The following is a 143,871-nucleotide window of genomic DNA, read 5'->3' as shown; positions in this document are numbered from 1 at the left end:
CTGTGCCATCCAGCCGGGTCCCATCCATCCATACCTCACCCGACTTCCTGGAGGGACCCTGTTAGCCAATGGCAGGTTACTGAGTGGTCTGTGAGCCTTATTACATCCAAGTCTTTAACTGCTAGGACCGGCAGTCCCTTTGCAGCGGGCAGCCAGGGTGGCTGATGGATGCCCCAGGAGTCTGTCCTGTGGAGGCAACATGACTCAGCGCTCAGCTCTCATTGCTCCCTACCACTGACCATGCTAATATAGCCAAACTGGCTAGGGTTCTTTGTTTGTGTTCAGCTGAGTTACAGTAACTGGAAGGAGTCAGGCTGAAGCTTAAATGGTTACTATTTATTAAAAGGCAGAAATAAGAATCTCAGCGGTTACAAGGTTATTGCTCTATCTTCTTAACTACTAGTAGGATGATACACATAGCATACCAATTAGATTACAAGGTACATGTATAAGGACAAAACGCCTTAGCTTACAGAGCTCTTACTATTAACTGTGCACAAAAGTACATTGCAGGTATAATTCTCACCCCTGCATCCTCCAACTCCAGCGTAGCCAACATCGTTCACTCAATCCCGCAGGAAGAAGAGTACGAAGAGGGCGTCTCCTGGGTCCTCGGGAGGCAATGACCTTACCCGACCGGCAGGTATAGGTAATTGGAGCTCAGTTAGAGTGGGCGGCCAGACCCTTCTTTATACCCCTTGGATCACGTACGCTCTTCCTTATGTAAAGGTGCCAATTGTACTGGTTCGTCTTTGTGACACCAGTTCTTACAAGGGAGTTGCGACTTAATTTACACTTGTAATATAGAGCTAACTAAATCATTAAGACAGGACATTCTTTTCATATGGGCGTGAGATTGCTCTCCTGGGATGATGTGTAGGCATATCAATTATCAGTACCAGCCAAGGACAGTTTAAGGCCTTTTGGTTATCGGCTGGCCTGTTAGCCCTCTTATCTATGTTCTTCCGTTGTCCAGGGTCATGATGAGGCAGCACATCTGTGCTCTAAGGCATCAAAGACTGTGCTTGAGATTAGCACATCTGCACTCCCAGGCATCAAAACTGTCCTGTTTCCTTTTGTCCTTTGTGCTCTGAGGCACCTAAGAGGGTAAGATGGAGTAGAGCAGGGGGATTCTGTCTGGCTACAGACCCGCAGGTAGGTGGCTGCATACCAGCCACCCCAGGACTGAGGAGGGGCCATCCGCCTCACCCAGGATTGTTGCAACCCCCCCCCCACGTGCCCACCACCCTGGGGCCTGTGGACTCCAGACTAAGGCCTGTGGAGGCAGCTGGATGGAGGGGCCGACTGGTGACTGTGGAGGGACCGGGGAGGCAGTGTGGGGCAGCCTGTGCTCTTGGCACCCACGCAGGGAACCCTGGGACATGGGCATCACAAGGCACCCACTGGGGGGGGGCACAAGGTTCAGTGCTTGGGACTCATGCCCCCCCCCACTCTCCCCTTTTGTCTCCACAGCTCCCCTAGCCAGTGGCTGGACCAGCCCCACCACCGAGGGTGACGGGGAGCTACCCACACCCCGCGCTGTCCCTGTGCAGGCCCACTGCCGAGCTATCCGCCGGTGCCACCTGGGTAGGGAGGAGGATACAGGGGAGGCTGCCCACACCGCAGCACTGTGGGACCTTTCCAGCGTGCTGCGGGAGTGGCTGGAGATGGAGTAACAGGCCTGGGACCAGGTGGCAGCCAACCTCAACACCCTGACCCAGACTGTGACCAGCCACCCGGCCCCAACTGCCTCCCCAACGCCACCCACTCCTGCAGCTGCCCCTCCCTCCCCCACCTCACCATCCCCCATCTGCTCATCACCCGCCGCGCCCCCAACCTCCCGTCCCCTGCTCAGCTTCCCCCCCCTTCAACCTCCCCTCACTCGCCGGGCTGCCCTCTGACCCCACCACCCACAGTGAACCCCCCGCAAATGCCCAACCTCACTGCCCTGATCCCGACCCACCTGCCCCCAGCCAACCTCGTCCAGCTGGCCCACATGCTGCTGGCAAGGGCCGACCAGGGGGAGGCCGTGGCTCCCGCCCCCTGAGCCGACTCTGCACAGCCCGCAGAGGCCTCACCCCAGGTGCGCCCCTACGTGCCTGTGGCACTAGCCCCAGCCCAGCCCCACTGGGGCCCCTGGACCCTGGGGGGACAGGCAGGGCGTGGGCGATGGTGATCATGCCCGTCGAGCCCCCTGGAGCACTACGCTGCCTCCCTCCTGGGAGCCTGCCCAGGGCCTCTCCACCCCTGTAAATAGTTACCCACTGTCCCTATCACCCATTCTGCCCCCCTGTAAATATTAATCAAGAAGACTTGGCTTTGTTATTTACATAAAATGTTTATTTTTGTGTTCCACCCCATGTCCCCTGTGCATGTGTGGTGGATGGGGGGGGTGCAGTGTGGTGGTGTGTGTGCGTGCATGTGCGTGCATGTGTGCAGGATGGTGGGGAGGGTGTGTTTGTGTATGTGTGTGTGTGTGCAGGGTGGGGGGCTCACCATGTGCCCTGCTCAAAGGCCTGGCACAGGGCCTCCTGGATCTGCACCCCATCCTGCTGGGCCAGACATCACAGGGCGGCAGGGGGCTGCTCATACCCATGCCCCGGCTGGGTGGACCACCCCTGCATGTAGGGCTTGTTCTTGGCCTCAACAAGGTTATGCAGGGTGCAGCAGGCCCTGACCACTGCTGGGACGTTGGCCAGGCTCACCTCCAGCCTTGTGTGCAGGCACCTGAAGTGCCCCTTGGGGCGGCCGAACGCCCGCTCCACAGTACTGCAGGCCTGGTTCAGCCGCTCATTAAAACGGTCCTGGGTCAGCTGGGTGTGCCCCATGTATGGCCTCATGAGCCAGGGCTGCAGGGGGGTAGGCCACTTCCACCATGATACACGGTGGCATAGTTGTGTCCCCACTGGGCAGCTCCCACGGGGGCAGAGGGGGGAAGGTCCCCTCAGCCATGCTGCATCCTAGTCCCGAGTTTCTGAAAACCCTTGTGTCATGGGCACGGCCAGACCAGCCCACTCAGATGGCCACGCTTTTCTGGAGGGGGAGCACCAGCCTCATGCGGGTGTTCCGGTGCTGGAGGACTGGGGCGAGCCAGTGGCGCAGCTCCAGGAATGACCCCTTGGTCATCCTGAAGTTCTGTAGCCACCAGTCATCGCCCCAGTCCTCCAGCACCAGCCAGTCCCACCAGTCACTGCTTGTGGGGAAGCTCCACAGGTGGCAGGTGACCCGGGGGACCAGCTGGGGACATTGTGCCCTGAGGACGGCCTCCGGTAGGGTGGCTAGCAGAGTGGCCACCCGGAGCTGCTGGAGCACAGCCAAGACTGTGGCCAGTGCACTGGCCACGCCCTCAATGCTGGGGTGCTGCTGCTTGGGGTCCATGAGGGCCTGGGATTCCTGCTCTGTGCTCTCTCTCTCCCTCTTCTCTGCCTGGAGACAAGCCCGTTGGGGGGGGCCTTTAAGGGGATGGTGGGCGGCGGGTGGCAGCCCCAGGACTCGTCTGCCATGCGACCCTGCCCATGGAGCTTCCTGTCCCTGCTTTTGAAAGAGCGCCCTGTGTGTGTGGATGCTCTCTTTTGAAATTGCACTAGGGGGCCTTTCAAAATAACAGATCGAAACTTCGGTCCCCGCTGATGTGTGTGGACGTTCCATTTCAAAAGATCACCTTTCGCTGTTCTCTTTCAAAAGACGTTCTTTCGAAACAGAGCTGTAGTGTAGATGCACCCTAAATGTTTACCTAAATTATGATCCAAATGTGGTGCATTAAAAACTGCTAAAATTGTAACACTATCATTTTAAGAATAAGGATTTTCATGGTTTGACCTGAAGTGGGGAAATCTGAGATTAGAGTCAATTTTGCAGACAGCTACTTTAACCTGAGAGTAAGAAAGGGTGAGTTATGCCTTTCTGTTTTAAGGGGCAGCCTGCTTTGTCTCCTTCTGGTTTGGGGTTCTTGTGTGCTACAATTCCAAATTCTAAAAGACAAAGGACTGTTACATTGCAACTTTGCAAGAAGAGTATGTTTTTATCAGACTTCTCCCTGTGTCTGCCACGGACATAGTACTAAACCCAAACCATTCGAGGTTCAGTAAATTTCTGTTAATTTCAAAAATAAATTGACACCAGGTACTTCTATAGAGTAAAAGAAAACCCCCGGTAGCAAGTCTCAGAGCCTAGTCAACTGACTTGAGCTCACAAGGCTTGTGCTGCAGGGCTATAAATAGCAGTGTCATATTCTGGCTTGGGCTGGTTGCAGGCCCTAAAATTCTCCCATCTTCCCATCTTCTTCGAATATCTAAACTGCTATTTTGAGCCCAGCAGTGCAGGATCTATCTGCCAAAATCAGCTGATGTGGGCTCTGAGACTCACTCTGCCTCATATTTTTGCTCAGTAAGAGAACACACCATTGCCTAATCTGTAACTGACAAATCTATTCAAACTTACCATCCTCTCTGGAAAAATCCCTACACACCTAAGCCACTGAAACATTAGCCTGCAGTCAACTGCCAAATAACTCAACTTTGAACAGCCCTACCAGGAACACAGGATATGCTTAAATGTAAACTCTTATTATAAGGTAAATATGTGTCTGCTTCCAGGGAGTACAGGGTTTGAACTCAGTGCAGTCAGGCAAGAATCATTCTGCACCATGGGAAGTTACTGAGATACTCCTTTATGCGCACTCCTTTCCAATCCTAGTCTCAAATAACACCTGCTGTATCAAATAAGCCCTCTGCACGAGAACACTAAACACGAGGGGATAAATTCAAACCTGTTCTGGTACAAGATAAACTCCAAAAGACACATCCAAAGGTGCAGTAATTGGGGCGGCAGGATGGGGGGTGGAATCCTGAGCAGGGGAAAAGGTTTATACCAGTCACTCCATAACCTGTAAGGAGAGCTCTACAACAACAAACTCCACTTCTTAACGATGATGAGTTAAAAATGTCTGTCTCTGCTGATGAGCTATCTCCCTTCAACCAATGTAGTTGTGTAGCCTGTCTTTCTGCCATCTCTTCAGGGATTTGCAGTCATGATTTTTAACTCACTGTTTAACAATGGTAAAGGGTCAACAAGATTTTAAACTCAGTTTCACTCTTGATCCTCCTCCACAAGGCCTTCCCATTTCACCACAGACATTGTTGTTACCATTTGCTCAGTCACTTGGGCTGCTAACACGTGTCAGCTATAATGTGGCCATCCCACGAGAAACTCGTGCTCAAGCCATATCTAACTCTTGACACACACTCTGACTCAACATCCCTAAATTCAGTCTTCTCGCTCTGACTATCTGGCCAAACCATTTAGCCAAGCCCTTATTTCACATGTTGACTATTGTGATCTTCTTCCTTCAAATGTATTCAAAGAATTTCTGCTCAAACCATCTTCTTGGCTTTACAACTCTGATCAAACCCTCTGAGGTCCGCTATTGGATTTCCCTTATAAAAAACAACAAAGGGGGATGGGGCAAACAACAGCCTGCTGAACTCTTCTGTCAGGGACCCAAGCTCCCACCAGGGAGGCTAGTTCCCAGGCTCTCCTCTTCTTCCCCCCACCTCAGCAGCCTCAGCTCCCCTGGTGCCTGGGCAATGTGCCTGCCATGCTGCCACCAGCCCTTTTGCTCCAGGTGCAAGCTCTGGGTGGGCTGTGGGGCTTTAGCACCACCAATCTGCAATACGGTCACAGGGTGGGGGAGTAGGAGGAGTTCTGCGGGTGGCAGTTGGGGTGGGCAGCAAGGAGGGTTGGATAGGTGGTAGTGGGGATTGGGTAGGAGGCATGGATCCCAGGGAGGTAGCTAGGGGACAGGGACTAAAGGGAGTGGGATGTGGGGGTCTCCAGGAGATGGTTAGGGGGCAGGAAGAGGGGGGCTAGATAGGGGGTGGAGGTATGGCCGTGTGAGGGGATGGGAGCCGAGCTATGCCCAACGCTGTGGGGAAGCACAGACTTCCTCACCTGGCCTTCCATACAATTTCCGAACCTCGACGTGGCCCTCAGGAAAAAAGTTTACCCACTGTTTCTTTAAGGCCTTTCATAACTTAAGCCAGGTCTACGCTTTTGGAGAAATCAACCTAAGATACGCAACCCCAGCTATGAGAATAGTGTACCTGAGGTTGAATTTCTGTGGCATCCCCACCTGGGGAGGTTAACAGGAGAAATTCTCCCATTGATTTTTCTTACTCCTTGTGACCTGACAGAGTACTGAGGCCAAAGGGGGCACCATCAGGGGTCAATTTAGCAGGTCTATCTAGACTCCCTAAGTTGAACCCAGGAACACTGATCTCCAGGGGATCAATCGCCAAATACTTGAAGACAAGCCCACAGTCTCCCCGTTTCAAACTAATGTGGTAACTTATTGTGATCTCGTCTCCCACTTTCCCTCCAGCACCAGTAAACACCCACCAGTCAACTTCTCCTTTATGCAGCTTTGGGCTTTCCCCCACACAAATTCTTATGCATGGGGAAAACTCCCTGAAAAAGTCCAAATAGCAATTACCTCACTTTCCTTCCAATCCTTCATGAAGATTCGCTTCCACTATTGTGGCTGTGAAACCCAGCTCACTGACTTTTACCAGACAAGCGACAAATGGACTCTTTCTCCTCTCTGTCTTTCCTTTCCCCCTTCCGTTCTGCCCACCCTTAATCCTAATAAAAGAGCTACAGTGCACAATCTGCGCACCACAGTTCAGGAAACATGGACAAATTGTAGAGAGAAGAGCAACAATAAATGACCAATGGTTTAGATTAGGCTTCTTAAGAAGGCTCTAGAATCTTTGTCTTCGGAGGTTTTTAAGTACAGGTTTGACAAGCACCTATCAAGGATGGTCCAGGCTTCCTTGGCCTCACCTCAGTACAGTGCCCAACCTAGATGACATATTGACGTTCCTTCCAGTCCTGCATTTCTATGATTCCATAGAGCAATCAAAGCTGGGCCAGTTCAGCATCAGATTCACCTGCTTGTACGTTGTCTCTCCAACCTCCTCCTCCTCATTTTTTTGTATTTAGACTTTCGAGGCAGGGGCAGCAGCTTTTGTATTTGCACAACACCCAGCACAGTGGGACAACTGATTTAGGGCCATTAGGTGCCCCGTAATATACAGCTTTATAAAAATAATCAGGAGAATGATCCTCGGAGGTTCTAAAGTCCCTCAGTGTCAGCTCTCCCCAGCGGATGTGAAGGATGCTTAGCACCTTGCAGGACTACTTGGCACCAGATAGGATTGGGGGGAGTGTTTCCTGTAAACCAAGCACTTGGGCAGCCAGCCGGGGGAGAGTCAAATGTGACCTAGCTATTAGCAGCACGTCCACAATTGGCAGCATGTGTTTGTGCTGGTGCTGCACAGCCACACATCCCTCAGTGCAAAGAAGAAATTTATTCTGCACATGGAAGAAAAATTAGAGCAAATGCTGATGGGGGTAGGTCAAGGTTGTTGAATTATAAATTGATACTTGCTGTAAACTGAATTAAAAGTGTCCACACAGGGGGTTTGCACTGGTTTAGCTAAATTGATGTAAAACCTAATTTTAGCTAAACTGGTGCCACTCTGGGTATAAAAAAAAGACCCTATCTGCAGTCTCACCTTCTATGAACTTTAGATAGCTCTCATTTCCAACAATTCTTCTGGACATGCTGGTGTCCAGGAGCAGGGTCCACAGCACCCAGCAACCACTGCATAAACTGCAGTTCACATGAAAAAAAAGCAGTCATGTATCACTTTAAAGACTAACAGAATAACTGCATAATCTGGTGTTAAAGTGACTTTGTTGTAAGATTCACATGCTCAGTTTTTAACAGTATGGTCCACTCCGTTGAAGTGCTCACTGACAGGTGTATGTGTATTCAGATTCCTAATGTCCACTTTCTGTCCATTCATTCTTGGGTGAAGAGACTGTCCAGTCTATCCAATACATACGTAGCAGAGGGAAATTGCTGGCACATGATGGCATATGTAACATTGGTTGAGGTACAGGAGTATGGCACCTGGATCACATAACTAACATGGTTAGGTCCAGTGATGGGATCTCCAAAATAAATGTGTGGACACAGTCCTCTGCATTCACAGCAGGGGCTACCACCATCCCTGACATTTTTTTTTTTAAATCTAACCTGCTCCAGAACCTTGAAAAGCACCCTCAAGGATTGAATTCACAACACTGGCCATTGGGCTATTGTGTATGTGGAGAGCGGCAGAGAGCAGGTATGACAACATAGGACTATCTCTTTTTGTAGCTCTTTGCAAACCACTTGCGATACTCCAGGGAATAAGTATTAGGTACTGGGGTGTGACAGTTGTGTAGTATTTCTGTGAAGAGCACATCAGCATTTCAGTGATGCTCAGGGTGTTCTCTGTTTAACAGCCAGCCAGAGCAAAAGTGTGTATACGCGACTAAGTTTTACATGTGAGACAGTTCATAAGCAGATATTTGAAACCCACTGTGCCGGTGTGGTTCCTTCACAGGCAGGAGTCCCAGCTGCTCTGTTGTACAGATGAGGAAATAAGTAAGGAGGTAAAGTGAACAGGCACCAACCACAGCCAGCAGCTCAGGTGACACTGGTGCCTGCTTCCCCCTCTCACCTTCTGCACAGACTGGCACCCACGTAGTGGGCTGCAGCCATGAGGGCTGGCTGAGTGGGCTGCACCCTCCATGGATCGGGCTGGGAGGACAAGCGAGAGTGGGGAGGAGCAGACAGGGCAACAGGTAGCAGAAATAAAGAGGAGGGAGTGGCAGGAGGCAGACTGACCCCAGCCTCCTCCTCCCCTCTCCATCCATCCCAACCACTCAAACTCAGCTTCTCTCTCTCTAGGCCCACTCATCTGGAAGCCCCCTGACACCTTCACAAACCCAGCTCTTTCCTCAAGCCCCACATGCCCGGGCCTGACACCCTTACAAAACCAGCTTTTTCCCCCAAGCCCCACTTATCCAGCAGCTCCACCCCCTGACACCTCTATAAACCTCTCCTAGATACTGTTGGTCTATGGCGCTTTATTCCATATTATTTGGTGCATCCTCTTGAGATCACTCCATGGAAAGCTTCCTCTGTCCTCCACCCTGAAGATGCACCCCGATGCTGCAACACCCCAGTGCAAGGTAGAGCAGTTGTACAGTGATTTCAAAAACCAAAATGAAACTGCTGAGAATCTTACATCCTCCAGAGAGAGAGGGTTCAGGAGTGGAAGTCAGGAAGACAGCGGTACGAACACACACAAGTAAAGTGTGAGGCCTCACTGCCTTGTGGGTTATCCTGGGAAGGAGCAAGGCTAAGGGAGTAAACCCTGACAGGAAATCCAGAGGGGAGTCCTAAGGTGGTTCTGTGCCAACTTCTGGCATTGACCCGGCAACTCCTGCAGCTGAGCTGGTACCAGACGTAGAGGTTATCCTCTCCTTTGGACTATATCAGTAAAACCGAGAGGGGAACACTGGCATCTGGGCAGGCCAGGGTCCTAAAAAATTGCCCATGCTCGTGCCTGGAGAGGTACTCCAGCATCACTTAACAGAGCTGAACCAACATGGGAGGTAACAGATACCAGTTATAAGCTCTTGCTCAATTAGTGTAGAGAACGAGTGCCGGCGGTTGACTTTGATGGTGGGAGAGATCGTTGCATCTCACTGGACAGTCACCGCCCACCTCAAGCTGGGCAGCCCCCAGCCAGAAGGGTACTGTCCCGCCACAGATCACTTGCCTCACTGGGTGCGTGAGGCTTAAGATTCCCAAACCTGACAAGTGACTGAAATTTGAGCACCAGGCAAACCAATACGAAAATCAACAAGAAAAGGAAACCATCAAAATTTTAAGCTTGCTTGCTGGAATGTGCAGTCCATGCTGACCGGTTTGACTGAAGATTTTTCAGGACATCAGTGACACCTGAAAGACCACGGTCATCAATGAGGAACTGAAGAGGCTCCAAGTTGACATTGTTGCTCTGCAAGAGACGTGACTCGCAGATTCAGGATCTCTAAAGGAAAAGGACTACACCTTTTTCTGGCAGGGTAAAGCCCAAGAAGAACCCAGGGAGCATGGTGTTGGTTTCGCCATCAGAAACAACCTTCTACAAATGGTGGAATTAGTAATGGGCGGATCAGAAAGACTCCTTCAGGCCATACTTCAAACTTGCGCCAGTCCTGTCCACCTGATCAGCGCTTACGCTCCAACCCTGTATATGCCACACTGGAAGTAAAAGACAAGTTCTATGACATGCTTAGTGCTGCCATAGTGCAAATACCTGCTCGCGAACAACTGTACATTTTGGGTGACTTCAATGCAAGAGTTGGAGCCGATCGCGACTCATGGCCTTCCTGCATAGGCCACTTCGGTGTGGGAAAAATGAATGAAAACGGACAGCGTCTTCTTGAACTTTGCACGTACCACAATCTGTGCATCACAAACACATTCTTCCAAACCAAGCCACAGCACAGAGTGTCATGGAGACACCCACGCTCGAAACACTGGCATCAACTAGACATGGTCATCGCTAGATGTGATAACCTCAAAAACGTCCTGACACGCAGCTAGCACAGTGCCGACTGCGATACAGATCACTTGCTAGTTTGCTCCAAACTCAAGGTGATTCCCAAGAAGCTGTACCACTCTAAACCAACTGGAAGGCCCCGCATTGATGCCAGAAAGACAGCAAACTCAGAGAGAGCCGAAAAGTTCAGAGAGACCCTCGAGGAGAATCTGCGCAGCAGCCCTGGGGTTGCTGACGTGACATCCAGATGGCAGCATCTGAGGGATACAATTTACAACACAGCCTTGTCAGTGTTTGGAAGAAGAGCTAGAAACACAAATGACTGGTTCGAAGCTAACGCCGATGGGATGATTCCAGCCATTGAAAAGAAGCGCACTGCACTCCTGGAGTACAAATGCTCACCGAGCCAGAGTACCCTGCAAGCACTCAGAGCAGCCAGAAAAACAGTACAGCAGACAGCCAGGTGCTGTGCCAACAACTACTGGCTCGAGCTATACAGCAACATCCAGAGCAGTGCTGACTTTGGTAATGTCAGGGGAATGTACAAAGACATCAAGAAGGCATTAGGACCCACCCAGAACAAGACGGCACCTCTGAAATCCAAATCTGGTGAAGTCATCGCTGACAAAGTCAAACAGATGGAGCGCTGGGTCGAGCACTACTCCGAGCTGTACTCACACGAGAACATTGTGGTTGATACAGCCCTCGATGCCATCGAGCTACTACAAAGATGTTTGCAAGAGGGACCTCAGGGAGGCCGACATGCAGCCGGACAGCTGGGAGGAGCTGGCAGACGATCGCAGCAGATGGAGGCAGGAACTACACAAGGGCCTTCAGAAGGGCGAGATGAGGGTCAGACAGCTAGCAGAGGAGAAGCGAGCCCACAGAAAGCACACTAAGGACATGCCAAATACCCATTACACATGCAACAGATGCAGCAAGGACTGTCACTCTCATGTTGGCCTTCACAGTCACAGTCGACGCTGCCAATGATGATCCCAAATGGAACTATGAAGGGCGTGATCCATAGTCTACGTAGACGGAAGGATGCTACTATTACTAACGTGTGAGGAAATAGAATACATAGTTTGTGAATGCCTTGCAATAAACATGCATCACGTTACAAATCATTGAGTAGGCGCTCTTCTTAAAATAGGGGTTACAAGCAGCATGGTTTGATGTTATTTATGTAGGACCATCTCATATTCACATGCACTGCAGTTCTTAAAATTACTGAGATTTTTACTGAATTTGAAAAAAAAAAAAAAAGGCACTTCTTGCTATTTTAATTGCTGACCCCTGGTCTAGATACACTTGGCACGCCTCAGCATAGGACACCAAAGTAAATGACCTCCAGGTCTTTCTAGGCCAAGTTTCTCAGATTAATCCAAGTATTGAACTGGAGTTGTAATTAATATTGAGCAGGTGACGACAGACATGCTGCAACAGACAGATCAGCCAAAACTTCCCTTGGATGAAGGAAATGCATCCCTAATGCTGAAGCTTCTGGTCAACTTCAGGCCAAGGAGCTTCCCAGAAGAGTAGGGAATCCATTGACATGCTGGTAGGCACGCTATATTGTAATGAGTGTGCTTCCCATTACACTTAATTGCTCCATAAACTGGTTATTCTTATTGAGCAGCATCTCCCTTCCTACCCTCTAACTGTTGCAGAAATTGAACAGTGTCAACAGCAGAATGGGAAGAGATCTTTTTACCTGTGAAGTGAACTCACTTGACACAAAACAGGGAACAAAGAGATTGCATTTTACAGTGTGTAACTGTACTTCATCTGGCTGAAGAGTTGATCAACACACACAAAATTCCCCTGAAGATTTGTTTTCCATGAAACTGTAGCATAAAGAGCCAAACACAGTTTGGGGGAAGAGATGCATAGCAGTTTTTTCCCCTGCCCTAGTATATCTATACCTGTGACTATAATAGCAGGAGCAGGGGATTTAAGAATTTTATTAATCCATGTGCAATGGACAAGTTTTAGGAGATGTGTATATGCTGTATTTTAAAACAAGTGGGGGAGGAAAAAGTTACACAGCTTGTACCTCCCTCATCTGAGGGGATTTGCCAGATGAAGGAAGCTCAGGTTGTCTCCCTGCAAGGGGGTGCCCTCTTACTCCTGCAGGGTTCCCCCATGTCTGGCAGGGGTCCCTGTGGCTGCAGGTCTGCCAGAGGGCTCCCTGTTGTGGGAATGACACTGGAGCTCTGCACCCCAGCCAGATTTCAGCTGCAACGGTTCCTCTCTCCCTGATTCTGTGAGGTTCTGTGTCCCAGTTGGGTCAAAGCCACATGGCTACCAGGGTTTCTTTGGTCAGACACAGAGCTGCTGGGAATACCCCCAGCTGGTATCCCATGGCTACTCTCTTACCCAGCAACATTCTTTGTCCTGCTGCGTGAGAGATGTTGCTAGATCAGAGTGTGCCGGACAAGAGAATGTCAACCTGTGCCAGATTACCAAAATCCTAGGAATAGCTAAACTCTGATGGCCACTTAGAACATGTTTGAATTCTGAAAAGACAGCCACAGTGTAGCCTATAAGACAAAAATTAGATCAACAAATTTTAAAATGAGGCAATATTACTTAACCCAGTATTTTATTAGCTTAGAAAAGGTCTTCCATATTATTGTTGAGGAAATATTTATGAAAAATTAAAGAGAGAGCTACACTAATGTGATATGTTAAATATTACTCTGTAAGATGATTAATACAGGGGAGCAGAAGGTGATATAAGTTTGATACAAACACAGGAAATTGACATTTTGCCTGATTTGTTTGTGCTGTACACGCTTGAAAGCTCTAGTAACACTATCCCAGCATTTATAACTACACTTGTTTTCCAGGGAAAAATCTGCCATGGAAAAGCCACATGCAAGCTTGGGGAAAAAAAACAAAACAAAACCAACCATTCCTCCCCACTGAAGTCTTATGTGGAATGTGGAGTTGGCAGAAAAAACTCTTATGCTGCTGAAAAGTAATTAAGAGTTACCCTCCCCACAGAAAATCTAAGTTTTCTAGCTAGATGATGTGCATATTCATTTCATTCACTCAGAACAGTGAGAGAAATTTCATAAAAATCCATCTTATTAAATATAGACAACGAGTTTAGTAATTAAATACTTGCATATTGGGTTTTGTATGTTATCCATCTCTCTACTGCCACATCATTCAGTGACATACAACAGACATTCAAGTGGGATTAGCTATCTCTGCAGTTTATCAGCACATGCACATTTCAAGCTATTTCTTTTACTTGCAGTTTAAGAGTATTTGCTAGCATTGAGCTTACCCCTGATATTTTATCCAGCCACAATAAATTTGTTTACATCTTAAAAGTACATTTGTAGAACTCTCCTCACAGTCTCCACATATTTAGCATCTGGGACAGGCTTCCTCTGGCTGCCAGGCTCCAGAAATTTCTTAATTGTAGGGATGTTGCTTATTCTTGCCTTATAGGCCTAAAAGAGGAAACATTACAGAAGATTTAAAGACCAGAAAGTGAGAGAAGAAAATTACATCAACTTGTGTAAGAGCAAAGGACGGATGGAAGCGGGTAGTGTGTGGTTGCCGTTCAACTCTAAGAATTCCAGAGCTGAAAGGTAGGCAAGGTGGGTAAAGCAGCATTTGTCACTGGACCAAGTTCTGGGGGTGAGAGACAAGGTTTTGGGCCATGCAGAGTTCTTCTTAAAGTCTGGGAAAGATGTGTAATTCTTAACAGCCAGTTCAGGGCTCCCATTACATTGATGTGCATTTTTTACGATTATCAACTTAGGCGGCTTTATGGTTAGCTGACTGAGAAACTTCAAGAGATGGTGACCTCTCCGTTAGAAAGACTTCTCAGGACAATCATCACGGAAAGCGTGTTCTCACCTTGAAATGTATAAAGAATTTCTATGCTAAAGCTACACCTCCGCATTGCTCAAACAAGTGAGGGAAATGCTCTCCAGAAGACAGTGTCCAAATCTTGTAACTTTCTGTCAAAACAAGGTCTCCTGTCAGGTGCCCTCATGGCAGCCCTCTCAGGGCCTCAGTAACATCATGCAAGATCGTCCTCTAGTCCATTAACACAGTTTGACAAACTATAAAGCAAACAGTCCATAACAGAAGTCCCAAATATAGTCCATATCACCTCAGTGGGTATAATTCTTGTTCTTACCATACACAGTGTCTCCCACCACAGAAGGGCTCATCAGTTCTCTTCCATCCCTCTGCAATGACCACTACCAAACCGTTCCTTCTGGACTGTAATCCCACTCTTCCAGCAGGTGCTCCCCCTGCTTTCTCATTGAGAGCACCCATCATTTTCCCTAGCTTTCTCACAGTTCCTCAGGATCCAGTTCTCCAGCCAGACATCAGCGGGTAGGCCTTTGTGCTGCTCACCCTTCTTTCAGCCCAGTCTTGCCGACTCCAGAGAGCATTTCCCTCACTTGCTTGAACAATGCAGAATAGCAACTGCATACAACAAATTATTTATATATTTCAAAGAGAGAACAGCATTTTCTGAGATGGGTGTCCTGAAAAGCAATCAATTATTTCTGCTTCCCTTATGTCAACCTTCGCCCAGGAATCACCTTCTGTCTTGAGCAGCTCACCTCCTGCCCCTTTCCTGTCTGCTTGTAGCCTCTTTCTTAGGTGCTCTCACAGCCTCCTGACTCGCCAAATAGCAACACCCGGACTGGAATAGGAGGGTGAACCAGTAAATGAAATGGGGATCAGCTACCATGTTACAATTACCTTTCAGAGCCTACAATAATCTTACTGCTAGTCAACAATGGAAGCCAGTAGAAGTGGTAACAAAAACAAAACCAAAAAAAAAAAAACCCAGAAGATGACCATCTTTGTTCTCATTTCTGGGAGAATAAATAAAATCAAGAAATGTTCAAACCATAAGCAGAAAAGTGAAAGGGGTGTCATCTTGCTGTCTGTGATATAAGGTACATGAGTGAAGTGGTGTGGAGACTGGCATTCTAATAGTTTTCTTGCCTGTGTATTCAGACATACAGTCAGCTCCCAGACTGCTGCACTGAGCAGCACAGTATGGGAAGGATGTGAGCAGCCCTCAGTAGCGAAAGCACAGGTTAAGGACTCTGTAGAAAAGCTGGACATACTTAACTCCATGGGACTGGGTCCAATGCATCCAAGAGCACGGAGTTGGTTGATGTGATTGCTGAGCAACTGGCCATTATCTTTAAAAATCTGTGGTGATCGGGGAGGTCCTGGATGACAGGAGAATCCGGGGAACCACAGACCAATCAGCCTCACCTCAGTTCTTGGAAACGTCATGGAGCAGGTGCTCAAGTAATCCATTTTGAAACATGTGTAGGAAAGGAAGCTGATCAGGAACAGCCAATCACCAAGGGCAAATCATGCCTGGCCAACCTAACTGCCTTATATAATGAGACAACTGGCTATGTAGTTATGGGGAAAACAGCGGATGCCTTGACTTTAGCAAAGCTTTTGATAACAGTCTCCCATGGTATTCTTGCCAGCAAGTTAAAGATGTATGGCTTAGGAGAATGGATTTTAAATGTGGATAGAAAACTGGCTGGATCATCAGGCTTCATGGGTAGTGGTGATCAACAGCTTGATATCCAGTTGGCAGCAGGTAACAAGTGAAGTGTCCTTGGGTTGGTCCTGTGGCTAGTTTGTTCAACATATTCATTGATGATGGGATAGATTGCACCCTCACCAAGTTTTTGGATTCCTCTAATCTGGGGCGGAGGGAGAAGTAGATATGCTGGAGGGTAGGTACACAGTCTGAAGTGATTTAGACCAACTGGAGGCATGGGCCAAAAGAAATCTGATGAGGTTCAACAAGGAGAAGTGCAGACTCCTGCATTTAAGAGGGAAGAATCCCATACACTGATACAGGCTGTAGACTAAGTGGCTAAGAAGGAGTTCTGAGAAAAGGACTCTGGAATTACAGTAGATGAGAAGCTGATTAGGAGTCAAGAATGTGCCCTTCTTGCCAAGGCTAATGGCATACTGGATTGCATTAACAGGCGTACAGCCAGGAGAGTGAGGTACTGGGACACCTACATCTGGAGTAATGAATACCACTTTGGGCCGCCCATACCAGAAAGGATGTGGACAAACTGGACAGAATACAGCAGAGGACAATGAAAATGAGTAGGAGCTGGGGCACATGGATTATGAGGAGAGGCTGAGAGAAATGGGCTTATTTGGCTGCAGAACAGAAGAGTGGGAAGGGATTTGATAGCGTCCTTCAGCTACTTGAATGGGCGGAGGGAGAGATGGAAATTCTGAAGAGGATGCACTATGGCTATTTTCAGTGGTGGGAGATGACAGAACAAGGAGCAATGGTCTCAAGTTGCAGTGAGGGAGGGCTAGGTAGGATATTAGGAAAACCTGTTTCACTAGAAGGGTGGTGAAGTACTGGAAAGGGTTGCCTCCAGAGGTGGTGGAATCACCATCCTTAGAGGATTTTACAGTGAGGATTGATAAAGCCCTGGCTGAAATTACTTGGTTGGTGTTGGTCCTGCTTTGAGCAGGGGCTTGGACTAACTGACCTCTGGAGGTGTCTTCCAACCCTATTATTCTATGATTCTGTAAAGGATCCACAGAATGACAAAGTTGGAGAACCATTCATGTTTGTGCAGTGTTTTGGAAAAAAGCGCTATATGTACAAAGGTTTATTTGTCATGTGTCTCTGACATTTCTATCAAGTGTTTATACTACCTATTAATGTAGTTACCTGTAACTGAGGGAATTCTGCGAGAATGCTGGATTTCTTCTCCTCTACCATTAAAATGGCTTCAAGCAGGTGAACATCTGCCCAGCTGAACTGATTACCAACAAGAAAATCCTGGGCGTGGTCTTTTAAAATCTGCAAGATATATGCACAAAAATGACACAGCCTGGACACAGAGAACTCTGGTACCTTTTGAAGTGCCTAAGCCAATGCCTCCCTCGATCACCCAGCTCCTGTGGAAGTTGCTAGCTCTCTTCGTGGCTTTCTCTACTGCACAATAGGAATAACACTAGCTAGGCCATGGGAAAAGCAGTTTCAATTCCTGCTGTGCTATAAATATCCTGAGCACGGTACATACAGAGGGACTTTAACATTGCAAAGTTGAGCACCTCATATAAGTTATAGGTGGCTAGGACAGAGGAAAAAAGCCATCACAGGAATAACAATGTGATTGACAAAGCCAAGTTAGGCATGTAGGCTCTTCTACAGTGCCAGGGGAGAGACAGGTGCCTTATGTAACTCTCGCAGTCAGCTAGGTAGGAAGGTTTTCAAGCTAGCCAATAGGAGATGCTGGAAAGAGGGGTAGGTCTTAAGCCTAGTTCTCTGAGAAGAGCATGACACATCAATGAAGGCTGCAGGGAAGCACTTAGCTCTGGTTGCAATTCACAAAATGGGGAAGACAGGAGTTCAGTCACATAACTTGCAAGCAGGGACTAAAACAAAATTGTAAAAAGAGAGTGGATGTGGTAAACCCCTAGTCTGAACCCTCCACAGCTAATGATGGAACAGAAGCTATTTCATCACTGTAAGCAGGAATAACTCACCTTGCTTTTTCAACCAAATAACTTCTGGCTGTTCTACATCATGACTGATGATTACCAACTGTATTTCACAGCAGAACTATACCCTTACTAAGGCTTAGTTTTTTTAGCTATATTTGAAGAATTCCTTCTTATTGTCTTCAAACCTCTACTGGCCATAGATTTGTTTTCTTTTAATCTGTTTTAAGATTCCCTTATCAACTGTCTGCATTCCATAACTACCAGTCTTTACTCATTGCTATCATCCTCCTATTTTTCTATTTGTTTTACACATGCAAGTTTATTATTTCCACTCACTTTATGTTGAACCAGGTTTCTGAAGAACAAGACAACATAAAGAAGCCTTCTTTCATAATACTGGAATTAGGATGGATTGGGTGGGAAGCATCTAATAGGACATTCTTTGTCGACCCCCCAATATTTACATTTTGACAGCTTCTGTTTTTCCTCCCACTCAAATTTTCTCAGTTTTGGGAAGCTGGCGCTTGCTTGATGGGACTTGTGCAATTACTTATACTCCGACAGCCATCAGTTATTACTTGAACGGCAACATGTCCTCCAGCCCGAAGTTCCCCAAAAAACATTCTCTCTCTACCAAACACTACAGACAGATGTGTGAAGTCCCACACAGCCCGTTCCTTCATTTGATTTTGAATCTAGCAGTCCCTTGTTGTTCTGATTTACTTGTTACAACATTGGCTGAAAAGTAGTTTCTGTTCTTCTGAATTGCCAACAACTTTAAATCAAGGCAAAGGTATCTCACAGAGAGACTGCCTCCCTGGTGCTCAACTCTATGATCTTGCACTGCATTATTACAGAACTGTGAAGGGTAACATGAGTGAACAAACATGTTTTGCCACACACCTTTTCATAGACTGGGAAGTATCTGTTTGTGGCCTTTTGGATTATTACGGTGAGCTGTTTCTCCTTATCCTTGGCTGATAAGAAAGGGTACATCACAATTAACCCCATTAGGTCAGCTGTTCCTTCCACATACACATCGATACTAAAGAGAAATATAGATTGTTAAAGTACACTTTTATTTAGGCCAAAGATGCCTACTAGTCAGTTTTGTTTTGTTGTAGTAGAAACAGAATTATATTTGATCAGGAAAAGCTTCTCCACTTTACAAAGAAAATCTGGAGTTCACAAACAGGCTGTTGGATTCCTAGCTTCTCCTCTCACCCGGAATCACATGAGCCCATCTCAGAGACCTTATTAATAATGGACTATTTTAAACACTACACTGATGCCACTCAAAATTTTGGCACTGATGTCAGCTGGAGTTGGCCCAATTCCTTAGGCTACATCTACACTTACTCGGAAGGTAAACAGCGGCTACATGAGATTTGGTATGCCAACTGTGTATCAAAAATCGATTTTGCAGCCATTGACTTCTGCAGCTGTCTTCAGGGCAGAAGTTCAAGGGGAGTGCTCCTCCTGTTGGCCTTCCTTAAGCCTTGTGGCTCGCAAGGAGTTGCGGGGTCAACGTGGAGCCCTGCACTGTTTCGCACATGTGCAAAATGGCACCCCAGAAGACCAAACTTATGTGGCTGATCTTCTGTAGTTAGCGTAGATGTAGCCTCAGAGTGTACTGGACTGCAGTACCCAGACAGATTTGATTTAACGTGGTAATTTTCCAGCCCCCTTTGATTCAGTTTTCTGGATCCAAGATATCTGGACATTGACTCAAAACTTGATTCCAAAAGGATTTAATAATTAAAGATGACCTGGTGAGGTGGTCTCTTTGGATCCATTCAGCCAGTCTCAGTAGAAATTAGAGGCTCATCACACAAGACTATGAGTCAAGAATTCCACCATCTAGTCTACAGGAAAAATCTCTTGAAAAACTCCTCAAAAAGATCCAATTTGCTCATTATGAGACATTTTTAGATACCAGTGCAAACATTAGCCTCTGCCAGATTCACAACTGGGGGGTCTTACTTGGCTTCAAAAATTATTACTATTACCTCGAGTAAGTCACCTAGCTAGAGTAGATTTCTTTGGAACAATCCCTTGTGGTAGGTCTTTTACACCTTCCCCATGCAGGCACTTCAAAAAGTTTCAGCCACAACTATATGCAGTAAGACTGTTAAAATACAAATACAAATCAAGTCATCCAGACAGACTTAAAATGCAAAGGCTGCACCTCAAGTTAAATCTGGAGTTAATTAACAAGAAAGTATTTTGCTAGAAAAAGTAATTCTCAGGGAATCTAAGAGAAGGAGAACTGTGTCATTATATAATGTCCTATGGTTCTTGTGATTACTGTTCCTATTTGTCACCTAGTCTTCCTGACTCTCCACCTTGGGTCCATGTGTGTCTTTCTCCCAGCTGCACTTTCCAGTCTTTTAGGTTAAGCTCTTTGGGAGTAAGGATAGTCATTTCCTACTTTTGTACAATGCCCCCTAAAATGCGTGCCAGGACTAACTGGATTCTAGTATTATAGCTGGTAAATGTTTAACAATAATGCTACTTCCAACTTTCAGTTTGCGTTAAAGTAGGGAGTATACAGGCACCAAACCCTGAATACCCAGAGTTCCAAAAATGCAGAGAAACAGTTCACAATTGGACTGGAAGACACACAGGATGTTATTAGACTGGATACAATTTCAAATAAATCAAAAAAATCTCCCAGAAGGGAGTAAACACCTTTCCACTGAAACTATGAAAGGAATACTTGAAAATGTGCTCTTTACAATGCTGCTATGTAATGAGATGCTACCTGAAGGCAACACCACACTATAAGAAGCTTTATTTTGCAGCAACAGGAATAAAATTGAAGTTCTGGTCACTCATCAAATTCTGGAGGCTGCCTGGTCAGACTAATTAAAATTGGAGCATAGCAACCTATTGGTTCATCCCTGTTAGGTATACATAGAATATAATGGATTACTGGACCAGAATCTGATCGCAGTTACACCAGTGTAGCTCTGTTGCTAGATAAGCTCTAGTTGTTAATCATTTGATTTGATGAAGTGGGTCTGTCCCACGAAAGCTCATCAACAATAAATAATTTTGTTAGTCTTTAAAGTGCTACATTATTGCTGGTTATTTTTTGTTTTTTAAAAATAGGAGACCCAGTAAAAATAATGCTGTTACTGTACATTGCTCTTTCCTTCTGGTCCTTTCCATAAAGGTTGTATTTTGCTGCTATGTAGTTGAGAATGGCTCTGGTCTGCACCATCTTCATCCCATCAATTTCCACCAAGGGCAGCTGTTGAAAGAGCAGGGCTCCATCTTTGGAAAGGAAAAAAGACTTAGTCACATAGTTCCCTCCCAATATTTTATTCTTCCCTGGAACTGGGCTCCAATAACACTCTGATATGATTTCAGTTGCCTTCAGAAGAACTATTACTTTGGTAAGAAAATTGATGTAAGCAGTCAGTGAGAATCAGTAAGAAAACTATAACAGTGGAGGCAATCAAAAGAAAGTCATTAATTATTGGAATGTCTGCAACTATTTTCACAGACAAAGGAACTAAAATTACTTTGGTTCAGCAAACCTGGTTTTAAAGGTAAGTTCTCCCTCAGCATTCCAAGGCTTGATTGTACTCATCACCATTTATACTGGCACGGCAATACCATGGAGAAAAGCATGAACAAGTAACCTAAATCATGTATATTTCTCAGTAGAATGGGAGGAATGGTAGAAACAGAGGAGAGGCAGTCAACACTATTCTACACAGGGACCTTCAAACAACTGAGGCATTGTGTTGAGATAGTATGCATAGGTCTTATATTACGCTCTATCACATTAGGATTAAATACCAGTAAAATAACCAAGTGAGATAAATTGCTCAGAATTCTCACTTAGCTTTTATATTAAACTTAAGATTTCCCAGGAAATAAGATGTTCCCCCAAAGCACAGAAATGTAAAATGTAAAACTTTCAACTCTAACTGCATATTAAAAATAATAGGGACTGATTTACCACATGATAGCATTTCACACAGGTTTGAAAGACTATACCAGATGCAAGAGGGTGCAAATATCAGACTAGCTTGAGTCTTAGTTTTGGATTCACTTCTTTTGTGACTTCTGCTGTGACAGAAAGGATTAATGTCTATTACAAAGGCACTAGCTGATGCAGAGAGGGACAGAACACTAACACTTTGGGAAATTTGTTTCTGCCAAATTAGCGTTTAGAACTTAACATAGGTCTATTAATTCTCAGCACGTCATTGTGACCATCTGAAGAGCATGCTTGTTCGTGCAGAGCAACCTTGCCATCTACTGATGTCTGTATGTCATTCTGCCTCGTTAGTATGTGTATGGGAGTGTGATGTAGTGGGGGATACGAGTGTGCATGTGTGTGTCTCACAGAGGGTGTGGGGCTCCTGCTGAGGGTAACCTAGGCCCCTCAATATGCCAATATTTTCATGGCTGACCTGGAACAGTGCTTCCTCAGCTCTCATCCACTAACACCCCATCTCTACTTATGCTACATTGATGACGTCTTCATCATCTGGACCCATGGGAAGGAGACTCTGGAGGAATTCCACCGGGACTTCAACAACTTTCACCCCAACATCAGCCTCAGCCTGGAACAGTCTACACAGGACATCCACTTTCTGGACACCACGGTGCTAATATGCAATGGCCACATCAATACCACCCTGTACCGTAAACCTACTGACCGCTACGCCTACCTTCATGCCTCCAGCTTCCATCCCAGACACACCACACGATCCATTGTCTACAGCCAAGCCCTAAGATATAACCGCATTTGCTCCAACCCCTCCGACAGAGACAAACACCTACAGGATCTCTACCAAGCATTCTTGAAACTGCAATACCCACCTGAGGAAGTGGAAAAACAGATCAACAGAGCCAGACGTGTGCCACGAAGCCTCTTACTACAGGACAAGCACAAGAGAGAAACCAACAGAACACCACTAGCCATCACCTACAGTCCTCAGCTAAAACCTCTACAGCGCATCATCACGGATTTACAACCCATCCTGGACAATGAGCCCCCACTTTCACAGGCCTTGGGAGGCAGACCAGTCCTTGTCCGCAGACAACCTGTCAACCTGAAGCAAATCCTAACCAGCAACTATACACTGCACCACAGTCACTCTAACTCAGGGACCCATCCATGCAACAAACCTCATTGCCAGCTCTGCCCACGTATCTATACCAGCAACACCATTACAGGACCCAACCAGATCAGCCACACCATTGTGGGTTCATTCAGCCGCACATCTACCAATATAATTTATGCCATCATGTGCCAGCAATGCCCCTCTGCTATATACATCGGACAAACTGGACAGTCTCTACGTAAAAGAATAAACACACACAAAGCAGATATCAGAAATGGCAATATACAAAAACCTGTAGGAGAGCACTTCAATCTCCCAGGCCACACAGTAGCAGACTTAAAAGTAGCTATCCTGCAGCAAAGAAATTTCAAGACCAGACTCCAAAGAGAAATTGCTGAGCTACAATTCATCTGCAAATTTGACACCCTCAGCTCAGGCTTAAACAAAGACTGTGAATGGCTGGCTAAATACAAAAGAAGCTTCCCCTCCCTTGGTGTTCACACCTCCAGATCAACTGCTGGTAGCAGGCCTCATCCTTCCTGACTGAGCTAACCTTGTTATCCCCACCCTTGCTCTGGCTTATTTATACTGGGGCTCTGCCGATTTCCATGACCAGCATCTGATGAAGTGAGTCTTTGCTCATGAAAGCTCATGCTCAAAACTTTTCTGTTAGTCTATAAGGTGCCACAGGACCCTTTGTTGCAGTCTTGGTGACCAGGTGACACCTTTGTACTGCAGACAAAGGAGGTGGAGCCTGAGAAGTTTGAATTGGAACTGGGAGTTGGAAAGCAGTTAGTCTGGGCTGGGAGAGAGAGAGACAGACACAAGAGGGGGCAAGGCCCCAGCTCCCGGAGGGCCCCTCGGGACCTCCTTTCCCCAACATGGATTAGACTGGCAGTCTCTGCCTGCTGTACTGAGTCCTCTGTATGACGCTATGCCCTGTTGGCTAATAAACCCGCTGTTCTCCTCTGAGTGAGAGTCGCTCCTGCCTATGGACATGGTGCAGAGCTTGTGGACCCCTGAACCCCATCTCAGGGAGGGAAGCAATTCACTGGTTCCAATCTGCCAAATCTTCCCTTAGCCTAGGGTTATCATATTTGAACTTTCATACAAACAGACATCCCTGAGAGGGAGTGTATCTGTATCAATATCTATCAACTCACATTTTATATATAGTTCATTAATACAACATGAGCTGGTCCAGTAAACCTTCAAAATGCGTGATTGTGAGTTGTGTTTAACTTGCATTAACGCAAGTTAAGCACAACTCAAAATCCGGCTCACCCTGGCTCAACCCTTCCCCGGCTCCGGTTCAAAACGCCCACAGACCAATTCACACCCCCTCTCTCCTCCTCCCCACCCGCTGTGTGCAGCTCCGTCTTACCCTTCCCCACAACAGCCCAGCTCAATTCCATGCCCCCACCCCCCTGCAGCCCTAACCCACACCAGGCTTAACCCCCACCCCCCTCGCCCCAGGACTTATTTTTCCAAAGAAACTCCAGGTGCTCCAGCTGCTTCCCTGGCTGAAAGACGTGCATTCTGCCAGGGAAAAAAGCGCCCCCCAACTTGTGCGAAATTTAAGTTATGTGAGGGTGCATCAGAACACAACCCTCACATAACCTGAGGGACTACTGTAGATACTGATACACTTGTCCTCTTTTTTAAAGTAGACCTCCCTTAGTCTTCCTCCTAGATTAAGAAAAACTTGGTCAAACATTTCAGACTTCATGTGGACTCACCTTGTAAGAGCTTCTCATATTGTTCCCTTGTTTCCAAAATTTCTTCTTCAAACTGAAAAAAAGAGAAACGTACACCCAGGATATGAACAGTTTTTTTTCAGAGCTCTAGAACCAAGAGGTCAGTTAAGTACTACTTCAGGACGGTTACTAGAAGGGAGGGAAAGCAGGGAGACAAATGTTATGGAAGTACTCGTCCAAGCTCTGTCCTTTCAAGAAGTTAACGTCCGTCATCACACCAGAAATGACTATGACTAGTGTCCGTTTCACCAATTCACTTGTCGGTCTTCCCACCTTCACTCAGAAGATCTGCAAGAATATTCCCAGCCTCACATCTACCAGAGAAGACAATATTTTGTGATGATGCAGTTAATTCTCTGTCACAGTGAACTGAAGTGGCAAACCTTGAGCAGGTGTCACACTGGTAAAAAATGAAGACCTCAGAAGTAGAAAGACTAGGCAAAAAGATAAAGAAGAAGATAAAGCAGACAGATGGTCATCCTGCCAACCACAGATTGTGTATGTTATCACCATAACTCAAGAGCTTGGATATTAAACATTTCACTGACAACGAATATAGCAAATATTCAAAATCAAACTTGTTCTTTATCTTAGTTTAAAAGTGGCTTTGCCAAAACACAGTCATGCCCTGTTATCTACCTAGATCGAAGTAGCATTCAGTGCTGGTACTGAGAACTGCAGTTTTGTTCATACAGTAAATTCCACTTTATTCTTTTGTGTATGCCAGACAGCTTTAAGGTTGACCACTGAGGTAGGTGTATGCACAGGTGGTTCAAGATATCAAAACAAACCTCAACCCCCGCAGCTGCTAACAACCAGCGAATTGATTCCATTCTGCCTCGCCCATTAAAGTAGTAAAGTTTGGGTTTTCCAGCCATGACTTCAAATCTTCCGTCACCTAACAGATACACAGAAATGAAGAGTTACTACAAGGATCTCCTGCAAGTTATTTTTAGAGTTATGGTTTGCAAGATGCCTGTATGAGATGAAATATTTTCTCTAAAACGAATTCAGTATCTCTTTACTATTTTTCATTTGCATCTGAATATTTTTTTCACTCCAGGAACTTCAGAAAAAGAACCAGGTATCAGCAATATAAGCACCGGTTTTCAAGAACTGGAACCTGTAGCAATGTCTCTAGTATGTATCCACCTTAGGAGTCTGTACTCCTGCTCATCAGAGCAGTCTGAGAGCTTTAACGCATGCAAATCAACTGCAGTAGTATAGTCCCTAGCAGATTGCATGGAGTCTCTGGCACCTCTCCCTTTTGGAGAAAACAAACCAAAACTAACAACACTCTTGTAGCAAAAGTGATGGGGAGGAGAGGTGAAAAGAAGAGGGTGAATGCAGAATGTCCTTTTTACGGTGATCTAGTCTCAGTGCATGGTGTGTACTACAACTACTGTACAGGGTCCTCTCCACATACACACATGTATGAACATAAACAGTTACAGAGAGGAAGCCGTGCTAGTCTATGCACTATCAAAACAAAAAGCAGTCAAGTAGCACTTTAAAGACTAGCAAAATAGTTTATTAGGTGAGCTTTCGTGGGGCAGACCCACTTCTTCAGACCATAGCCAGACCAGAACAGACTCAATATTTAAGACACAGAGAACCAAAAACAGTAAGCAAGGAGGACAAATCAGAAAAAGATAATCAAGGTGAGCAAATTGGAGAGTGGAAGGGTGGGGGGGAAGATCAAGAATTAGACTGAGTCAAGTATGCAGACGAGCCCCTATAGTGACTCAGAAAGTTCCCATCACGATTTAAACCATGTGTTAATGTTCCGAATTTGAATATAAATAGTCATTCTATACCATAGACTTGATAGCATGGGTTTCTCTGTACCATATAGTCAGAAATATGTGTCCCTTCACAACTACAAAGAAGTGCTACACAGTGCAGAATCTGAATATTAGCCAACTAATAATATTTGAAATAAAATCGCATATCCAGAGAGAGTTTTTTCTGAGTGAAAAAAAGCATTCAAAAGCTCCTAGTTTAAAAGGCATTGAGAAAAGAAGGTTAAATAGTAAGTTAAAACTGCCGACAAAAGCAGTAACTCCCACTGGTAGTTCAAATAAAGGAAACACCAAAAAAAGGTTAAGTGCTTGAGTAATCCACACCAAACAGCTGAGCAAGCGTGAACAAACTGCCCTTCCTCCAAAACAATTCAGTCAAATTCAAGAGAGAGCAGGTGGTGTTTTTTAACAATTTATTGAAAACTACAACAGGATCTAAATGTGATCCTAGCCAAAAACTATAGCAAGTAAGTAAAATCTCCCTCCCTCTTGGACGGTTCAACAAGACCTACTGGCTGCAGATAGATGATTCTGTTTCTCTAGCTAGAGTCTGTCAACACTGCACTACACAGAGAATCTCTTAGCACATTCATAAATTCTCTAGACTATGCATGCACCCTGTGACAGGCATATATTGAGCATATCCTCATATATACCCTAACCATGGTTCTCCCTATTGCTGGAAAACATAAAATATATACTAAAATGATAACCATTAAATAGGGTCACAAGTTTTCTTATCACACAAAACCAAACACCTTACCACTAACCCCTTCCTTATGGCCACACGTGCCCCTCCCTACATTCCCCCTCACTCCGTGACTGGCTCTCCTTCACCCTCATTCACCTTCCCTAGGCTGGGGCAAGAGGTTGGGTGCACGAGGGCAGGGAAAGGGCTCCAACTGGGAACAACTTTTTATTTGTGTGTGCTAAATTAGACTAATGTTTGAAACTCAGAGCTGAATTCCATTCTGCACCCATAAGCCAAGAGAGCATAGAGGGCCAGAACCACCAGTAAGTCAGCTAAATAACTGCTCTCACCAACAGAAGCTGGTCAAACAGATATTATCTCAAACATCTCAGCTTCTTGTTCCCCAGGACCAAAAAAGTCTACATCAACAGTGTATACAATTGCATAAGGGAAAGTGTCTGCTGGTGTGAAGAATGCTTTTGTCTGTAGGGCGGTTTCTCAGCCACAGGTGCAGTAACCTGGGAAAGCCTATGCTGACGTGAGTAACAGACTACTGTTTTCAATGCTGCAGTGTCCCTAACCAGTAGGGAGAAAATGGCCTTTGAACAGCCTTGAAGATAGCAGTGATAAAGCACACAAAACTGCTTGATAGCTAATAGGTGTAGAAACAAAGCCAAACAGCAGAATCCAGTTGGTCACTGATAAACCAGGACTAAAAATGACTGAAGTTAGCCAGTAACAGAGAGTAAGCTGCGCGAGTCTATACACTATCAAAACAAAAAGCAGTCAAGTAGCACTTAAAACACTAGCAAAATAGTTTATTAGGTGAGCTTTTGTGGGACAGACCCACTTCTTCAGAGCAAACACAATCAGGTGCCTGCTCCTACTCTCTAAGTCAGTAGAAATATTGTCCATTAACATTTGCAACCCTAATATTGCAGCTTTGTTTCACTGCATAGATAGTGATTATTCTATTGCCCAGGCTCAGCAAAATGCAGAAGTGTAAGTTTTCACTATTTATGCCCTCTCAGTGCACAGAGTATACACCCCTTCCACCACTCCAGTCCCAGTTTCATGCGCATTCATGACTCTCCACACAATTCCACACCTTAATATGGCCCTTGGGCCAAAGTTTGCGTGCTCCTTACCAAGGAAGTACTAAGTATCAGACTCCATAAGACCACTAGAGATGGGAGTCTTAAAAGGCCTCCCCTCTGAACGTACAAGAAAAAAAAATTCCAAGTAGCTTTTTAGTGTCTTTCTTTGTGAACTGGATGTGTTTTTAACCTTCTATTCCTACCTACCATTTTTCTGATTTATTCTTTCCCTTTTATATATTGATATTAATACTTACACACTGGAAGCAAATCTCATACAAATGCCAAAATAGCCTATTTTGAACTACATTAAAATAAGCTACACAATTTGTGTAGTGCAAACAGTGTAGCTTATTTTGAGTTTAGGCTGCTTTGTGGAAGTGGTCTATTTGATTAAATTTGTTTTCATAGAGTCTAGTATCTGACTGGTGAACTAGAGCACTGGAATGCCTCATGACTTTTTTTTTGTAGGGGTATATTCTTGTTATTGGGGTGCTGAGAACCACTGAAATGTAAATCCTTTATATAATGGAAACTACTTCAAGCCTGGGGGTGCACCAGCACGCCTAGTTCCAACACCTGTGCTTGTTAACCAGTATGGTGAGACAGAAATTTACTTTTATTAGTTGCTTGATATAACCTATTGACAGAATAATCACCACTTTGCGGTGAGTCTGCCCTTTCTCAGCACCTTGTCCTGAATTTGGCACCCTCAGCTGTGACCCACTGAGGCACAGTGACACCCCCTCCAGTTCTCAAGTGGATAAAAACAACAGCCTCCTTGGGGTGTGCTATAAACAGCTGGCAGGGTTTATCTAAGGAACCCCAGCTGTAAGTTAGACTGCCAGCTGTTAGTTGGAGGGGGTCCTTATGCTCATGCTGCCAGCAGCAGAGCTATGCCGCACTCTGTCCTGCAGACCTGGATTCTCCCCCAGTTGCTCTCCGGTGCAGGCCATTGCACAGACTGCTTCGGGAGCCCAGGCTCACAAAGGTGGGGGAAAGGATCAGGCTAGTGTTGTTTTGCTCCTTCCTTTAACTCCTCCCCCTAGTTGTCTGGTAGCACCTGGCTCAAAGCCCGCAGTGAGAAGAAGTGAGCTCGATGCCCCAGCATGAAGGAACAAGGGGCTGGGGCACCCCGCTGACAGAGGAGGCACAGCGGCTCCCAGCTGGGTTCCTTGGGCCTTTTGCACGCTGCCTGAGGAAGCAGCAGACAAATGAAAGGGGCTGGCTGGGCCCACCCCAGCCCCGTGGGCCCCTGCGCCCTCTCAGGAGAGCAGGGAGCCGCTGCTGCTGTGCGCACAGGACGTGGTTATTCTTCTACCCTGTCCCATCAGGGAGCCGGGGGGAGGGCACCGCTCTCTGCCCTCCTCACTCCCTGCTGCCCACGCCAATCCCTGGCACCTTTCCTGGGCTCCTGCTCATCGGCGGCCTCCCAGCAAGTAACCCTCCCCTGGCTGTAGTCTGTAAGGGGCCACGGCAGTTCTCGTTGGTTTCTGCGGATACAGACGAACTCGGCTACCGTGATGCTCCCAGCACGTGCGGCTGCAGCGCCCCTGAAATGACACCGCCCCCTGCGCGCACCCCCTTGTCCTGGGCTCCCCTCCCCACACCCCGGCCCTGAGTCCTGAACGCCGCTCCCAGCCGCGGCGGTCCCGCCCCAAGCACCTGCCCCGCCCCCCACTTAGCTCTCTTACCGACCACTGTCGCGCCGTGCGATGGAACTGCCTGTAAACACCGTGAGTTCCCTTCACTCCCTGCAAAGCCCGCGCAAGCGGAGCCGGGCCGGCCTGCCTTGGGGTGGGAGGCGGGAGCCTCCCCTCGCCTGGCCCCCGACTGGACACGAGTCTAAGGCAAACTCAAGGCTAACAGGACCTGCAGGGCGGGTGAGGCACAGACGCTCCCGCCCCGGCCGTAAGGGAAGGAGCGGCGAGCACCGCACGCAAGTCTCACCGGGCCCGGCCCTCCCGCGAGCTGCGGTGGGGGCGCACCACCTCCCACACTTAGCAGCGCCCCCAAGAACCACAACCACCAATCTCCCCCGCCAACAAGCCGCGCACTCCCGCCTCCCTCGTACAACCCCTAGTGGGCAGGACAAGCAGACCGAGCAGCCAATAGAAAGGTTGCTCATTTGCAAATGCTGCAAAGGCTTTTGGGAGAGACAACGGGGGCCAAACCTTTGGGCCCCTGTGAGGACAGGACCGATTTACACCAGACTTGTTGAGTGGTACTTAATTCAGTCAACTCTCAGGACTTAGTTAGTTCCATAAGACAAATAACCATTCACTGTCTCCGTAAAGTGCTCGCCAACGTCAAGCTTTATATAGCAAGGTAGCCATTCTAATACTTCGGATGTGAGGGCGATCTGGCTGCGACATCTGTCACCCCATTGATCGCCAGGGTTGATTCGGCTGATCTGGCTGGCTAGGCGGGTGTCCCCTTCCTCCCTCACCGCTCCATGTGCGTCCCTCCCGAAGCTGCGCGCTCGGTCGAAGAGGACGACCTTCCCAGATAGAGGAGTACCGATCTTCGGTCAAGGGTATACGATAGCTGCGCTCCCCTGCTAGAACCTCCAAACAAGCTCAAGGTCCATTTGTAGGAGAACGTAGGGTAGTCAAGCTTCCAAGACTCCAGACACATCCAAATGAGGCACTGCATGTGGCAGTCTGCCTTTCTTTTTCTATAGTTGTCAGCAAATCATTAGTATCAGGGTTTTTTAACTCGGCTCTCAAAGGAGTAAGAAGAAAATGTTACACATTGACAGCTGAGTACATTATTTCAGCAGCAAGTTTAGGCAGAAGTAATCTTTAAGTTTGATTAGAATTGGCTTTTACAGTTGGATCATGGGCCTGTAAGGATACAGACTGTGAGGGTCTAAGCAGATATGGGAGGGGATCTGAGGCTGGGGCAAGCAAGTCCCATTACAGTAATTTTACACATGGGGAGCTGAAACAAACTGTGATTTGCCCCAAATCACACAAAAAGGCCCAGGTGCTGTAATAATACAAATGAAGTAGTGCCAATGTGTAGGCTAGGTGTTTTTTGTCCTGTATTACTAGAAATGGCTGTTTAAAACACATGAACATGGGGGTTTGTCCTCATTAGCTTGCATTTTCTGGCTTGAATGTCTGGTAAGAACAGATGGTGCTGATCTATTAGTAAAGTAGTTTAGGTTGTTGCAAAACAAGTGTTTGTATTATTGAACAGTGTTTTTGCACTAGACAAGTTTCAATGTAAACATTAAAGGGAAAAGCCACACAGACAGTTCTAGGCATCCTAAAAAGAAAGCAAACTTGCAGTAACAACGACCACTAGCAGCATTAAGTACTCAAAGGCTGTTTATTAATGAAGTGCTGCGCTGCATATGCTGCACTTCATTAAGCAAATTCCCACCATCCCCGCCCAGCAACTTTGATGTTTAAAAGGGCACTTCGAAGTACTGGCAGGTTAGCCACAGCTAGACGCAAGCCAGCATCTCGAAGTTTAAAACTTCAAAGTTGCCGCAGGGTGGGGGTGGGGGGGCAGCACTTCATTAATAAACTCCCAACACCCTACTTCATCCTCCCTTGGAAGTAGGGAGGTAGTGGTTAGACAAGCCCCAAGAGGAGTAACATTAATTAAACCAAACACCAACAACAAAACAGGAAAGCACTTTTCCTTTCCCTCAGGAACAAGCCCAGATTCAGGCAGTGCACCAAAAAGCGCAAGAGGTAGATGGCATATTCCAGCATCCTGTGGCTCTTACATCAGCAGTCCAGTCCCCTTTGCTTTTATAGGGTGGCATATCAAGTTTGAGCATCTCCCCCAACCACCACTGTGGCAGCATGTTAGAGGAGAAATGATCTTCTAAAGGCAGGTCTCAGGTAATTTAGAGTTTTATAAATCATGACAAATATCTTAGAAACTATCTAGGCAGGAGTACAGGTACCATATACAGACAAATCATAAAATACCAGAAATGGAAGGGACCTCAAGAGGTCAGCAAATCCAGCCCCCTGCTGTGAGAATCTCATGCTACATGCTCACGGAGGCCCAGAAGCAGGAAAGCAAACCCCACCCCACACCTAAGCCACAGTAGTGGCTCCTGAGCCTTGGTCCATAATGTGGGTATTGCTACTAGTTGCTTGGAGTTGCAGAGCCATTCATGTTTGTAACTCTAACACCTCATCTCTTGGCTTTCATGGAGATGTCCGCTACTGTTTAACTATAAGGGGCAGAAGCTTACAAAATGTCATTAAGTTACCTATTTGGATTATTATAGCCTGGAACTTGCAGACAAGATCATCTTTGGCAGAAGAAACATTTTAGCACAAAATTCAAAAGGGATTAAATCCATTAAATATAACCAACTCTCTCTAGATAATTGCACTCGAATGAAGAACACCACATGTAAGTCAACATCTCTTCAAAAGTAACTTTATTCTGGTCAGGAGGCTCTTTACACAGAATGAATTAAACATTTTAAACAACCCTCCCCCTTACCCCCTCTTCCAACCAACACACATCAGAAAAAAAATACAGAAATTTTTCTGAGTTTTCATTTCAATAAATATTTTCATCATCTTATGGTACATACTGTTGCACTGAAGCATTTTTAAATGATCTCTAAACAATTTGGGGACTGGGGAAGATTTCTGTGAATTTCATTTTATTCTGTGCACATAATTTAAGAAAAATTGAGACACTACAGAAAAATAAGCCAATCCAATATCTGACTCCTTCATATTAGTCATTAGTACATATTACACAAGTATGAAAAAATGTAAGTTATAGAATAATTCTAAAAATCAAAAATACTTTGCATAAAAATGCTACAGAACGCTCAAAGAGATAGGTAATATTTGACATGTGATATACATGTTTAAAAAAAAAAAAACTATTGCTTTTGGTCTGATTTTCAATGTGATATACAGCCTCTAATTTTCTCCATATAAATGGCATAAATCAAAAAACAAAAAGGAGGACAGGGTCCAACCTAGCAGTCCTTACTGAAGCAAAGCTCTCACTGAGCTCAATGTGAGTTTGCGCAAGTACAGACTGTAGGACTGCTACTCAGTGAATCTAGACATTGCATGTTACATTTAAAACTAGAATAGGCAATTTTTGAAAATAAAGCTGTTTAGGTTTGATAAATGGAACTGCTTTTGCAAATGGGTTTTATGCAGAACCTTATTCCTGCACTCAGTAACATTATGATCCTTCTTGCAGATCCCTTTGCAGGACTAGCCCAGATGCTGAACCCCTTAATCAGGCAAATTACATGCTTGTCTGTGTAAGGGCTGAAGGACTGGGCTCTAAGTGCTCTATTCTGACAATAGACATTATGACCCTTAATGAGAATTTGGGACATGCGGTCACAGCAGAATAGACTATTTACAAACATTTAGCTAGATATTCATATAGGTCCAAATATCCTTACTACTGTCAATTTATTAGTTATAAATAAATTAAAAATCTCCAAATATAAATTCAGATTTTGATTTCCAGAGAGGAACAGTCAGTTCTTATTCTATATAGCTTTTAGAAACATAAATACAAGATTTTGTCCTTTTCCTTTTGGCATACACTTCTCCCATCCCACCCCTCCTCCCATTATGCCTCTAGTGCTGCATAATTCAAAATAGCTCAGTTTTACTTCCCTGTGTGTAGAGCAACAGCACCGTTCTGATAGCAAGAACCTATACATTCGAAATGTGTGTTAGTTAACTGTTAAAGCCCGAGTGGTGAGGGTTAGAGCGCCTGGATGTGGTTTGCCAAAGGTCCTGTGTACATATTAAGTTTTTAAATTATGTATAAACCATTTTGATTGTTCACTGCACTGTAGGAAGGGCAGCATATGCCACCCGCATGTTATCACAATGGATGGAAGAAAGGCACTGACCACTGTCCATCATGCTGTCTCCTACAGCTGAGATAGCAGTTCCCTCTCTACACATGGGCAAAGTCTGTTTGGTGCTCTGCTGATTGCAGGAGGAGACTGACAGGGGAAATTTTTCAAGGGCATACTCTCCACCCAAAATGAAGTGGTTTCTGTAGGGAAATCCTGTAGGCGTTTAACACCGAGTTACCTTCCAGGGTAAGAGGCAGCAGCATTCAGATAGAGATTGGGGAAGCCCCAGAACAATGTAGAGGTTAGGTTAGCTCAGGGGAAGAGGGTGTTGGAAAAAAGAGAAGAGGGACTTGGCATAGGTGTGCTGCACCTGGGCCCAGGCACTCCTGTGGATTATCAGGCTCCATACAAATGCGAGGCCACTGCCAAGCCCTCATCCCCCAGAGGATTCTCCCTGTGGTCAATTACACTATTTCCCCACATTTTTGCTAGAAAGGGAAGGTGGTCATTTCCAGTGCACCTTGATTTTTCTTTAAGCTAAGCATTTAGAATGGAAAGGACATTTCACCTGCACTATTTGTCGGTTTTCCTCTGCCAGTAACACATTTGTTTCCCTTGCAGCCTCTCTATCACATTACATTTTCCCTCCTTTACAAGTTAGATCCTGGTCTCAATTAAATCAATTGAGATTTCACCAGACACCACTGGGACCAAGATTTGATTGTAAATGGTTACTATAGTAAAACATCCATTAAGATCTTATTTATGGAAATTGATTTTTAGCAATATGGGAAGGTAAGGTAAATCAGCACTGTAACTATCAACTGAAGTTTACTTGTTTATGAAACCATCTGGAAACGCTTAGGGACTCAGGCTGGAAAACAAAGCCATAGAAATTAAGTCAGCTGCATACACACTTTGCTGCTGGTACATCACTTAATACTATGTTAGTCTGCCTGTGAACCAGCATTGTCATAGTCAATATTGCCTTAAATACTTCTCTACCTCCTACTCACCCTACAAAAATAGGGCCTGACTTTGCTTCATAGAAGTCTTTAGGAATGTTATAATTGACTTTAATAGGAACAACCCCACATGCAGCATGTTGTCTTTCAGAGCGAAAGCAAAACAGTTAAGCCTGAAGTAGCACTCCAGGCCAGATGAGCAAAACCCATAAAAATACTCATTGAGCAGAGACAGAATTAGAAACACAAGCTGCATGTAGTCAAACTAGCAGCCTGATCCTGCTGGCCTCATTCAGATCAAACTCCCAGTGTAGGTAGCAGGTATTTGGCCTCAAGGTTGCAGGACAGGCCTCAGAACTGAAAAAACAGACAGAACAACTAACGTGAAGAAACATTTTTCAACAACCAACCAACCAGCCAGCCAAAGCTGAAACCCCCCCTTCGTTCATGTTAAATCAGCCCAAAGCTGATAAAAGGATGACAACCATATCCAGCTGGTGCAGCAGTCATGCAACAGAGTTCTAAAATAAGGCTGGGCTATTCAGTTTGACTGACCACCTTCCTTATACATCCCATTCAGAACGTAACTTGATCACAAAACAATATTTGATGAATACCCCTTTCTCGCAGTTGCATCTGTTACAATGCTGCCTGAATGTGCTACATTTATTTACTAGTATAAAATATTTGGACCTGGTAAAGGAAATATTAAATTTTATCAAGTTCATTACAAAAAGTCATCATATAAAATGCCAAAATCCCCAATGCAGATATACAAAATGTATTGGTTTTAAGAAAATAATTGTACTCCATCAGATAAGGAAACAATTTTATACAAAAAGTTATAAGACTTCATTCAAATTAATACAAATAAAACTAAAAAAAGCCTTGAAATGCCTTGCTCAAAGAAACAATGTTTCTTGAAAAAAATCACAGGCTTACAAAGTCATGGCAAACAGTCTAGAATTGGTCACTGCTTCATGAGAAATGTGTGCTGGTTCAACAGAAAGTGGTTTCAGCAAGTCAACGGTGAGCTCCATACTTTGAAGACCAGTCAGTGCGTCCATGGATTGGATGAATTGGCGGCGGATGTGGCATTATTCCTGGTGTGCTCTTTGAAGGTGTATTAAATGGCGGTTGCCCAATATGAGGTCTGACAGACTTTAAAGAAGCGTAATCTATAAGTCAGGAAAAGGAAAGACATGAGATAAAGTTTCAGTGGCAGGTTCAGTGGAAGAATTACTCCTCTAAAAAGCCTCTTGATACTCTCAGAGAAGCCACAACCTGAGTCAATTTTTCTTTTTTTGGTTCCTCTAAAAAGTCAGGCTATGGAAGAATAATATGATGAGCCATATGCCAAGATTCTTGCTCAGGCCAAATTCTCTACTGTGCCAGAAATCTGCTGAATGCAGTGAGATGAAGTGCAAATTAACCTAAATTTGCACCTTGCTAATTTTGGGGCCAGTTATATGCCTGGCCCAAGCATACTTCAGATTTAGAGTAGCCTCAAGGCTGTACTAAGGTATCCTCACAAGATATGAGCACAAAGGACCACCTGTTAGACAGTAACTGCACTGTCCTTTCATGGGAAGGCTGCAATGAAGTGGTGGCATAGAAGTGGACTACTCTGGCATTGTGCCAACAGTACAGGCCCCCATAATGAGTGAATCCCAAATTGAGATGTGGTTATTCTCCAGCCACTTTGCTTTGCCAAAAGCACTACAGGAGGAGCAGAATGTGACTCTTTCCCCAGTTTTACTCTGTCCTTGCTCAAGCTACAAACAATTATCTTAGTTTTCTGTAATGATTAGATAATTTAGTGTGGGGTTTGAGATTTGTGCTCCTAAATCACTGAGGTGCTTCTGAAAATCCCACTGTGATGGGGTATTTGCCCCACATTGTCAGAGAAGGGACTAAAAGGGAGGGGCTGTGAGTAGCATGTCAATGTGGATCTGGCAGCCGCATATGAAAAAAGCCACAGGGCAGAACTAACTATGACAGCCACTACCTGGAGCTCAAGGAGCAAAGTCTCTCTCTCTCTCTCCCTCTCCAGTAGGCTAAGAGGCGTGCAGCAACTCGGACAGCACAGCTGGTGGGAATGACTGGGGGAACTCCTTGCTGGTTGCTGAGACTGGCTAGCTGCAGGCCCTGATGAAGGGTGAAGGAAGTGCTGAGGCTATGGAGAAGTGGCTTACACACGGACATAGCACTAGGGAGTGACATGCAACGTACACCCATCCTTGATGGCAATAGCAGCTCAGCATTCTGGGAGCTACTGTGGAGCACAGGCTAGGCTTCTGTTTAACTAGTAAAATGGACATTTTATAAACAATTTAAAGATGTCAGAACAGACTTAATCCTGCAACCCTTGAAACATGAGTGAGAGTTGCCAGATTTTGGCCTATAGCTCTAGTGACCCACTGCTTTCCGGTAAAGTCAAAATATAAAACCTGAGGATTAATGCTGCATGGGAGGGGATGATGTATGCTCTGCCAGCCAGCAAGCTGGTCAAAATACATATTACCCCTTACCCCTACGGCACTTGTATATATTAAGCACAAATAGCATAACAGTGATATAGCCTGAACTGGCCAGTACCACAGTCCTGTTTCCTAATGCTAAGCATCTCATAACAGCTTGCCTTAGCTGAATAAGCTTCGGTTTAAGTAGACAAGCAAACTGTCAGTATCAGGACTTACAACTGTTTCTTCCTAGCCAGAGAAAGGGATTTACTCTCACAGACCTATTTATCCTGGTACAGGCCTAGGTGGTGTCTTCACACCCCTTACTACCTGGAATGCACCCAACCAGAACAAAGATAAGGGCGCATCCTTACCTGCAATGTGTGGGCTCAGAACAAAATATACAAGGGTACATAATGGTACTAGGAAAAAAAAAAAAATCTAGTTCCAGCTGATGCATGGTACCTTTTGCAGCGTAATTTTGGGGAGGCATGCTTTCTGGGTAAGGTAAAAGGAACATTGCTGCAGAGGACTGCTCTTTGGAGACAGATTCTAGAGGATACCATTCTCCTATAGCACCTTAAACCCAGCTAACATCTGTTTGATCTTGAGTATGTTTCATAAGGAAGTAAAGTGTGGTCAAGCAATTTTGACCATGCAGCTGATCAACAGAGCATTGCTGTCCAAATCAGCAAGCCACCCAGCTCACAGCATTATACTTACTAGAAGATGGAGTTGCAATTGGTGCTAACTGAAGCCTCTGCCCAGCAGAGCCAACTTCCTTTTTCAGAAACGAAGGGATATAACTGTCTGTCAGCCTGCTCAATCCTGAGTGCCCTGAAAGAATTTAAATGGTGACAAACACACAAAGTCAGTGTGCAATGGAACACGTGCACACCCCATCTTACTGGTTCACACAAGCTGTGGATCTAAGCCTGAACTTCTCCAGAAGGTAGCATCATCCCTTTACATGGAACACTCAGGCCTGGCCTGCATTTGAAACATAGGTGAACACTACGGCTGAGCATCACACCTATAACTTCATACATTTGACGGCAATTGGACAGTCAGTTTAATTCATTCTTCTATACAATCAGCTCTCCACATCAGTGTGAGTTGTTACACAGCAACAGTGAGTGGGGGCAGGGGGAGGGAAGCTGGAAATAAGAAAGAATTTCACAAAAACGGGCAAGGGAACTCAAAGCCTGGTGTAGCACATGGAAAGATATTAAGCTAACTAGATTTCAAGCTGGCAGTCATGGTAGACACTGGGTAGAGCAACTTGGTATGTGGTAGACTGAGATCTGAGGTGGGTTGAGGTAACTGTTCCATTCACAATTCTCTTAGAATGTCTGAACACTGTCTCTCACCTGACTTCATTCCATTGACCACTGTTCCCGCACCTGAAGCTTTTCCAGGCAAACTAGAAGTGGGCCAGGGATTAGATGTAATAGAATCCTTACTTGAACTGGAGACTATGCTATTCCTTGTGCTTATCCCTGTTGGGAACAAAGAATTAGCCATTAAGAAATCATTGTGGCATACAGATGTGTTATGTAGATTTGCACTTGTGTATAAGTGAAGCAGGTGTTTGCCCCAATGATCTTAGCCAAAACTCTCTTCAGTGAGAATTGTGTGCTTTTAGGAGCGGGGTCCATGCATCTTTTTTAATTATATGTAAATATCTAGTGCATATCTAAGCATGATACAAGAAGTTGTGTGCTTTTAGGAACGTATAACTCACTGGACTTCAGTACATATGACACAGATTGCAAAGTAGAAGAGGCTACCGTGAGAACTTTAAATTGCCTTTCATCATTTGAGTTCTTAATATGGTAACCAGGTATTAGCATAAAATGCTGTATTTAATAAAAGTTTATATTTAGGTAGCGTTGTTCACCCATACCAAAGGGCTCTAGATCCCCTTGTGAGATAAGTATCTAGAAGTTGCCATGGGGAAGAATTAGCCAAATGAAGTGCTGCATATTCACCACAGCACTTCATTAGTAATCTTCCATCACCCAGATTAACATGCCTCCTTTGAAGTTGGGGGCAAGTGTAGACAAGCCCTGAGAGTTCAAAATTGTAACTGCCACCTTACAATGACAAGTGCATTTGTATTTCAGGGAAGAAAAAAAATTAAAGACCCAGTCTGCCACTATCAAATTAGCACTTCAAAGCTGTTCAGTTTTTTAAAAAAAAAAAAAGAGCCACACACACAAATTCACCAATTCAGCTTAGATTTGGCAAACAGTTTCAACCACAAAACCAAATTTTTCTGAAAATGACTTATTTAGGACAAATACTGAAGTGACATTCCAGGTCAAACACACAATCGCACCAACTCAACATTCAAAACATTTCATTTGACCCAAAATTGCATTGTTGTTTTTCTACCAGAGGCTAAAAACCATGCTTAATTTGTGCCAGGGCTGAGCCCTGGCATATCTAATCTTGGCAGCTCATAGCCCCAGCACCTCTAGGCTTGCTGCATCAGTTATGAATGTAAACAAATTGAGCCCTAGCCCATCTCTATTACAAAGTACTGCCTAGCGTCTTGTGATACAAATCAACAAGAGACGACTCAGTCCTATAGTGCCATAAACAGGGACATCTCGCTCTCAGTGAAGGCTATGCCTCAAAAGAATCTTGCCCGTGTGTGCACATGCACACGCTTCGATTCTGCCCTGTTGCTGACGCCAGCACGCTGAGGATGAGCGGACATACAGACAGGTGACCCCCCTGCATAAATGGAGGGTTTGATTCCACACACTGGGCTGCTTTAATGCATAGCAGGATGGATGTTGTTTGTGCTCTGAACAGCAGAAACTTCATTGCCAACCTGCTCTCACCTAGCATTTGATGCTGCTGCTAGTATGTATTTGCCAGACACGTTGGGGATATACTCTTTCTTCCATGCAGCAGACCAGCCATGCTTGAGAATTTAAGGCCAAGCCTGGCCTATCAGCTGAGCACATTTCCTAGCACACAAAGAACTATTCTGTCTGCTCACACTGCAGGGGGAGAAGCTGCTGCCGACACAAGCATTGAGCACAGCAGCACGCAGTATTTACCTCACTTTCTGCAATGCTAGAACCTTCTCATTGTTGTGGGCATCTTTCCATAGTGAGGCTGCCTCATCTCACCCCATTGTTTTTCCTCAAAGCAATGGGCCTCATCTTTGGCTCAGAGAAAAGGCTAAAGTCTCCATTATCTCTTCCCACCACCAGAAAAAGGTCAAGAAAATAATTTTTTTTTTTTTTTTTTTTTTTACTAACCAGGTAAATACCTCGAATGTTTCAAGTAATGCTGCTTGGCTGCAGAAACTCGCAAGGTCGGGGTGTCCTGCCGCGGAAAGGACACATGGGAAGGCGCGCTGTTACCAGAACCTAGACCGTCTGAAGGCTTCAGATCCAAAATGCTTGCAAGTCTGTACAAGGGAAAATCACCACGCTTAGCCCCAAGCTTAACACTTCACCCCCACTGAACATTCCTTTCACCTCACCCCGCCCAAACTATCTGCCCCAAATACAGTAGACACCTGCGTAAGTCAAATTTTGGGCAACTCGGGAGCCAGCTCCCGTGGTTCTCGGCTCCCCTCCAATTGCTGCTGCCCTGGTCAGTTTCTCCGCTCCTGTTCAGGGGCAGCAGCTGAGAGCCTGAATCTCGGCTGCTGCCACTGACAGGAGCAGTGAAACCACTCCTGTCAGGGTGGGGAAGAGTCAGGTTGCTACCCGTGACAAGAGCAGTTTCACCGCCACTGACAGGAGCCGGGAAGAAGATAAAAGGAAGACATTGCATACCATCAGTGACGTGCCTAAGGGTGTGCTTATGTCGCACTGCAAACTGAGGTCAGCAGAATCAAAGGTCCCAAGCCTGCACTTGAGTGTTCCCGTTGCACTGTAAATGTGGGCTTACTCTTGTTGGCCCTGGAGTTCAGACATACTGACAAGTCTGTATTGCGCTACGCAGGCCTTTGATCTGTGGCTCGAGATGAAGCTGCACTGCAGAATGATAGGACTTGGACCCAAGTGCCAGTGGGTCACTGGTTAACCCTCCCCTACACTCCCAGCAGAGTCCTAGGATTCAGGCCCCAAAAACTTGTTTACCCACACCACACTGATGTATGTGCACACATACAGAAGAGGGCTTGAGCTCAAAAGCAAGTCGGAGCCCAGGCTCAGAGTGGACAAACCTTAGGTCATGTGCACACCACAGATCTGTAATTTGTATATCTATGTTGGTCATGGATGTAAAAGCCTAACCCCCACCCCCCAAATATAGACAGCTTAATGTCTGCCAGCGTAGGACAGAGGTCCTCAAACATTTTACCAAATGCTCCCTTATGCCTGTCCATGGCCCTCCTCGCTGGGCGTAAGCAGGCTGAGGCTGGGGCTGCATGGCTGGGGGCAGGGAGAAGGCCAAGAGCAGAGCTGTGGTTGGTTGGCACTGGGAAGTAGGTGGCATTTACTCCCCACTCCCTGCAGGGGATGGCTCAGGCTCCAGCTACACCTCTCCAAATATTTCTCATCACCCCTGTAGGGGGCATGACCCACAGTTTGGAGACCCCTGGTATAACAGCATCTTCATGTAAATGCTACCACAGCATCAGTGCAGCTGTGGCAATGCAGTGCTTGAAATGCAGACCTGCTTTTAGGAGCTTAAGGTTTTCCCCACTGACCCTGTCCCAGGGAAACTGGAAGCCTGATTCAGCACACAATACAGCAGACACGTGTTACACATGAAGATGTATCAAACATGAAGCAGTAAAGCTACATTGAGACTGAGTTTGAATTTTCCTGATCTGAAGAAGTGGGTCTGTCCCATGAAAGCTCATCACCTCAAATTATTTTGTTAGTCTTTAAAGTGCTACAGGACTGCTTTTTGGTTTTGAAAGGCTTCACAGGCTAAGCATGCTGCTAACAAAAAACTGAACGTAAGAGTGGGGCCCTACTGCAAGAAAACAGACTGTTCCAACTATAAGGGACAGCAGAAAGAATCAAAGCAAGAAACCACCAGAGGGGACAAACAATCCATTACCGGCACTATACACAGGCAGACAGAGCACAGGAAAAAGAGTGCCCAGGAGCAACAGGAGATGTAGGAAATCAGCTTACCTACAAAGAGCTTCCTCACTCTGTCGCCTCTTGTTCTTCAAATCAGTTCTAGTGAGGGACGAGCTAAAGTCAAAGTCTTCCAAGTCATCCCAATCTTCAGAACCTTTCGTTGTTCTTGTGACATGGCCCCACCTTCGCCTAGTCTTTGGTTTAAGTTCACCATTTGTGTTCTCTGTCCCAACTGGTACTTTCTGTTAATACAAAAAAGAAAACCAGCACATTTGTAATATCCAGTGATGGAATTATGAGGAGGGAAGATCAAAACACAGTTTTTCCATCACAAAGAGCTGTGATCTCACAGTAGCAGCAAAACCCTCTACTGCCCCTCTAATATATTGAGGGCTTGGTCTATAACCAGGACCCTACCAAATTCATGGTCCATTTTGGTCAACTTCATGGTCAGAGGATTTTAAAAATAGTAAGTTTCATGACTACAGCTATTTACATTTGAAATGTCAGTGTTGTAACTGTGAGGGTCCTGACCCAAAGAGGAGTTCTGGGGTTACCACAGTGTTATGGTGGTGGTGGGGGCGGGGGTTTGCAGTACCGCTAACCCTACCTCTGCGCTACTGCTGGTAATGTCTCTGCCTGCAGAGCTGAGTCTTCAATCAGCAACTGCCATCTTCTGACCACTCAGTTCAGAAGGCAGCAGCACAGAAATAAGGGTAACATGATACAGCATTGTCATACTTACTTCTGCCCTACCGTTAGCAGGGTGTTGCTGCCTTCAAAAGGTGGGCACATGGCCAAGCACCTCTGATAGCGGGAAGCACAAAAGTAAGGGCGGCAATACTGTGCCCTCCTCCTGCCCAAAAACAACCTTGCAACTTACCTGCAACTGCCTTTTGGGCCAGAACCCCCAATTTGAGAACTGCTAGTCTCCCCCATGAAATCTGTATTACCAGGTAAAAGCACACAGAAGACCAGATTTCACAGTCCATGACGTTTCTTCCAGGGCTGTAAATTTGATAGGAGCCTACCTATACCAGGTGTTCATACTGTCTTCTGCATCTTTTCCTGGCCTTGATAAGAGTCCTGCGCTGGCAGAAGAATGGAGTTCTGGAGTTCTCAAGTCTTTCATCTTCAATGTCCATATGTCTTTCACTATGCAGGCTATAGAAAGCGATCAGCTTGTGCTGAATTTTTAGCCCCAGACTCCACTTGTGGGTGCACACCTGCATGTATGTTCATATGCCTATACTTCCTGTGCCAGCACGCACTTTAAAACTTGCCTCAGCAAAACCTATTTGTTGTAACAGATTTTGCAGGTGGAAGTTCTGACATTTATGTCCTTGCAGCTATTCACAGAGCGAAGGTCACTATGCCCTGCATAAAATTTGGCTCAGTTTCAAATTCTAACGTGGGCCTGAGTCTCATTTGCACCAAGCCCACTTTAAGTTACGCTGACACTGTAAAATGGCTTGAAGTGAGCAAGCTCCAGTTACATCCCATTTAAGTCACTTTACAATGCCAAAAATCACTACAAAGTGGTCTTGTAGCAAGTGAGAATTGTGCCCACCTATATGCATTTACACCAAAAAAATTCCACCTACATCAGTGGAGCTGCTCCAATTTATACCCACTTGACTAAAGAGCCAACCTAGCCTTGGTCTGTTTCTCCCTCCTTCTGATTAAGATACAAAGGGCAGTGTTGGTATAAGGTACGAAAAAAAATGGAAAAAATGCACCCAATCATCAGCAGGTTTGTCAGTTATTCCAGACTCCCCTTACCTGCTGCAGGACTGGACTATGAAGTGCTGGCAGATGCACCTGAGCAGGCTTGTCCTCCCTCAAATGGGTCACATGGTCAGCCAACGAGGAGTCTGCTTTGTATGGGTACACAAGGTACTGGGACGACTGGCTTTGAAGGAATGGTCTAGATGCGAGACGGGCAGGAGGTTTCAGAGGGGGCTGCACAGGAGGGATGGGTTTAGCATGGTGCAATGCTGCTTTATCATGGAGTTCTTTTGACTGCTTGCCCAGCTCCTGGATGCAATGAGAGGTGCCCAGTGCCTGCCCAACCTGGAAGTAGGGATATCGAAGTGCCTAAAAACACAAAGGCATCAGCATTCAACAGGAGAAGCTAGAGACCCTGACTTACCCCTGGGTGGGAACCTACGGCCCACAGCTTGCCTTGAAGCTTGGCACTCATCCCTTCCCCCACAGCGGGATGAGACAGAGCACGTGCTCCACTTACAGCACCCACCCGCTGCACTGGGGAGGGAGCCCTGAGCCTCACAGGCCCAATCAAGGCGAGCCAGGGCTAGATCCAGCCCGCAGGCACTACCTGGTGGGGGGTGGAGGTGGGGGAGGGGGGAAGCGGCTCTGCATGAAGGGAAGAACTCCCTGCAGGCACTGCCACCTCCTTCCCCAACCACTAACTGGCCACGAATTGTGGAGGGGTGGGAGAAGTTGTGCCTGCTCCTACTCCCTCTCCCCAAACCCCACATCCTCACCCCTGGCCTGCGACTGTGCCCTACCTCCTGCCAGACCCCACACCTCCTCCCACCCAGACACTGCACACCCTGATTTCAGCCCCACCTTGGGGAGGGCTACAAAAATCTACTAGCCTGGGGCTCTCAGAAGAGCGAATTGGCCTTGGGATGGGGGGTGGGGAGGGAGCCCTGAGCAGTGTTCCCTGTAAGCTGAGCATTTGGGCAGCCACCCAGGAGAGAGACTCAAATGCTGCCCAGCAGATTAGCAGAGTGTCCAGTTGGCTGCATGCACTTCTATTGGTGATGCACATCTACACGTGCCTTGGTGCACTTAAAACATGTTCTGCCCATGGACGAAAAAACTAGAGGGAATGCTGGCTCTGAGCCTTGGCGCCTCCTTCTCAGGCCTGAAGCGTGAGAGGAACTGCTTCTCGGTTGGAGGCCACATCCATGAGGCTCCACCACCACTTCTCACTTTTGTGTAGCCCTGGATTTTTCTGTGGATCGGGGACCCCAACCCAGAAAGATTCCCCAGCGCTGCCTCACCCTCTTCCTTTCCGACGTGATCAAGATTGGGGTGACTGCTCAGAGGGGACCGGTGGGCCCTCCCCCCACAGGCCACATAACCACCCCCCAGCCCAGGAAAGGGCTAGGCCAACCCCCCCGCCACGCCTCTCCCCTGACCTCTCTCTCTTACACAACAGGGGCAACCTGGATGATTAGTGGGGCCAAGTGTCCAGCACCAGCAGCTGGAGTCCGGATGCCCCACTCACTGGCAGCGAGTGAAACAGAGGAATTGGAGCGAGAGGAGCTGGGACCACGTTGCTCTAAGTGAGTGCAGGCATGGTGCTGCCCCTCCCCTGAGCAAGGTGGACAAAAGGAATAGAGCAGGATGGGGCCACATTGCTGCATTTCGCTCCATGCTCTGAGAGCGAGAGCATGTATGTGTGGATGGACAGACCTCTGCTGAGGGGAACAGGTCACCCTGCTAGTCACTCCCAACTGCTGGCCAGCCTCTTTCTTCATCCACAGCATTTGTGGACACCTGGACCCTTGTGCCCTCCCCATGTGTCTCCCCTGTTATAAATTTATCAAGATATTACTCTGCACAACATATGCTGCTGCTTCAGGTTAGACTGAGATCTAGTGAAGGCTTAATCTCAAGGCAAATGTAGTTTAAAAAAAAAAGAGAGAGGGGTTCCATCCTACCCTTTTTGCTAAAGGGGCAATAGGCTACTGTTTACTTCGGAGGCCCTCGTCAGGGTCAGGCACTGCACCGAAAGTAAGAGAAACAATATCCTTCAGAACTGAAGGCTTTGAAGCATGAGGCTGTAAAAATCAACAAATACTTTTGACTGTGTCCAAGAAGATATTGTCAATCACACGGCCAATTTGTATTTGATTTTGGCAGGTATCAACATTGCTAGTTCTGGGAACATGTGCCATGGAGTTTGGACAGTCTTACTCTCCTTTGTAGGTAATTAAGTAGTCGCTGACAAGGATGCAACACAGTGTTCTTCTCCCTAACTTCTGCCAACTGGAACAGGCTTGTTAGGACTCTTCCCCACAGGATTCCCTACCACAGTACAATACTGTCTCATTTGTCTAGCAAGAGGGACCCTTCCTTGTCATGGCTACTACTAAATTGTCTCAAGACAGTTCAGCTTGTCCTTCACTTTAAGTTTCCCTCTCCCTCAATTTTACTTTGTAACCAATGTTTCCTCTAACGTTTTCCATCCAGGTGTGGATTTATTTATTTATTTTTAAGCACACCACAAGGCATACATGAACGTAGAAAGGGGGAAAAAAAACAAACCACACACCCCTTAGCAACAGGCGCTTCACGAATCAGCTGGACAGCATCTGAATTTCTCCTCAGTGATCACACAAGTACACAGCTTACAGGGAACACTAACTGTATTTAAGGTTACGTCTCCGCTTAACGGGAGACCAACCCAGGAGTGTTGATTCCTGTTTGGACTGATCATATACCCCCTTAAACTTTCTCTCTGCTAAGCTAAACAGATAGTGAGAGACTCAAGGCGCTCAGTCAGGCATGTTTTTTAAACCTGTATTTACTCCTAAGGGACTGATCTGCACCCTCTAAAATTTACAGCCACCAAGGTAATTAATGACAATCTGGGGCAAAGGCAGAGTGCAATGAATGCATAAAGACAAAGTAAAGAACAGGAAAACAAACCTGACTAGCTGTTGGTCGCTTTTTGGGGTCCCACTGGAGCATGTCTCGCATGAGCTGAACTGCCTCACTGCCAGCATTAGGAATTAGGGTCTTTAGGTTGTTAGGTACACACTGAGGCCAGCGAAAATTCATGGCACCTGCAAGTTGGTAGCCTTCAGGCCAGTCATTCTGAAAGAATCGGTATTCTGATTATTGTCAAACTCAACCATAAAATCCTCTGCTGTCTATCAATACCGTTAACTTTCAGCACCTCTCAATGATCTTACAAGTTCTTTACGTGCCTAATTAATTCAACTCAAAGCACTGTCATGACAATTTTTTTTTTTTAAAGCAACACCATCAAATTGGCTATATGGGATCATGCATCAAGCCCATGGCAAGAGTGGAAAGAGAAAAGACCATCAGCCCCTATTTGTTCTGGCCATGGAAGCAGCACAGACATGTACAACCAACTGTAAACAAGACTAATTACATGGAAAGGGCCCAAGGACACTGGAAATTTCAAATAACGTTATTTGATTAAACTCTTCTTTTCTGGACATGTCTTTTCTTTCTAAGATCACAGTTTTCTATGGTATAATTTTCCATCCATTAACTTTTTCATTTTCTCTGAAGTCATTTCACCTTTGAGATCAGAACTCTATTATGAGAGCAGCGAGTATGAGCAGGTTAAAGTGACCTGTCTTGTATCACAGGCACACTATCACTGACGCACAAAGCAACATTCGTTGAAGATGAAGTCACTTAGTTACCTTTTTCGGTGTCCCCAGTACTTGGCATATCTTGAATATCGTATCAATTTCACTGGCACCTGGGAAGAGAGGCCTTAATGTGTAGACCTCTGCCATAATACAGCCGACAGCCCAGATATCAATGGGAGAGCTATAGCTGGTGGACCTCAGAAGAACTTCAGGAGCCCTATACCTATTTTAAAAAAAAAGCCACACCACAACAGTTTAGAGTATTCACAAATCAAACAAGGTACTGGACAACACGATTACCTCAAGTGGAGAATTTCTCTCTCTGTGCCATGCTGGAAACAGAAAGTAACCTTTAAAAGGACCCCCAGCAGACCCCCACCCAACACACAAGACTTATCTCAGAGTCACGCTCTGAAGCCATGCAGTACTCCCAGAATGCAATTCATTCCGTCACATCCTTCCCTGTCTTAGGCACTGCACATCACAAAGCAATTTAATGGCTGAAGACCTGAATCTGTGAGAGGTGATGCACAGCACTCTTACTCCCACAAAGTCAACAAGCGCAGAGAGGGCCAAGCACATTGCAGTAGGAGGCCCCATGTGCAAAGAGCAGATTTATTCTCAGCAACTGAAGTTGTATGTCAGTTCTCCTCACTTTCATTGCTTTTACAAAAGTTGATTTTCAGTGAGGTTTTTTCTCTTAAAAAATAAAAAAATTTAGAGAGAGTGAGGACGTAACATGCTATGTTGAAGAGTTTTGGTCATTACAGACCAGGGTCTAACCCTGCTTATGGGGCATGGGGAAGGAGGCTGGGAGGGGAAGTGCTCCTGCCTATGGTTCTGTGCCTCAGATTGAAATAAATCTAAGAGTTCAGAGATGTGTTCAGCCAACTCTTCTTTGTTAGGAGTTTCCACCTCACCTCATGCAGACAGCTGAGGCACAGCTGACAATGAAGTATGGAAGCTTTTCATTAAAGATTTAAAAGATAAATGGGGGTCATCTATTAGGATTAGGTGGGCATACAGCAGGAACCTGAGTAAACTTGATTCTTTTGTCTTCCTTTTCCATGCTTGCTTTTACATTGAGTCTTCCCTCCCACTTCCCTCACTGCTACCCATGCTGTTTCTCAGCACCCAACTAGAGCAGCACTACTAGCGCTGGACTAGCCTTTCCATTAGTTCCACATGACTGGTGACCCTGGACCACTGTTGGTTATGGGGACTATTTTTCCTGTCCACAGCAGATTAAAGAAAATCTATTCACTTCAGTGATGCTACTGGTGTTTGGCTACATATCAGTTGTTTTACACTTTTTGAAGCCTTTCAATTACTCTAATTTAAAAATCTGATGCACTGTTTCTATGGCCCAACCATGACGTTAGTTTTCCCTTAAGTTAGTTTTGTCTTATCTAAAGGCATGAACATGCAATTTCCTAAAACAGACAAACATTTACATTGCATTTACCATCTTGTAGAAACATAGTCCGTGTAAGGAGGTCTCGATCGAATTTCTCGGGCTAAGCCAAAGTCAGCTATTTTCACAAGTTCTGGTCCCATGCAAAGGAGGTTTTCAGGTTTCAAGTCTCTATGAAAGAACCCTGCAATTCAAATCAAACGCTAGTGAGTACCACAGTTTTACATGCATGTGTAGCCTTTATTTTCCCCACCCCCATCTATGTTCCTTCACTTAAATTACCACTATTTGAGGTTCAACAGCAGGTCACAACAGTCAGAAACACACTTAAACTTACTAGTCTACATATTTTAGTTAGTCTAGGAGTAGAAGTTTATTAAAAAAAAATTAGATTTTTTCAAAGTGGCACAGCCACTTAATGGAAGATGCGACATTTTATAGTTTCCTATGCGTGTTTTAGGAAATTGCTTTAAGGTGTGAAAAGAGGAGCTGTATACTGCATTTGGTGGTCCTAGCTCTTACCATGTAGGAGTTGTAGAGCATTTTGTTTAATCTTAACTAGTGGAAATTTTAACCAATTTTAATTTTTGCCACACACTTTCTATTAAAATTAAAAACAGCATAAAGCTAACATTAAGGGAGCAATTTCCTAAAACAGACAAACAGTTACATTGCATTTACCATCTTGTAGAAATAGTCCGTGTAATGAGGTCTCGAGTGGATTTCTCAGGAAAATGGGATGTGCCTGGAATAGGACTGCTTCTCAAAAAACCAAACAGAAAAGAGACAGAACCACCAGGCACATGAAAGCAGGTGGCTGGGGGTGCCCCCTACCCAGGGCTTCTGAGCTGAGAGCACCCCACCCCACTGGTGCCCTTTAGGGAAGGCAGAGAAGGGGTTGAAGCTTCCCCCCGTCATTGTAAGGAAACATTGCTGGCTGTTCCCTTTCATCAGAAAGTGAGGGGAAGTGCACAGTTTGCTGCATTTCACATTCTGGCTAAGGAGCACAAAGGGCTGATGAACCTGGACCTGCCCCAGCTGGGATAAGGTAGGACGGAGGGGGTTTCACACTAAAAGATTGCTGTCTATTCCCCTTTTTCAGGGAGCAAGAGGAAAGCGTGCAATTTGCTGAATTCCTCGCTCTAGATGGGGGTGTGCAGGGGCTACTTCCCTCAGGAGGTTGTTCCATCATTCTACTGCTCTTACACAGAATTTTTTTCCCTGAAATTTTACCTAAATCTGCCACACTGGAGTACAAACCCATTACCTCTTGTCCTACCTACTGCAGCAAGAGAGAATTTCTCTCTCTCTAGGAATGCTAGGCTGTACTCTAGAAACTCCCTTGTGGACATGCACTGGCCTATGTTACATAGAAGTCTGAACAGACTATCACAGTGGTCCCTTCCAGCCTTGGAATCTACGAAAGTTTCTTAGCACCCTTACGTTTCACTTCTATAAACGTGTCCCTGTTAAGGACTTTTCTGCATTTTGCTGCATTCGCATTAGTGGATCTGACATAGCCCTTTTTGCAATAGGGAAAATATAAAATATTTTAAAACAAATATTTGTCCATGTCTCATTTTATATTAAAGTCCTCACTGGTATAGAAAAGAAAGTACAAGTATTCAGGAGGTTTTGTATGGGTATCCAAAATGTAACTCATCAGTTCTACAGTCAAAAAAAAGCAAACAGGATGTTAGGAATCATTAGAAGAGGGATAGAGAATAAGATGGAGAATACCTTATTGTCCTTATATAAAACCATGGTACGCCCACATCTTCAGTACTACATATCAATGTGGTCTCTTCATCACAAAAGAGACATATTGGCATTAGAAAAGTTCAGAAAATGGCAACTAAAGTGATTAGGGGTGTGGAATGGGTCCCAATATGAAGAGATTAGGACTTTTCACTCTAGGAAAGAGATGACTAAGCAGGGATATGATAGAGGTATATAAAATCATGAGTGATGTTGAGAAAGTGAACAAGGAAAGATTATTTACTTGTTCCCATAATATCAGAACTAGGACACCAAAAGCTACGTCTCCACTAGCCAAAAACTTTGAAATGGCCATGAAATGGCCATTTCAAAGTTTACTAATGAAGTGCTGAAATACATATTCAGCGCCTCATTAGCATGCAGGCGGCCGCAGCACTTGGAAATTGACATGGCTCGCTGCCACGCAGCTCATCCCGACGGGGCTCCTTTTCGAAAGGACCCTGGCTACTTTGAAGTCCCCTTATTCCCATCTGCTCATAGAAATAAGGGGACTTCAAAGTAGCCAGGGTCCTTTCGAAAAGGAGCCCCATCTGGATGAGCTGCGTCAATTTCGAAGTCCCACGGCTGCCCGCGTGCTAATGAGGTGCTGAATATGTATTTCAGCGCTTCATTAGTAAACTTCAAAATGGCCATTTCAAAGTTTTTGGCTAGTGTAGACACTGCCCAAATGAAATTAATCGGCAGCAGGTTTAACACAAACAAAAGGAAGTTCTACTTCACACAGTGCACAGTCAAAATGTGGAACACCTCACCAGAGGAGGCTGTAAAGGCTAGGACCATAACAGGGTTTAAAAAAGACCTAGATAAATTCATGAAGGTTAGGTCCACTAACAGCTATTAGCTGGGATGGGTAAGGAATGGTGTCCCTAGCCTCTGTCTGTCAGAAGCTGGAGATGGATGGCAGGAGAGAGATTACTTGATCATCATCTGTTTGGTCTACTCCCTCTGGGGCACCTGGCACTGGCCACTGTCAGCAGACAGGATGCTGTGCTGGATGGACCTTTGGTCTGACCCAGTATGGACATTATGTTCTTACATAAGTTAGTGTGTTATGCTGATCTTTTGCCCTCTGGACTGTAAATAATTTCTGCCAAGATGATTTGAGTCTCGGTCACAAGGAAGTGTTGGAAGATTTTGCCAAAGAGAAGGCAATATGGTCTTGTGGCTAATGGCATCAGACTCTCTCTCAGTATTCCCCAATTGTTAAACATACGAGTATTTGATCTCTCTATACTCTAGCACAGTAGAGTACTGATTTATTTTCCCCCCATTTCTCTGGTGTTTACCCAGATCTCTAAGCATCTTCCAAAGCTTAAAATCCAGAAACTGTAATACTTTAAACAGAAAATGTTAATCAATTCTAGTTATTAGTTTGACAATGAATACACTCAAGCCATTCCAGCCAACCAGAATACAAAAAACCTACCTAAATCCTCCTCCAGACCCTCCATTTAGAATCCCCATCCTATGCGTATGGCCTACATTTCTTGTTCTTAGGTGCAGTCATTTACATTCAGCCATACTAAGAAGCAGTGCTTGCTTAAACCCAGTTTACCAAGTGATCTAGATTGCTCTGAATTAGTGACCAGGCCTTTTCAATTGTTGGGTCATCTGTAAGTTATACCACTGATGATATTGTTTTCTTCCAGTCACCGATTTAAAAGTTAATCTGCATGGGTCCAAGAATTGATCCCTGCAGGGCCTCATGGGAAACAGTTCTATTTGTTGATGATTCCCCATTATAATTACACTTTGGGATCTACCAATTAGCCAGTTTTAAATCTATTTACTATGTGCCTTGTTACTTTTATACAATTCTAGTGGTTTTTTTAAAATCAGTCTTGTATGGCATCAAATTCTTTACAGAAGTGCAAGTATGTTACGTCAACACTATTTGTCAAACTTTACAATTTTGTCAAAAGAAAAAAATATCAAGTTGCTTGACAGGATCTATTTTGCATAAATCATTTTGTCCCATCAGGGTGAGGTCCTTTAAGTCCTCCATCCACAGAGCTCCACTGATGGCTTTCTAATGTGGAGGATTGGAATCCAGTGTGATATGTTCAACATACTTACAAAACAATACTGCAATGTTTTTGGGGGCGGGGGGGGGAACAGAATAAATTCTAAAAAATTGCTGATTCAAAAGTTGATTTACTTAAGTAGGTCTCATTAGCACTGGTTGGATAATATAAGGGCATTTTACAAAAAAGTGTAATGTATGGATACATTTCACACACGTACTACAGAATGTAACAGTCATGAGACATGCCAGCCTACTGGGTCTGGTTGACTGTCCCATATAGTGACACTTACATCACTTACAGAGAGAAAGAATAAGGCTCCTCTACAGCCCGAGCTGAGAGGTAGCCAATTGTTAGTTCAAACTATAGAAGCACATGCACTAAAGCTTCAGGAGGTCCCAGCTTCAAGTCCACTTGTAAGCACTTACATCAGGTTATAAGCTCTGGAGACAGAATCTCTTGTTTGTCCAGAGAATAGGAACAGTACAAATCTTATCACACTATTCCACCAATCTGCCTCAGTTCTCACTTGGAACAACTATCTGGAGAGGCAAAAGCATAATTTAGTCCTGATGCCCAATCTTTGGGGTCTTTTTTGGGATGGTCAACAAGGATGCCCGCTGGCGTCAGTCATGCTGGTAGTTTTGCGATGTGGAAACTTATTCATTAGAGGCTGAAAAAGCTGCCAGCTTCATTGAATATCACAGGCTAACAATCAGATAGGTCACTAGCAGCTTTGCTCAACCTGGAATCAGTGACTTTAAAGTGAACAGCTCATCTATTAGTCCCCATCACCCCCATTTAACAAAGGAATTATTTGTTTTAAAACTAAACACACAGAAACTATCTTCAAAATATTTAGAGCCAAAACACCACCTACCATGTTTATGGATAAATGCAAGCCCTTGCAAGATCTGATACATAATATTCCTAACAGTAGATTCAGGAAAAAGTTTGTTTCTGTGGGGTTAAAAAAAAGAAAATTACTCGCTGTGTCACTGCTGCAGTTTCTTAAGGCTCCTAGAGGAAAAGAAAGAGAGAGAACAGTTAAGAAATCAATTGTAAGCAGTGTCCTTTGCTCTTTGATAAGAGCATTGCCATCATTATGCTCATTGACATATCCTGTGGTATTTAAGCTACTTTTGATACCAAATGCTGCAAGAATAGAAGTTAATCATTCAATTCAACAACATGATACAAGACAAGACTTCAAACAAAACAAGAAGGCTTCAGACACATCCCACAACACTGCAGAGACAGCCTCTCTCAGTACCGGTTGAATCTCTCATCCAGCACCCACAGGACCTGACTGGTGCCGGACAACAGGAAGACAATATTTTCTAGCACATTACCAACACTTGCACTACTTACTGAGCTCTTAGAAGACATTAAGGGGTAAATTACAGCTAAACAACAGAACAGAGCCAGGACTGGTGGCTGTAAACAAACTTTATGGGACCACAGGAAACTTTGCCACACCCACTGTAAGTGGTCATCCAGCTGACTAAAATCATGTCAGATCATAGTTTCCCAGATGAGAGAGTTCCAGATTCGAGAGGTTCAACCTGTAGAATGTTTTTCACTGTACTTTTCCTGATGATCTCACTTCTGCCATTCATGAGATCAGACACATTATATTTACTCAATATTGGGCTCTCCTTTATTGTGTTTCCGACTTTTGCAAAGGTAGCCCTCTTCCCCAGTTGATATCAGAGCAGGAACAGTCTCCCTTGCAAGAGTACTCCAAGAGTATCTACCAGGGCAGCAGGTTTAGTGATAGCCCTTGCTATTGAGGAAAAGGCAACCAAGACTCATAGGCCATACAAACACCTGTAGCTCCCCACCCCCCGCAGCATTTCAGTAGACACCGCAAAGGCCTTAAAAGAGACCAGTGACAGGTTTCACTGAAAAGAGCCCAGAGACCTGGGCATTCTTGAACTCACTGTGCGTGAACCCTTCCTCAAACTCATTCGGCCCATCGCATATTTTAGGTGTGAGCTCACATCTAGAGTCAGACTTCCATTTTAAACTGTAGTGGAATGGAGTTGAGTTTTTTCCTCCCCTCTAATCTGTAAAAATTAGTTGTCACTTAGGTTTAAAGAAGTGATCAGAGTTTAACAGATTTAGGTTTAAAATTCATAATCTTTTGTGGAATTTTTACTGTGCAATATTTTCTGCGTTACATTGTTCCCAAATGGATGTGTGCTAATCAGTCTCATGCCTATTTGTTTCCACAAGTTTGAGTATGTCAAATCCACAGACATTTGCTAAAAACATTGTGAGATACAATAGAAGAATAATCTGTATTCATGGTGGGGCAATCCCCACCTCAGTCAGGAAGAGGATAACTTCTCTTGGGAGCACAATCAGCCACAACCCAGCACACCTGTAAGACCTGCCAACCTTGGAAAGGGGCAGTTCTATAAAAGGGAGGATCCAAGGCCAGTGTAATTGATGTAAATTGAATTAGACCACAGCACCCAGGCCACTTACCGACAAAACTACTGAAGAGACTCTGAATAAGTGGAGGGACCATCTTTGCTCTGCTACATTTAGAGCTCAGGGGGACCTATGGACACTGAGTGAAAGGGATTTGGGTTCCCAGCCTCAAGACCAGGGCTTTTCCCCCCCCCCCCCCAGTGAAACACAGCAGAACTGCATTCTGCCCCTTTTCCCCCCGGGGCTGCCATTTTTAAAAGGCATCTGGGCAGCTCTGAGCCATATGTGGCTCTTTAAGCAGCCACTTGTGGCTCCTGCTGCTCTGCCTCCAACTCTCTGCCAATGAAAGAGCAGGACTTAAACTGGTTTAACAACAACTGGCACCGGCCATTAAACAAATTAAATTAAGCCTTGCTCTTTCAGTGTGGCAGGTCAGGGAGCTCCTATTCCATCTCCCTGTTCCAAAAATCCATTTAATATATAGTCCTCAGAGGACTTATCAGATATTAAGCTGATAAGAACAGATAAAATGAGTTTTATTAAGGGGATGTTTTAAATACAGCAAGGAGCATGACAAATTAACATGCATAGGAATATATCATCTGAGAAACCAGAACGGGTTATGGAGCATTGTATACACTAAACAGTATCTTAGTACTTACACAAGGAACCCATCTAGTCTCAGATGGGCAAAACACAGTTACAAACGACAATATAAAATATCGGCCTATTGACCAATCCCTACCCTGAGAAGAAAAAGAGGGAATATTTTACAAGTAACAGACAATATAAAATATCGGCCTTTTGGCTAGTCTCTGAGAGGAAAACAGAAAAGTCTTTGTACATAAGACTCCCCGACCCATACTACACCTGATCTTAGCCAAAAGCGCTGCACGTAGAGGGGCCAGAGAGCTAGGGGGAGCCATGCAGCCACACGGAAGGGAACATGGCAGCTGCCAAGAGAGCAGGAGCATGTGGAGCTCCTTTAAAAAGGTAAGTGAATCCTGGGTTGTGGGGGGTTAAAGGCTGTGGTGGGTTGGGACCTCAGGAGACAGGAGAGTTAAGGCTGCAGAGGGTTGGGACTTTGGTGGGGGGCAGGGGAGGAGGAGAAGAGAGGAGGGTTAAAGCCTGGCCGTTGGCAGAGCAGAGGGTTAAGGCTGCAGGGAGTGTGGGGGATTAAAGTGTGGCTATGCAGGGGTTTCAAGGCTGCAGCGGGTTGGGGCCTCCGGGGCAGGGGGTTAAAGGCTGTGGTGAGAGCAGGGGATTAAAGCCTAGCCATGGGGGGTGGGGGGGTTAAAGGTTGGCAGGAGGCTGGGGTCAAACCCAGGTTGTGGGGCATGCGGGGGGGGGCATTAAAAGGCTGCAGCAAGTGGAGGCCATGAGGCGGAGCGTGTTAAAGGCTGCAGCAAATGGAGGCCACGAGGGGGCAGGGGGAAATGAGGGGAGTTAAAGCCTGGCCACGGGGAAGGGGAGGGGGTTAAGGCTGGCAGCAGGCTGGGGCCAAGGGGGGGCAGGGAGTTAAGGCTGCAGTGGGTTGGGACCTCCCTTGGGGGTTGTGTTGGGGAGGCAGGGAGGGTTAAAGCCTGGCGACAGGTTGGGGCACAGAGAGGAGCAGAATTCCAGCATGTTTTTCGTGGGGGCGGGGGGGGGGGGGGGGGGGGAGGAGGAGGAGGAGACGGAGACTGCCCAAGATTTGCCTTTTGCTCCCTGGAGAACAGCAGTGAGTGCCTGGACCCTTCTTGGGGGCAGGAAGATTGTTCTGTTTTTCTGTTTAGTATTTATGTCCTGAGAAGAACATGTGGTCTCTACAACACACAGCTGAAGGACCACACCTAAACCAGTTCTACAACAATGTCAGCATTCAGGAAAGCACATCAGAGAGGGGCACTATCAAAGTGTGTATTACAAATATTCATTTTCTAGAGGTGCAGAGTGTCATACAATAAAAGCCTGATGTCTGTATAAAGTTTCCTTCATTTAATGTAGTGCACCTGACCACACCTATGCACTCAAAGTGTTATTTTAGTGTGCAAATATCCGTTTCCATATGCATATGTGTAGTTTGTGTAGGTAAGCATAGTCCCTGTGTCTTCATTTTATGGAGACCTGACATAATCAGTTAACCTCTACTAAAGACTAGGGAGAGGTTTACACTCGTTCTGCTACTCTAATGAAGATCCCCAGTCTGGGAGAGCTGCACCAATAGTGAAACTACATGATGCCAAAATCTCTGATGTAGCTGGGCCCTTCTATAGAATAAAGGTCACAATTTGTATGTTAGATTACACACACACACACACACACACACACCCCCCCCCTTGCCCCCTTAGAGCTAAGATTGTATCTGGTGACTAAATAGAACTGCCTCCTTTAAAAGACAGGGATGTGAAAGAGTTAAGAAACATGAACTCATTACTTTTATAGTTAAGTTTCTATCAGGAATCTTTATGATGTAACTTACATACCTTTCTTTCATCAATTGGTAAAGATTTTCCTTCATGTATTCAAATACAAAATAAAGATGATCATTTTCCCTGATAACTTCTTTCAGTTTTACTATATTGGCATGGTTTAATTTCTTCAACGACTAGAAGCAGAAAACAAAACAATTATAAGATAGATAAGTCTGTTCTGGTCTGGCTATGGTCTGAAGAAGTGAGTCTGTCCCATGAAAGCTCACCTAATAAACTATTTTGTTAGTCTTTAAAGTGCTACTTGACTGCTTTTTTTTTTTTGTTTTGATAGTATCTAGACTAGCACAGCTCCCTCTCCGTTACAATAAGGAAGGATTCTCTTGCACACTGCTCAAAGCTTTGTTCCACAAGAAGTGTTGCTTGTTTTAAGTAGCAGGCAGCTACAGATTTAAAGACCAGATTTCCAGGGAAAGCCACTGACATATACCATTGCAAGTACTCAGAGTTGTGTATGCAGGCCAATCTATGCAAACGTACTAGCTTTTAATTGCGCTTAGCTTGTCCCACATAACGGGTTCACTGTTACACACCTGAGCAACTCGATCTTCTCCCAACACAACTTCTCACTGGAGGGCCTTCCACCCTACTCATGCACTTAGGCTGCTAGAAGCCAGATCAGACTTGTGAGTGAGCTCAGTCCTTAATTTATCTTTAGGTCTTTTTCCTCTAAAATGTCCCACCTTTTTCTATAGCCAGTAACAGCATCAGCATAGACAAATCCTCCCTTGTGCAGGGTTAAAAAAAGTGGTTACAGTGACCTATGCTTGTGCTCCCACTGATACTAGTGTTGCTGGAGCTGTATTAGTGGTAGCAACAGTGAGAAGCTAAGGAACAGCCAGTATTGACAGCCCTGTAATATGCACCCAAACTCTAGCTGGCACCTGCACCACACATGAAATTATTTGCTGTTTCTGGTCAAACTATTGAGGAACAGGACTACCTTGAGTGGAATGGAGCGTATGCACAGATGCTGTTGGTAATGAAGGGCATATATACTTAAGCTCTTTAAAATCCATACTGCAGTACTACTCCCAGCTCCCGTTTGAGTTCTTGCAGCCCAGTCCTGCCATGGGAACACCCAGAATTCAGATGGCTATCTTCTCTCTTGGGCAGCTGCTCCTGACTGCAGCTCTGTGGTAGGAACCTGCTCGTCACCAGCTACAATTTTTTTTTTAAAAAACAGGACTACAAAACATGTAATCATTATTAGGAAGAATGAGGAAATGGCAAAGCTACCACTTGTACTCCACAGCAGGGAATACTAATAAGGCTCTTCTCAGTAAGGGAGCTGAAGCAGGTTATGTTATCGAGAAACACTAGGGAGAACTGTTCTAGTGTGGAAGGCCTTGTAAACGGTGGGTTGAAAAGTAACTGTCCTTGGCATTAACAAGTACCTTAACCTCTCGAAGATTCATGCATTCTTCCCAGGAGTAGAACTTTCTCTTCATCCTGCAGGAACAGAGGGGAGAAAAAGTAGTAATATTGTCAGGGACATTACAGTCTGAGCTTCATAAGACACCGTATCTCACTTTCCCCTTCTATAAAAGCACTTTATACCTCTAAATGAAGTACACCAGAGGGAAGCTAGGTATTCTTCTACAGTGTGGTATTGTTCTGTATACTTTAAGCATTTAGAACACACCACAATTTAAGTTAAGTGACTTTGGTCCCCACGTGAAGCTAAAGGGACATAAGGCAGCCACGTCTGCTGTACTTCCAGTTGGCTGTTGTCGAGAGAGGCTGGGCAGTCCAGCCCTCTCTGTTGTGAGAGCAAGAGCGATCTGCTCCGTTGATCCGTTTGGTAATTTGGCTGCATTCTTGTAAGATATCTTCTGAAAAAGAAAAAACTTGTCGACAAATTGCTGTAATTAGGTTGACCTAGCTACTTCAGTAGGGTGTAAAGAAAAACACAGACTAACACAGGCTGCATCTACACTACAAGATAACTGATTTAAATTTGAATTTTATTGCCATTTTACCATGTGCTGTCATCACTGTAAAGACCATTAGCTCAATTTTGGGTGCACTACTCTCAAGGTTACAAAAAAACAGTCATCGCAGTTACCTGACAGGTATAGCATCAAGCTCGAATTCAGTTCAACTGAAGGCCAGCATGGAAGCAAGTTTATTAGCGTCCAGAGGTGTCACATATGTAACCCATAATGCCCCTGTCAGTGCTTCGCTCTGGCCACTGATCTCCAGTAACAGCAAGAGCATGAATTTCCAAGTGGAAGCACTGAGCCTTTAGCTGTTGACTCATGTCAGTCTGACAGCCTGAGAAATGGCTTTCCTTTCTTTCTATGCTGTTAGCGGTGTGTATCCATCTGCCCATTCAATAGCCCCTGCAGGGAGTTAGCAAGTGTACAGACAGAGCTGCGATTTTTTTTCTGCGCTGTCCAACACCAGCCCCGATCTGCCATACCATGTGTCAACAAGGCTGTGCTGGTGTGGGGGGGGGGGGGCACGCCTCAAGCTTGCATAACACACCAAGAAACATCTTCTCAGGGGTTTACATTTGTGTACAAACCCCCTTCCCTCCTCCACAGGTGTTGCGCAGTCTGGGTCTTTCCTGCGCTCAGCCACATCACATGGTAGCTCCCAACCCAATCCAACAAAAGGAAGCACCTGCCATCTGGTACTGACAATTCTGCCAGTCACACATTTAGGGCTCCAAGGGTGGGAAAGATATTCCGGGCTTTGCTGCCACTGTGGGGAAGCCTCCACCAGTGGTTAAGATTCTGGGGGCTTTGCTGCTGCCATGGAGAAGGACCACCTGAACTGGCCTCACAACCACTAAGCCCCTCCCCCTACTTCACCCATATCAGGCCTCGCTGCTGCCTCAACTTTTCCCCAGCAGCAGCGAGGCCTGATATGGGCGAAGGGACTTGCTGCTGCCAGGAAAGGATCTTCAACTGGTCCTACACTGAACCACCTCCTTGGCCTGTACCTGGGGCTTGCTACTGCTGCTGCCAGGGAAGCAACAGCTCAACTGGTCATCTTCTAACCCCCACCCAGCTCTTGGCCCATACCTGGGCTTGCTGCCGCTGGGGAAAGAAAAGAGAGTCTCTCCCAGCAGCTAAGAGGCTTGCTGCTACCAGGGAATGAAACTTTAGCTGGCCCCCCACTATAACCTCTTTTGCCCACACTGGGGCTTGCTGATGCTGGGGGGAAAACCAAAAATCCTTTTTTTCCCCCTGCACTTCTCTATCCTCTTTCTTCTAAATTTTAAAAAGCCATCCAGGACCCTGCATTAAGACACTCTCCCCAATACCAATATAGAGTAGGGGGAAAAACCAAAAATTCTTTCCTCCTACATTCTTCTCAATGTAAGAAACGTTCCAGGCCCCTGCATTATTTTCAGAGATCACATTCATGCAACCATCAGTGGATGGCCAGTTGAGGCTACAGTCACTGTACCCATGTTGGCAATGTAATGTGTGGGGAAACCAAAACTTCTTTCTTCTAACTTTGAGGGTCTCTGCATTATTTCCAGGGATCGACATTTTCAGGGATCAGGAGGGAAATGATGAAAATGCAATGGGGGAAGAGGACATCAAGACCAGTAAGCATACCCTGAATGCTACAGGAATGAGGGAACTGTGGGATAGCTTCCCACGATTCACTACTGCTACAGACGATATTAGCCAATGTGTGCAGCAGCAATGACTTGACTTTATGGGAGCATGGTGGAAGGGAGGATGGTCAAAAAATCAAAACTTATAAATTCCAGTATTAGAAAATTAATATAAATTTGATTTTATCTAGTAGTGTGGACACAGCCACAGTTATGCCAACCTAAACACCTAGTGTGGATATAGCTATGTCCAGAGCAAAATGCATCTGTTGGCACAGCTACTGCTGTTTGGGGAGGTAATATTCCTACACTGACGGCACAAACACTACCATCAGTGTAGGCCGTCTACATATTAAGGGATTATGCCAACTTAGTTACACTGCTATCATCTCTGTAGTGTAGATACACAATGTTAGTTGAGGCTAGGGCAGACATGGCCCAAAATTTGGGCCAATCTAAGGAGTACCAACTCACTCAAGCCAGCAAATATAATCTACTAGAAAACCCTGTGCAGATATACCATCAAATATCCATTTTAATCACTCAAACTTTTTGCCTGCATCAATTCTCACGACAGAGTCATACTAGTATCTCTGTCTTCTGTTAGCACAAATCTTTGCTCAGAACCCCTGCAATGGCTTGAGACTAGCCCTGCAGACCTGTTGTTCCCTGACGCTATATGATTCACATGACAGGGGGAAGGGGGAATAGTGTAAGTAGGGAAAATAAAAAAAACAAAAAAAAAAAAAACCCACCTGCTAATTACATCCCTACTACCTACCTTTGTGCGCCCAGCTTCAGTGGGTTCTGGGGACCCTGGGTGGTCAGCTGCTAGCTAATCATGAAAAACTGTTACAGTGGCTATGTTTTACATTGTTCTCTTAAATCTGACACTGCATCACAAACAGCATTCTGGGGAGGTGCTGCAGTGCTCTGTGCCTATTGCAGGTAGGCCATGTCTGCACTACAGAAGCACAGTGCTGCTGCTGTAGTTCTACAGTGCAGACACTTCCTATGGCAAGAGAAAAGGTTTTCCCCATTATCCTAGGTAATCCATCTGGGTGAGCAGTGCTAGCTAGTTTGACAGGGTTATTCTTCTGTCAACCTGGTTGCGTCTACACTAGGGATAAGGTTGGCATGATTACGGCATTCAAGGATGTGGATTTTACACACCCATGAACAATGCAGCTATGTCAATTTACAGTTTAGGTGTAGATCAGGCTTAGACAGGTGGGCCATTTAGAAGCTCACAATCAGAAGGACTGGAAATGAAATCTGTCTGAAGTGATTTGGGTGAAACGTGAGGCCTCTATTACAATTGGACATAGACAAACAGGCACAAGGTGACCCAATTGTTACACTCCTCAATGCAATAACTGCCCCGGATGATTAGACTGTTCATTTTATGTTCCATGTAAACTGGCCAAGAATTAAGATGCAGAGTCATTCTCTAACCCTGCTGCAAAACACATGGGCTACAGTTACACAACTGTGATCTGTCAACAGAAGTTTCTTTTGAAGAGATTTCACAACAAAACTTCTGTTGACAGAGTGCAGCCACACACAAAAGCCAATTGGAAGAGTTCTCTGCTCTGTCAAGAGCAGCCAGACCACCTGCCTACTTTCTCAACAAAACAGGCACCCACAGCACAGCAGACAGGGCTGCCTATTGTTGTGGAAGTCCTTTCTGTCCAGAAAAGGCCCCCCAGAGTATCCACACAGCCTTTTTGTCAAACAGGAGATCTTCCTCATTTGGGAGAGGCAGAAGGTTGTTTACAGAACTGCCGACTTTTGTCGATATACTGTCAACAAAACAATTTTGCATGTGGATGTTCCACCAGTTTTGTTGGCAAAACCAAGGTTTTGTCCACAAAACTCATTAGTGTTGCCATAGCACATATTAGTTGGCTACAGCCCACATAAGACTATTACATCAAGGAATAAAGCGACTCACTTTTTAATGGCGATTAGCTCCCCAGATTCAATGCTCCTGCCTAGGAGGACAGAGCCATACGTCCCATCACCAAGTTGCTTGATCATAGTGTATCTATTCATGATGTGGAGACTTTAGCTGCAAATTCATTTCAGTACTTGCTTCCCAGCAGATGAGGTATTTCTCCTCCGAGTGTAACCAGTTCTTTCTGTGGCAGCATAAATACAGAGTACTCAGGAGTGTGTGAAGAGCCACAAGAGTCATGTTTTCAAGGCTCAGCCTTTGGTCTGAAATACAGCACACAATACAGTGGATTTGGGTTTTTTGCATGTTTCAAAGTTGGCTTGTTTGCACCCTCCTTTCTTCCCAAGGACATCCAGGAGTCCAAATGGGCACTTTTCCTGGTTATCTAAAACCAAACAGCCAGATTGGGACTGGCCTTAAAATGGTGTGAGCAAAAGGAGACCTTTGACACCTTTACACCCGCCCCTCTCTGAGGTCAGATACAATTACAGGGCCTGTAATTGGCTCAGATGCAATGGCAACCCCAATGAGCAGCAATAAGCAAAACTACGACCATTGGAATAGCTCTCGGGCCTGGAAACAGCAGTCTGACAGCAAGGGAGCTGAGCATCTTTAATTATGTAGCAGGCTCTTTTAGCAAAATTATCAGTAACTCAGGCTGATTCTACACTCACCCCCTCTTGTTGGAGGGGGCATGGTAATGGGGCAGTTCAGAGCAGGCTAATGAGGCGCTGACATGCATATTCAGTGCCTCATTAGCATAATGGAAGCCTCACGAATTTCAAAAAGATGACTTTGAAATGCAGATGTGGGCAGCTTTGAACTTAGCGCCCCACTTCAACATTCCCTGACTCTGATCTTGTTCTCTGGGAGTAAGTGGGGCGATTATTTTGAAGCTGCCCCCATCTACACTGCCAGTCTGCACTGAAATTCATGCAGCTGCCATTATGCTAATGAGGTGCTGAAAATGCATGTCAGTGCCTTATTAGGCTGCTTCAAACTGCCTCATTACCATGCCCCCTCCAACAGGAGGGGGCGAGCATAGAAACAGCCTCACAGGTCAAACTGAGGTCAGTCCAGAGCTCTGACAAACCTCCTTTCCTAACTTTCCAATGTGTCCCTCTGTGCAAGGGGCAGTCAGACATCTCCTTTTAAGAGAAGATATAGTCAAGACAGAAAGGACCACGTTTTTCTCAGGATTCCCAGAGATAACTTTGACAATTGATACTTTATGTATCCATATTACTTACCAGACCTATGATCCTAACACAATGCAAATAAAAGCATAGAAAATAAAGATGACAGGTACTAGCACCTATAGTCCAACCGCTGCCAATGATCCCTGCGATTAAATCAACTTAGTTAGAAAAAAAGAACAAAATGTGAGACCTATACCATGACAATTAGTCATATCCTTGAAACTTAGCTAAAGAGTGGGAAGAAGAATCACAGCTGCATGCTTGCCTGCGTTATGTCAGCTCCATGCCTTCTTACTACCTTTACTAAGAGCTTAAAAACATCTCTAGGCAGAAGAGCAGTGGCTTTTGCCATTGTAAACTGTATGTAGTCCTAACTGCCTATTAACAAGTTTGCTGCAGTAGCCTTGTGCCTATACATGTTCACCTGCATCCTCATTTCCCCATAACAGGGCAGCTTTCCCAACCTCTGTCAATGTTGCCAGTACATAAAAGATATATTCTGCAAAGATGGTGGAATCAAAGCAGTGTTATCATAAAATCGGGATTGTCCATGGGCATTAGATACTGGCTAATGACACTTTTTTTGCAGCAGCAGCAGTTAAAGCACTGCCTGAAATAGACTCCTTCTGATCTGTAAGCATAGCACACTAGTGAGAGACAGAAGTTCATTTGTATCAAGCCAGCTTGTGTCAGTACACATATGGAGGAGACAAACTCCCTCTCCATCCCTGAGATAGGGCATGGGTATGTCATGAGTCATCACAATTTGCATCAAAATCCACACTCTGTTGAGCTCCTCCACTGCAACAGCAAAGCTCCCTTTACATTTTTAACCTTGAAATGGAAACCAAAATGCAAACAGTGCAGACAGGGCTGCAAAGCCAAAAGCCAAGGTTTTCCGAGGTGTAACCTGTCCATTCATCCCAACAGACGAAGATAGCAATTTAAATGTCAATGGGTTATTTCACTCCATAATTTTACTAGAAGTATCCACTATATATGTACAGCCCACAACCCCAGCCTGCCTCAAAAGGCTGGAAGTGTAATATGTGTTGCAATCAAATAAAAAGCAGGGCTAGTGTATTGATATTAGTCAATTTTAGGTTTACATTAAGTACTGTAGGTTTGCCACTACTTAAATGAAGGGGCCATAGAATGCTCAGAGAGCATTAGTCTGTAACTTTAAAAAAAAAAAAAAAAAAAAAACAAACACACCACACCAAGCAGTCCTGTGGCTCTTTAGAGACTAACATTTATTAGGTCATGAGTTTTCACAGGTAAAACCACTTAATCAGTTGAGTTTTAACCAAAAAAAGCTCATGACTACAGTGACCATCTGTCGTGCTTTCCTGGGATAATCCCTTATTTAAGCTGTCTTACAGGTGTCCTGACTAAGAAAAATGGGCAAATTGCCCCATATTTTGCAAGGCTCCCGTTCTGACACTTCATGTCAGAGTGGCAGCCCCTGGTGCTGGAAAGGTCCTCTGCAGGGCAGCTGCCCTGTTCCCTGGCACCCTGCACATTGGGACAGAAGCTCCTGCTGCAGTGAAGCTCATCTGCGAAGCAGCTACCCCTTTCCCTGGTGTGCCCGTCCCTGTTGCCACGAACACCTGCCACATTCCCCACTGCTCCCTGCTGGGAGGCTGCAAAGCCCTTATTCTCAGCATCCCCACCAGGAGGTTGTGGAGCTCTCCACTCCCCCACCTCAGCAGGCTGCAGAGCCCCCATTCCCAGTGCCTCACCATGGGGCAGCACACCCTTTGCGAAGGAGCCCTGACACAGGACAACAGCCCCCATCTGCCATCCCTGGAGGCTGGTGTCCCATATTTGCCATGGGGCAATGTGGTCACCATACTCATGACCCAATACATTTGTTGTTCTCTGAAGTGCCACAGGCCTGCTTGTTGTTTTTATAGAATGCTCAGCCAGCCATACCAGAACACTGCAGAGTTCAGGGACTTTGTCACAGAATTTAGGTCTGAGATACTTGACAGCTTGTCTTGGAACACACACAACCTTGTCCATAGCAGCAGTAGCTTAAGGAGTAGTTTAAAGTACCACCTGCTTATTGGCCACTTTGTCGAATAACTGGATCTTCAAGTATTAAAGTTTTGACTTATGAGACTTAACCCAAGTCTCAGGAGTCAGCAGCAGACACATGATTATCACTAACTCCTTGCTCCCAGACTTCTGGGCAGACCAGTACATTGCCTCTCAAAATCAAATTCAGACAACTTGTGTTTTTCCAGCAGTGAAAATGTATGAAGTCATCTCTTGTGCCATTATTCTTCATTACAAGTTTGGACCCACACACAAAATCTAGCAGACATAGTGGAAGTACCATCAAATGCTCTTCTCATGAATAGGTCACAAGACATTAATTTCAGTGGAGGCAGATATGGTCCTTGATTTACGGTGCCCATTCTAAGATATGTTATGTTACTATCAACTCATCATCCCCACACGATTTCCAACAACAAGGGATTGCAAGTGCAGAGTAGAAGTGCAGCATTACCTTCCCCTTGGATGTCTGCAGCTATCTGAAGGGAAGCCATGAGAATTCATAACTAAAACAGTAGCTTCCCAATCCTTTGGCGACCTGCCCTGATCAGGATATATTTGGCACTGGTCTGACTGCTGCTGGAATCCTGTGCCCATTTCTAATATTCATAGTTTAAGACAGATGTTGATACATTGTGAACGGTTCACAGAAGAGCCATGAGAATGATTAGCAGATTAATGTGACAGATCCTTGAGTCTACTTATCTTTGAGAAGTTTGAGAGGTGACTTGATTACAGTCTAATAGAAGTACCTCCAGCATGGCTGGAGCAAGTATTTAATAACAGGTTTTTAAATCTTTCAGACAAAGTGTAACGTGAGTCAGTGATTGGAAGCTGAAGCTAAAGAAATACAGACAAGAAATAAGGTGCAAATGTTTAACAGTGAGGATACTAAACAACTGGAAAAATTTATGATGGGTCATTGTGTATTCCACCCCACACAGGAAAAGTTTTTAAATCAACGTTGAATGTTTTTCTAAAGGATGTGCTCTACAAATTCTTTTGGGAAAGTTCTCTGGCCTGTGTTATACAGGAAGTCAGACAGATGGCCACAATGATCTCTTCTGGCTTTTGAATCTAGGAGTTGAATGCTAGGTTTATACTACCGGTCCTACCACAGCACACAATTTCAAAACTCACACAAGTAGAAAATAAAGTGAAAATATGTTAAAAATCACGCTGTTGCGCATGGAAGCTAGTGAGGGTGCACATAGTCACAGATGTCCTCTTCCACCCCCCCCCCCCCCCCACCAACCACACTCTCAATGGGAGGATCAGGGCTTAGTTGTCAAGGCCAAAATTTGAGACATTTAGAACCTGAAGTCAGAAGGAGGTCAAGATTCTCTGTTTCTTGGCAAACCTGGCCCCAGGTGTTTGGAGTTGGCTAACAGGGATTTAAGTAACAAAATTCATGAATATTTTTGAAACTTCTGGCCTGTTTGAACAGAGGAAGAAAGAGACAAATGCACTCAGAAGTTGGTGGGGGGAGGGGGGGCAGGGGCAGAAAATTGTTGGTTTTGAGCTTTTGAACTTGACCACACCTATATTGCTAATATCTGGTAAACCTTGGCTTAATTAAATGGGTACAGTATTTTCATGTTGACAATTTCTAAACTGATTTATCCTGACATACAGTTTTCTTGTTGAAGAGGCATTAGTTTTTTAAACTCATTTTAATAATCCAATTTCCTATTCACTAGTTATGCTCCGTTTTCCCTTTGTATTTCTCAATTTGGATCATGGAGACAGCCTATCCCCCCCGCCCCCCGTAGCATAAGCATGTGCCTCTGTAGAGCAGCCCTAGTCATTTTCACTTTTGCTTGTAATCTCATTTAACTTTCTGTCTGCCATGCAATAAGTAAAAACTGCAGGAAATATTGGAGGTGGAGAGCAAGGACCGGGTTGGCTTGCAATTTAACAAAGTACTAGTTTTGTTGTAATTTAAAAAAGTAAGGAAAAAAAGGACAAGTGATTTTCATTTTTGCAGATTTAAAAAGATAAATTCTTAAGTTTTTGGCCTACATAAAAAAGGACAGGAGTACTTTAAAACAAAACACCTACCAACTTTAATTTTTATGTATCACCCTGCAAAGTCTTGTTTATTATTTACAGGGCATTGCTAACTGACAATCAATCCAACACCTTTCCTAAAGCCTAAACTCAACAGAAGTGATTCAGCAATACTTTTAAAAAAGTCAGTGAGGTAGTATTTAAACAAATAAATATTCCCCTATAGCAACTGACAGATAAGTATTAGGAACACTGAGAAACTGAAGTGAAACTAACTATGAAAACAAAGTGAAATTGACATCCTTAATTTTTCATGGGCAAAAGTTAAGAGATGTAAACAACAAAAAAACAAAAAGCCCTGCATAAACAGTGGACAAGTTTATTTTAAAGATACATTCAAATTTCTTTGACATTGTTAGTAATCTGCAAAAAATGTTAGTTTACAATATTTCATTTTAAATTGACACCGCATTGATCTCTGTATCAGCAAAACGTTTTGAAATATAATATGAAAAACATTGCGCACGTGCACACAAAAACCCACAAACTTAGAAGAATCTCTTAAGAATGAAAGACAACAAGAAGTCCTGTGGCACCTTACTCACAGATATTTTGGAGCATAAGTTTTCATGGGCAAAGACCCCACTCCTGCATCTGATGAGGCAGGTCTTTGCCCATGAAAACTTACGCTCCAAAATATCTGTGAGTGTTTAAGATGCCACAGGACTTCTTGTTGTTTTTGAAGATACAGACTAACACAGCTTCCTCTATGATAATTAAGAATGAAACGTTCCTGAAAACACTTATGAAATCTTCTCAATACAATTGGTATCCTCCATCTAAACCCATTTATATGCCTTTTGGCTACTTACTATAGGTTTGCCACTATGCCAAAAGCATCTGCTAACTAATCTTAAGGGTAAGATGCTTATCACCCCCAAAAGAGGAAGGAGGACTAATTCAGAGTGCCATCCTGTAAATGTGTATGCAGATAAGTACTCCCACCAATATCACTGACTTCAACATAACTACTCATGTAAAGTTACTCAAATGCACAAATGTCTGGAAGGTCACCCTGTTAGAGCAAGGAAATTTTACAAACAAGTGTTTATCATAACAAGCTGAATTCATGTCATAATGGTAATTATTGATGGGTTCTTCCTCTCTTTAAATAAAAGCTACTGCTAAAAAATAAAAATCTGAAACAAATGAGACAGTGCAAATGCCTGTGACTGAGTTTCATTATTATTGTTTTTAAACCGTGCAAAGATGGAGCCAACACAGTATATATGAAATTCTGACTGACCATAGATATTTATCTGAACACTGTTAAACAAACAAACAATACAGCTAGCAGAGTACTAACAGCACTTTCCATGAACATTAATGCCATATTAGTAAACTTAAAAGCCATATACCTTTGATGAATCCAGCCCATCATAGGACAGTCACTCAGTATTACACAGCTCTAGCAAAAGAGAAAAATAAAAGAATAAAAAGCTCCATCATAAGAGTTTTCTGTATGGTGTCCATGAGAGAATAATTGACCATTTGCCTTATAATCTCTGTACCAACAGTCAAAATATTATTTTCAAATTAAAACAAAGATCATTTTTATTAACTGATAACACTTGCGGGCTGCACGGCATGGTCCCCTTAGAATAATTTTCATGTGCGCTTACATAAATGAGGTCATTCTAAATGAAAACACCATCTGCAAATCAAATGAAAAATGGTTGCTGCTAAACAAGAAGTTAGTATCTTTAAGTCCCTCCCAAGGCAGATGTGGGCCTAGTCACAAAACTTTCCAATTATAGCCCTGGTTTAAACGTCACAAGAAAAGGCCTAAAATCATGATGTGAGGAGGAGGATGGACAAATGATTTCAAAAACAAAGAGTGTAAGTACTAAGCTAAAGCAGCTGACATTCTTCTTTAAACCTAGCTATTAGAATCAGAGCAAGAGCCACATGACTGTGAAAAGACAGAGGATTAACCTGATTCCCAGAGCCTCCAAATCTGTCATCGCATCCGGCATTTACGTTAGAATCGAACAGAATCGCTCCTACATGCGGTTTTTAACTGCTCACACAGCCCTCACACAGGAGTTCCAGCAATGTAAAAGTGACAGGAAAGCTGTTAAGACACCTTGTACAACACCGCCTGAGTAAATCACAACACGCAAAGTACAAACCCCGCTACAAGAAGCCGTGCGGCCAGTCCATCTGAGAGAAGCCAGAGCTGATCCAGCTGCCAAGGGTTCATTACACCGATGAGAAAAGAGAAGGAGTTTTCCACTCACCAACCAGCAGGAAAACAAACAAAAGACACTGTGGACAACCAGGAGCTTTCCCTGGAGAAACCTACCCAGCAGCTCCCCGCACAGGCCTTTCCTTTGCAGTGTTCTGGCTTCAGAGCACTGTAGCCACACAGCCTAGGATTAATTTACTATGGACAGGCTTAGTTTTTTGGGGTTTTTTTTTTTTAAATACAAAACAACCTCCACGTGAGAGAATTCAGTCACTTTTAAAGAAAAATTTAAATATAAATACAACAAGCTAATAAAACCCATTAATAAATAGTTAGTGAACATATACTGAGCCAGTAAATGGGCATATCTTATAATGACCACCAGTGAAGTCCCAATCCTACAGGGAGTTTCCCAGGGATTCATCTACACCAAGCAGTTAAAATCAAGACCTACAAACAGAACAGGCCTGATACTTCCTTTCCTGATACACTCACGGCTCCTACTCACTTTATGAATTAAAGAGGGGGAAGTTGATGAGAATAAATTGATTAGGCATCAAGTGCTTAAGTACCAACACCTTTGCCAGGAGAGGATCTCTAAATCTCTTCCCTCAGCTCCCATCTCAGTTGTAATTATTTTTAAATGTGGAAAGTGAGGCAGGTGATTTCCCTACCCCGTTATCCCCAGCTATACTGGATAGTGTCCAAGTTGGGCTTAAAACTAGGAATACCATATGCTCAGCCTTTCAATGGTATAACAGTGTATTCTGAAGTGGAATACAGTAGACCCTTGACTTGCACATAGTTTGTGTTTCTGGGCAACCACACATTAGTCAAATTTTGCATAAGAAAGGAATGGATGGGGCAGGGACCCTGCCTCCTCCAGGTTCCCTGGTACTGGCTCCCTGCTTCCCGGAGCAGTGGGAGCCCAGAGCCAGGCACAGCTGTGCAGGTCAGTTTGAGGGCACCTGGAATTGGCAGGCAGATGGGAGCCAGCTGCAGCACTGCTGGTCACTTTCCCAGTTTCCCCGAGCAGAGGGGTACTGAGTGCCAGGCTGCCACCTGGTTCCCATCTCCCCACTCCTGACTGGAGCCAGGAAACTGACCAGCACAGCATTCCTGGTCATTTTCCCAGCTCCCACAAGCAGAGAGGAGCCAGGCTGCTGTGCTGGTCAGCTTCCTGGCTCCTGCAAGCAGAGGGGAGCCAGGCTGCTGCTTGGTTCCCGACTCCTTGCTGCTCATGATTTGACTCGTGTTATTGCAAGAAATGCATAAGTCAAAATTGTGTAAGTGGGGGGTGTACTGTACACACATTTAAGAAGGCTGACTTTATACAGTTCAGTGACATCAAGTAATAGTTATTTTACAGTGGCTCTCTCAAACTGTCTTAATTGGAAAGTATGATAAAACTTCCAGAAATGTGATGTAAAGCTTTGAGAAATTATATTTTATGCCAGACACACATATCAATGCATCTTGACCATTTGGAGAGTTTTGTTGGAGAAAAAAAATGTAAATTTCTCAAGAGAGAAAAATACACATACAACTTGGCTATTATTAAATATACTCAGCTCTAACAAATGTAGGCCTAAATTCTGCAATTTGTTCCACATGGATACATCCCGGTGCCCATGTACATCCGCAGAAGAAGTCAGAGTGGCTGTTTATAGTAGCAGGTGTCTTCCCTCATGAAAGAAATTACATGACCATAGTCTTAGCCATAAGCTTTAGGCTTTGGTTTATGTGCCTACTGAGGACTCTGGAGTTTTGCTGTTGACCGTAGTCTTTGGCCACAAAAGCTTATGCTCCAATATGTCTGTTCGTCTATAAGGTGCCACAGGACTTCTCATTGTTTTTGTGGATACGGACTAACATGGCTACCCCGCTGGTACTTGTCACTGCAAGGTGGCACAGCAAACAGCCATACCATTCTCTTGCCCTCACTACAAAGCTAAACAATCCATGGGAACTACATGTCCCAGGAGCCACTGCTCCCACCTCCAGGTCACTAGCCCAGGAAGGACTACATTTCCTAACAGTCTGTGCTCACTCTTCCATTTGATTGGCCTGTTAAAAGAATTGCAAATCCCCAGCATGCAGTGCTTCTCCTCAAACCGACAGAGACTACATTGCCCATGAGACGACACGTCGCTTTGATCCAAGGCGAGCACCAGGCAGCATGGCGCATTGCATGCTGGGACTTGCAGTCCTCAAGGTCGACGCTCCACAGTACAGCCACCCATGCGTTAGGAGGGCGACGCTCTGTCCTTTCTCTCAGTGCTTGTGGGGCCTCTCTGGCTAAGATCTCAGCTGCTCCCGGTCCTCCTACCCCTCACTCTCCGGGAAGATGGCTGCCGTACGCAGGGCCCGCAGTTATTCCCGCTGCGTGGTGCGCTTCTCTGACCGAGAACTCTGCTAAGTCGCCCTGCGGGGAGGAGACACGGACCGAGCAGGGGGCAAGGACCCCGGACAGCGCCGCCTGGCCGACCGCAGCATGGTGAGCGGCGTCCGGCCCGGCCCGGCCCGGCCGTGCCTGCTCCCTAGCGGCTGCTGCAGTGCGGGCCTGGGGCTGGGGGCAGGGCGCGGCCGGAGGCGGCGGCGTATGTCATTGGCTGCCAGAAGGGAGGGGGGCGTCCTTGGCAACCGTCGGTGCTCGGGGTGCGGGAGTGCAGCGCTGGAAGCCCGGCTCCGCTGGGCACCTTCCCAGCCCGCTTCGTCCCGGGAGCACAGACCTTCTCTTGCGGGGCCGTGTCCCGTCGGACGTGCTTCTGTGTCCCCGGACCGGAGAAAGCCCAGTGCGAGGTCCTGGAGGATGACGGCATCGGGGCTGAAAGAGAACCGGGCCCGCAAGCCCAGCTGGAAGCAGAACTGCCCCCCCCCCTTCCCCCACCTGTTCGCCAAGCATTCGTTAGCGTTATACGTGTGCACGGCCAGATCAGTAAAACGTGGGCAGAGCCTGACGTCTCAGCGCTGTTTTGAAGGGCCGAGTGGGCCAGGCCTCTGCTTACTGAACCTGTTTGCTGCGCAAGTCAAATGTGTTGCTTGGCTCTAAGCAAAGTAGCGGATATGGGGGCAGTTGTCCTGAGGGCTGGCTCTCTAAGAGAAATTCTAAGACACCAGTTTGTGGCATCAGTACTTTGTGCTGGTAGTGGCAGTCAGAAGATCTCAAAACACTTCACCCCAGTAACTAAGCTTTTGTATCCCTGAAGAGCAGAGAATTGCTATTTCTGTTTGTGTTAGCAGCAACGAAGGGTCTTGTGGCACCTTATAGACTAACAGAAAAGTTTTGAGCGTGAGCTTCGTGAGCACAGACTCACTTCATCAGGTGCTCAAAACTTCATGAGCATCTGAAGTGAGTCTGTGCTCACGAAAGCTCATGCTCAAAACTTTTCTGTTAGTCTGTAAGGTGCCACAGGACCCTTCGTTGCTGTTACAGATCCAGACTAACACGGCTACCCCTCCGATGCTTTCCATTTGTGGTGGTGGTGGTGGTGGTGTTGCTGTTGCTGAAAATGATTTTCTAGGCTAAGGAGCCAAGAAGAACACTCATGTAGCTTAAATTGCTGTGCTTTAACCTCACCTTTGGGTGGCTGTAGTCCACACAAGGGTGGGCAAACTTTTTGGCCTAGGGGCCACATCTGGGTAGTGAAATTGTGTGGCAGGCGATGAGTGTAGTGCTGGGGTAGGCAGTTAGGATGTGGGAGGGGCTTCAGAGCTGGGGTTGGCATGCAGGCTGTAGCCAGGTGCTGATGCCATCAGGCAGTTTGCAACTGACAATGCAGCTAAGGCAGGCTGCCTCCTGTCTTTCCTGTAACCCTGGGATGAAAAAACTGATTATATTGGGCCCCACATTTTGTCCCTGCAATTAGAAGGCACCCACACGCACACCCAACCCTGAGGGACGACTACAGGAGGGGATGTAGGGGGTGCCAGGGGACTCCAGGGGATGCCGCAAAGTGGGTGGGTGTTTAGAGGGAGGACCTGAAGAGGGCAGCAGTTCTTGCTCCACACTAGCATTGCAGGAAGGCAGGGGTCCTGGCTGCCAGCAGGCTGTGGGGACCAGACAGGCCGGTTTACTGAGCCAAGAGCTTGCCAACCGCCCACTCTGCTTGACTCAGGGCCTCCCGGCGATGCCTCCACACATTCTGATTGGCCCAGTGGGTGCTGTGGCAGGAGCTGCACCATTTCCATTGGTCACCGTGCTCCCTCAGCAAACAGTGGCAGTGGAGGTCCTGGGGAAGAGAGAGGAGGTAGCACAGCTGGTGGGGACAGACTGGGGGAGCCAACATAGGCCATAGGGGAGGCATGCACCCTTCCTTATGAAAATTCATGCCCCCGGCCAGTTTGTGCACCCCGGCTGTAAGCTGCCAGAACGTCTGGCAGCAGCTCCTGGAGTAGGGGAGAAGAGAGGAAAGTGGCTCCATTCCAGGGGCTGCGGGGATGTACCAGCCACTTTCAGGAGTGGCAAAGGGCTGCCACAGGCAGGAAGCCTGCCTTAATGCCACTCTGCCATTGGACTGGTAATCCTACAGGCCAGATTAAAAGCCTGAGGGGCTGGATGTAGTCTGCAAGCTGTAGTTTGTTAATGCTGGTCTACACCAACTTGTGGACCCTAACCCTAAACTAACCATGTACACTTTAGTTGGGCAAAATATAGATTCCAGATGGCTGGGTTTGTTGCATACTAGTTTTGCCTCATGTCTAAAGAGAGGAAATATTTTTGCATAAAATGTCTTATTTTCAAGGAAATATCCTGTGAAAAGTCCTTAGTCTTCCCAGAGCTCTTTCTGATCAGACCCACATTGTAGTGCTCCTTAGATAAATGGAGACAAATATTAACCTAAGGAAATGATAGATAAGATAGGGTAAGGCCAGAGACGTTCTTGTCTCTAAATCTGTTACTATAAAGTTGAAAGTCTGTAAACTTCAAGTTGGCTATCAAAAGAAGGGTGATTTTTATTTTAGATGAGTTGAAGTGCACCTTTTACAGTTATTACGGGTCCCATGGTCTTACTTCAGATCTTGGCTACAGGCATCTTAAACACCAGGGGAGTTTTCTCAGTACTTAGTGATCAGCTGTTATGGCTCAGGAATGCACTGTATGGTTCTGGTGTGCAAGACTGTGATAACTGAGCTCCACAGATGAATAAGTTTGTGGGATATGACAAGTTCCTTGTAACCAAACCTGAGTTAAAATGACCAAACTGTTTTTAGGTTTTGATTTGTATGGTCAGTAAAATAGCTCCAGTGCCATGTTTCCCCTCATGGCTGTTTAATTTTCCCTTTCCCTTAATTCTCAAAATATAACTCTGTATGTTTTGGTTGCTGATTAATGTGTGTTGAAGAGATTAAAGATGGAAATACCTTTTAAATACCAGAGTGAAGTTTTTCCACTTACTTCCCTGGTCATTGTGTGGTGACATGGGTAGTATAACTGAATGTGGGAGAACTAGTATGAGAGAAGTTCCTTGTGTAAAGAGAAGCAGAGTAGCTTTTCTTAGTCAATGCAAGTGTTAAGTGGCCACTCAAATCTAGTAGTTGAGTGAACTTCAGAAAAATACAGTTTACTCATTACATAAGTTAATTGGACTTTCAAACCAGGACAAGTTTATATTTACAGATTAGAAGCAACTAATATTTGAGTAGGTACCGAGAGCAGACAAAAGGGAGACCAGTGGAATTCAGAACTCAGAGGTTATAACGGCATCTTGAAGGCTCAGCAGTTTTGACAGTTGGTTTTTGGCAGGACCTTGAAGTTCAGACAGAGTGGCAGACTTGATTGCTTGGACTGGAGATGAGTGAGTACAGCACAGGAATCTCCATTCCTAACAGTGTTGAATTACACTAGGAGGTTTCTGATCAGAGTGGAGTCCTGGTGGCAGAATGAGGAGTTGGGATCTTGGTACAAGGAAAGCAAAAATACTGTTGGCTCAGACACAAACTTGGAGAAAAAAATTACTATTTCACAAAAGATATAATGCAGGTGGTTACTTAAAACAACTTAGGTCTAAAGTTGGGTGTTTTGTTCTAGACAGTTGTCAGGTTTGGAGTTTACCACTTAATTTTGTCAAAGCAGTTACTTGTTTAAGTTTTGTTGAAGTCATGTCCCATCTTCCTAGAAGATATCAGTTTATAGTGTTTACAGAACACCGGTTAAACACAGCTATGGTAATGAGGCATTGTCCAATGTACTGTATTTACTAGGAAGTCAGGTTTGAGTTCCATTATAATCTTAAATCATAAAGTAACACAACGTCTGGGGTGCTTCACCTGCAACATCTTTTAGACGAGACCAAATTTGCTGCTTGCTTAGGCAGTTAGACACGGCTCAAGTGATCAGTCCACACTAGCAAGTACATTTGGAAAATCCAGCCCTCTTTCGAAAGAACATGCGGAGCGTCTACACACCAAATATGCTCTTTTGAAAAAGAAATAGAAAGAACGCGGCCCTGCTTTCGAAAGCGCTCCTCCGGTCCTGTAATAGGAAGAGTGCCCTTTCCAAAAACTCTTTAGAAAGCAAATGTGTAGATGCTCCACAGGTCACTCTTTCGAAAGAGGAGTCCGCCATGGCATTGGCCAGCTGGGATGTAGAGACACCTTGGCCAGCAGCAGCAGAGCTCTGTGCTCCCTGTATCTGGCCATGTTTAAAGACGCAGGGACACAGAAACCACGTGGCAGGAAGCTGAGAGCATGCTGGCAGCAAAGGCACAAGCCTCCTTCTGCTCGCCCTTACAGCCCAGAACTTCGACCGCCAGCAATGGCCAGCAGCCAGCTCACCCAAGAGCCCCAGGGCCCCCTCTCAGAGCCCACACAGGGCTCGCAGGAGGCTGGCCATCCACAGAAGAAAAGGGCTCCCTTCTGGACTGAGCCAGAGCTCAGGTCCCTCCTCTGCCTTTGGAAGGAGGAGGAGCTCCTCTGGGAGATGGGTGTTAAGTGGAAGAACGCGGCAGCCTTCGCCACCCCTTGCCACCAGACTGGCCACCCAGGGACATCCAGTCCACAGCCAGGAGCAGGTGCAGGGCAAAGTTAATAGGGCTACGCCCAGAGTCAGGACACAGCCAGCCAGTCAGGAGCAAGTTCTGCAACCTGCCCCTACTACCGGGAGCTCTGGAGCCTCTTGGGGCCCTGGGCCAGCACACTGCCACCTGCGATCCTCAACACTGTGGTGGAAGAGCTGCACCATGGGCCAAGGAGGAGCCAAGACCTGTGGCAACCCCACACTGATGGCACCAAACCAGAGCTGCCGTCCAGGGGGTCAAGTGTTGAAGAGCTGGTCATTGACCAGTTTCAGTCTTCCAGCTGGGCGACAGCCAGCTGGGCATTGCCATACTTCAACAAGGGACCCACTGGTATGTATCTAGCAGGACACACACCCTGGCTTGCAGAGCGGGGGCAATACAGCTGCCAGCTGGCCACCCACATGCCAGTGGACCCGGCCAGGTACATCCCAGATGGCCATGGCTCCTGGTATGCCACAACGGTTGCTGGTGACGCTAAGCACCCAAACACAGGACAGCGCCACAAGCTGCATGCATGGTGGGGGCATCAGAGTGCACCCGTGGCCTGCCCAACACAACTGGGGGCCCCCTCTCTACCTGTGATGTCTCATGGCTGCCATGCCGCTGGACAGGGGGATGGGGGTCTGCTGGCCACTGGGGGGTGAGGGGCATGGTTCTTGGACCAGTACCGAGGTAATCAGTCCATCTCTCCCTCTCCATCGTTTTAGCCATGCCACTAGAGGACTGGGAAAGCCCGCTGGAGGCGGAAGAGAGGACAGGGTCACCCCTGACACAAGCACCATGACGGGCCCTCGACAGGAGGGCCCCACTCTGATTGGTTGGCAAATGTCATCATGGTCCCCAGTTAGAAGTAGCCAAGTGCTGCCTCTGCCTGGAGGAGGTGGACCTAGATTGGTGGAAAGCAGCTTGGGAGGATCTCATGTCCAACCTCAGGGACATAATCGGGGTCCTGAGGGAGCACATGGCCCACCTGGTTCCCCCACTGCTTAGCTCAGTCCTGCTGAATCCCTCCCACAGCCCTGCCTCCTCGTGCTTCCAGACCTGCTGAGGACCCCAAACCAGTGGTGGACAGGGATCCCGGGGTCAACAGGGCTCGCAGCCCTCCACCCCTGCCCTGGACTAATGGCCCGTTCTCCCCACAGGTTGAGCTGCCCCCCCATCCCCCCCATTGAGATCCTTCCCCCCGCAACCAGATTTAGGTGCTCTCCCCTTTTCCAGCCCCCTCATGTACATATTTTCCCTGTTCCTAATTGTAAATCATTCCAGTAGCCATTTGTAAAAACACACACAGGTAATAGTTTTCCTTCAGCAGTTTATTTTTGCACCATCCCTGTGTTCCATGCTTATGGTGGGGGGCACAGTGAGGGGTGTATGTGTTGGGGGGCCTACACGGGGTGGCTGTGGGTGGGGGTCACTGGGGCCCGTGAGCAAAGTTTTCATGGAGGGCCTCCCTAATGTGGACCCATCCAGGTGGGCCTGGCGACTCAGGGCAGCAGCTGGCTGTTTGTAGCCAGGGTCAGACTGGACCATTCACTCCTGGACAAATGCCTCACCCTTGCCCTCCATGATGTTGTGGAGGGTGCAGGCAAGCGCCCACCACCTGTGAGACATTCCACAGCTAATTCTTCAGGTGTGTGAGGAGGCATTTGAACCGGCCGTTAAGTCACCCAAAGGCCTGTTCCACCACATTGTGGACCTGGTTGAGCCTGCTATTAAAAGCTCCCAGGTGGAATTGGGGTGGCCAGCGTAGGGCCCTGGCTGATGCAGCTACAGGGGGCAGGCGACATCTACCACCATGCAGAGGAGCACGGTGACATCCCTGAGATGGAGTTCACACTGGGGATGTATGTCCCGACCTTCATGCAGCAGCAGAGCCCAGAATTCCAGAACACACGGGCGTCATATGTCCAGCCCGCCCAGCCCAGGTAAATGTCCATGAAGCATCCCCTCAGATCTGCCTGTGCCTGGAGCACTACTGAGTGGTAGCCTTTCCTGTTGATATAGCGGCCGCTGCTAAGTTCCGGTGTGTGGAGGGGGATGTGCATCCGGTCCAGGGCACCAAAGCAATTTGGGAAGCCGAGTGCAGTGAATCCCATGACAGCCACATCCACATCCCACATGCTGATGACCCTGTGGAACCAGCATGGCATTGATCATGCGGACAGCCTGCATGGGAGGGAAGGAGTGCACTCTCAGGAGGGCCTGAGGAAGTGCGCCCAGCCCCCTTCCTCATGTCTCCACCCCCATGCCTCCTCCCAGCCCCCTCCTCCATGCCACAGCCGCTAAGGGTCCCCCTTGCCCAAGAGCCTCCTCCCCTCACCTGTGTTGGGTGTGACCCCCAAGCATACCTTACCTCCACGAGGACAACCCCTACAGTGCTGACCAGCCAGCCAGTGCCAGCCAGCCAGAACTAGGAGAGGTGGCAGAATTGCAGGGACTCTGGGCAAGGTTGGAGGGCGGGTCTGTGCTCCTGGAAGGTGGGGGACCTCAGGCAGAAGGGGCGGAGCTGGGACACCTAGTCCTCCGTGTCCCACCGCAAACTGATGCCTTACAGATGGGTAGCTCTCCAGGGTGGCCAGCTTCCAGACACCAATAGCAACCTGTTTCTTGAGTGGGAAGGTGGGCTTCTTGTGGGCGTCGTGGTGTCTCAGGGCAGGGGCAAGCCAGTGGCAGAGCTGGAAGGTCTACTTGTTTGTGCATAAATCCTGGAGCCATCTCGCATCATCCCAATCCCCCATCACCAGCCACTCCTACCAGTTGTAGCTCCAGGGGTGGCTCCAGAAGCACGATTCTGGGTAGAAGGGCTCCAGGGCCCCAGTGGGAACACACCCCGAGTAGCAGGTAGACAGCAGTCACAAGCCCCATGGCCAGCTCTAGTGCCATGAGTTGCTGATGGGGATCCACCAGGCATTGCTGGCTGTCTGGTGCCTGCAAAGGCTCTGCAATGCTTGTGGCTGCTCTGCAGGCCTTGGCAGTGCAGAGGCGCGGTGCTTGCAAGGACTTCTTTAAGGGAGCAGCTGGCTGTAGCCCTCAGAAGGACTTATCAGCCATGCGACCCCATCCATGGCGTTTCCTGCGCTCTTCTTTCAAAAGAGCACTTGTAGCTGTGTGGACGCTCTCTTTCAAAAGAGCAGATTGAGCTTTCTATCCATTTTCTGTGTGTAGATGTGCCCTTTCGAAAGAGTGTTCCAAGGGCTGTCTTCTGGAAGTTCATCTTTCGAAAGAGTGCTGTAGTGTAGATGTAGCTTTAGTGATAGGTCTGCTTGTATACTGTTCAATTTTGTTCATTATTATCTACACCCATCCTGTTGATCTAGATAAATGCTTAAATACAAAACATTGTAAATAAGACAAAAATGAAAGTTGTGGACAGCTTCAGTTTCTTAATTACCAGCAAAGGTAGTACATTCATATTAAGCAGCACCTTCCAGCGTTTGTCAAGTTGTGCACAGAAGTCAGATGGTTGTAGTTCACATCTTATAATTAATCAATAGTCTTTTCTTTATGTGCAGTGTATATAAATTAATTGCTAAATTTAAACTAAAAATACTTAGGTGCTTAACTCTAACGGCTATTAAAATGGCACTGTGTTCATGCTGCACTTCCAACCCGAATCTAGGATTCTATGAAACATAGAAAGAGACCTCAGGATCTAGTCCAAATCAAAGCAGGACCAAACCCGGCTTCCTTTTGCCTGTGCTTTTATATTTTGGTTGAACAAACAGCCTGCCACTTAACTGAGTAATAGTGAATAGATTTACAGAAAGCTGTGCTACAAAAATCTGTATGTTGGCTAACTTTCTATATTCTGCCTACACTGAAAAACTTGGATTACATAAATTTACATCTAGATTAGGGACCATCATGCTACTCTCCCAAAATCCTAGATAAGAGGGAAAAGGCTGCAAAGATTTCATTTTGGCTAGCTGTGTTTAACTCTCCTCTCCCCCTCCCCACCTCCAATCAACTTACATGGCGAATGTCTGGAGTTTATCAGTACTAAAGCAATGGGGAGCCCCAGCTGATGCTAGGACGCCACATGCCAGTCTCCTGTTTCCCCCATTTCCCTTTTCTTCTCCCTGCTGTCACCACTACCTCTCATTCCCACATTCATCATCATCATCATCATCATCAATAACCATGGGCTCAGCACCTGTTGGTGTCTGATGCCTCTCTCACTATTTCCTTCTATCTTTCCCTGTCCAGTGCAGAGTGGTTTAGTTTCTGTAGACTAGCTCCGCACCAATCTACTACATCATCTATCCATTCTCTGTGGGGTCTGCCTCTTCTATTCGAACCGTCCATTATGCCAAAATTCCCACATTCCCTTCCCCCATCCTATTCCACCCACACCTCCCCTTTCCTTCCCCTCAAACCATCTTCCCGCATTTCTGTGACCCCCGCCCTCCATCTTACCAAGTTGCACCATGTGCAACCCTCAGGGCCCAGAAAACAGGAAGGCTCCTAGCACACAGAAGGGAAGTAGGTCAGGTGGTGGGACTCAGAAGGTGGTTTTCAGCTGCAGTCTGTGAAGCAGAAAAGTAGCTTCCTTCAGCTGCTCAGCTCTGCACTTGTGGAATGGGTTGGGGCAGTGGCACATAACCTCATGTGCCTCCCAAACAAAGGTGAGGAATGGGGGCAGTCTTTACCCCCAAACTGCACCTGTGGTCACCCCTACTCTCCCATGCAGCTTCCTTTTGCTTCCCTGCTGTTTTCTGCAAGGAGTAAATATTGTAGATTAACACCGTACAGTAAACCCTCGATTTTATGAACCCCTATTTATTGGACTTCAGGAACAGCGGACGTCCACCTGACTCCCGTTGTTCCCGAAGCCTGCTGAATCGGGGCCTGTAAAATTCTAAATCCCGCCTCTGCAAAAATATAAGGGGCTTATCAGAGCCGCCACTGCCTGGATCGCCGCTGCTGCCGCTGGAGCTACCACATGATCCTCCCACTGGGGTGGAGTGTGAACGTGGGCAGATGGCACTTGCATATACCCTCACCCCTGGTGAGAGGAGTGTGTGGTGCCTCAGGTGGTGGTGGTGGCTCCTCTAGCCACGCAGTGGAGTCTGGCAGCTCCAGGCATGTGGCAGGGGGCCATGCTGCGGGGCCGGCTCCAGCCACATGGCGTGGGGCCCACTCCAGCTGTGACAGGCTGGCTCCAGCCGCAGCAGTGAGCTCTGGCTCCTCCAGCAGCGGCGGGTTGGTGAGTCTATGGCTTTTTTGGGGGGGTGTAGTGATTTGGGGTTGGGGGAGGTGGCAAGCTGCCACAGAGGAGAGAGAAAACAATCTTACCAAGGAGAAATTTTCAGCAGAACAAAGCACAGAAAACCCTCAGATTTAACAGACACCCTTCGCCCAATTAGTCCGTTATATTGAGGATTTTCTGTTTGTCTCCCCTGCTGTGACAGTAACTCTAGTGCTCTTAATTCCAAGCTTCTACTGTATGAAGCAGATGATAGCTAAGCTATGGGTGTTAAACAGTAAAACTGTTTCAATATCTGGGTGACAGAAGCTATAGTTTTAAACATAAATCACTAAGTGAAAGGGAAAGCAGCATTTTTCTTTTGCATAGTGAAGTTTCAAGGCTATATTAAGTCACAGTTCAGTTGTCAGCTTTTGAAAGAACCACCATGTTTTATTCAGAGTTATGAACATCCATTCCTGAGGTGTTAGTAGTTACAACATCACAAATACCACCAGCATTGCGGCTAATATTATTCTAAGATTGTCCTAATTTAAAAGTGCTTTGTGACCACAGAAAGTCTGTGATATAGTTTAATGGCCAGCAGAATCCCATTAGTGAATATTTTGCCTGCTGCAATAAACATGTTGCTTTGACCATGTGTTATACTGGAATATTTACTTTTAGTCTGGATGTACATATTGGTGTCAGGTCTCTGTAACTACAACGTTTGAAGTTTGCTTATTTTCCATGTATGTTCTAAAGAATTCTATAAACTCTCAAACATTAAAGGGCCAGATTTCAGTATAAGCAGGCCTAGTTCCACTGAGATCAGTAAATCAACCTCAGCAGTATTTGGTTCTAGCTTTTTCTGTGTGAGTTGTTTTCTTCACAGTGCAAACTGGTGTACTGTGGTGTTCATTTGCAGCCCAAATTAGATGAGCCCCAAGAGATTCATAGTAGCTGAATTTGCTAAACTTCAGAGTTAATATTGTTAATCACTTCGCTGCTGAGTGATGTACCAGTTAGACCCAGCAAAGACATTGTGGCTGGAAATCCTGGTACAGAAACTGCTTCTGGTTCACAGCTTTCAGCTACGAAATATTAAAGTGGTGCCATTACATAGAACTCTTGACCTTACCTGGGAGAATGCAGTATAAGGTAGAGTCAGTTGTCCAGAACAATAACGTTGCCATGACTGTACTTTCAGTCTCCTCTTTTTGTGAAGTTATGTTCCCCACAAAAGGGATGTCCAGTCTTTTTTTCACTGGAGGCGACATGGCAATTTTTTACATGTTCCAGGAGTGCCAAAGGCAAAATAGTCCCAAACCACCCTCCAGTCTTAGACCCCTGCAGCCCAAAACTGCCCCCCAACCCCCAAACTTAACCCAAAACTGTCCACTGCCTACCCCCATGCTTAACCCCCCCTCACAGCCCCAAACCACTCTGCCGCTAGCTCTGTGACTCAGCCGGGCCTCTGCCACCCAGGGCCAGCAGCAGCTCAGTGTGCTCTGGCCACTGGGGCTTTTCTGCCAGCCCCAGCCACTGGGGTTCTGCCACCAGCCCTGCGCCCCAGCTGGGGCTCTGCCCCCTGGGGCTGGTAGTGGCTCGGCACTCCAGCTGCTGACCCCGTGCTCCAGCCGGGGCTCTGTCCTGCAGGGCCTGCAATGGCTTGGCGCCCAGCCTTTGAGGCTTTGTGGCTGACAGCCCAGTGGAAGCTGGTTCTGCCATGGCAGCTGGCCGCACAGGCCAGATAAAAAGGCTCAGTGGCCCAAATTCTGGCCCGTGGGCCACCTGTTGGACACCCCTGCCCTACGATGTTTTCAATCCAAACATTGCAGCACTACACTGGTATGTATAAAACTGCAAGTGACATCTAGCTAATTTCTGTATTACCCCTTTAAGTGAAATGCACAGTGTTTATTGTCAGTTTCTGTAGCATAAAGCAACAGGCAATGCCACTCAACTTAAAAGTTGAAAAGTTAAAAATTTAGCCTGATGACACTGAGCAGGACCAAGGTTTTCTTGTAAAGAGTGCGCGTGAAATTTGCACAACAAAGTATTTGTACATGTTCTGGTTTCATATTAACATGTAGCTGTTCTCTATTAGGCAGAAGCTGAAGAAGATTGTCACTCTGATCTGATAGGAGCTGATGACAATGAAAGGTCTGGTGAAGCAAATCTTCAGGTACATCTAAAGCAGCACTCATTTTGAAGCTCATTTCACTTGCATTTCTTCTATGGTAGCAAAAGCATTTACACATTATTAATACAAAAAAACCACCCAAAACAACCTTGGAATTTAGATTACTATAGAATACTTTCAAATACACAGTGAAGACAAAATTAAACGAGGGAAGTGTCATATGATAAAACAAGAGTGAACTTATGCCACATTACTCTCCCCTTAAAAAATAAGCAAACTACAAATGATAACCTTGATCATAAACAAAGCTAATTTACATTAATGTATTAAGTAATTTTATGTAGACAAAATGGTTTAAGATTCATTTGTCTTAGGCAAAGGACAGCTGAGATGGTGTAATATTAATAAGGAAGTAGACTTAGAAAGCAGTTATTCCAACATCTTCAGAAACAAAACATTGAGATTGTTTCTGTGTATTCAGGCCAAAATTAAGATGCTGCAAGAAATTACATTTTCTTTTGCACTCTTGAATTGTCCAATCAGAAGCAGTTGCACTGGTGAAACTAAATTGGCCACAAGCCATAGTGTTTGTATGTGAGAGACTTATCTGGTAATTCTGTTGTAACTGAAGCTACAGGAAAATCCAGTTCTAATCTGCACCTGAATTTGCTAAATAAAGTCCCCATATTTAACCTTATATGACTGCTATTGTATGTATAAGGTATCTTCAAATTTGTATTTCTAGATTGAACCTGAAGAAACCATGTAATCTCTTGTAAAGAGATGTACTGTCTGCACAGAAAATGCTAAATCAGAACCTACTAGGAGATAATGTTTCTGCATTTTTAGGCAGAGCTCCAGATGTTTCGAGCTCAGTGGATTTTTGAACTTGCCCCAGGCATGAGTTCTGGTGGTTTGGAAACTGTGCCGTGCACAAGAGGGCCTGGAATAAAGGCTGTAGATACCAAAGGAAAGCAGGAGCTAGCAAAAGAGGAGAAGGTAGGAAAGATCATTTACCTTACTAATGGGCTCTCTAAGTTAGCATTCCGTTAACTTTTAACGTTGAATGTTTAGTTTCTGGTTAAACGTGCAGAAAAATCAGACAGATAGCAACCTCACTGTATGCTAGATTCACAAAGGGATGCTGTAGTGTTTAATTTTTAGTATTTGGGGTTAGCCATGTTCGTCCGTATCCGCAAAAACAATGAGAAGTCCTCTGGCACTTTAAAGAGTAACTGATAGTTTGGAGCTTAAGCTTTTGTGGGCAAAACTGCAGTACATTATATGTGACGAAGCAGGTCTTTGCCCACGAAATCTTGCCAGACACCCACCACATCTCCAAGAGATGCAGCAAGGACTGTCATTCTCGTGTGAGTCTTCATAGTCACAGTAGTAGTAGTAGGCATCCTTCAGTCTGCATAGACTATGGATCGCGCCCTTTAAAGTTTCACTTGAGGACTTCATTTACAGCATCTGTTGTGACTATAAAGACCCACACGAGAGTGACAGTCCTTGCTGCATCTCTTGCAGATGTAGTGGGTGTCTGGCAAGTCCTTATTGTGCTTTCTGTGCGCTCGCTTCTCCTCTGCTAGCTGTCTGATCTTCATCTCGCCCTTCTGAAGGCCCTTGTGCAGCCCCTGCCTCCATCTGCTGCGGTCGTCTGCTAGATCTTCCCAGTTATCCAGCTCGATGTCTACCTCTCTGAGGTCTCTCTTGCAGACATCTTTGTAACGCAACTGGGGGCATCCGGGAGGTCTTTTGCCAGAGGCTAGCTCACCATACAGGATGTCTTTTGGAATCCTTCCATCATTCAACCTGTGGACGTGGCCAAGCCAGCAGAGTCGACGCTGCCTGAGGAGGGTGTGCATGGTTGGGATTCCAGTACAGTTGATGCTGTAAATGAAGTCCTCAATTGAAACTATAAAGGGCGCGATCCATAGTCTATGCAGAGTGAAGGATGCCTACTACTACTACTTATACTCCAAAAGATCAGTTAGTCTATAAGGTGTGACAGGACTTCCCTTTATTTTTAGGTGCCTAGAAGATAACTGGGATTCACAAACAATGCACAGGGAAGGTAGCCTTAGGTACCCATGTACAAGCACTACACATGTATGCAGCTCGTCACAGTGACAGGTGGGCTGCATCTGAACTTGTCACATGCTTCAGTGAAGGACTCTGCCAGAGGGTAGTTGTCCATGCCTTTCAGTGAAATAGAAAAAGCCTTTGGCAGTTGTCTACTACACTGCTAAAAATAACATTGTAGATGTCGGGCTCACTGTTTGAGTGTGTAGAGAGTGCTTAGGGCAGTGTTTCTTAAACTCTGAGATCCTGGAACACCAAACAATATTTTTTATGCAGAAGACCTATGAAAGTTTTCTTCAAAAAAGAATTATTGTCAGACCAAAAAAAACCCCCCAAACCCAACAGCAACATGTACAGCAAAAACAAAAGGAAATAGTTTAATCCATCTTCGTAGCACTGAAGTAGTAACATTGTATCTGGTTTTAATAACGTTACATACACCAGCAGTGTATTTTTCCAAATGCTCGCGACGCTCCTGTGAGTTCTTCGCAGAACACCAGTGTTCCATGGAAGATAGTTTAAGAAACAATGCTGCAGGGTACGTGCTCTGAGGGTTCAGGCGTGTGGGGCATTCTCATGTAAACTGTAACTCAGTCTACTGTTCTATTTATATTCATGCTAGGTGAGTGTGAAGTGTCTGTACTGTGTTTACTTCTGTAAGGCTATGTCTACACTAGGCAAAGTAAATAGACCACAGATATGCAATTGCACTTTTACTGTTCTCCTTACCACCTTGGATGAAAATTCTGTGTAATTTATTTGACAGGCAAGAGAATTGTTCCTGAAGGCTGTGGAACAAGAACAAAATGGGGCCCTTTATGAAGGTAACATACCATTTTTAGATTACAAGTTTAGTGCCTATAAAGGTACAATATAGTTGATGAGGAGCCATTTTTTGTTCATTACTAGTGAAACAGTGAGAGCTGTGTGTTCCTAATTAATAGCTGGAAAATTATAAGTAGTAATTTGAGAACTGGAGCCTCGGGTTACAAGGACTCCAAGACTAAACTAACTTCCTAAGAAAGGACAGCAATGCTAAATATCATTAGTATAACTTAAATTAAGCAAAATTAAGAATGCAAAGTATACTCAAAAAAAGAAGTCTCTCCTTAGCTTTTGGCAGGCAAATGTCCAGCCATCTGTAGCAGTATCCACACAAGTTTCAGTATATTGAAATTAGTTCAGAGCACTTTTTTAGTCAGAAAGATCAATCTTAATTTGCTTTGCAGTTACCTCATTTAGCCATTATAGTTCTGTATTTTTAAAATAAACTGACATCATATTTACACATGTGAAGCATTTTCATGGATGCCTTTTTAGAAGTGTTAAGTGGTTAACAAATTTAACAGCCAGTCTAATTTGTCAGGTTTCCCCAAAAATTGAAAATTTCCTTGTGACAAGAGATGAAAGCCTTCCTTCTTGTTGCTGGCTTCATTGGCACAGTTGTGAAAAAGGTGGTACAGAATACAGGTGGTATCTCCCTGGTCTGTCACCGTTGGGACCTCAGTGGTCCCAAGCAAGGGGTTTTACCAGACCAGGGAAGGTTGATGTGTCTGTCCCTGACTACCACCTTCTGGCCACAGCTCTCTGTCTGTGGCTTGCCACCGCAGCTGGCCCCCTAGCCCCAGTGCACTGGCCCTGGCGCCCTGCTGGTTGCCTTCCTGATGCCAGCTCTCTTATCTAGGAACATCCCTCATCCTGCTAGACGAGGGATGTTGCAGGACAAAAGAATGCAGGTTTTTTGGAGGTGCAGCCTGTAGTTACAGGAAGACTTGTACCTAAACTCCAATTAAATAAGGTATTTATCACATACCTATCTCTAAACACGTGGATAATACCATTGTAATCGGTGAAAATATTCAGATCTAAATGTAGGTACCTGGTTAAATATCTTGCTGACTTTGGTGTCAGAACTTCAACCAGAGTTCCTTATGTTATGGGTCAGAACTTTTGAGATCATGCAATGCCTTGAGGCAAAGGGACTTCACAGGTGGTGAGACAATAAAACTTTGCAAAAAATTATCAAGCTTTGGAAAAAAAATTATCAACCTTAATCCATTAGGGCTTGTACACACTAGCACTTATTTTGTTATAATTTAAGTTGCTCAGGGAAGTGGAAAAGCCCAGCCCCCTGAGCAAAGCAAGTTACACTGACTTGTGGACAGCACTAAAGTGATGGGAGAAACTGCCAACAGCATAATTACTCACCTCCCTGAACAGCAGTAGCTATGCTGATGGGAGAACTCTACAACAGTGAACCAGAGCATCTGCATGAGCAGCACAGCTACATCAGTTCAGCTGTGCTGCTCTAGCTGTTTTAGTTGAGGCTTGCCCTTAATCATATCCTCCAAGGCCATTGTAGCGTACTCTCAAAACTCTGTTTAGTAGTTTAATACAGGATGAGTGTTCAAGCCTCTGTTTGCAACAGTATTACAATCTATGCTTTGTGTACCTGAATTTACCCCTTATAAATCAGAAGTCCTATTACTTTTTTTGGATTCTGCTGCATCTAAGCTATGCATGCAGAGGGCCTGTGAACCATAATTCCTGAGGCCTTAAGGACCCTGAACCTCACTTACCTGTAGAGGTAAATTCTAGCAACAAGCAAATTAAAGATTGTTAGTTACAGGAAGGACAGTTAGTTACTCTAATGATTGCTAAGAAGAGTACAGAAAAAAAGTGTTAGCTTCATGTTGATCCAGCAACTCTGAAGTGTTCATACTTTGAGATAGAATTTCAGAACACAAAGAACACATTCATAATTTCAGGACAGTGTGTAATCCCTCAAAGTGTGAAGCCTTCAAAATTGTTACGGCATTTAGAAGACAAGTCAGATAAACATGAAACATTGAAAGAAGTCAGTTTAAACCAACACATGCTATTATCAGTGTCACACATACCTCTTTTGGGCAGGAGGCAAATAACACAACTTTCTGCAATTTCAAGTGCAACAGACACAGCTTCGTAAGGTATAGTACCTACATTAACTACTATATTGAACATATTAATACATTGCACAGTATTGATGATGTGTCTGATTAAATTAAAGCCATGGCTTTCAAAGCTTAGGAAGAGTGACTAAAAGTTCATCTTGAGGGTTTAATCACTCTCGGGGTGGAGTCTGTGAGTGTGGATATGTTTGATTGTTCTGTTGAAGACTTCCTCTCTTGAAAAATTGTATCAAGCCCCTGTTGAAGTTTTCCACCTTCAAAAAAGTGGTTTATTGCAAATTCTATTGATCATGTTGTGGAAAAGACAAGTGAGAACACCACCCTGATCAGAGAGATCCAACCCATCACAACTAATGTCACCTACACTGAACTGTCCCTACTAACAATGCCTGTAAAGTGGAACATGGACCTTCAGAAAGCTGGCATAAACAGCAAATTTTGTTTAAAAGATGTCCAGTGAATTGACTTTTGGCATTGTTTTGAGGCCAGGTTGCTTTTATTGGTAACTTTTTGATAATTAAGATGATTTAATTGGATTGATTTCTGGGCACCACTGTTCAGGAAAGATGTGGACAAATTGGAAGAAGTCCAGAGAAGAGCAGCAAAAAGTATTAAATGTCTAGAAAACTACCTGTTAGTCAAGAGGAAGACTGAGGGCACATAACAGCTTTCAGGTACCTAGAAAGTTGTTAAAAGGAGGAAGGAAAAGAATAACTCTTCTTCATCTTTGTGGGTTGGACAGGAAGCAATGGACATAAATTGCAGCAAAGGGAGGTTTGGATTGGATATTAGGAAAAGCTTCCCATCAGGACTGTTAAACCCTGGAATAAATTGCCTAGGGAGATGGTGGAATCTCCATCACTGTAACCTGTTTTTTTAAAAAAAACACCAATGCCTTTTAGGAATTATCTGCAGCCTCCTCTGGGTCACTCTGAGGATTAACTCTTGAGGTAAATGCTCTCTTCCTTGATTTATGTGCCCTTGCTCTGTCTCTCTCTCATCAGCAACTCCATGTTCACTTGAGGAGCTACAGCCAATTTTTTTTGGTGGGGGAGGAAGGGTGCTTTTGAAATTGGGGCACCCTTTCAAAGGAACCCCAGCTTCACAGCTATTTTTAGTTTGAAATCAGCACTTTTGACAGGCTGGGTGGCTGCCCTTATACAAATGGTGCTCTGAATGTTCATCAACGCCTCATTTGTATTTTCAAACGGCTCTAATTTACATGCCCCTTCCAAAAGGGAGAGGTAGTGTAGCCATGGTCATAGACAGTAATTACAGAATGGTGGGCGTGTTGTGGGTTTTTTTGTTTTTGTTTTTGCTTTGCTGTGGTAAATCCATCTCTCCCAAAAATTGCAGTGTTTCACCAGCATAATCATGAGTGTGACACACCTTGCTACTCCTTGCACTTGGCATGAAGAAGTTTTATCTGTTCCTGCTGTGAATCACCTCCCTGAAACCACCCCCTGGAGAGGTGCACATTTACTGGTTCAAACTGGATACTGCTGGCACCAACAGACAAACTATTTATAGATAAACTTCTTGGTTTAAAACTGGTTTATGGTCTTCACAATCCAGCAAATGCACATGATCTCTGGTTGCTGGAGGACTCCTATTCTTAGGGAGTAATTGAAAGGACTTGACCTACTGATGTCCCATAAGATTGCTTGCTCATTCTGAGCTGAAACAGTGATGAATTTGTATCCACGAGGGTTATTCCCAAAACAAATTGGGAATAAGGGAATTTTGAAGTGTGGGGTTTAACATGCCCCTTACAAAAGGGAGGGGCATATGTAGACACAGCCCAAGGTAGGGGGAACAATGGACTGACTGTTCCTGCCAGATTTGAGCTGAATGACAGTAACTTTATTAGTATTAATATAGGTTCTTTTATTATATTTTCTCTGTAATGCTTTTTACCTTGCAAATAAAGTACGTTTGCACAGAAGGTGCAGTGTGGTATCATATAACTGTAGCAATTATTCTTGTTAACGCTCTCTCTTTGGAGATAAGGTGGGTCTCCTGCTTAGGCAGATTGTCTTTGCTGTGGATAATACATTGATGGTAGAGTATGGTTCAGCTTGGACATACTTAGGTGAAAAGGGAGTGAGAGATGAGTCTCCACCCATATGAAGTGATGCAAGCCTGATACTGGCTGCCTTTTCTGGACCACTGAGGGAAAAGAAGTACAGTTACCTGGAACTGTTACAGTTAGTAATGTATGGAATGTGCAGAAATGTATCCACACCTTCTTTCATGTCCTTTATTATGTGTTGCATGTACCTTACAAAGTCACTGCTGATTGACACACAGTTTTCTCACATTTGGATGTACTCTTGCAACACAGCTTGTATCCAAATTCAGATGACTCTCACTGAAGAACAGAGGCTTTCGATAAAATAATATTAATGATTTTTTTGTCAGTGTAAAACAAGGATATTCACTGCTGGCTGGGCATAAAGCTGTGGGGTTTCATCAGTTACTAAAGAAAATATGTTCCCCCTCAAAAGAGCTTTGTTTGCATGTTTGGGGCTGAGAGAAAATTTCAGGAAGGTATTTTTTCCACCTGAGGAAGTGCATACTTTTAAAGCAGAATAAATAAAATACTCAAATCACAGACTCCATTCATTGGAATGGCCTTAAAACTCAACACCAGTATAAGATGGTGTTGAAATCTGCAGGTTCTTCTGTCTTTTGTCTCCTTGTCCCAAACTGGCTTCTGTTCAAGCATGGCCTGACTTCGTTTGTATTGCAGACATTTGAACAATAAGTCTCATATGAAACTAACGAAAATCATTCTGCCTTTCCAGAGATTTCTGTTTTACAAATTCTGCAGTGCAAGAGGTCCTCTCCTTTTCCAGAATTTAACCATTTTTAATTTGAGATCAGGGCATACACTGCAGTATTCCTCTAGAGTTTTTCTTTTCTGATTCATTAATGACCTAAAATGACAAATTTATCATCTCTTACTGAACTGGGGCAGTTGAGTCCCCTGATAAATGTAGTTGCTTTCATGCCTTTCTTGAACTTTGACTGCAGTGCACTATGTTAATCAGTCAGATCTGTAGCTCCAGTACTGTTTGGCAGCTGATGTAGCTCTTTTCTGTGTGATCATCTGCTCTCCCTGTGCTGAGTGATCATGGCCAGGCCATGTGGCCACCGCATCCAGATGATGTTCCTGGTCTTACCGGGATCATGAGGATGTGGACCAACCTCCTACCATTGGGCAGGCCACCTAACTGCTGAACAGATGCAGCTTGATGACTGCTCGCATACACATTCACCTAGTGAATGAGGGAGTGGGGCTGCGACAGTGTGGCTGCAGAGGGCTCTGTGTTCTGTCTTGGGCCAGTGATACTGGTTACCAGACTAAGTGAAGGCTGCAGACCTGGTAGGTTAGAGCAGAGATCCCCAGCCAGGACAGTGAGGGGGAGGAGGATGAGTCTCCTGCTGTTAAATGTCTCCTACTCAGGGAAGGTCTCCATCCTCCCAGTTAGTGAGGGAAAGTGTGGGGCAGTGGCACTGGATCCCTACAGGTGCAAGATGCAGAGGAACCTATGTTCAAAAGAGGGGTCACATCTGTGAATCTTCATTGTAGATAGGTGTGAAACCACTAGCTTGCTTACAGCTGTCAGCTCATTTTTTCTGACTTTTGTGAATCCCTTTCTTGTGCACCTAACTCTCCCCACATACTGTACAGGGAGCCTAAGTGCCGTACTTAGGAGTAAGAATTGCAATGGACAGCAGGTCACCTAAAAGACAGATGTTGCAATATTTAGCATTGCCACACAGTCCCTTTGTGGCTGTAGCCCAGCATTCACAGAGCACAGTGCACTGGAGAATCAAGACTAGCTCTGCAGGTCTGTTCTAAAGCAGATTCTTGCAGTCTCTCCTTACATTTCAGAGAAGGTTTCTGGTATGTGGGGGTATCTGTTGTTTTGTGGTATTTTGTTTCAGTAGCAATCTTTTCCTCCCCTTTTCCTACATGCCAGGCTTTTTCCTTCTCTGGCTCAAATCTTCCCAATCCCCAGAGCGAAACGGAACAATATAAATCTTGGTCCTTTATTCAAGAAATATTAAAATAAGTACAAGTGAAATATCCGCATACTAAACTTAACAGGGCAGTCAGTGACTTGGTGCGTTCCAGCTCTCAAACTAGTGTAAACAGATACTAACACAGAAAGAGAATTTTGTCTTCAAGGTCTGTTTACACTTTTCCTTCTCCCTCTCTATTGCCTTATCTCTTTCCCATCCTTTGTTTTCTTTCGCTTTTACTTGCACTCAGACCTACTCCCCTTTCTCTCGCTTTCTTTTTGTCCACTTCTAGCCAGGGCATGAAAATTTGCTCTGAAACCCAGTAGAAAGAGGACTAAAACCTCTAGGAGTAGAGGACTACAAAACAGAGACCTTGGGGCAAGTTCCACATAGCTATTAAAGCACCTAAACTCCAGAGCCACTGCAATCCACAGAACCCCTGCTGGGTTAATTTTAGAAGTTCTGTGTGCACCAAAGTTTCTGCCTCAATACGTACACTGTTGCCTCAGAGTAGGTGTCTGGACACTTACCTTACAGCTGAGCCCCCGTGTGACCCACAAAGTGGGGGAAGAAAGGAAGAGGAACACCTGTCTCAGCTCTGAGGCCTGATCCACTAGGGATGCTCAGAGACCACCTGTGGGATTGGGAATCTATTCAAGATTGGGGAAGTGGGGTGGGAAAGAGAGAATAACTTGATAGCCCAGTATTAGAGCACCCACCAGGGAGGCAGGAAACCTGAGTTCCAGTCCCCTTGCTTCAGTGACTAATAATTTGTTTGAAATGGAAGAACTTCAACAGGAGGAATTGAGAGAACTCTACATCATATGATCCCATATCTTAGTGAGTAACACATTTTTCTTGCGGTTTGAGAACCCTTTTCAAATCATCTTTCTGCCTCACACCCAGGTAAAGGGGAGAATTGAGCAAGGCTCTCACATTCCAGATGAGTACTGTAACTACTGGGTTGGAAGTTATAGGCTACGCCTACACGTGCCCCAAACTTCGAAATGGCCACACAAATGGCCATTTCGAAGTTTACTAATGAAGCGCTGAAATGCATATTCAGCGCTTCATTAGCATGCGGGCGGCAGCGACGCTTCGAAATTGACGCGCCTTGCCGCTGCGCGGCGCGTCCAGACGGGGCTCCTTTTCGAAAGGACGCCGCCTACTTCGAAGTCCTCATGGGAATAAGGGGACTTCGAAATAGGCGGGGCCCTTTCGAAAAGGAGCCCCGTCTGGACGCGCCGCACGGCGGCAAGGAGCGTCAATTTTGAAGCGTCGCTGCCTCCCGCATGCTAATGAAGCGCTGAATATGCATTTCAGCACTTCATTAGTAAACTTCGAAATGGCCATTTGCATGGCCATTTCAAAGTTTGGGGCACGTGTAGACATGGCCATAATGTGCAACAAAACCTCCTTCAGCCATTGTGTGGAGTAGGGCAGACACCTCACTTGTTTTCACAAGAAATAAGCCATCTGACTCCAAGAGAAGGGTTCCCAGTTGTGGATCATAGGCAGAGATAGGTACCTAAGTTCAGGGGACAAGGGTGGCACCTATCTTGGGAAGGTCGGGTGGGCTTTAGGACACTCCTCTCTTATTGGCATTTCCTGTTAGCTAATTTAAGTGTTGCCCTTATAGCATGCTGGCTTGCAACATCCAAGTCCTTATAGAGTTGGACCTCACTCCTTAAAAGCAATATCCAATTGGAAAAAAACCCAGCCTTCTTCCCTCCTTGCCCCGTGCCACAATAATAGAGATGCAGATCATAGTACAAAACAGCAAGAAGAGCCATTTCTTCAAATTCAGTTACAAAATCAATACTTCAAGAACCGAGACAGTCCATAATAAGTAACATCAAATCATACTTTTTATCACCCCTATTTTAAGAACAGCGCACACACAATGATTTGCAGCAGTTAGAAGTTGTTACCCCCATCTCCAGGCTTTACCTGCCTCAACCCCCAAATCTGCCCCCCATCCCACAAACTCACTCTCTCCCGCCCATATTTATCCTGTTGGAACAAAGTCTGGACACCATGTAGGAAGCGAGCAGGAGGGTTTATTACATGCAGCACTGGTGGAGTGTCACTTTGCCCATCAGGACTCAGTGGAGCACAGACAGACAATAGATTACAATTGATTAGATAGATTATTGGCGGGTGGGGCAGAAACTACAGCATGGGTGTTACCGAAGCCTGGATAGGTCCTAGCAGCAAGACAAAATGAGCACAATAAGCCAATTATCTAAGAAGGTTGCAGAGTATCCCCACCCATTACTTACAGAACATTTTATCTCTAGTACAAGTAGTTTTCCTTAACAAGTTACTTGAACAAAGCAGACATGTAATAACATCTGTCTGTCCAATTGGGTGGATGATGTGTCTACAAGAGTAACGATAGCACCTTTACACAGGCACATTCAGGGGTACTTATCTGAAAGATTAAAGCAAAAGAGACAGTAACAGCATAGAGCAATAACACATTTGTTTTGAGCACCATCCTGGGATAGCAAATGGCATGGTGCTATATCCTGGTTCTCATTTGCATGGCCTCTTCTTGGCATGTGGTTGCCAGGGCAACTATCCCTCCCTCCAAACTCTAAGGTCCTGTCTGAGTTGGGACGACCTTCACTGGGTCTTGTGAGTGAGATGAAGGGGGGCCAAATGGGGATAACCTTCCACTCATGCTAACTGGGTTTCTGAACTATAGGATTATTGGCCTACTCCAGACTTTAGGATTCAAATAGGGGGTCTTAGCAGAATACCATAACCTGCCTCAGAAATTTCCGTCCTACAAACCCCTCTCAGCCCCAAACCACCATCCCAACTACAGGTTTAATTCCCTCAGACTCAGGCTGCTCCCAACCCTGAGTTTAACCCTGTCAGCCCCTGGATTTACCTGCCTCAGTCGATGAGCTCCATGCACTGCCATTGCTCCTTCCTGGCCACCTCCTTACCTCCACTGTTCCTCCTTGCCACCTCCTTCTGTGTGCGGCTGTGCTGCTCCAGCAGGGCAGACTCGGCTGCTCCTCCCCCGAGTTTTCCTGCAGGCTGCCTTCCCCCATGAGGAGTCCTGCCGGTTTCCTCTTCCTGTGTACTGCCATCATCCTTTCACACTCAGTTCATATTTGGAAAGCTCTTTGCAATCATAAGTACACAGAAACTTTATGGGCCATGGAAGTTAGTAACGGTTAGGTACTTGACACTTTTTGGGAAAGAAATCAAGTCTTTATAAAGTTTAAGTGCATAAAACAGACTTAACTACGAAGCCTTAACTAGCACTCCCTTAGAAGATTTGAATGAAAATTAATTATGTAGACACTGATGGCATGTGTCTTGGAAAGTTTCCACTATAAAAGGGGCAGGTGGATTTTTCAAGCCATGAGAAGTGTGTCAAATAGGTCCATCTTCCCCAGTAAGAGTGACATTTTTATTCTAATCAGTTTAGGTTAAATTTGTTAGTAAAGAAACAACTGGTAGGAAAGCGATTCATATTCAGGCTGGCACCCTGATGAGCAGCTTTGGCTACTTGGAAAAAAATGATTTTTTCAAATGTAATTCTACAGAGCCTTCTGGCCTTTGTTACAGTTAGAATACAAGTTGCAGCTAAAGGGTATATCTACACTTACTGCAGTGTCAAAGTTCGGGAAATCGATCTTCCAGGGTTCAGTTTAGCACATCTAATACCAACATGCCAAATTGAATGCTGAGGACATCCCCATCAACCCCAGTACTCTTTGCAGTTGCAAAGAGTAAGGGATGTCAGTGGGAGAGTTTCTTCCATCAACCTTCAGCTGTGGGGACAGCAGAGAAATTCGAAGTAAGGCACATCAGCTCCAGCTATGAGAATAGCATAGCTGGAGTTGTGTATCTCCAGCTGACTTTCTCTCCAAGCATAGAACTGCTCAAAGTCATTTCTCAAGAAGCACAATTTTGGTCACTAGAATAGGTATTAAATGTATTCCACATTGTAAATATTACCTTTGTTTTCAGCCATCAAGTTTTATCGTCTGGCCATGCAACTTGTACCTGATATAGAGTTTAAGATCACCTATACGTGGTCTCCAGAGGGTGATGGTGTTGGAAAGAGCTAGTAAGTATAACAAGTTTACCACTGAGCAACACAGGAATGCACCAGTATACACATTTTGTTTCTACTCCCGAAACATTTTAAGGTGCTTATCTCTTTGTAATATTTCAGAAGCATCTTTAGCTTTAACTTGAATTTAATTAGTAGAATACATTATGAGAAGTTATAGAGATTCTTTAATGGGCCCAGGAAGACATTTTATACCGAACAATACAGCAAGATAGCATTCTTAATTTTTTGAGCAAATTCAAACAAATTGAGAGGGAAATTATTTTATCAGAAACTAGTTGCTGGGTGATTTAAAAATAGACAAGCCACCATATTACTTTTTGCTCTAAGATTCAGGTTTTTAAGCTATGCAATTCAGATAATTTTTAGACTAGTGAAAGCTAGTACAGTAGGGTCTGAGAGTACGCAACCCTGCTCTTACGTGTCTGACCCCGACTCCTATAGTAAACCCTGTACTGCAATTTCCAGTTGCTCTTAACTTGCTCCTCCGGCCCTAGCTCAACCCCCACTCCGTCGCACACAGCCCCAGCTCAGCCGCCCAAGCTCCACTCACCACCCGTGCATAGCTCCTGTTCACTCCCACACCCCTCCCTCTGGCTCTAGCTTACCACCCCTCAAGCAGGCTCCGGCTCAACCTCCCCGGCCCCAGGTCAAACCCCCTGCTGGCTCACCACCCGCACTCAGCACTGGCTCACCCCACACGCCCACACCTGGTTCTGACTTACCACCACTCATGCCCGGCTCCAGCTCACCCCCCACCCCGCTGTAAACTCCCCGCGCGCAGTTCTGGTTCAGGCTGCCCCCACGTGGCTCCAGTGCAACCCACTTTCCAGCTCACAACCTGTGCATGGCTATGGTTTAAGCCACTCTCCTGCCTCCTCTTGCCCCGCACAGCTCCGGTGCAACCCCCTGCCAGCTCACCACCCACTCACAGCGCTGGTTCCAGCTCAACCCCCCGCAGCCCAGCTCACCACCCGCGTACATCTCTGGCTCAGCTCCACCCCTCACACCCCTGCAGCCGTAACCCCCCAGGCATAGCATCCCCCCACCTGCCTCCCATGGCCCCAACCCACTGCCACCCCCAGCCCGGGACTAACCTTTCTGCTGCTTCCCTGGCTGCAGAACATGTGTTCTGCCGGTGAAAAGCTGGACCCCACTTACATGAAATCTGGGTTTATGTGAAGGCGCGTGGAACAGAACCCACACGTACTCAGACCTTACTGTATTATGATTTTTAAAGTTACACTGAAGTATCAGAAGATTCTGCACTTGCAGGCTTGTAAATATGTAGCAGTTATCTAATACCCTCAGAGAAAAATAAGCATAATGAGTACAGAACAGAAGTCTGCAGCCTTTCAGAGAAGAAGAGCCATTTTTCTGTTTTTGTCTTTGATCCAGATATTTGGAGAGCCACATCATATGCTAAGCTACTTGTACTCATACATAAAGATAATAGTGGATGGGGTGCAGGAGAACATGTGGGCTGCTGGCTCTGGAAGGGGTTGAGGTTAGGTTGAGGAAGGAGAATGGACCAGCGCTGGGGTTTGGGATGCAGGAGGAGGAGCTGGATGCTAGCTCTCAGAGGGGGCCAGGGCATGGTGTTGTGGTGTAGGAGAGGGTACTGACTCTGAGAGGGGATCAGGTCTGAGGCTTGTGTTGTAGGTCTGGGAGAGGGCTCAGGGTAGGGGGCGGGGTGCAAGACACTGGGTCTGAGGGGTGGAGAGTCAGGCCTAGGGCTCAAGGCACAGGAGGGAGTTTGGAGTACTGGCACCAGAACAGGGATGGGGGTTTGCATTTGGCTTCCTGTAACCACAGATGGCTCCTGGTTGGTGGTGCAGTTGGACTAAGGCAGGCTCCCTGCTTGCTCTGGCCTTATGCTGTTTCCAGAAGGGACTAGTGCACTCCTGGGGTGAGGGGTTGAGGTCAGGTGGCTCCATACACTGCCTTTTTCTGCCAGAACTGCCCCCTCAGTTCCCCATTTTCAGCCAGTTGGAGATACCAGGGTGATGCTTTTGGCAGCAGCCACATGCAGAGGCCCTGCCCTCTTCGTGGCAATTTTGATCCACCATTAGAGCTCTGAAGTGACTTGGAGAGGGGAGTAGACCTCTAGGATAAGACTATTTGGGTAACATCACACATCAGTGAGGTAAGAAAAATACTAGAACACAAAGATTTTTAAAGTTCTTATATATTCCTACTATTTTCCTTCCCTTAAAGCAGCTCTCGTTTAAGTCAGTTCAATCCATTTATGAGTACATGAACTTTCATGTGGTCTTTCAAAGTTTTTTTTTTTTTTAAATTGCCCTTTCCCAACTCCAGGTGTGATACCACGACTAGACCCAGCTTTTTTACTCATTTTAAAAAGTAGCACCTGCAGAATCTCTCTCTCTAGAAATATTTGGTACTATTATTAGTACTTTAGTTTTCTAAATTAAGTTCTGTCACATCACTAAAAAAGTATAAGCAATGATAACTATGTTTTGTAATAGCTGCCATCACTTCCAGTAATACTACTGTTTTATCAGCTATCACTCCCTGTCTTCATAGAGTTTTGGGCTTAGAAGGCCAAAACAGAGTTCTGTCTTTTTTACAGTATTTTAAAGATATGTTTCTAGCTCTCTTGGCTGGAGTTGGAACTTTTTCATTCCAGTGCTTCCCTTATTCAATCTATTCAGTTTACAATATGCAAAGAGGAATATAAGTAAGATTCTGGAAGTGCTACAAAAACTCATTGAGAGTTTATTAGTCTTAAGGGCCATCAAAAATAATATATGTAGCCCTCATGAGTGAGGTTCGGGAGAGTCACATAGTTTGAGTGGCTGCTTGTACACAGCTGGGTAGAAAGGTTGCACCTGTTGTAAAGAGCACAGATTTAATCTTTCTTTCAGTAATAGCATTAACATATTAAACAGCATTTGTTAGCATAAAGCATAATCCACAAAGGTACTTAAGTCTTGTTTTAGGCACTACTGTGATCCACAGATCTTTTATGCAGCTGTCACTATGTTCTGTAAGCACCTGAACTCAGTACTGAAGTTTTGGTCTTTGAGCATGCACTCTGATTTACAAACTGAGAAGGATAGTTGTTCAGCCACCTGAGCTGTATATAGGGCCCTGATCTAACGGGCATACTCAGAGGATGCCAACTGGATTGGACCTTTTAGGTGAATATAAACAAAATGGGGAGGAAGGGTCTAGGAGGACTTCTCTTATAGCATTTAGATCAGTGATTAGTCACTCATCTAAGATGTGGGAGACTCCTGGTTTCAGTACTCCCTTCTCCTGAGGGCAAGAAGGGATTGGAACACTGATTTGCCATCTCAGAGGTGAGTTGCCTGATGATTGGCCTGTGGAATATTCTGAAGAGGTGCTCCCATCAATATTCTATATTGGATTTATTCCACCTTAAGTGAATAATTGAATAATAAGTGGCCCAGAGAGTGTTAGGATGACATTCTAGTCTATTGGAGAGAGAAGGTAGGTGAGATATTTATTAGAGCAACTTCTGTTGGTGAGAAAGACAGGCTTTTGAGCTTAAGGCCCCCATTCTCCTTATTCTTTGTGTAGCAGCCTAGGTGCCCAACTGAGGAGTTGTGGATCAGTACTGCAGTTCCAGAGTCCTTTGTGGCTCTGGACCATAATGCCTATGTTGCCATCTTTTTTTCTTTTTTTAAACTAATATGATACAAACTTGTTTCCCATCTCCTTAATTCAGTATATTTAACTGACAAATGCCAAATAACAGAATTTGCCTGCACCACCTTTTTTAAAAGATCAGTATGTTGGTGAAGAAAGCCACAACAGGTCCCTGTCAGTTTAAAAGAAGTAAAAAGTGAGCCTTCAGATTATTACAATATTTGCTGTAAAATATAATTTACTTTTCACTTGTAATGCTGCTGTTTTTATTTCTTTTGTACAACTCATCTTAGATGACAAAAATAAACTAATTGCATTAAGATTTTGCTGCTCATGCACTACAGCAGTTCTTCCATGATTATATTACAAGCACTGCAGGTGGATGTAAAGGCACAAGCAGAAAAGCTGCTTGGTTTGGGAATAAAAGAAAAATAAATTGAGATATTTCTCTTAATGTCATAATCTCTTAAAAAAGCTTTCTTTGTTTTAAACAAAATCTGAATAAACTTGAATAGGTCTGTTTTTTTTCCATGGGAAATGATTACATCATCATCAGGTGATAATAAATCTCAATGACTGTATTTTGATTTTAAGAAACACTTAAAGTAATTACAAAATACAAATGAGAAATCATATAAAATGAGAAGAAAAGTTGGATGTGAATGTTAGATGCTGACCTGTTTTGTTTTATTTTTCTTTACTTTAGCATTGAGGATGGTGATGATGATGGCAAGATGGCTGATCTTTTGTCCTACTTTCAGCAGCAGCTTGCTCTTCAGGAATCCTCAGTGAAACTTTGTCAGCCTGATCTTGATGTCAGTCAGACTCATATCTCAGGTGTGAGATTAATTATGTCATAACTTTTTGTAAGGCAGGAATTTTTAGAAGTACATTTCTGAGCTCAACATTAATAAGATGTTTTGTGGGGTTTTTATGCTAAAATTTAAAGAACTTCTAAATGATTCAAGGTATTTATTTATTTAATATATTTATTATTGTAACTAGATGTATGGGAAGCAAGCCCATCAGCTAGTTTAACAGTTCTTTCTTGATGTGTATTTTAGCCTTGGTCCTGTGAGCTATGCCATGCAGGCACACTCAGGCAGAGTGGCTTCCAGAATCAGAGCTTCACTTTGAAATTCAGTTAGCTTGTTCCCATCTGAGACGAATGTTCACATAGTGTTCATCTTCTTTACCTCTGACTGTTATGTTGAATATCTTGGGAGTGGGAACAGACTGACATTGATTTATTTTGTACTACAATATGGAAGGACTGTCTTAATGCCCAACGTGTAATCCTGAAAAGATGTGAGCAGGTATTCTGCTCTACCTACTGTGAGTAGTACTGTTGACTTCATTGGAACTATTCCCAGGCATAAAAGTAAGCACATGTGTAAGTCTTTGCAGGAATGGGTCCTAAATATTGATTTCTTAACTTTGGTATTGTGCCTCTTGCATATTTTTAAAAAGCTGTGATTTATTTTTCCTTAACACTGAATTTGTGTTTTAGAAAATTGAAACAGTTTTGCGTTTTTCTGGAACATGATCTGCTACAATTATGTTTTATGGGAAGTAGATATTTTATATTTGCTGACAGAGAGTAAAACCAAATATTTTCATAATTGTTGTTGTAAGTGAATCCATTCACACACAGTTTAGAACATATTAGCCACACTATTTTAAAGTAGCCAGTGATTTTTGAGGCACCCAGCTTGACAACTACAGAAGGGGTCTGAGTTTTGGTTGGTCGGTGCTCAACACTTACATAAAAGTCTGGTTTTTGTGAAGCATATCCTTCTGGCTCTTCAAAGTCACTAGTTAGCTGTTGGAAATTTTAAGTAAGCAAGTTAGAATAAATTTGGTGGTTTCCCTTGTGTTGGGCAAAAAAGGATATGGAACTTCAGCAGAATTTTGGCTCTTTGCTATATAATCTGCTGTGTTTTAACCCATATCATTTAGAAAGACCACTTTGGAATTTGGAAGCTTGCACATTGCAAACTGTGTTAATGTGATGTCTCTGCCTGGGTGGAAGAAGGCCTCAAGCCCACTATTCTGCTTTGCTTGTAATAGAACTGAAAGTCACTACAACTGATCTCTTTTTCTGTTTGTTAATGCGGTGGAAGGGATCACCATTGATCATTTTTGCAGCAGTTACAAAGCCACTGGCCCAGGGAAAAAAGTATCTTGCATGTGAAAGAGAACTTAATATTTGTGGGGCTTCACTTCTTGTGTTTACTTATATGTGTAGAGAGGGATATGAAAGCTCTTAACGCTAAAGGCCATGCTCAGGTTCTCTGTTCGCAAGATGCAGTAAACACATGAGATGCTGTCTTGCCTTGAACTAATATGACTCCGTTATTTTTAGAACATAAAAATGCCAGAAAAGTGTGCTTCCATTGTACTATGTTTTCCTTAGCTGATATCTGGTATACAGAAAAAAATTAGAATGTGAATGAGAGAACACTAGACAAATCAAGGATGGCAGGAGCATAAAGATTTTTCTTTTTGAGAAATGATTAGGGGAAGATCAGACATCAACACTTAAAAATCTAGCATTTATATTCATTTCCCATCAAGCATATAGGTGACTTTAAAAAAACAAAATCAAGCAAGATATTTATGATCTGAACAACATTTTTCATGGGAAGTCCTTTTTTTAAAAAAAAAAAAAAAAAAAAACTTAATATGTTTTCTGGACAATGGACTGAATCTGAAATAGTTTTCTACAGTATGTGAAGATGTTCACTGTGATAGGGCAAGCAGCAAGAATTCTATAATGAAATGCAAAACCTCCATTACTGCAATATTGTGCCTGTATCATTTTGAATAAGTGAAGTCCTGAAAATCAAAAGTTAAGGTAGCATATTCACTCTGCCACTTTACATATCCTACAGAGAGTATTCATTTAACGTGTTCAGTAACATATTAAAAGGAGTTAAAAATTACTACATATTTACAACCGGCATATATTAACATTGCTGTAGTAAGGTATGTGCATTTCGAAATGCTCCTTTAACAAAGGCATGGGGCGCATACAGGGTGATTTGCCACTGGCTCCCCCTGCCCCCCATTTCTCCAAATGCAGAGAAACCCAACTGAAGGAAGCTTGTCTCTGCTCCACTGATGCTGAAGCTGAATGTTGCCTTCTTGTGCAAGTCATGCTCCCATTCTATGTTCTAGGAGCTTTCCTGTTTTCTGTGCAACAGGGAATGACTGCAGTTGGATTAGATAAGGGATGGTGAGGGAAAGGGGGTGTATGGGGTGGAGATAGGAAGGGAGGTGGAATAGGGCAGGGGGATGGGGAATTGCAGGGGAGGAAGTGAGAGCTTGGAATGTGGCATCCCCTAAGCAGCAGCTGAGGCTCTCTTCTTAGGCAGGTCTGTTGGCCCTTTGCCCTGACAAGTGCCCCTCACCCATATCCCTATTGCAGAGCCCACATCATCTTCACCTGGATCACCTGCACCCTCCCAGCCAGCCACTTTGCACGTAATCTCCAGATAAGCCAGCCACACCTATGGTGCCCCACACAGAAATCTCTCACCTTACATCTGGATCCCACACACTAAGCCTGTTCACACTTGGATCCTGCAGGGTGAAGACAGCCAGTCCACTGGTACCTGGTGCACTTTGTGCAGAGAGGCAGAACTCTGGGGACTTTCTGGGAAAGGACCAACCCTTGCAGTGTCAGGATTCATTGCAACCTCACTGATGAACCCCTGTATTGGGGAAGGTGAGGGCTTCAGGGTGCTTTTCTGCCTCAGTGAAGCCAGTGCCCTGTGCTGCCAAGTACCATGCTGGAGCCACATTTATTTATTGCCAAATAACATTTGCAGAATTTTAAAATATAATGTGCATATTTTAATTTTTGGCACAGAATTCCCTCGAGTAAGTTCCTTGTACTGTATCATGTATTGTTATGTAAGGGTTTTAGTTGACTATTCCCAGTCAAGCTTGTTTTCTCATTTCCTGGGAGGAGCAGGATTTTAGTAGCTATCAAAAAAATCAGGGAATTTTTTGGTTGTCATATTACCATGTGATCACTTAATTATTTTTTGTTCACAGTGCTGCCTATGGAAGTGCTAATGTACATTTTTCGATGGGTCGTTTCCAGTGATCTGGACCTAAGGTCATTAGAGCAGCTATCTATGGTCTGTAGAGGATTTTACATATGTGCCAGGTATAGTTGAAACCTTTATCCACAGAGTGAGATATTAACCTTCTGTTCTCTTGGGTGGAGAACAAAGGGCTGTTCATTAGTGAACTAATAAAACCAGCCTTAATCTTGGTCTTTAAACTGGTTACTAGTATAGGATTATAGCTGTGGACACTTGTTTAGGTAGAAAACAATGAGTGCAGGCATTAGAAAATTCCCAGTGACACTTACCCAGTCAGATTATCACTTCTTTTGAGAATACTGTTTACATCCACATTAATAACGTGATCCGAGACTATGGCTACGTCTACATTAGCACACTACGTCGAAGTAGCCTATTTCGAAGTAAGGACATGGAAATAGGCTACTTCGATGCGTATTGTCTACACGTCCTCCAGGGCTGGTGCCATCGACGTTCAACATTGAAGTAGCGATGGAGAACGTTGAAAGGAGCCGCCTGGAAAGAAATGTGAAGCATCCACACACACAAGTGCTCCCTGTCGAAATAATGGGCCAGCAAATCCCCATGCTGCTCCTTTAAAGGGCCCCTCCCAGACACACTTGCCCTGCACAGCACAAGATCCACAGATCTGACAACCAGTTGCAGACCCTGTGCATGCAGCATGGGCCCCCAGCTGCAGCAGCCAGAAGCCCTGGGCTAAGGGCTGCTGCACGTGGTGACAATAGAGCCCCGCAGGGGCTGGAGAGGGCATCTTTTAACCCCTCAGCTGTTGGCTGCCATGGAGGTCCCCACTATTTCGAAGTAGCGGGGCACGGATCATCGACACACGCCCTACTTCGATCTTGAATGCCGAAGTAGGGCACTATTCCCATCTTTGGATGGGAATAGTGATTTTGACGTCTTGCTGCCAGACGTTGATTTCAGCATCGAAATAGGACATGGCGCGTGTAGACGCGACGCATGCTATTTTGACGTTGTGCCAGCTACTTCGAAGTAGCTGGCTGGTGTAGACGCCCCCTGTGCATTGTATAAACAGTTAGAACTGCCCCAAAATACAATTTTGTGTATAATAATTCTGCCTAGTGGATAGCGTGCTGTACTGGGACTCTCAATCCCTAGATTCTATTCCTCCCTCTGCCGTTAGCCTGTTGGTGACCTAGACCAAGTATTTTTTTGTTTCCCTTTTCCTCCAGTCTCCATGTGTAAATGTGGATAATGATATTGACCTCCTGTGTGATGTCCTTTGATATCTGCTGTTTGGAAAAAACACTGTATAGGATAGGTGGTTTACTTAGTATTGGTCTATAAAGACTTATGGTAAATTAATAAAGGAAAGCTGCCAGAGTTTAGAATATTTTTTTATTTTAGACTGCTAAATCTATATATTGGGCTAAATCCTGCTCTCCTTATTCATATAAGTAGTCCCATGGTAAACTCCTGGTAATGCTAATCCTGTGCTTGAATCCACCATTGATGATAGTAGTGTAAGGCTGTGTCTACACTACAAAAATAACTTTGAAGATGCTTACTTTGAAGTAAAGCATCTACACATACCCTACTTCGAAGCAGGGCACTACTCCATTCCTGGGAATGGAATGAGGACTTTGAAGTTGGGCTCCCTACTTCAAAGTTAACTTTCAAGTAAGGGAAAAATGCGTGTAGACTCTCTGCTGGCTACTTCAATGTAGTGCCTAACTTCGAAGTTAACTTCAAAGTTAGTTCGTAGCGTAGACGCACCCTAAATGTCTGGCTAGACAGAAGTTTTTAGTTTAATGTGTTTTGGAGACATTTGAATGCTTACAAGCAAGGAGTACCTTTGCTCACAAAACAGAGGCTATGTTATCAAATGTAGATGAGGAGTCTCAAAATAATAGTAGTGTGACTTTGATACCCATGTAGACAATGCAGAACAGTGCCAGGTGGGGACACACGCAGTATTCTGTGCTGTACTGTGACTGTCATATGTTGTACTTTGATGATAAAAGGGCTTTATAGCTACTGAGTGATTCCAAGCTCTATGTAGATTAATATTTAGTAACTAAGTAGTTTAAGAAAAGCACCTTTAACACTCTCAGCACCAGTCTGTTACTATGCTCTTAAAGTTCCCCACTCGTCTTTTGAGCCTTGATATTGGCGTTCAGCAAGATGTGCTAAATTGTGGGTTTTGCTTTTATATCTTCACTAGGGATCCTGAAATCTGGCGTCAAGTCTGTTTGAGGGTTTGGGGCAGAAGCTGTAATAAACTTGTTCCTTATACCTCCTGGAGGGAAATGTTTCTGGAGAGGCCCCGTGTTCGATTTGATGGTGAGGATTATTTTTGAAAACCAAGATATCTTCATTGTTGCATATTATTTTCCCAGAAAAAAAGTTGCATGGCAAAACTTTTTTTTTCGGGGTGCTTACCTCCCACTCCCTTCAAAACAACACAAGCATTGCTGTGACAAGTGTGGGCGTGGTCTCCTGTCAATGAAGTGAAAACTACTCCTGAGGGCTCGAAGTATTTTGTTTGTCAACACTTTTACCAACAATATTTACATGCTCCGAAACAACATTTACATGCGCTGACTTTTAGCAACAGGTCTTAATCATCACAGCCGTGTTGTTAAAAGCTGAGTAGTGTAGACATAACCTCTATCTATTTTTATGGGGTACAAATGTTAGGCCTCATCTGAATTTAGTTTGGTTTTGAATATGTAGATCTTCTTTAAAAGAAACATCCTCCTCTTTAGATAATAAGGTGGCCATACATGCTGTACCGCTGTGATTTTTTTAATCTTGGGTGTTTATGCACTTTTAAAAGATGCTTCCATTTTTGGGTTCTTACTTGTTTGTTTCACTTCTATAGGTGTGTATATCAGCAAGACAACATACATACGTCAAGGAGAGCAGTCTCTTGATGGTTTCTATAGGGCTTGGCACCAAGTGGAGTATTACAGGTAGAGCTATATTAAACTGGGTGAAAGAAGCACTGTTTATTCAAATGTAAATCTCAGTACTGTAAACACTCATACTTCTATTGAGCCCAGTGGATCTACTTAGTGTGTAAAGTTAGTTGGGTGAAGGATTTCCAGGATCAAGGTCATAAGGAATATTGTTAGGTTTGGTAAATAGAGGTAGGTTTAGAAACTAATTCTCCTTCTTGGTTGCACCTTCTCTTCATGTCAGTAAAACTAGATCTTTAAAGATTTTACAGATTTCTCCATGTCCCCAAATTGTTCATTCCTTTGTGTCCATCAAAGTAGTGCTCAGCAAATAAAAAATGAGACTAAATAAGAATTGCCTTTTAAATCTACTCAAGCAAGTAGGATTTAAAGACTTTTTTTATCTGCCTCTGAACTCTTCCCAGTTATTCCATTCACTGCTTTTCTTAGCCTTATTCCACTCTTCTCTTCTAGTCTGCTGTCCCTTTCAAAGGCTAAAATAAGCTATGGGATACCAGTCAATTTCATGGTCATTTATATAATCAGGAAAGGATCAATCTGTTTTTCTAGATTTGGTATCTGATGCTTGAATTTACTCCTAGTAGAATTCTGTGTCATGCGCTGGCAGAATCGTGATTTCTGCAGATTTGTTGGTTCCCCCACAGAAAATGAGGGAACAAAGAAATATACAGAATGCCCCTTCGACAGCAGCTCCAGCATGCCTACCAGTAGCAGCTGTAAGCAAAGAGCAGATCACAGGAGGGAGGAAAGGGGAGTTTGACCATGAGTGCATCCATGAGGAGGTGTAAAGGGCTTGAGGCTGCATGCCTGCCTGCATAGAAATGAGAGACTCAGCTCTGTCATTCTCATTATACACAGACTGTAAAATCAAGGACCCAGATTTTGCTCTGTCATAGTGATATAAAACAGGAGTAACTCCACTGAATTAAGTGCATTTGCTCCAGATTTATTCTCTTGTACCTGAGAGCAAAACCCAGCTGCTTTTAGCCAAGCTAAAAGATGCCTTACTGAGTGAGAAGCAGACATCATGTAGACGTTTGTCATGCTTTTTAAGTGATCAGGAAAGAGCTCCAGGAAGGGAGAGCAAATGAGCAGGCAAAGTGTAAGACTGCTCTTGCATCCTTGTAATATTCATTGTTGCTGTAGCTTAATGTATAAAAAAAAGGTGGACGCAGTTGTGTGCTTTCATTAAGGGGCAAAGATTTCATCTCCTCACACAATAGTGTGCATGCCTGAAAGCTGAGGCACAGAAAAAAGTTTCACCCAAAGCCGGAGAGTAGCAATATATGTAGGAACAGGAGGATGGGAATCTTTGGATGTGGGCTGGATCCAGCCTGTGGCTTTTCTTGATTTGGCCAATGGGATTTTCCCACCTCTCCCTGCCCACAATGGAGCAAGCTAGTGAAAGCACTTCAGCAACACCAGGGTGCTATGGCTGGAGCACCAGCCATGTCTCCCTGCTACTGTAGGCAGAGGAAGCCCTGAGCATAGCATGCTAGATCCAGGCAAGGTGCAGGTCAGGTAGGCAGAGGTGGTTCTGCCAGCTGCAGGGAAGCATTCCCTGTAAGCACCACCCCTCCCACTCCCACTGCCTGGGAACTGCAGCCAAGGGAGCATCGGGAGGAGGGGTTCCTACATGTGCAGGGTGACATGGCACCACATGATCCCAACACACACACTGAGCTGTGCCAGGTAGGTGTTCGACTCCCCCAGCATGCTCCTGCACCTTTCCTCTGAGACCGCCACCCCAGCCTGCCCCCTGCAGCCCTTCCCCCTCATTGTTGGGTGCACCCCAGAGCTTAGGGGCTTGTCGTGAATGAATGCTTGTAAAGAGCTAAACCCAGAGATAGTAGGTTCTATGTTGACAAGCAGTCAGATGAGCCAATGGGAAGAGAGAGGGGGAGTTCTGAATTGAAACAATTATCTGCGGGGGGGCAAAAGGGCAGTTGTCTTTTGTGTGACCAGAGGAGAGACAGGATGGTTTAAATCTGAACCTGGCTTGCAGGACTTCAGTAAATATCCAGGTCGCAAAAGAAATATGGGCATACAGATATGTAGGTGGAAAGAAAATGTTTAATCACAAGCAATCATGTTATTGTTTGTTTTGGGCTTGGCGTGGGACTTCTCATGTGGACTGACATACCCCCGCTGTACACTGTAACTTTTAAAACTGAATCACAGGGAAGTAATTCTTTGTTGTACTTTACCTTCCTTTTTTTAAATTTCTTTGTAACAGCTCACAACCAAGTATGCTTTATTGAATATATTTTTGTTTGTTTGTTTTTTGCTAATAAATCACTTTTTTAAAAGCAATTATTTGATTCCTGTGTCCTAGAGAAGATGAGTATGTTACTAGACAAATAAAAAGATTTAGAATGTTAGATGTTTTGGGAACAGAATTCCCCCAGGATTGTTAAGGTACAGAAACACTATTAAACAGACTTTTTCAGATTAAGAGCTAATTACACTTATTTCAGTGAATACCAGGTAGGAAGAAGGTTCACAAAGCTTATATAAGGTTCATCTTGACTTCTGATCATAAGCCTCTTTCCTGTATTCCTGCTCTGAACAAAAGCTATGAACTTCTGTATTCTTGCAATTTGGTCATGTGGGCTCCCGAACCAAGTCTTTTTTTTTTTTTTTTAAACTTTTCTGATGAGCTGTTTCTGTGCTTTTGAAAATATGTGAAAATCTCTTTTCAAAAGCTAGGAATGTAGCATTATAGCTGCTAACATTTCTGTGAAGGGCTGAAAGGAGAAAACGTACAATGTCGTCATCTTCCAAGTTTTTATTGTATAATTAATTGTGGTGTTGTAGATACATGAGATTCTTCCCAGATGGTCAAGTAATGATGCTAACCACCCCTGAAGATCCCCAAACTATTGTTCCTCGTTTACGAACTAAAAATGCAAGGTAAGTTGAAATTGCACCTAAGTCTGCATCATTCCTTGTCTTTTACCTGCAGAAGAGGGACACTTTTCACTCATGTTAGTGTCTAAATTTAGGATTAGTAAAAATAGCAACAGAAACTTAATTTATTATTTTTATCCATAGTTCTTTATAGGGAAATACAAAATCGAGTCCCTCCTTCAAGGGGCTTTACAATTTAAAGGCATCTGATTGTAAGATCAGTGCCTGGACAAACCCTTAGTGAGTGGCTAGAAAAGACACACACTGCGGGTCTTGTGATTTGAGGATTTTTTTTTTTTTCCTCTTAAGATTGGCAAAGAAATAAGAAAAGATGGCAAACAGTGAAAAGCTATCTGCATAGAAGTGAATGTTGAGGAAGGATTGAAGGAAGTATTTGTTTCATTGTATTAAAGAGGGTGTTCCCTCCTTGAAATATTCCTAGGAAGTGTGTTAAATTATGCATCTCCAAAGCAATGCAGTTTTGCACTGTTGCATAAGAATTTGAAAGTGATGGTAACTAGAAAATGAGTAAAATAAACTGACCAGTCTGTCTACTCTGTCCTACCTAAGAAATACAAGAAACAATTTCATGAACAACATTAATATTTGTCACCACTAAAAGGCCTGATGTTTGTTTTACAAACACTAATTGGGGTTGGTCCTGCTTTGGGCAGAGGGCTGGACTCGATAACCTCCCAAAGTCTCTTCCAGCCTTATGAGTCTGTGAAAACAGAAATATGTGCACAGGTCAATGAAGGAAAACAGCTCTTACTAAACGATCTTGGGTGCTTTTGTAATATAGATAAGAGTACTAGTTTTGAACTGTACATGCTTGACGCCATCCATTTGACCTTCCAGAACTGATGCAATCTTGCTTGGCCATTATCGCCTTTCCCAGGATACGGACAATCAAACCAAAGTATTTGCTGTGTTAATGAAGAAGAAGGAAGAGGTAGGTGCCAAAATAAAATACAGAGAAATGAGAGAACAATAGGAAAAGTAGAGTGGGATTCTTAAGGTTTCCTCAACAACTGCATCTTTAAAGTGCATGTGGAGGTGTGACCTGTACCAAAGACTTGCTAATGAACTTGGTGCAGTGAAGTATTGTCAGATATATTCTACAAGTGCTCTTTGGAGTAATTTAAAAACATATTAGTCTCCTTGCAAACATATATTAACTTTTTGAAACAAGAAAGCAGTCTACAGTGACATACCATGCTAAGCCTATTCACTGTAAGATAACTTTGTTCACACTTAAACACCTCTTTTTTTCCCCCCTCGTAAGCCCTCTTCTATCAGCCCTTCCCCAAGTTGGATGCTACACAAGGCCTGTACAGTAAACCCTTGAGATATGCACAATCAAGTTGCCTGTGTCTTGGGCACACTGACAGGCAAGTGGCGGAGAGACAGGAAGCAGGCTGCCCCCTGGTTTTTGGCTCTTTGCCACTCTGGGAGCCAGGAACCTGACCATCCCTGCTGGACTGGTCAGTTTCCTATCATCAGCAAGCCCGGGAGACCTGTCTCCTCCAAACTTGCACAAAACTTTGAGTTACGCAGGGGTTGCAGAAACACAACCCAGTGTAGATCGAGAGTTCACTCGATTAATTTGTAACAGTCTTGCTAAATTTAAGCAGAGATGTGTATACTCCACTTACAAGACTGTGTCATGAGAATTAAGCTAGAGGAAGAAGAAAAAGGAGAGAGGAGCAGCAAAGATCATTCTGACATCACTTTTCATCAGTATGGAACTTTTCGCTGCAACATTAAGTAAAAGAATCTAAATAATGAATACCTGTCAAGAATTCAATGGGGAATAACTGTAATAACTTTCAACAGCAGAAGCCGCACAAAAAATGAAACACATCTAATAAGCAGTATCAAAGTAATTACAAGGCTTGCGGTGCTGTACATCCAGCTAACTTAGTCTCAATTTTTCTCAAACCTTATATAATGTATGAGAGATCTTCTCTGAAAATCTGCTCCAGATGTAGCTTGGTATGAGTTAAACACTTGCGAGTAACATTACGTTAATTCTAGAGTTTTCTATAGATGAGACAGTGTAGGATGTATGATAAATAAGGATGCAGTAAAATGTACTTCTGACATTTAAATGACTTAAGATAAGGGTCATGGTTTGCTTTTTTCCATTTTCGTAGCATGCTTTCCTTTTGAAGAGCTTAAAGGATTGTGATTTTTTTTGGCAAAGTGAAAGTATCCTACCTATGAAGCATGGAGTTTTTGCTGTTTGAAGATCTGTCCTCACCCTTATTTGACATGTTCTAGTAAACCATAGTAGTGCTGTATGTTCTTTGTGCATTACTAAACTTTGCGTTTATTGCACAGAAACCAGTTGACTACCACAAATACAGGTATTTCCGTCGTGTTCCTATACAAGAAACAGAACACAATTTTCATGTAGGATTACAACTGTGTTCTAGTGGCCGTCAGAGATTCAACAAGCTTGTTTGGATACATCATTCTTGTCACATAACTTACAAGTAAGTTAATAAACTAAGAACAAGAGCAGGGGAAGATGTTTGTAATAATGCTTCTTGCCTTTATCTGTCAAATGGTGAATAGGTTTTCCGTCTAAGTTTTTTCCATGGGATCAGTTCTTAGTGCAGTGAATGTGCAGCTTGTGATGAATAAGCAAAGTAATTGATTTCATGGTGTGGAAAACAAAAATAAAAATCCCACTGCAAGGAGGTTAAGTTGATATTTTCATCCTGACTTAGGTTATAACACTTACACTATAATGTGTTTCATAGGAGGAGCTCACTTGTTGGAAAGCACAAGGATGTGCACCATTTAGGTCCCACTTAAACCCTCCAAGCAGATCTTTCATGGGCATAGCCCTTAGGCTGGAGTTCTATCATAGGGCGGATTTTTTTTCATGCTGGTTCAGAACAACAGTGTTGCATGGATCAGTTTGTAAAGTTCAGGAGGCCATCATGTGCTAGAGGACATGAGTGGGAATCTACCCCTATGAACATTAAATAGGCTAATAAGGTATGATATATCATTTGATTGTAGTGTAGATCAGTAGTTCCCAACCTTTTCAGTAACCGGGCACATGTCAGTGAGACAATTCCAAAGCACGCACACTTTTCAGCTGAATCAGTTGCTCATAAATGGCACATTTACTATGGTTTATACTCTTGCAGAGAGGTTGCAACATAGTAGTGAACACAACAAGCTAAACAAGGATCAAATGCATTAATGTTTCAACGTCACCACGGAATACACCATCTTAGACAGAGAGCACAGACACATTTTCAAAATTTGGTCAACATCATGCTAGAGATGTTGGGTGAAGGAGTGATAGCTGAAAGCAGCTCCCCTCTGCACCAGCCCTTTGAGGCCAGGATGCAGCATTTAAGCTACAGCCCAGCTACAGCAGGTTCCTGCCCTCCCTCTATACCCCTTGCCACAGCAGGGAGTTGGGGGGTGAGCTCCCCACTGGCTCATTCAAGCCTCTGGCAGGAACAGGCTCCTGCAGGTTTGGCATTTACCCTCACGGTGGCTCTACAGAAAGCCACTGTGGGAGGAGAGAGGAATAAATTGACTAACCCCACTCCAGCTGGGACTTGAGCCCTAGTTGGCATGGGGTCATAAGTTTACACGCACGCACGCACGCACGCACACACACACACACACACACACACACACACACCAGTCCCCCCCCCCATGCACTGTGGCTATGCAAAGAGCCACAGTGAAGGGAAATTGATCGAATTTCACAGCATGCTTGGACAGTTCTCAGGGAACACCAGTGTTGTCGATTTATGGTTCTCACTGAAGTGTGCAAAGATAGTATTCGTACTTGAAATTTCAACATTCCTTGCAATAGTTGCTTAAGGAGGGCCATATCCACCATCTGGTATTCTGAATCCTATGGCAGGAGAAGAAAATTGTGTGAAATGCCATGTCTTATCTAGATAATCATTCGTCTTATTAATAGTAAACGCACATTATTGGATAGGTAGGGCACGCTTTCACAAGAAGTGATGTGTATTCATACAAGGTTAGCTCGTGTGTCTGTGGCTTTGTGTACGTTTCACATTATGAAAATACAGCAGTCTAATGATTTGTGAACATAATGTTCGCACATTGTTATTCACGAGCGGCTGCTTCCCCTGGAGACCTGGGTGCACGGCCCCCCCACCCCACATTTGCCAAGGTTCTAAACACAGAACCTTTGCAAATGTTGAGACCCTACTGTATAGAATTACTCCTTATCAAACTCATGAATACAGAATGGAAGGATTTAAATAGCAGTTTGTATTTGGTTACAGTATCTCACTTTAACGTTCTTTTTAGATCTACTGGTGAGACTGCAGTCTCTGCTTTTGACATTGACAAGATGTATACCCCTCTCTTCTTTGCACGAGTGAAGAGTTTTACTGCATTTTCAGAAAAGCCTCTCTAAGAAATACATCTCTCTTCTTGAAACTCTTGCATGGATAAAAGATTTAGAGCAAACGAGCACTTAAGTTATAAATCTGTATATATTTGAAACTTATTTTAAAGCTCTGGGAATCTTTTTGGAAGAATATATACTGGTAATATGTTCTATTTGATTTAGGGTGGCTGGGTTTTTATTGTTTTGAAATCAAGCTTATGAATTGTTTTAAACTCTTACATTGTGAAAAGACTTTGATAACATGAAAAGTTTTTACATGTCAGTTTTCATACAGATTTATGAACCATTCTCTCTAAAATATGAGTCTTCATCTGCCTATGCACCTTAATGATATTTCAGTCCAGGAAGAATTGTAATAGAAACCCTTACTGTACATGTGACTTTGTGTGTGTTTGTGCTCTGGTGAAGGCTCAAAATGTGAAATAAGTTGTCCTCCATCTGTTTAAAACTGTGTGTTACTTAAAAAGAAAATATTTTCTCAAGTCAATGTATTTGCTTTAAGAAATGTCAGTACACTAAGTTGCAAACATCAGTCTAATGAAAAGCAAATCGAGCACATAGAAACCTGAAGAAGTATGAAATTTAAGCATAAAATTCAGCCGAACTATGGTGGTGATGCACCATACATGTAATCTGATCTTGATATGTCCATTAGAGCCAACATCCACTGTCAAGAGTAAGCCAGCCCCATGGACAAATGGTTGGGTTTTTTTCCCCCCTCTGTGATCCAAGGAAGAGCTCTGAGAGTGCATGGTTCTTCTGGTAGCGTGTCATAGTGCAGCTGTCACTAGTGTGCTGAATTTGATTGTGCACGGTTCCAGTTTGATTGTGCAAATGAGGGCAGGTCTCACTCAAACATGTCTGTATTTTGTTGTTAATCCTTCATTTAGTCCTGCTACAGAACCTGTAAATTCATTGGGAATTTGTCATACTTAATTTAACTTCTGGGGCTGCTACAGATTTTTAGGTATTGTGTGTTGCTTATCATAAAATACGTTTCTTGGATTTTCATGCAGGCACTGCATATGACTTTTGCATATTTAACTTGGGGACTTGGTGCAGATACTGTATGTAGCTTATGAAAAATATGTGCTTTGGGTCCTCAAACAACTGAAGCTTCTACATTTGTTCTGTTAAACTCATGTAAGATTTCTTTTCTTAAAGAAATTCCTTATACATATACCTTTTGGAACACCGCCTCCTTTCAAAATACTGACTAGGAATTAAGAGGATGCAAGTACAAAAAAGTTGTTGAAAGAATTTTACTTGTTCCATAATTTGTAAAGTGCTACTCTTACATGGAACTACACAGTTAAAGTACATCAATAAATTAACATTTTGCAAACAAAATTAACTGCTATTTCTTAATGGGTACTTTTGGGTACATTTTGGGTACATTTACTACGGGGGGGAAAAAGTTAAATGTTCTGCATTCAGTAAGGAGCCTGTACAACACAACTATACTCAGTAAGGAGTATATTGTGTTACAGCATGATTAAGAGGCAAAAATATTTGTTGCTTTAAAATCTCATTTTCTTTGGTCTACAAGACAATATCACTCTATCGAGTACTTAAGCTAGGAGTGCCTGTCATGAAGTTATCCATTGTAAGGGTTATGGTTAAAGCTCTAATTTTAGATTATCTTTAACTGGTCTGCAAATGCCATCTTTATGTAAAGAAATATCAATGTTTCATTTGTATGAAAAAAAGGTTAAAGATGATATCAACTCTTTTTTAGGTGGCATTCAATAGTTTTTGATTTGGTAGCTTAGTGATACTTCAAGCATGATGCACATAAGCAATGTGTAATTATGTATGTAACTTAACCCTGTTTGAGTCTTTAGCCTGTACAATAAAAACCATCTGAGGCTTACTGTCTTAGGCTTTAAACAACACTGTACTGGACACTTGCCTGCTGCCTCTGATCTTCTGTTTGATTTCTTGTATACACACTTTTTGAAGTTTTAAGTGGAGGATATGTTCACGGTTAGCACATGTCCTGTTGCACAGTAACCATGTCCTGCTGTAGTTTCAGAAGCTAAACAACCGTGCATCTTTACAGCAGAAGTTCTCGGATTTTTCCAAACTAAATGGGAAATAGCTCATACTGCACCTCCCACACCCCATTTAGTAGTATGAGGTCAAGGTGGTTTGCCAGTATCACAGGCTACTAATACTTGTTCACATGGTAACATTAAAAGTATATGTGGGACTCTAGCAAAGATACTGTTTGGTCTTACATTTTTACTTAGCCCTCATCCATGAGGGTAACTATAGATTTCTGATGTCCCAGGGTGCAGCCTCCAGCTATTAAAGCAATATGCTTTTACATCTTGTATTTCAACACAGCTGGCCCTCAGGGTTTCTTAAGCTTAATAAGCAGTTAAGGACAATAATAATAATAAATATAGTCAATTGTGCTGAAGGCACATGTGGTTTTCAAGTTTTATTTTTATACATTAATAGCATGCAGATAGGAGCTATCTCCCAGTGAGGTTTCCAGCTGAATTAAGATGTGACAAGTGGGTGTAACAAACAGAGGGAGGACTGTTGTAACAATAAGTCTTATCATTGTTCTGTGTGCTTATAACTATATCACAGTGGCTTTGATCCAAGACACCCACATTCAGTTTCTCAAAGGAAATGTATGCTTTTCAGCATTTGGTCCACAGAAAGACTTTCTTATCAAGGGAAAAAAAAACAAGAACCTGGATTTTTATAGTGCTTGTAAGCTTATACTTAATGCTTCACTACAGGGACCAAAGTGGACTGAATTTCAGTTGATTGACCGGGTCTGGGAATTTTTTCTACCACAGCATTTCTCAAGTGGTGTTCTGCAGAACCCCAGGGTCCTGTGAAGTGAAAATAAGGGGCCTGTGAGAAAATTCCATTACAGTAGCTGCTGCCTCTGCAGATCTCAGTACTGCTGCTGCTGAAGGAGGAAAAATGCATTTGATTGGTTTAGCAGCTGCCAGGGCAGCAGTAGGGATCCAGCCCCTTAAACCAGCTGTATTGAGTTCCAGTGGTGGCAGGACAGGGAGCTGCAGAGGGTGCCTCATTTGCCCTGCTACCTTCTCCCCCTGCCCCCCACTTCTGGTGGGTGTGATTCAGCTCATCCCTGCCAGCAAACACCACCATGCCAGCCTTCGTTTGGCTGGGTGCACATGGGTGCCTGGCATAGACTCCCCAGCCAGAGTCATGGCTGGGTTAGTGCTGAAGTCAGCTAGGGGCTAAAGGTTCAGACTAGGGATGTGGGGGGGGCTAGGGGGTGGAGTTGGAGACTGAGGTGGGTAAAGCCTGAAGATGGGGGATGGGAGTAGAACATGGGAATGGGGCTCTGCAAAATTCTTGAGTTTAAAAGGGTTCTGTGACCAAATAAAATTGGGAACCACTGTTCTAACATGTTTGGGTTTAGCTGGTGTTCAGTTTGCTACACAATGCTTTTTCCTCTATGAAAATTTGGCAGAACACAGCACTTGTGTCAACAGCGGTACCCCCCTTTCCATGAGGAAGAATACCATTGTGGACAGAGATCTGTCAACAAGATTCCAGTCTGGATGTTCCAGGGATTATTCTCTCAACTGAAAAGGCCTCTGCGATGCTGTGCAACCCTGTTTGTTGTGGTTCCGTGTGGCCATTTTGTTGACAGAGCTGCTGGCTTGCCCAGCCAATTGTTAACAGCATGGATTGCTTTTTTGATCTGCCCTGTTGTCTGGACAGGATCTGACACAAGTTTTGTTGCAAGTTACCATCTGACACCAATTTCTGCTGCTAAATCCCTGTAATTGACAGCATAAGAGGTGAAAGATCCCTGATGAATGGGTATTTTCTTCTTATAGAATAGAAGGGGAGCTTGAACTGTCTTCCCCTCATCCCAGCTGAGTGTGCTATCCTCTGGGCATCAGCTCTGTCCCCACTATTGTAGATATGGATGGTCCACAGTTCAAGCCCTATCTGTGATTTAGGCAACAAAGTGTGCAGCTCTTCCCCACACCCCACTTTGTGCACCACTAGCTCAGATTTAGGCAGCTATCTTCATGTCAGGAGTGGGAGTTAGGGCATATCCCTTATGTTGTCATTTCCATGGGGCTTGCTTAGGCAGCTCCTGTTTAGCACACTACCTTTGGGGGTTGCTGTTAGCAGATGGCCTGGTGCAATACTATGTGTGCCTTCACTCCATCTGCTAGGACAGACAGTCCCTTCACAGCACGCAGCTGGAGTGGCTGACAGATGCTCCAAGGATTATCACCTGAGTCTTGGACTGCTAGGACAGACAGTCCCTTCACAGCAGGCAGCCAGGGAGGCTGATGGGTGCCCCAAGAGTCTGCACCATGGAGGCAGCATGCCTCAGTGCTCAGTATGCCTCACCACTGACCCCACTAATACAGCCAAAACCAGGGGGGTTCTTTGTTTGTGTTTGGTTTGCACAGTAACAGGAGTCATGCTAAAAACTTAAAACAGTTACTATTTATTTTACAAGAAAGCTTAGCTCTTATGATTACAATGCTATTGCTTCACTTCTTTGGTTACAAGCAGCTAGCATAACCAAGTCATTTAATTCATAGATCTATTATTAAATGCAATGAAAAGCAAAAACACAGCAGGTATAATTTTTCACCCCTGCCTTACCCAACTTTGGCATGGTCAGCATGTCACCCAATCCCTCTGGAAGAAGTAGTACAAGGAGGGCATCCCCTGGGACCTCAGGAAGCAAAGACCTTCCTGACCAGCAGGTACAGGTAACTGGAGCTCAATTAAAGTGGGCTGCCAGATCCTTCTTTATACTCCTTGGCTACATCTACACAAGCCCCAAACTTCAAAATGGCCATTTTTGAAGTTTACTAATAAAGCACTGACATGCATATTCAGCGCTTCATTAGCATGCGGGCAGCCACAGCACTTTGAAATTGACACAGCTTGCCACGGTGCGTCTCATCCCGATGGGGCTCCTTTTTGAAAGGATCCCGCCTACTTCGAAGTCCCCTTAATGGGAATAAGGGGACTTCGAAGTAGGTGGGGTCCTTTCAAAAAGGAGCCCTGTCGGGACGAGATGCGCAGCAGCGAGCCGCATCAATTTCGAAGTGCCGTGGCTGCCTACATGCTAATGAAGTGCTGAATATGCACTTCAGTGCTTTATTAGTAAACTTTGAAATAGCCATTTGCATGGCCATTTTGAAGTTTGGGGCTCATGTAGACACAGCCCTTGGGTCACATACACTCTTCCTTATCTTAAAGATGCCAGTTGTGTTAGATGGTCCTGTGACACGAGTTCTCACAGGGGAGTTTCAGAGACTTAATTCACACCTGCAAGGTGGAGATAATTTAGGCACTCTTTCCTTATGGGCTTGAGATTCCTCTCCTGGGGTGATCTGTAGGTGCATCAATCACTGGTACTAGCCCAGGGTAGCCTGAGGCCTGGGTCATCTGCTAGCCCATTTGTCTTTTGTTGTCTGGTTTCTGTCCATCATTCAGGGTCATGATGAGGCATCAAAAACGGCTCTCTCTCTCAATCCAAGACGGAGGAGAGTTTGTCTGGCTACAGTTGCCTACTTAGGTCCCTAACTCAGAGAACTTTGTAGATCCCTTGGTTGTTCCTGGGCCCCTAACAGCCAGTGTAGTGTTCTACATCTCAAAGTTTTTTTTAAATGGAGCCAGACCTAGATACTTTAGGTTTCAGCCTTGCCCCTTACTATTGAGATTCAGTATGATATTAATTAGGGTACTGTTGAGCTCCTCTGTACATCCTATCCTTAAACTTTCGTCTTGCTTTCTCCATTTGGAAATTATGTAATGCAAAGGATAGCGCAAAGGTTAGTTATCAGAGGTTGTTCTTTGTGAAATGTTAGCACCACTACTTGATGCTTAAGTGTTTCCCATGCATAAAATATTACAAAACAAAAAAGCAGTCAAGTAGCACTTGTTAGTCTTTAAATGGATTTATTAGGTGAGCTTCTGTAGGACAGATCCACTTCTTCAGACAATAGCCAGAACAGACTCAATATTTAAGGCACAGAACCAAAAACAGTAATCCAGGTGGACAAAATCAGAAAAAAAGTCACCAAGGTGAGCAAATCAGAGTCTATGGGGGGGAAGGAAGTCAAGAATTAGCTTAAGCTAAGTATGCAAACAAGCCCTTATCATGACCCAGAAGATTCCCATCCCAGTTCCAACCATGTGTTAATGTGTCAAATTTGAGTCTAAAGGAAAGTTCTGCAGTCTCTTTCAAGAGTTGTAGACAGTTTGCATGTTACTGAAAGAGGAATTTTCACATTAACAGAATGGCCTAGGCCCCTAAAATGCTGTCTAATAGGTTTGTGGAGCAGAAGTGTTGTCTGTTTTGTACCCCTTAACTCTTTGTCTATGTGAGTTTGAAGTCTGTCCAATATACAGACTGTCCAGGCATTATTGGCACCTGCTGGCACATCTGATGTTAGTTGAGGAACACAAGAATGTGCTTGTGATTCTGTGAATAACCTGGTTAAGTCCAGTGATGGTATTTCCAGAGAAGATACGTGGACAAAGCTGGCAGCGGGCTTTGTTGCAAGGAAAGGTTCCAGGACTGGTGTTCCTGCAGTATAGGCTGCGGCTGTGCTGTTTTGTTTCGCTAGTAACAGAGAAAGCTGTTTTAGTCGATATATTGTAAAATATGACACTACTTGTTAAAGCTAGTTCAGCTGATCTGTTTTAGTTATCATATTGTATTAAAAAGGAAAGCACTTTCTGAAACTGGATGCGCCATAGAGCCTGTGCCATTATGGCAATGGAAAAGTCCATATAAGAAGCAGTGGAAAGGTGGCTTTACCAAGTCTACTTTGGCTCTTTTAATATATACATTTTAATTAAGTTTCAGGGAAATCAATTTTGATTTTAAAAGCATATTCACCTGCACTGTATGTAATTACTATATTTACAACTATTTCAGTGCAAAAGAATATGAACTTTCTTAAACTGACTAAGGTGAAACTGTCTAGTATTTGTCTAATCTGAGAAAATACAAAATGAAAAAAGTTCAATTAGATGAATTTTTGAAATTAGTTCTACTTTTATAAGGTTATTAATGCATGTAATTAAATGTGACTTTTAACCTGCTAGTACTTATTTAATTCTGAACTGCAGCTTTGCAGCCTCAGGCTAAGCCTGGCTTTTTTCCCCTGCCCCCATGGTAAAATACCTCTTACACAATGGTTGACCTAAAAAGAAATAGAACAGTTAATGAATACGATGCTGTAAACTTTTATCTTGTTGGGAATTTAGCTGTGGGGTTTTTACATAGCCCCTGTTTGAGCCTTTGAAATTGAAGTCACTTGTTCTGACTTCTGGGCAATAACAATTCTATTCCTTCAGCTGGGAGCTGCTACTACATGGGGTCTTTGGACATGACTAAGTGATTCTGGTTTGTACAGTTGAGCCCAAGATCCTTGTAGATGGCTGCACTAGTTGAAATTTCTGTAGAAACCCTTTATCTTAACCCACATACTAAGGCAGAAGAGGTCTAAATGTGTTCTTTAATCAGGACCCTATCTAAAAGGTAACCTCCTGTATAGTTCAAAGAAATCAAGGGCAAAGCTTAGTGTTCCTTAAAACTATTATAGTAAAAAAAATCATGATTTGAAAGATAGTTGTATTTGAAAACATACTAGTTACCAACTCACCAGGCCTTAGATACAGGTCAGATAGTCTATATTTGAAAAGGGCAATTTTGTGGTAAGCTGCTGGACTGAGGATCTCTACTCTGATTTTTATGACCCTGGGTGTGCCATTGAACTGTACTGACTCTGTCATTTGGGGATAATATTTCCTCTACCCCAGAGAGGTGTTCTGAGACAGTATGTAGATACAAGAGCTACATGAAAAATAGTAAGAACAGTACCCTATCTTGTAAAATTTAGTTTAATAGCAACATTTCCATTCATGTATTTTCTTTAATTATGCCCCTAAATTGTGTACAGCCCAAACAGTCTGCTGAGGACCTGAAAGTGGGACTTTGATATTTGTTAGGCCAAGCTACAGCAAGAATTACAGAAAGGCAGACAATGTCACTAGTGACTGAGAAAGTTTAATAACGACATTATTGGCAAAGAAATATGTTTTTTATAATACACTACTTGTCAAGTGACAGTGCCTTGCTTCATTATAAGCACCTGCTGTAACCCAGCAGTGGATACTGACCTAAAGATGGTTTTCAAACCTGAGACATTATAGCAAACAAGTACCAGAGAGGTAGCTGAGTTAGTCTGTATCTTTAAGAGACAACAAGTAGGGTGGCACCTTTAGACTAGCATATTTTGGAGCATAAGCTTTGTGGGTGATGCATTTGATGAAGCAGGTCTTTGCCCACAAAAGCTTATGCTCCAAAATATGCACTAGTTTATAAGGTGCCACAGGACTACTTGTTTTATAGCAAACAAAGCATATTGTTTCGCTGCCACTAGATGGTGCCTAAACTTTGACATGCTGTATTTTAAAGTGTAAATGTATTTGTTCATCTCCCCACATCTCTTTGAAAATAACTGAATGCTCTAACACAGCAAGGTATAGCTTTGTGTCCTATCTAGCCATAGGCAAGTGCAAAGCATTCAGATGTCTCACAAGATGCATTACTAGGCAAACCCCCTGCCTCCCCATCATAGAACTACAATGTTCCCCACTTACCTGTCCTGACTGTCTTCACCCCCTGCATCATCTGCTAGATGAAACTCTGGTGGAGTCGGAGTTGTGGATGAAAAAGTCCTAGTGCCCAAAAGAGACAGCATGGCTCATGCCAAACTGTGTTAGGAACAATTTCAGCTGGATAGATAGTTAAACTAAGGTTAACTGCTATTTTTAGCATGAGTAAAGAACCAGACTAGGAGTAATGGGCATAAGAATTAACATGCGTGTTGTAATCAGGCTATTGCATTAACAGCAAGAGCTCCAGGCCCAGACAAGTCCTTCCTCCACAAGTCAACCTGTACAAATGCTTTTTCAGAAGACAATTCTGGGATATTAACTCCAGTATTTTGCTTTACACTAAAAAATGGACTGAAAAGTGGTGCTTAGCCATAATAGCTGTATTTATGGCTTACGATGGCAACTGTGACCCACTAACCTCTCCCATTGCCCTGTTCAGCTGCCTCCCCCCTTTTTCTTTTCCCTTATAACTGAAAAGGTGTTAAAAGACCCCTTTCAAATGTGTTAACTTATGGTAATCAATCTGTTCCACCTTGTATTTAGCTGAAACACTCACAAGTAGGTTTCCCATAAGAGCTGCTTGTAGCTGAAAAAAAACATAGGTCATCAGAAGTAGTTGATCAAATAAAAGATATTACCTCACCCATCCTTCTCTTAAGGATTAGTACATGTTGCAGGGGCACTTAAGCGAGCAGGTTGATGGTTCCTTAGAGGTTTCTATTTGGATAATAGTTATTAATATTCACCCAAGAAACACTCAGGATGACTGTCCCCATGATCAGCAAATGCCCAAGGTGGCATTACCATCTGTCCCACTATCTTTAGTGCAGTCCAAGTCTTCAAAGGCCTCTCTCACTTTGAGTCCTAGAAATGTAGGGTTGGAAAAGACCAGCCACTTGTAATGCGGCAGGGTCAAGTGTACTGAGACCATCCCTGACAGGTGTTTGGCTAACCTGCTCTCAGACCCTCTAATGACTGCAATTCTGCAGCTGCACTTGAAAAATCTATTCTGATGCTTCCTATTTTCAGTGGACATGGAAGACAAGTAATCACTGTATTCATTATTATAATCCTTCCCATATCTGAAAATTGTTCTCAGGTTCACCACTCTCTCCCCGCTCTATTCTTCTGTTCCCAAGCTGGGCTTTCCTTATCAGTCAGGTATTCTGACCCTTTTGTCAGTTTTCTCTGGATTCTCTCCAATTTGGTCACCTCTTTAAAAGGGTGGCACCTAAAACTGGACCCAGTATTCCAGCATCTACCATGCCTCGCTTACAGGGCAAATTAATAAGGTTCTGAATGTATTGTCAGAACTATACAATGTGAATACATGAAACCAAACATTGTGAATATTTGTAGGTTAAGTTTACAACCCTCCTCGACCACTAAATGTAAAAGCATACGGGTGGGAGGATCCAATATCCTAAACCTGCAGTTAGTTGCCCCTAGTTAGTAACTGGCAGTGTCTTTAAAAAAAGTCTGTCTGCTGAAGAGCATGAAGTTAAGATATTGAGTCCAGCTTGCATCGTCCAAGATTTGAGAGCTCTTTTGACTTACCCCAAAATAGCCAGTTACCTGATGATTCCAGCACTCAGGCAGCTCAACTTCAACCTGGGTCACCCACACTCCAGCTGTGTGGCTTGACTAGCAAGCTATTGGTTATTCTTGGTGAGTGGCATGTTTTAATCTCTCACCCTGCTCTTCCTTCTAGAGGTTTCTCAGCTGCCTACCCAGGACCTGAGAAGCTTTCACCATGAACTTGTCATCAAAACCAACACAGTTCTGTGAAAAGTCACTAGAAAGAACCAGCATTTTAGAATGAAAAACATTTCACTAAAAGAAAAATTCCTGGCTAGTGCTATTGGTATGAACAATGGAAGGTGTTCTTCCCACCCCCCTCTGAAATTTGCTGTACGATAGGAATAAGAAGTTGTCACAAAGTGGTGCTGTTCAAAATCTGAACCTCGTTCCCTTCTGTACTGTTGCCTTTAAAGATTTTTTTTTTTTAAACTATCTCAACAAACCTGAAAAACTGCAGAAAATATGAAGACAAGATGAATGTTTGTCTGGGTATGTAACTATAGTGGGAAGTTCTGAATCAGGTTTTTCTTCTCTGTGAGAGTCTAAGAGGTCTTTTATAGTAGCAAGATCAGATGCTGGACACTAAATGTCTGATTACCACATTTCACTTGTGTAAAATTTCATCTTAAGGGCATTGTATATGCTAATCAGTTTGATCTCAAGTGTAGGAACCTCTTGTTCTGATTATTTTGCACTAAGGCTATGTCTATACTACGGTGCAATTTCAAAAAGGACCTCTAAACTGTAGCAAAGATAAACTTAGATTATAACCTTCAAAATGTGCTGTCAGCTATGTCTATAAAGGGAGAAACCACACACACACACATGAACGAGATCCAGGCATGGTATTGGGGAGGGGCCAGGAACCACAGCAGCTGCTGTTGCTTCTACCACCCTGGGTCCCGGGCCCCCCTGTGGGGCCAGGACCATGGAGAAGTGGGGTGATGAGGGGGGATGCAGCCTTGGCCTCACCAGGGTTGGGGGGCCCCCACAGGGGCTGGTGCTGCAGGGGACACCCACATTGGCCAACAGCCACGGCCCGAGTTCCAGGCAGTCAGCTGGGACCAGGGCAGCACTGGGAGGAACTACACAGGAGAGGATAGTTTATGTGAATGGCAACTGCCTGAAATCTCTCATGCAGGCTGCCACCTATACCCACGTCTCTGGCTCCATTGCCAGCCTGTGCCAGAGCATGGCTGTCACATCCTGCAGGATGGCCTGGTTTGCTGCTGCCTCCACATCCCCCTGGTAGCGACTCTACACAGCTTCTCTGTGCTCTGCCAGGGTGGCAGCTGGCAGGACCTGCTATTTTGCAAGAGTGGGCTGTGGCACATCTACACATGTCCTATTTCAAAGTTACACTTCAAACTAGGGTGCATTACCACTACGGGAAAGGAAAGAGGACTGCGAGATGTGGCCCTGTTATTTCAATCCCAATTTTGAAGTAGCATAGAATATATGTAGATGCTCCATGGGGCTTTTTGAAATGGGACTTTACTTCAACATTTAAGAAATAAATTGCTACTGTAGACACAGCCTAAGAATGTGTCCTGCTCTGCTGCCCCATCAGGCCTTGAAGCTTTCTTTTCATCTGGTAAATATAAATGAATTAAGCCTCACAGCACCAAAAGATAGTATCAGTCCCATTTTAAAGACAAGAAACCAGCAGCATATGCTGGAATTTTCAGAGGCACCTAAGGAAGTTAAGCAGGGGGTTGCTCTTAACTTCCAGTATGTGCGCTCCATCACTTAGCACTTTTTAAAAAAAAGTCAGTCTACCTCTGTGGGTAGAATTTTCCAGGGAGCTGGCTCTCAGTTAGCCACCCTGTTTAAGGCTGCTAGTATTTTGCACTTACTGCATTGCAGAATTTTCCTCAAAACTGAGACATAGTCCAACGATTGACGAGGATATCCCAGTGCGTGTTCTCCAAGAAATCTCCATTTACATCTCAGTGCAAGAGAAGACTAACTGACACAGCACAAGCCTTAGGGGATGGGAGACTTTGGGGGGAACAAAACTAAAGCCATCTTGTATGATTTGTCCAAAAGGATGAGTGACTAGGGAGCTGGGTGAACAGCCCACCCTGACATGGTCCTTCTTTAAGTTACCTTTGTGGTGTAAGTGAAAAGTTACCACATTTCACTTCCTGCCAGGCTGTTTGCTTTTGTTTCCTAAACCTGGTTTTACATCAGCTAACTAGGCATGTGCATTATTTATTTTGGCAAAGACATCTCTGCAACTAAGGCTGACAAGAGTAGATCATTCTGTGCAGGCATGCTGGGGCCTGTATTCCCAGGAAGATTACCATAAACAGGAGGGATTTAGAGGACAATAGGAAAATGTCCAGGGGGCAGGAGGAAGTGAGCTATAAGTTCAACACTCAACTCCAGTGTTTCTTGGAAGATTGCTGCTGCTCAGTACTGCCTTCTTCCTACCTCCTTCGGCAAAGTACAGCTTCAAACCCACAGATTATGGGACATCACAAGGTTCCAGAACACTGGAAGAAAGTTGGTGTCAATATTAAAAAATGTAAATCGAGTGGATGTGGGTAATTGCAGACCTCAATCTGACATTGATCTTGTGTCATCAGCGATACAGGACTTCTTAAAGAATTACAAGATGGTAATACAATTAATAACTCTGCCATGAAGCCACTGAGAGCTCCATGCCAGTTCCAAGCCTAGATGAAGGAGGGTTGGTCAGATGTGTGTTGGTGTGCGACTGTCAAGCAATACAAATGACATCTGATGCCAGTACAACTAAATGTTAAGATGCCAGCTCGGATAAAACAAAGTCTGCAATACCAAAAGAGTGGTCAGGCTTGGGTCGGTAAGTTGGCTACCGAAAGGAAATTACACCTAACATACTATCCATTGGCACATGGAACACCCAAACACTGGGCAACTGGAAAATTAGAGCTGCTTCAGAAGGAAATGGAGATATTGATGCAATATACTTGGACTGGCAGAGATGCATTGGACAGGATCAGGAGAGATATGCGGTTCTGAAGTCATTTTGTCAAGAAATGAAACAAAGAATGAAGCAGGAGCTGGATTCCCTCTTAGCAAAACAACTGCAAGAGCATTATTAGGATACAAACTGGTGAGTGCAAGAATGGTGGTCACACGATTTGAAGCAAAACCGTTCAACATCTCAGTCATTCAGGTGTATGTACCCACGTCAGACAGTACAGTGGAAGAGACTGAACTATTCTATAAAGACTTGACAAAGATGGTGGAGGAGATACTAGAGAAAGGTGTTGATCAGAGGAGATTGGAATGTGGAAGTTGGAACAGATAATGAAGGTTGGGAGAAAGTCATGGGAATGTTTGGATATGGAGAAAGAAATGAATGAGATCAGAAACTGTTAGTTTGCTACAGAGCATGAGATGGTGATTTGCAACATGAGATTCCCATGAGAGGACTGTAGGGAGTGGACATGGCACGAATGACAGGAAGTCCAAGAACATGATAGATAATGATATTGATTAAGAAGATGGATATCAGTAAGCAGTGCCGACCTTTCCAAGGAGCGGATATAGACACAGACCAGTCTAGTGAGTGCAAACATCAAGGTAAAACTCAAAAGAAAATGTAAGACAGTTTAAGAAAAGACATGGCAAGGCTATGAGAGGAAGAAACAGGGAATGCAAACAGAACAGCGCTCAGAGAAGATTAAGAATATCGCCACAGAGAAAGGCCTAGATAAGAGTCACAGGAATAGACATCACTATAGAAGATGCAATTGAGCAGACTGTTCCAGAAAAAAAGAGATTAATAAGTGGATTACCCAGAAGACACTGAGGTTGGTTCAAGAGAAAGGAGCACTGAAGATCAGAAGAGATGTTTGAGATGGCAGAACATCAATATAGGATGAAATGTAATGAGGTAAGGAAAGCAGCCAGAAAGATAAGGAGAAACGGTTAGAGGAACAATGTGCAGATAGAGAGGTATTATGGCAAATGTAAGGGCAGGGAGGTGTATAAAACAATTAGGAATATTAATAGGAAATGGCAACTGAAACAGATGGCAATCAAAGATGAAAATGAAGAAGTGCTCATGAACAGGGAGAAGATTGTGCAGCGATGGATGAGATATTGCATCGATCTATACAAAGCAGTCGGACCTGAGCATCTCAGAGAGGCTGATTGAAGAATTGAAAGACTTCTCCCCCAAGCATTGAGGGCGAGAGCAATATTTCGAAGGAGGAAGTAGAAAAAGCAGTGAAACAACTAAACACCAAGAGCCCTGGAAATAAGATCACAAGAGATATGATCAAATATGATGGAGAAAGCATGATTGAGAAACTACACCAATTATGTAATATATCATGGAAAGAAGGGAAGGCACCTAAGGAATGGATAAGATCTGCACTAGTGACAATACCCAAGAAAGGAAGTACATTGGAGTGCAAGAACTACAGAACGATTGCCCTAATGAGTCATCTAGGTAAGGTGGTGATGATAGAAGAAGCAGGGTTCAGAAAAAATACAAGTACCGTACAGCAGATATTGGCACTAAGGTGGATAGTGGAGAAAACTTGAAAGAACAAAAATGTATACACTTGCTTCATTGATTTTCAAAAGGCATTTGACAGTATAGATCAGAACGTGATTTGGGCAGTGTTGAGTCATATGGAGTGGATAGCAGGCTGATACAGTTGAAAGATAAAGATAATGCAGAGGCAGCGGTGAGAATATGCGGGGAGTTGGGAAGGTGGTTTAAAACAAGTAGAGGTACGAGACAAGGAGATCCAACATCGCCAAGTATCTTCACTGCACATCTGGAGTGAGCGATGGACAAAAATCAAGAAAGAGGTAGAAGTGATATCTGTGCACGAGAAAAATTAACAACTTGAGGTTCGTGGATGACAGTTATCATTGAGGAAAATGAGGAGAAGCTAGCGAAAACGGTGTGGGTGTTAAATGAAGGGAAGTGGTACAGACTGATTATGAACATCGATAAAACAAAAGCCAATGGTATTTGGAGATAAGGAAATAGGAAGGAAGATCAGTGTTGGTGGTATTGAACTAGAAAATGTAGAGAAGTTCACGTATCTGGGGAGCAATATAATGTATTATCTAGACTAAGAAGGAAATAGCAACTAGCATAGCAAAAGAAAGAGCAAGTTTGAAGGCGATGGATAAGATCTGGAAAAACAAAGCAGTTAGCTTAAGAACAAAGCTGGGCGTCTTGAAAACATGTATTCAGCAGTATGTTGTACAGATGTGAGACATGGGTGATAATGAAAGATTTGAAAAGAAGAATATTGGCATTCGAAAGGAGTTAGATTCTTAGAATAGGATGGATGCAGAAGGTCACCAGTGAGGAATTACATAGGAAGCTACAGCTGAAAGAGAACCTGCTGCAGAAGGTTATAAAACCAAAGGTACAACTATTTGGACATATTTGCAGAGTGATCGACTAAAAGAAAATCAAGACCCTAGTATTTGGCATAATGAATGGTTCAAATAGGAGAGGCAGACCCCACAGAGAATGGATAGATGATGTAGTAGATTGGTGTGGAGCTAGTCTACAGAAACTAAGCCACTCTGCACTGGACAGGGAAAGATGGAAGGAAATAGTGAGAGGCATCAGACACCAACAGGTGCTGAGCCCACGGTTATTGATAATACAATTAATGCTAATATGCATGGGTTTATGGAAAGTAGATCTTGTCTAACTAGCTTTGATTCCAAAACTAGAAAGCTATATGATTATCACACAATAGATTGAACATGTAACTACGAATGGGGTATCCAGCAGAGATTGGTTCTTGGCCCCACCCTGTTTATCACTTTAACCCATTACCTGCAAGAAAACAAAAATGACTGATAAAGTGTGTAGGTGACAGACCCCTGCTACTCTCAGAAGGAGTTCTCCCAGAATCCCAGTGTCTTCTGACCATTCCGAGGAACAGGCATGAGCTTCATGACCCAGCAACTGCAAGAAAAGTGTAAATAAAATCTAGCCTTATACACAAGTTTCATCAATCTGAAGAATTCGATTCAGTCTATCATAGCACTCCGTGGACCATCCTCTCCAAGATCAGCTGCCCTCAAATTCATTAGCATCTTGAGGCTCCTTCACGACAACATGACCGCCAGAGTCTTGAGCAACAGTGGATCCCAAAACAGGCTCTTTGAGGTCAAAATGGGAGTCAAACAAGGTTGCATCATTGCTCCATTACTTTTCTGCATCTTCATCACCCTGACCTTTCAGCTCTTTGGACGTCAAGCTTGCAGATGGCATTAAGATTGTTGGTAGAATTAACAGAAAGCTTTTCGGTCTTGGGAAACCGAAGGCTACAAACAAGACCACCCTCAACCTCAATCATGAGGCTCAAGTACATGGATGGCAACCTAATTGCTGCTCTTTCTCCTGCAGCCTGTCAGGCCATCGTAAGTGTTTTCGCTGAAGCATATGAGAATCTTGGCCTCACACGAAACATGAAAAAGAAAGACTAAGTGCTCCACCAACCCTTGCCAACAGAACAAATTTCATGTACCTTCTGTTGAAGTCAATGGACAGCTGCTGGAAAATGTGGTGCACTCTCCCTACCTTTGAAGTCCTTCTGCTGAAGTCAACGTTGATGCAGAAATGCAGCATCATCTGAGCCATGCAAGCTCTGCTTTTGCCCACCTGAGACAAAGGGTCTTCAAAAACTAGGTCAGCTATCCCAAGACAAAGCTCCTTGTATATCATGCAGTGGTTGTTCCAACTCTACTATATGCATGTGAAACCTAGACAACCTGCAAGCGTCATTTGAAGGCACTTGAACAATTTCATCTACACTACCTCAGGAGAATCCTAAGTATCTCTTGGGAGGATAGGTGCACGAACACTAGTGCCCCGGAAGAGCTGAACATGACCAGCATTAAAGCCATTATCACTCAACATTTATTGGACTAGTCACATTTCAGATGTCTGGAAAACAATCTGTTTTGTGAGTCTAGTGAGTCAGTATGGCCTCCTGCAGACTCAGAGGCAGAGAAGGCTGCGCAGAGGCCCTGGTGGGCAGGTCCGGGGCCAGAATACCGCCCCTCAGAGGGCGGGGCCCAGGGCTGGAAGAGCCAAGGGCAGGGCTCAGGACCCATTAAAGCCTGGGCCTCCGGGCAGGGAGGACGCGCCTGCACGAGCTCCCCAGCGCCAAGGGCAGAGGGCCTGTCGCCACCCTGCCAGGCCGGAGGAGCAAGCCCCCAGCGGCTCCGAACAACCCCGGATCCAGATGCCCCAGGGGGACTACCCAGACCTGCCAGGACCTTCACGCCAGCGGAGACCGCCCGCCTTGGAAGGACCCCCAGGAGCAGTCTGCCCCAGAGTCCCGGCGGATCTCTACAGCCCTCAGGCCCAGGATCGCCTCGGGTCCCCTGTGCTACCGCCGCCCGACTATCCCAATGACATTGATATGAGCGACTGGCTGGAGCCCCCGAAGGTGGACGACCTGGAGGAGGCCGACCTAGAGGGATCCTCCGACCAGATGGACTGGGACCTTCCGCCAGCGGAGGGAGAGGTAGGAAGTGGCCTGGGGAACGAAGCTCCCGAACCCATGGCAGTGTGTTGCGGCCTGGATTCCCACTGCCGTGGTCGTGAGTGAGCGACCCCCAGGGCCCCGGGCCGGGTCGCAGTGGAGCGGGATGGCCTGCGACCCCCTACCCCCTCCTTGGCAGGGCCAGCCTGCGCTGGGCCTGTGCTAACCCCTTGTGCTGTTGCCCCACCCCAAAATGAGGGCTGGGCCTGTGCTTAAACCCCTGTGCTGTTGCCCCGCCCCAAACTGAGGGCTGGGCCTGGGCTCAGACCCCTTGTGTTGCTGTCCCGCCCCAGACTGAGGGCTGGGCTGGAATTGTACTGCTATTGTGAACTGCTGCCCCACCCTGGACTGAGGGCTGGGCTGGAATCGTAATACTGTTATGAACTGCTGTCCCACCCTGGACTGAGGGCTGGGCCAGGATTGTACCACTATTGTGAACTGCTGCCCCGCCCTGAACTGAGGGCTGGGCCGGTACCGTATTGCTATTGAGAACTGCTGCCCCACCCTAGATTGAGGGCTGGGGCCTGTATTGTATTGTACCGGGAACTGCTGACCGCCCCAACTAAGTGCGGGCCGGTGTTATAACCCTTGTGGTGGCCGCCTCGCCCTAGGCCAAGGGCTGGGCGTCCCAGGACTTCTTACAGTGAGGCACTGATCACACTGGAGGAAAGAGAGAGGAGCATTGGGGCAGCAGAAGCAATATAAGGATAGGCTGAAGGCACACATTGAAAAAAGTGCAGCATTGGTGTTGACACTTGGGAGACCCATGCCCAGGACTGTCCCCAGTGGAGAACAGTAATCCATGAAGGGGTGGTGCAATTTGAGAGGTCCCACTGAAGTGCAGATGAGGAGAGGTGGAGAGGAAATAAGTGTCAAAAATTGATGTGTATCCCTCCAACAGCTATCAACACCTGCCCCTTTTATAATAAGATCTGCAGCTCCAGATCAGCCATCAACTGCCTCACAAAGAGGAGGATCACATGAAGACATCCTAATTGTTATGTAATGATTGCCAAGAAAAAAAGAGCAGGTGACCCAAAGATTGGGTGGGGTGGGATTAATAAGGAATAGGACAGCTCCTGATACAGAGCACCCTGTATCACTCAATACAAGGAATTGATTTGTGTCTTAGAAATGGGTAACCTTGAAACTACATCTACAAACAGAGAATGTTGGCCATGGTAACAGGTTGCAGGGGACTGTCCCCAAAAGCAGCAAGTCTGAAAAAGATTTGGGGGTCCTGGTGGATAATTAAATGAACATGAGGTCCTGGTGCACCTGTGATGGTGCATGCCTGGCCTTTCTGTCTGCTTCTTCTATCACACTCCACACCTCAGCCAGCAGCAAAGTGGGAGAAAAATGCAGCAAAGTTGGGTCTCCTGGACCTGCCCAGCAATACCTCTGTAGAGAAGCCATTTTAAGAGCTAGACTGACCTACTCCTCTATGGGTCAGAGGGGTTAGCAACAGCCCATCAGCACCAAGCAGGCTTAAATAAAAGCAGTTGCAAGAGCTTAGTATAAATGGAGAAGTGGTCCTGCTATTGTAGGGCACTTTTCCAACTTACAAGCTACCCTGGTGAAATGGGCAAGTGAAAGGATTTAAGTCCTCACTCCCACTCCCTTTATCCAGAGCCTTGCTTGACCTTGAAGGCTCCCCTTTCATTTTCCTATGTGGCTGTGGCCTTGTAACCCCAGCTAGACCAGGCCCAGGATTCCTGGGGGCTCAAGCTGCAGTTTTGTCATGGTCACTTAGGAGGGGGGCTAGGGTATCCCCATGCTGGGGTGTGTTTGCTGCACTGGGCGCTTCCCTGCCACTGAGCATTACATACCATTCAAAGCACGTACAATTTGTAATCAGCAATAGGTTTGAAAAATAAGGAAAAATGAGAAAGGTTGTGAAGAAAACACATGACCCTGCTCAGTGGCACAGGGACATCGCATACAGCATCCCTGAAAGGCAAGGGAAATTCACTGCTCCTCACAGCCTCCTCAGCCCTGCCTGTGCTGCAGGGATGCTGCGGTTGACACTTGCTGTGGAGGTGACCAGATGTCTCCAGGCATTAGGCAGCAGGACTCTCTTCTAGGATCAGCTCCCCGTCAGGGTTACACCCTCCCCCCTCCAAGCCTAGCCTGTGAGGCCTCTTGCCTGGGGGCATCTCCCAGCACCAGCCCCACTGCCCAGTATCCCCCCCACCCCCCAGTTGCTGGCTGCACTTGGCTCCAGAGGACACCACTCACACCTTTGTTCTTTTCAGCACTGCTGACACTGCTTCCAGCTCCCTGGCCTGCCTCCTCTGGCCATGTGCTCCAACTCCAAGGGTGCTCTGGGACTGGAGCACCCACAGGGGAAAGTGGTGGGTGCTGAACACCTACCAGCAGTGCCCCCCCACACCTCCTGCCAACTGGTGGGCCCCACCTATCAGCATTTCTGTCCCCCGCCCAGTGGCTGCCTCCCCACCTATCTCAATCAGCTGTTTTATGGCACAACTGTTTTGTTGTTTGAGCATTGGCCTGCTAAGCCCAGGGTTGTAAGCTCAATCCCTTGAGGGGCCCATTAGAGTATAAAAGGGGTGGGGATGGTGCTTGGCACTGCCAAGAAGGCAGGGGCCTGGACTTGATGACCTCCCAAGGTCCCTTCCAGTTCTATGAGATGTGTATCTCCATATGTGTAAGGGGAGGATGTGGTGTGCTCGGGGAGGGGGTTGAGCAGGGCCAGGCTGTGGCCTTGAGGAGAGGGCAAGTGGGTGTGGGGCCTGGGGCAGAGCAGGGGGCTAGCGCACACCAGCCTAGTGGAAAGCTAGTGCCTGTTTCTCTGCCTGCTCCCCCAGCACAGGTCTGCTGTCAGGAATGCTTCTGTGACTCTGCTTCCTGATCCGTCTCTGGCCAGCACAGCTCAGCCTACTACTCCCTCCTCAGCATGGCTCCCCTCTGGCTAACACAGGCAATTCCAGCTCAGACAGAGGGTGGGACCCCCAGTCTCCTGACTCCCTCATTAGCCTGCCAGCCTGGGGGCTGAGAGTCACAGGTCCAGATTTCCCATCCACCTGTCCCCTTCCGTTTGGTCCTGGGAGCTAGCCAACTAAAACCTGCTACTAAGGTTTAATCAGGGGCCAACAGTGCCCTCACATGAGCAGTTTAGTGCCTGACTGGGGGAGCAAAGGGTGCCCAGGCAGAAGCTAAACCTTCAGCTCAAACATGGTGCTAGACATTAGGACTCTGATGGGAAGAGGCCTGGGAAAATAACATTGATGATTGGAATAAGCAGTTTGTGGCTGCTGTGTGCAGCATCCCTGGGTTGGGATCTAGAGTAGCAAGTAGCTCTGTCTTCCCCACAAGCAAAGTGCTATAAACCCCAGAAGAGGGCTGGGCTTATCTGGAAGCTTGAGCAAAGTGCTGAATTTTAAGGGCCCATGGCTGGGGCTGAAAACATGGCAAGGGTGAGAGCTCTCTCATAGCAATGCTCCGACCAAATGAGCTAAAGCTGTCAGGGGCAGGGGCAGGGGTGGGGGGTGGGGAAACAGCCCATAGCTCTCAAGCCACCTGCAGCTCTTTGACCAACAAAATGTGGCTCCTACTCAGAGCCACACGCAGGAGTGCTCAGCACCGCTCTGCATGCATGCCCCAGCCCCTGGAAGGAGAAGTGTGTGGTAGCAGCAGCAGCACCAGCAACTCTGGCGAGTCCCAGGCATTGGGTTAGAGCAATGCAGGGTGAGGAGGGCTGGGGGTGCCTGGCTCTCGGGGGGAAGGCAAGGACATTGAACTACATATTTGATAAAAGTAAATACCCGCCTATTGTAACCAAGGCAGCCTTGTTCCTGGGCTTCTGGCCTCTATTCAGGCCACTGGTCCCATTTAAGGGCCCAGCTGCCCTCACTAGGGCAAGGGGTGGTCTGAGGGAAACCCAGGCCCCACCCACTCATGGCAGGTTCCACCCCAGGGACCCTATGGGGCTGCTAGTGGGAAGAGCTGGCTCCCTTGCCACAGCAGCTCTCCCTGAACTATTTCCCCAGGCAGACAATTCCCACCCCCCGGTACCTTCACCAGGCTGCAGCAGTAGCAAGTCCTCCCTCTTGAGCTGCTGAAGCACCTCACTCTCCCTCTGTGGTTTCTGATCCTCTGCTCAAACCTGCACTCTCTCCCTACTCTGGTCTCCTCAGTAGTTTCCACTCATCTCCCACACTCACCCCCTCCTTCCTCCTGTGAAGGGCCTTTAAAGGCTTCTTATTACACCAGTCATGGAGTCAGCTGGCCTCAATCAGGCTGAGCCATCTCCCACCCAGCTGCCTGTGATTGCCCTGCTGCCTCTCTGCAGGGCCTTTGGGCTCCTTCCGGGGAGGTGCTCCACCCTGGCCCTGCCATGCTATCTATATTATATACCTCTCTGGCCGTGTCTACACTAGCCCCAAACTTCGAAATGGCCACGCAAATGGCCATTTCGAAGTTTACTAATGAAGCGATGAAATGCATATTCAGCGCTTCATTAGCATGCGGGCGGCCGCAGCGCTTCGAAATTGACGCGGTTTGCTGCCGTGTGTCTCGTCCAGAGGGGGCTCCTTTTCAAAAGGACCCCGCCTACTTCAAAGTCCCCTTATTCCCATTAGCTCATGGAAATAAGGGGACTTTGAAGTAGGCAGGGTCCTTTCGAAAACGAGCCCCGTCGGGACGACCCGCGCGGCGGCAAACCGCGTCAATTTCAAAGCGCCGCGGCCGCCCGCATGCTAATGAAGCGCTGAATATGCATTTTAGCGCTTCATTAGTAAACTTCGAAATGGCCATTTGCGTGGCCATTTCGAAGTTTGGGGCTAGTGTAGACGTAGCCTAGATGATCATAGTGGTTCCTTCTGGCCTTGGAATCTGTGAACATCTCCCCATAAAGCTCCAGCAAGAATGCTAGTATGAGAGGAAGGGCCAGGATTATGCACTTTACAAAGACTAGGAAACACTCTGCTAAGGTAATGCTTCACACACAAAACAATGTTCACTTTGAGCCTGTACAAGTGGCAATGGAAACCAGGTTCCTCACAGTACCTTACCTCATAAAACATAACCACTGTCCAGCACTACTTAAGCTCTGGCCTCTTCACGCTATGAAACAGGCCCCTTAACATAGCCTAAGAAGCACATTGACACAGGATATAACTGCTCCTGGTTGACAAACACTACTCAACCTCCCTGAGTCTCTGCTCCTCCTATTTTTGCTGCACAGCTACAGTTAAAGAGGGGCTAACAATGCATTGGGGATTACCTAAAATTAGTTTCCTGAAGTTCAGCCAAATACCCTCCCCTCCCAAAAGACTGATACCAGAAGCTGGAATTCTGCCTGGAGGGAGTATGGTTAAGGTTGCATTGCATGTGAAACAATGCTGAATTAGGCAGACCTGGTTAGGGAGATAGGGATATATTATTTTTAATACTAACGTTTTGGGGGCGATGAAGTCTGTACCCAAACCCTATCCTGGTTTCCTGACATTTAGGGTTTCAAAGTCCCATGGCCCAGACAGGTTCAAGAAGACTTGTGCAGCACCAACTTTAACGTGACTCAGATTAAGGTTTTCTATGGGTTTTGGGCAGCTTAGCATCATGGCTGTTTTCTGACTCAGGCCCCCTCTATTAAAGTAAAACGGCTGCTAATGACGGAACTTTAAAACCAAAATAAAAGCAGAACCTAGTTCATGTCAGTTGTGCAAGTCCCTACTTCTCCTGCCTTTTCTCAGGGGTACAATGCCTTTCCCAGTGCTTTTTTGTATTTAAAAAAAAAAAGTCAGCACTCAACTGGCTTCCCTACCCCTTCCACCACCGCTGGGGTGCCCACAGCTGGGACTGCAGACAGGACTCCACGCTCCATCTAGCTCTCAGCCACAGGGCTGGCTGGGTCCCCCCTGCCACCCGGCCAATGATCCCACAAACAGGAGCTGCAGAGGCATCAGTACTTCATACGGGCACAAAAAAAGCCCTGGCCTTTCCTATGCCCTAACCCACATAACCTGGCTGCCAGGGAGCAGCCAACTGACGGCTAATTAGGCTTCCAAAACTAATTAGCTTCAGCGAAGTTTTATTTTGTGCTAGTCAATTTGTTTATTTCTCAACAATTCAGATTGAGGCTTTTTAAACAAAATAAATAAATAAATTACCATACGGCAGTTTGCACTTCCAGCATGATATTCTGGCAATTGCAAACTCCTCTCCAACCAGGAACCAGGGTGAATCACCTGTGCAGGGCCCACACTTCCCTGCAGAATACTGCAAGTTTGCTGCTTGATCTGGCTCCTGCATTCAGCATTCTAGTGCTGAGTATCTTGGAGAATACTTGGCTGAACAAATGGGCTCTGCAGAAAGAGCATCGTCACTGGGACCCACAAAACCTTACCCCAGTCTGGGACACGCAGGTCAGTTCTGCTGCTCTTCCTATCCTCACCTCCCTGTTGACATCAGGGGATTGGAAGCTGCAGGCCCCTCCTAACCTCCACAGACCTCTCCTGCCAGATGGGATGGGATTCTGTGGTGAAACCTTGGTTCCAGGGGCAATTTGGTGGTGAAGTGTCGCTATAAGCAACATCTACTTTGGGGGAAATGAGACAGGTCAAAATGAGGTTGGAGGCTGTGCTAAAGCTTGTAGTGTTGGGGATATGCAGCCCAACTACAGGGCCAGAATCTCAGCTGCTGTAAATGGGCATAATTCCACTGACTTGCTTTTTTATTTAACTCTACATTCATTCGCTCTCTTTCCAACCCTCACTCACCCCTGCCAGGAAAGGTTTAACCATACCTCGTCACCCAACCAATCAATCGCTCTCTCGCATCCCTACACAGTGCCTTGCCTTCCTGCTTTCTTTTCAGCTCTCTAGCCCTCTCCTTCTCAACAAGTGCCCCCTTTCCCACAGCAAACAACCCATGGCTGCTGCTGCTGGCAGAGATCCTGATGCAATGATCCCTCCACTCAATGCTGCTTTTTCCTGGTCTCCACTGGGGAGTTCCAGGAAGGAGACTCCTCCACCCAGAGGAGATGAATATGGGGATTCCAGCCTCACAAAGGTTCTTTGACCTAGAGCAGTGTTTCTCAACCTTTTGTTAAATGAAGTGCCCTTTAAAAATATAAGTACTCCCAGACTTCTCTCGCGTACCCCTAAGGGTGTACATACAAACAGTTGAGAAACATGGTCTTACGGTAATCTGAGATCTTGAAACAAGCGCCATTCAACACTTTCAGATTGCTGTACCCTTTTCAGGAGTCAAATTTGTTTTGCATAGCACCCAGTGACACCTCACTTAAAAACAACTTACCTACAGAAACGTGCAAAAACATCACAAAAGACTACCACTGAAAACTTGCTGACTTCCTACCACCTTATTATCAAATAAACAAACTGGAATAGAAATACTGTACTTACGTTTCAGCACAAGGCATACGAAGTAGTAGAAACAAGTCATTCGCCTTTTAGATTGTACTGGCTTTTCTAGCGTATTTTATGCAGCCTGTTGCAAAACTAGGCAAATATCTAGGTGAGTTGATGTGTCCCCTGGAAGATCTCAGTGTACACCCAAGGGGACAAGTAGCCCGGTGGAGAAACAATGACCTCGAGCTCTTCCATTTGTCCTCCCTCCACAAACACCTTACTGGGGTTGCGGGTTGGATAATGGAGATAGAAAAAAACATGCAGGCTTTTAAGATCATTGCAGTGACCATATTGTACATTATCCATAGACATTCATTAAGTTGCAGCTGTTCACGCACAGCAGCTGTTTACTTTATTCAATGCATCTGTGGACTAGCTCCACAAGCTTATGATGATGGGCCAACAAAGCTGCCTCCACCTCAATATCAGACAAAAAGTGGAAGAGCTAGTGAGAGAAATACTTGATCTTTTCTTAATGCTGTGTACAGGTATTTATAATATTTTTGTAGACTCAAATGAGGCCAGCAGTTCACTGCACAGTGTTTCTTGCCCAAACCACCTCTCTAGGGTTGACAAGGTACTTTTTCTTCATGGACAAGGTATCTGAGAAACCTACTCTCCATTTAAACATGTATTGCAAGTTGCCAGAACCTTGCAGAATTGGACTGCTGCCTAACATTTATTTATTTATTTTACAGAAACTATGAGTGGAAATTCCTGGTATAGGCAATTTTATTTATGACTAGTTGCCTTCAGAATAAGAAGTATATTGGGCAAGACTCAGCTACGGCTAACTTAAAAATGTGTTTTTTATGATATAATTGTGAAGTAATACACAAAATGGCAAGCCTGGCTTTTGATGTAACTGGTTTTGAGAACTGAAAACCAGAGTCACCTAAAACAAACCCTTCAAAAATTTTAATACAAATGTTTTTACTCAGTAATACGTGAAGCAATGAAAACCCCTCCTTCCTCGATATTCAGTTCACAAAGAGAATTTTAGAACACTGAGGCTACGTCTACACTTAGATAAATCTTCCAAATGGCTATGCTAATGGCCATTTCAAAGAATACTAATGAGGTGCTGAAATGCATATTCAGTGCCTCATTAGCATGCCTCCAACTGTGGCATTTTGAAATTGCTGCTTTTCACTCTTGTGCGGCTAGTCCAGATGGGGGTCCTTTTTGAAAAGACCCCACCAACTTTGAAATCCCCTTATTTCTATCTGCGGATTTCAAAGTTGGCAGGGTCCTTTTGAAAAGGAGCCTCATCTGGACGAGCCACACGGGAGTGAAAAGTGACAATTTCGAAGTGCCGCAGCTGGTGGCATGCTAATGAGATGCTGAATATGCATTTCAGTGCCTCATTAGTATTCTTCAAAATGACCATTAGCATGGCTATTTCGTAGATTTCTCTCAGTGTAGACACGGCCTGATTGACAGGCTCCATCCTCTGCAGTAACTGTCAGGTATGGATGTTACAAAATGGCTTTGGAAGAGTTACCAATATTAACACCACAGCTGGTTTTAGAAAGAGAAGCCACCTTGAACAGAATGCGCACTGTCATGAGGCAAAATAGTCTACTACTGTCTTCCTGGCCCATCAACCACTAGAATGAGATTTGCTTCAAATGTGACACTGTTGCAAAAAATGCAAACATGAGTCTGGGATGGATTCACAGGAGTGGAAAGTGAAAGACACGCAAAGTAATTTTTTCACTCTACTCTGCACTGATTAGGCCTAACTGGAGTATTGTGTCCAGTTCTGGGCCCCACATTTTAGCAAAGATGCGGAGAAACTGGAAAGGGTCCAGAGAAGAGCAACTAAAATGATTAAAGGCCTAAAAATGACCTATTGAGAA

At 44.9% G+C, this 143,871-nt stretch overlaps 3 protein-coding genes and 1 pseudogene across 10 annotated transcripts; 1 reads left to right on the top strand and 3 right to left on the bottom strand.

The window, feature by feature from the left end:
• Positions 1-13,059: 13,059 nt before the first annotated feature.
• LOC142011523 (glutathione S-transferase 3-like) lies at positions 13,060-30,435 on the bottom strand. 3 transcript variants are annotated; one of them, XM_074991172.1, is made up of 7 exons: positions 30,098-30,435; positions 25,605-25,711; positions 24,796-24,847; positions 21,116-21,248; positions 18,873-19,014; positions 17,191-17,322; positions 13,060-13,933 (listed from the first exon to the last, which is right to left on the bottom strand). In XM_074991172.1, the coding sequence occupies exons 2-7, from the start codon at positions 25,689-25,691 to the stop codon at positions 13,805-13,807; spliced, it is 675 nt and encodes a 224-aa protein (XP_074847273.1). In that variant the 5' UTR covers positions 25,692-25,711; positions 30,098-30,435; the 3' UTR covers positions 13,060-13,804. The 3 variants fall into 3 exon arrangements, with proteins under 3 accessions (XP_074847273.1, XP_074847274.1, XP_074847275.1); XM_074991173.1 differs by lacking the exon at positions 30,098-30,435 and adding an exon at positions 29,805-29,931; XM_074991174.1 differs by lacking the exon at positions 25,605-25,711.
• A 2,365-nt stretch (positions 30,436-32,800) lies between these two features.
• CILK1 (ciliogenesis associated kinase 1) lies at positions 32,801-71,337 on the bottom strand. 5 transcript variants are annotated; one of them, XR_012645106.1, is made up of 16 exons: positions 71,234-71,337; positions 70,460-70,509; positions 63,769-64,034; positions 59,635-59,689; positions 58,232-58,353; positions 54,208-54,287; positions 49,576-49,708; positions 48,162-48,333; positions 47,410-47,577; positions 44,506-44,820; positions 42,775-42,965; positions 40,936-41,087; positions 39,028-39,156; positions 38,381-38,494; positions 36,138-36,373; positions 32,801-35,552 (listed from the first exon to the last, which is right to left on the bottom strand). XR_012645106.1 is itself a non-coding variant. In XM_074991169.1 (15 exons), exons 3-15 carry the CDS (start codon positions 63,867-63,869, stop codon positions 36,219-36,221), a joined length of 1,887 nt encoding a protein of 628 aa, XP_074847270.1. In that variant the 5' UTR covers positions 63,870-64,034; positions 70,460-70,509; positions 71,234-71,337; the 3' UTR covers positions 32,801-36,218. The 5 variants fall into 5 exon arrangements, 3 of the variants coding, with proteins under 3 accessions (XP_074847270.1, XP_074847271.1, XP_074847272.1); XM_074991169.1 differs by having other exon boundaries at positions 32,801-36,373; XM_074991170.1 differs by having other exon boundaries at positions 32,801-36,373; positions 63,769-63,955.
• Positions 56,160-56,315, bottom strand: LOC142011720 (U2 spliceosomal RNA; annotated as a pseudogene).
• A 2,206-nt stretch (positions 71,338-73,543) lies between the features above and the next one.
• On the top strand, positions 73,544-119,059 carry FBXO9 (F-box protein 9). 2 transcript variants are annotated; one of them, XM_074991167.1, is made up of 13 exons: positions 73,545-73,786; positions 85,604-85,681; positions 86,489-86,638; positions 88,491-88,548; positions 98,701-98,800; positions 103,149-103,279; positions 106,505-106,619; positions 108,743-108,861; positions 109,403-109,493; positions 112,317-112,412; positions 113,268-113,361; positions 114,753-114,907; positions 116,730-119,057. In XM_074991167.1, exons 1-13 carry the CDS (start codon positions 73,784-73,786, stop codon positions 116,836-116,838), a joined length of 1,299 nt encoding a protein of 432 aa, XP_074847268.1. In that variant the 5' UTR covers positions 73,545-73,783; the 3' UTR covers positions 116,839-119,057. The 2 variants fall into 2 exon arrangements, with proteins under 2 accessions (XP_074847269.1, XP_074847268.1); XM_074991168.1 differs by lacking the exon at positions 86,489-86,638 and having other exon boundaries at positions 73,544-73,786; positions 116,730-119,059.
• Positions 119,060-143,871: the final 24,812 nt, after the last annotated feature.

The sequence above is a fragment of the Carettochelys insculpta genome, chromosome 3 (genome assembly GCF_033958435.1).
Source record: "Carettochelys insculpta isolate YL-2023 chromosome 3, ASM3395843v1, whole genome shotgun sequence".
NCBI lineage: Eukaryota > Metazoa > Chordata > Testudines > Carettochelyidae > Carettochelys > Carettochelys insculpta.
This window is presented reverse-complemented; position numbering and strand designations above follow the sequence as displayed.

Bases quoted from the DNA above. Each gene is read 5' to 3' on its own strand.
- LOC142011523 (XM_074991172.1), bottom strand. From the start codon at position 25,691: ATGGCTGGAAAACCCAAACTTTACTACTTTAATGGGCGAGGCAGAATG. The intron at 24,848-25,604 runs GTTTGTTTTGAT...TCTTTTTTTCAG, and splicing joins TAGCAGCTGCGGGGGTTGAG to TTTGAAGAAGAAATTTTGGA. The intron at 19,015-21,115 runs GTACAGTAACAG...ATTTCTCTTTAG, and splicing joins GACCAGAAGGAAAGAGCAAT to TATCGATGTGTATGTGGAAG.
- CILK1 (XM_074991169.1), bottom strand. From the start codon at position 63,869: ATGAATAGATACACTATGATCAAGCAACTTGGTGATGGGACGTATGGC. The intron at 58,354-59,634 runs GTACTTGTTAAT...TTCTGCTTCTAG, and splicing joins TGAATCTTCGAGAGGTTAAG to TCGTTGAAGAAATTAAACCA. The intron at 42,966-44,505 runs GTAAGGGGAGTC...TTGTATTAACAG, and splicing joins ATAGTCCAGTCCTGCAGCAG to AAAGTACCAGTTGGGACAGA.
- FBXO9 (XM_074991167.1), top strand. The intron at 88,549-98,700 runs GTAACATACCAT...CTTTGTTTTCAG, and splicing joins AAATGGGGCCCTTTATGAAG to CCATCAAGTTTTATCGTCTG. The intron at 112,413-113,267 runs GTAAGTTGAAAT...TTGACCTTCCAG, and splicing joins TTACGAACTAAAAATGCAAG to AACTGATGCAATCTTGCTTG.